Here is a 121,896-nt window from a genome sequence, read left to right on the forward strand (position 1 = left end):
GGTACCTAATGTTTTCTATTTCCCAGTCCCTCCTCAGTCTGCATTTTGCAATCTGCTGTCCCTGGTGGTGTGGTTGTTTCTGGTCTATCAGACCCCTGTGCATAACAAGGTTTAATCAGTACTCTGAGTTACTCTTTTACCGTAGCAATGAAGGAAAAGCAAACAGTTAACAAGTGACTAGGAGTCTTTATAAGTGCTGACCTTCAATAGTCTATATAATGTGACTTTAGGCCACTGAGTAATAAATAGACTAGTGTAATATTTACAGACATGTCTGGAATGCAGTAAGTTCCTCTCTTCTCTTTCACAAAGTCATTAGTGGCTCTGTGAGGAATCAGACTACTGCTGTTCGTGTTCCCCCAAAAACACTCTTTATCTCTTGACAGTTTGTGCTGACCTTTCTACTTTGTTTTGATTTGTTGTTCACGGATCCATTTCCCAAGTCCTGGAGTTTACAAACCTTTGTGAGGGGTTAAACATTTTCAGGAAATCATTCTGTGAACTCAGTTCTAACCATGGATTCCCCAGCCCAGTGATCAGAAGACCACTTGGAGACAATGTTTCTCAATCAGTTCCTTTCAGGTGGAAAGGACCACGTCGTTTGTACCAATAGAGTTTTTCCTTCTAAAAGTACACAACTCTCCCTCTTTCCCCAGCCAGCAGCCAGTTTCCATTGCTTTGAAATTCCAAACACTGAGGTAAGCCAGAAAAATAGGAAATGTGTATGGAGAGAAGAAATGAAAACATATTGGAGAACATATTGAAGTTTTTGCTTCCTTTCTTTTCTTGCCTCTAAGACAAAGTCTTAGAACATAATGGTGTCTCATGACTAGTTCAGCCTTGCAGAAAGAAACTGTGATCTCTGGTCTCTAAGAAAACTGGGGACACAGGATTTACTTAGAAGAAGGGAGGGGATTATTTCCAAATACTAAAAATCAGTGCTTTTGAAAAAGTACAGCAGAATCATAACATTGTAGAGTTCCATTAAAAAGTTTAGTAATTGTTTGCAGCTGTCTATTAAATCCATTTCCTTTAAATCTCATGGCACTGAAGGCAGAAAAAGTATTTATGCCAATTTTTATGCATGCTAGTGTTGGATGTAAACCCCTCCACTGTGGTCCCCAAACCATTTTTGATTTGTTTCTGTTTTATTCCAAATACAGACAATACACACTGTCACTTCATGTTCCAAACCAAAAATAAAATAATGAAGGTATAAAGGAATGTATAGAAAATACATTCAAGTCTTTACAAAACATAAGAGAAGTAGCTGGAAATCCTGAGTATTGGACAGTTCATTAAATGTTCAATTTGTACTGCATTAGATCATGCCTATATTACAAAGGTAGAACTAAGCTTGGTTGGACTCCTTGACATAAAATACCACAGTCTGAGTCAAATCTGGTATTTAATGTTCACAGATATTTACATTCCAGCTTGTAATTTGCTTTGATTTTAAATATGCATTTCGTTGCACTGTGACTCAGCAATTAATTTGTCCCCTGGGTGTATTAAAGAAGTGTTGCCCTCAGCTAAACTCATTTACCTTGTAATATTTTCATTGTGCAGATAAGTTTGGCTTTCAACACAATGCTTTTACCTTTCACACAACTATTCCATGGCCTAATTACCCACCTGAACCTCACTTCCTTGGAAAACAACAGCATTAGTTTAGTAAAAGCCCAAGGCATTTTTCGCACCACTCAGAGATGATGGACCCAAACAATATCTCTTTTCCAAGCACTACGTGGAATGAAGAGTGAATGGAACTTTTTTTGAAGGAATTTCTCTATGAGGTCAGTACAAAAACACTTATCAACATTTGGTTATTTTTGCACAATAGCAAATAAAGAAATAAGAGAAATCTGTCTCGTTATCATCTTCCTCTGATATTGGACAAGCTATTCTTGCATTTGTTCAGCTATTTCTTTCCCTTCCATTTCCACCTCCTCAATTTCTGTAAAAATCATCTCTGTTAAAGCAATGACACATTTCTCATTTTGGACCCATTCCTTTCCCATTTTAGGGAGAGTTGCTAGAGTCCTCTCTAGAGGACTCATCAAGTGGCTGCATGTTAATACTTACTTTCACTTATTATAGAAAATACAATTTTTCAGCACTAAAACATCACTGTTTGGACAAGACTATGAGATACAGAGAGGACTCAGACTACAACAAACGTCATTTGCATTCTACCTAAATTCAATTCACTTTGCCAAATATTTTTGTCTAACTGAACCTCTACAGATGATTCAAGTAAGGAGGAAAAGAGCAAGTAGACACATCTGATGCAAAGGTAACTTCAGCAAAGTAAGGGAATTATCTGGAGTCTTCTCAAAAGTGCTGTGATATTTGTTGGGCTAGTCAATGCACCTGGAGTAGATTTCACTGATGCAGTGATTGGGATGACATCAACAGTAGAGACTCATTTAAAGACATTTTTCACAAAAAGGATTTATCATTGTGTCCCATACAATGTGTGCAATCTTTTTTGATAACTGCTCCTGCTATGCTGAGAAAGAAGCAATCTTTCCATTTCAGCTTATCCAACAGTGGTCTCATTTCCCTGTTACATTTTATTGCAATATCCCAAATAAAAAAATATCAACACAGGCATTTGTAAATGAGAAGCACATACAATCCAGCTTCTGTCTCACATAGACAAAGAGGTTACTTTTGCTACACAGCTTAGTGTTTCCCCATGAAATATTTTTACTTCCTTTACCACAAATACCACTATAAAAAAAAAAAAAAAAAAAAAAAAAAAAAAAAAAAAGGCTTTTTTTCCAATATACCAGCAAGGAAATGAGTAATTCACAATGTAAGTGAACTTGCACAACCCAAAGAGACATAGTGCATGAGACAGAAAAGCAATGTAAACAATAAAAGTAGAGAAGCAAGAGAATAATTATGGGAAACTGGCAAAACGAGAAGCAAAATGTAAGCCAAGGCTTACATGGATTCCAGTGTATTTCTGCTTTACAAAATGTATTTGCTTTTCCCATTACTATTTAATTTCTTTCTAGGCTTTCCTTTGCTACTCCCTTCCTCTTTAGCAGCAAAGACAAAGAGTCTTCTGCAGCCTTTGCCTTTTTTTTTGTAGTACACATTTGCCATTGGCTGAAGGCATCATTGTCATGTGTGCACAGATGGCCACAGTTGTACCTTCATTTCTCTGTCACAGTCCTACAACAAGCTGATTTTTCTGCTGCAACAACCCCTAAGGCTTTTGATTCATTTGTTCTGGTGCATATTCCTGTTTTACCTGCATCATCTGCAGCAGTGCAATGGCTTCCTTCTTCAGCTGAGCCACCAGGACTTCATTCTGCTCACCTTCAAATCTGACTATTATTTTGCATAGTGACATGGCTTTGAATATTTTTATTGATTAACCCCTGGCTGTGTTTTATTCTTTCTCTTCAAACCACAGAAAATTAGCACTTCATGCATAAGCACACTCAAAATCAACAGATGACTCCCTTTAATGTATCCAGACCTTTCATATGCTGTCACTTGACAGGATATAAAATGGAAAATTGGGATCATTTGAAAACAACTTAAGAAATCTGGTTTGTGATTTTGTACTATCTCACTGTTCAAGGTGATGGTTGAAAAAGTATCTATTTCTTAGTTTGCTTTCCTTATTTCTGGCCTTTTTAAAAAATACTTGTAATCAGAAGTTGAATCTTCAGTTGGTTCTCCTAAATGTTTTGACAATTCTATCTTGTTGAAAAGGATTTTTAAACACTCACAAAAATCCTTCCTTTTTCACTTGTTTGACTTAGGAAACACTGAAGCTGCACAAGTTTGATCTGCAGTCTGCTAGACCAAGACACTTCTAGAGATACCACTGTGTTTTTCATATGCAAAAATCAAATAGCTTTCACAACAAAACAAGCACTCTGAAGTTTCAGCTCATCTTCATAAATCATGCAAAGATGCATTCTTCTACTGCCTCCTAAATAAATAAATAAATGGAAAGTAGGAAAGGCAAGAGAAGGCAAGGAGAAAGGAAAGGAGAAAGTCAAGGATTTATCAGGCTCCCAGAATTCTTTTTACTACTACATTGGCCACTCCACAAATCATTTATGCCACCATCATCACAAGAAGAATCACAGTGAATAAGCCTGAAAGTCTTGCTAGTCTGTCTCCCCCAGTAGCATTAAGATGGCTGAGGAAGTGCATAAAAGAACAAGTGTACACTGTTAACCTATATGACTCTCTGAGCTTCCCATGTTTTCACCTTAGGATCTTCCTAAACTGGAAACTATCCACATACTTGTTTATGCTTACCATATTCTTCCATCCTGAATTTTCAGTCATCCCTTGAGCCAGATGAGCTCCTACCTGCCATACCAAGCTTTGGTCAGGTGCTCTGTGTTGTAAAGAGGCATTTTCTCTCTTCTGAGCCATGACTTTTGTCATTTTATAGACCACTTGTATATTGTCCCTGGGCATCTCTTCTCTACACAAAAAAATGTTGGATTGTTAAGAAATTCTCATACTTCTTGGCAAGAGATTGTCATACTTTTTAGTATTGAGTAGCCCAGATGTCTGGGAATGGTGTTTGTCCATGTAAATGCTCCACAGCTACTAATGGAAGTTCATCACTTCTGCCCTCTGACTCCAGAATGTTTCTATTCAATTTCCTTCACTCAATGTGCATACTTAGAATTGGTCTGTAAGTATCTGTGTTTGGTCCTAAAGCCTTACTGAATAATAAATACACCTACAGTTTTCTAGCAGGCAAATAAAAAAGCCTCTGTTGTTTTGGTGTAAATTAACTTTATTTACAATTTAGAATTTAATGCTTGAAAATAAACCAGCAATTTCCAGGATAGCAGAGTACAGAGTACCTTGTGAGCCACATTAACTCTCACTCAGCAGTTTCTCATATACACAGGCAGGTTGATTTGACATTATATAGAAAGCAAATACCCCCAAAATTACATCCTTACAGCCTCAGAGAACAACATTCTGACTGAGGACAAAATTTCTGCCATTTTCAAATGGTGGGTCTTCTGGTTGAAGGAGAGCTACACCGAAAATATAGAAGGGCTGAATTAGACACTTCTTGCCTGCAGGCAGCAAACTGGGCTCCACACTAGTCCTGCAGCTGTGCTTGTCAGCCCCTCCCCAGGAAAACAGATTTTTAGCATCAGGAAGTACTGAGCTGCAAAATTTTTTCTTACTGTATTTTCTTTTAGTGAGCTAAATAATTGCATGTAGTAATCTAATTAACCCAGATCTGCTCCATTTATACACTACAGCCTAGATGACACATTTTTATCTAGTTATACAAACAACAGAAATTTTGGAATCATTCCAACTATTATTTGATACACCCAGTTGTATTCATCAGGATTTATCTCTACACTTATCTCACAAAGGCTATCTCTCATCTGCTTTTGAAAACTGCTCAGATGATGGCTGGCACTGGCACTGTCCAGGTTACATGGCACTTGCAGATAAATCATTGCTAGCACCTCAGAGACATTTCAAAGAGAATGCTGTGTGGGCCATATGATACCTGCCTCTATATACAGTAAAAATAATGACAATCCTAAAAATAGTCATTGCAGTCTTTTTCAACATAGCCCTGACATCAGGAGAGCTGTGCAGGTTGGGGTGCAGCTGCAGGTACCCACCATGCTGCTGTGACAGGACATTTTCCTACCCTGCCATTGCTCACAGAGGATTATATTGCATGGGCTGTGACACTTATAGCTGCAAACCAGCCAGCCAGCTGGGAAATTCAGCCTTAGCTTTGCAAACTGTGGATCACGAAATGCAATATCCCTGCATCTCTGCTACTCAAGACAGAAGTGGATTTGCAGTAATATCTAGTCTAAGGAGATGGTTTTATTATCCTATACCAAGACAAAAATTTTGAAAAGATCCCCAACATGCCAAGAAAACTTGGACATTTGCAGCCTTTCTGTCATAGTGTTGCAAATCCCAGCTATCCATGAAGAAGATTCCAGGAGCTTCCACGGGCATGCAAAGCCCAGAACAAGCCACAGGTGAGCAGGTGCCATGCTAATACTGCTGTGCTGTGGTTGTGATGGACCAGTGGGTCCACCCCTGGTTTTGGGAGCACAGCTCAGCTGGGCACACCCTCCAGCTGAGTCAGACCCACCACAGACTGCAATAGGTTCCCCTATTTTTCCCAGACTACAGATGGCCTTAACTGTTCCTTTACCAAGAATGTGTCAATTTGTCTTTGGTCTTGAATTGCAAAGATTTTGTAGGAAGACACTGAAAGAGTTAAACTCTGACTCTGTAAAAAAAAAGAAGCTGTAAAGATGGCACTCTCTAACTTGTGCACAAGCATTGAGAACATCACTGTGTTGGCAGACAAACTCAGAAGATATAAATGGATATTGGATAAATGGATATATAAAATGAATCCATATCTTCCAAACCCCATTCACTTTTGATCAGTAGGATTTTTTCCCTTCAGTGTCACAACACAAACCAATAAATTTTTATGAGGTCTATTTATGCAACTTCTGCATTATTTTCCAATTACATGAGATTATAGCAGGATTTCCTTGAAAATCCTGCCAATTACTCCTATGCTTGTATGATTATCTGAATGCAGATTAGATCTTCATTGTCAAACAAATGAAAGAACACCCTGACAGACAATGTCCAGGATGCACAACACAATTAACAAATTAGAATAAAATATCAAATTAAAAGTCATAACTGTGGCTACTGATGCAATTAAATGAAAAACCCTAATTAGAATGTATCTTGGCTTACAAAATTTCACCTCATTAACTGTTGAATTTCAGTCACTAATTAAATACATCAGAAAAATTACTTTCTTATATAAGTAGAAGTTTCCAGTACATGTTTCTTATTAAAATATGCTATCAAATATATAAAATATAAAATATATATACCAAATATATATCAAATATATATTAAAACTTTTCTTTTTTGTTTTTGTAAGGGCATTATAGTTCTCTACATACCCATGAATTCATGTATACTTGTACTTAATCAAATCACTTTTAGTAGTATAAGTTTACGTGAATATAGTTACTTTATTTGAGCCCTTTTTTCCTGTTAAGAATACACTTTTACACAAACAGAAAAGCAGAAATGGGATTTTCAACACACTGAAAATAGCCACTCAAAAATCAATATAGTCTATTTGCCTTGAAAGAAACGGGACAACTTAATATATAATTTAATTATATATTAGATGATTAAAATTAGATTATTCAAAAATTAGAATTAGATAATTCACAAATTAAAAACACTCACTTCCCCATACTGCTGCAGCTGTAATGTCAACATTAGCTGCTAATGAAAAAATACCCTTGTGTCATCATTATCTTGCTCAGCTTTCACTTCTCCATGAGCCAACTTTAGTCTCAGTCCTGGAAGTGGTGCATGAGTCACTCAGCACTTTCCAGGGCTGCTTGCATTCATAAAACTGCAAATTCTGGGATCTAAGTAGCCTGAACCAAAATATGAGGTCTGTCCTCACTGGTGCAGGGAAACACTCCAGGAGGACTTTGGAGGCAGCTCCTGGCAGGAACGTGGCAGCAAAAGTCTAACAGGAGGTAACCCATGTCCATTATCTTATCTGGCAGATTCTCGTGGTCCTCCAGCTCCCCAACAGAGAAATTCTACCATGCACATATCATCCTAGACAATGGGATAGGCCAAGGAGGAAGAAGGTCTGGATTGGAACCCCAAAAAACAGAGAAATAGGCAGTGGAGTCTAACAGGGCAAATTCTGGTCCCTCAACAAAATCAGACGGCTTGAGAACATGGAAATGATGTGCAATAAGTGAAATAATGGAAAAAGTCCTCCTAGCCCTGACCCACTGCCTCCCCTCACCCCAATTATAGCCCATTTAATGATTTCACAATACTTTGTGGTATCGCAATATTTTCTTGGTGTTGCTTTTGAAAAGAATTCAAGTATATCACTCATCATGACTATGTACTGATTTAGCAGAAAATCAACATAGAGTCTCACTGAACTTCAGCTTCCCCACACAGACAAGCCACAGGACCCCAGAATTCATACCCTTGGTGGAATTAATCCTTAAAGAGCTTAATAAAAAATAAAAGTTTAAAGTTTAAGACTTTTAGAGAGTTCAACAGCAGTAGAGAAGTGCAAATGTGTCTCTCTAAACTGTAGACTGGAAAGAAGTAGAGGTAGTAAATGGAAGCACACATATCTCTTTAATTCTGGCACTGGCTAGGGTAGCTTCAAAATTGCCACGTATGAAGGATCTTGCTCTTCTAACCTGACACCAAGTAGGAAGCAGGCAGAGGAGGAAGAGATGGGCTGCTCCTGATCAGTTCCACTGTGTGACTTTGAAATTCATCTGGATAACACACTTCCCTCTCTTATCCTTTATTATACTTTGGACTTTTTGCTGTATATATGGAGTAGGAATCCTGTCAACTTCTGTTCCAAAGTCTCCATTTCAGGTACATACTCCTGTTTTCAGAAGCTGGTGGTTGGGTTCTGGGATATTTTTGCTGCACTGAACTTGGATGTGCTTTTTTCAGCTCATGCAAGAAGACAACAAATAAACTGAAATATTTCAATACTCTTTGAGATATGTTTTTGTGTTATGTTGCAAATTCATGCTTCTGTAAGTGCCAACCAAAATGTGCATTATTTACAGAGCAGACACACTGGGATCCCCTAGCACAAACTGCAGGTGTACATCACCCCTCACCAGAAAGAGTGATGCTGTCATCATGGTCCTCCTGTGTTGCCACCTGAGGAGCTAAGCTGATTAGTGCTAATTCTGATAGAAATTTGGGGTGCACCTATTAGGAATTAGACTGAGACCAGTCACAGTGTTTGCCACACAGAGCACACAGCTGACAGCAGCAATGACAGGCAGCTTTCAAGAAGGATCTTTTGCCAGCCTGAGTCTGTGCTGGCCCAGCACATCTGCAGTGTATCTGCAGAGAGCACCACGAGCAGGTGTCTGATCCTGGACATGGTTCCCAGGCTGAGAGCTGCCCTAGACCAGACATCTATCAGCTGTTTTCACAGCAGCTCAATCCAAGTTTACGCAGCTGTGCGCTATCAAAGCTGACCTTGAATGAATCTTCCTAGGGCAAAAAAAAATCACTATTTTTCTATAAAGGCTACATTCATTTTCCCAGACAACAGGAAAAGGGTTCTTGAACAACAGAAAAAAAATAACCCAAAACATGGCGATGTAAAAAAATAGTTTCAAATCCACTCTTTCTCCTGGTGTTTTTTGTTAAGAATAATACAGATAGCCTGTGACACATGAGCAGCACAGAAACTGACATGGAAGATGTTTTCTAAGCTCCAAACAAGACACACTGAACAGCATAGCCTCTTGGGATTTGAGTAACATGTAGATGGATAACTTCTAAGAGCAAGTGCTGTCTTGTATTCATATTGTTTGAATGTATTGTGAAATTTCAGGGCTTGGAGAGGGTTGGAAAGAGGAGATAAAAACATGGGATAGATTAAGACAGGGTGTTACAGCACACAGTTGCCACCTCTTTTGAAGCAGTACACAGGTGTGCATGGGCAGTGGGGGAAGATGCAGCACAGGATTAAGGGGTTCAAATTGGGGGCTAATAAAATCAGCTTAAGAGTTTGTATCAGCAGAGCCATTCCTATAGCAGCCCTTTCAAAAACCACTGGGAATATTAGTGTGCACTATCACTAGTTGTCAGTCCACATACTTAAAAAATATTCCTTATGGCAGCTTTATCAGTAGGTTCTAAGCTACCTTGCCATGAGTTTTCAAGTCCTGCTTATCAAGTTTCTCCAAATTATGGAGAAATTCCATCCTTGTAGAAGATGGACATGCTTACAAACTTTTTTTTTTTTTAGTCTGGTCACCAAAACAACATGTTTAGGATACTGTTGCAGCAAAGTCTTTGTGCCCTTCATTATTTCCTGTGCTCTGATTCACAAGTCTTTTGGCTTTGTGAGATCTTGAGAACAGGGACTTTTGTATTGGTACTTGGCTCAGAGGGCCTGATGTAAGATGATGGCTCTGTGTAAGTTAGTGAAAGTCAAGTTCTTATTTATACAATTTTTATATTTATTTAAATGGGGAATTTTAATTTTTAAATACAATGTGGTTTTTTCCCCCTTTGAAAAGGGATTTTTAAAAAGTTATTTAAAATCTGAATTTGCACATTTTCTATCCCATAAACAAGACCAAACCATTTGTACCTTCCAGATTTGGGGAGCCTCAAAGCTGAAATGGCACAGCTCTTCATTAAGTCTTGTGAAAGGGTAGTGCAATACAAGAAAAATTAAAGGGCTGCTGTATTTACAAGGGTCCACACATAGCAACCTCAGCAGGGGAACACATTTCACCCTTGAGATCAATTCTGTTGTGAAAGAAAGCAGTTTCCAGAAACTCAGTGCTGGAGAGGACCATAAGTCCAGGCTCGTACAGTCACAGACAACAATGTAAAAGAATTGTTTAGTCCAGAAGAATCCCCACAAACCACAAAACACTTCCCAACACCCTGTAACATGCCTACAACCTATGGTGCAAAACACCAAAAGCCACAGAGACTCCAGTGTGGCACAGGAAGAGGGAAGGAAAGCTCCAGCTCACCACCACCACCTTTGGCCTTGACAAAAGCAAAGCCCTGGGGAGAAGAATATTTTTTTAATTTGTCTTTGGTAATGCCTTTTTGATCTGATAATTTTTAGGCAAAAAAAAATTCCAGTTGTGCTGTAAAATGAGCCCAAATAGTGTATTTAATTCGGGAGAGAAAAGTACATAATTATGAGTCCCTAAAACTATTTACCTTCTCACTCTGTTTTGTTAACTGCTGCTTTGTTTCTTCCCAGAGAAGGCTGCATGTTAGTGAACATAAATACCCAACAACTTATCCTGAAGTGTCTTTCCCTGTAAGCAGAAACTGAAAACAGCACTCCTCAGCCCTCTTTGCCAACTGCATTTGTGAAAAACAATCAGAAAAATGTATTCAAGACATAAACCTGTGATTTTCTTTTTTCTATTTTAAAGCTCTCAGATTTCGAGTGAAGCCCAAATCTGGATTTTGCCCTCTCAAAATATCCTGTGAGCATCCAGTTGGGTTGGTGGTTGTTCTGTTTCTGTGCTTTCTACACGATAAGTTATATCCGTGGTCACATTTAACCCAACACATATTTTTACTGCACTTTCAAAAGAAGGGCCACAACAACAGCAACAGAAGTTTCATTCCAGAGAGATGCAGAGCCAGCTTAGACTTGGCAGGCAAATGTTGCTTTAAACATGGCTTGACAGACCTCCCAAAACATAATGAATATGGCATCAGAATATGCTGAAATGGGAATTTTGGTTTGTTGCAAAATTAGAGTGTGTTATTTTCCCTTCATTGCAGTTTTGCTGCCTAGTATATGGGCTATTTTCTTCAAAAACTCAGAATCCTGCTGTTCTCAGTAGGAGTTGCATATTATGGCAGTGCTGTTGGAAGTCTTACCTAGAATGACTGAAATGTTTTTGCAGGGTGTCAACTTCCAAGTCATCATTAATGTTTACAGTCTCAATAGCAGTTTGCATTGCTATAGTAACTCTTAAAGGAACATTCCTAAAAGAAAACTAAAAGAAAAGGAAGCCAAATTTTTACCAAACACTCATGACATAGGTATTGTTCCTGGAAAATTTCAAAAATTTATTTTTTAAACAAATGAGACCTAAAAAGAAAGAGCCTCTGGTATTAGCAAATCATTTTATATACTGCCAAGTAATGGGATGCAACAGAACTTGGATAGATGCCCTCTCTAAAAAAATTACCTCTATCTGCTCTGATTGAAGTAAATATGGGAAAGAGGTTAAGGAAACTGAAGCTTCTTGTCAGTAATTTTTTGTGTTTGTGGAATTCTGTGGCTATTATTACAAAAAACTAAGTCTACCATGATCTTTCTATTTACCCCTAGGCCAATTTATAGAAAACAAAGCTGTATTTTGAGTAATTAGTGCCATGCACTGTAGAGAGGTCATTGATATGGTAGTTTATGCCCTAGAATAATTCCTCAGCATGAGCTAGAGTGCATGCAGCAATCATTTTCCCAAAAAGAACCAAATTGTGCTTAAATCCATACATTTTTATAGTTGGATTCATTTAAATGAATTTGTTCAATGTTTCTCTAATATTTTACACTATCAAAATCCAAATTTCTTTCAAAGAGTTGTAACCTAGTAATCTGCATTTATTAGGAAAATCCTCTGTCTTCCAGTAATGACAGTGTGTTCTTATCTTCCTGACTGCTTAGAATGCTACAGCTGGGGAGAGACAATAAAATGTTCTCAGAGAGACAATAAATGTTCTCAAGTTTTTCAAATCATAATCCTCTTATGACACTGCAAATGTTTCTCAGCATTTTTATATCAGTTATGAAAAAAGGAAACACAAAATCTAATTTGACTTGCAAAAATATCAAACTCTGAAAAAAAACAAGAGAAAGATTTTTTGGAAGAAAAATTTTGCAAACAGGAAGTTTACAGGAATGAGCAAAGTCCAAGAAGTAAGAGTCATATCCTAATGCTGATCTTACAAATACCCTACAAACTTTATTTAGTTTGAAATTACCAAATGGCTTCACACTAGCTTTCCTGCTAGTCTGAGTAAAACAAAGACAAATTTATGCAGTCAGGGCCACAAACTAAGCATCAAAACTCCAAGACCATAGTTGTCTAAGATAAAAACATTTCAGATTAAATAGAAATCATGGTCTGTTAAAGATCACCATCCTGAAGATAAGTCATAAGAGACTGGTTCAGGCATCCAAGAGCTGAAAACATTGTTTTTATCTCAGAAACAAAGCACCAAAAGCCAAGCCTCCATTCTCTTGAATCGATTAGGAACATGTAAAAGGAATTCACATAATAATCTTTTTGTTAACTAAAACCAAATAACCCTGGGGGAAATATAAAAATTTTTAGATGGCAGTAAGGATGGGTCAACCTGAACAAAATATTATCAGCTGAACTTTGCAAATTTAGGATAAATGAAATGACCCATATAATGGAATGGATTTAGATGGTCCTCAAATGCATCCCTCTCACTGAATTGAAGATGTGTCAGCTCACAAACACTGGTAAAAAGCTGACATTTCATGAGCTGATGCCAGAGACTGACAAACAAAAAAGAACAAAAAAGGAAGAGGCAACAGTTTCACTGCATTCCTCACAATGTGCTATTTACAAGGTAGAAAAGGAAGATCCTAAAATAGGGTCCACCATTAGACAGTAAGGCTACTAAGAAGAAGCTATTCTAAAAAATTAGGATCAATCCTAGCTTAAGATGTAGTTCAGAGATTTAGAGAAACAAGAAGCAGGCAACAAGCAAGGTAATATATACTGCCTTATAAGAAAAGTGCAGGAATAACTCTAAGGAATGCTGAGAAACAGATAAGTGAGAAGAAAGAAAAGGGCACAATGAGGGCTGATTCTTCTCCATAGAAAACATATCACATGAATAACATCTAAATACCATAAATATCCTGTTTATTTTATGGAATTTATTACCTTTGTTAACTTGAGGACATTAAATGGGATTAGAAGCATAGAAAAACAAAATTTAGCCTGGGTTCTGTTAGCAAACAAGTGAAAGTCTTTGCTCAAGCAGGTTAATTTCAGTACTTTTATAGGAGATCTTGAGCTCTAATACTATTTTAAATGTGAAGTTACTCTGTAGCATAAGCTATACCTCTGAACTCCACTCTCTTTAACCTCAGTTAATAAAAACAATTTACTTGCAAAGGGCTTTGTGAATACATGATAGGAATGTTACATTCTTTCACAAAAAATATATTTCACTATGTAATGTTTCTGATTTTGGAGGAACAAGGTACATGGACCAAGAGAAGAGGATAAGCAGTTTAAAAACCTGCTTAAATCATATGTGTGCTAAGGTCTGCACTGCATATTTTCATCAAAAAATATTTTTGAAAGTATTTATACTCAAACATACCTTATGAGTATTCTTGCAGAAATATATAGGGCTGGCCTCTCAGAGCAGTGTGCTACTCAAGGATGCACACTGAAATCAGGGTAAAATAAGCTACATAGTAAACACCATTTGAGGAAGATTTCTGAAAGTACATGAGCACAGAAAGGCTGTAACCCAAGAAGCTTCTGTATAAACTTTTGAAGAAAAAAACATCCGTGTTTCTTCTTTTGGTTGACTGATCCCAGCAGTGTTATTTCCTGGCCTTGGTTACCTATGAGCAAAAAGCAAAAATAACGTCACAGTCTCATGTAGACACCTTTCAGGCACTGGTTGGTACTTGTTTGGACTCTTCAGTTACTTGGGCCAATTCAAAGTAGAGACTTAGTTCCTGGAATTTCAGATAAATGTATTTAGTCTCAGATTCCCTTCTGCTCAATCTACAAACTTCGTAATTACAGAGACAATCTCTGAAAATGTGACATAACCCATATTGGCAAGGATGTCTACACCTGATTATGTTATATCAAATAAGACCCTGTGGATTTTAATACATTTTTTCTAGATTTAAATTGTGTATAATGCCTAATGTATGCAATTGTGCTTTACAAATCACAAGGATTAAGATAAGCTTTCATACTGGCACATACAGACAGGGAATTGTGCAGCACATCAAAGACAGGTTTCAATTAACTGAAAAGAGGAAGACAAAATTTATAAGAGCAGTTTGTAAAACTATCTAAATTATTAAAAATCAAGGCATTTTAACCAGAATTTGCAAACGTAGCTAAGAAAGTCAACAGTCAAACTCCATTTAATAGGTTAGGAATAACGAGACAGGCCCCAGAAGAGGCTCACATGTTTGGATGCTAAATATTATGAAGCCCCAAAGTCAAGCACCAGCTGTGGACTCAAAAAACCAAGTCAGAATATGTAATACACAAAAACAGAAGGAGCTGCGGCCAGCCAAGGGGAAAGACTGCCAAGAAGAATGGTCTGAAATTTTCCCTCTCTTCTGGACATAACACCTCTCCAGGGAAGAAGCACATTGTGGCCAAAATCCCTTCCTGAATGCAGGAATGTACATGCACATGTGCTGTCAACCAGGCTGCAGATTCTGGTCATGTTTTGTCAAGAGGGAAAGAAGTCACCTCCCACTATTTACAGAGTAGCCTCACAGTCAGAGAACATGGCTTAGGTATTGGCCTTTCTTGATCTTGATGACTGCCAAACAAAATACTCTGCTTATTTATCTAACCTGGGTCGGGGTAATGCACTCTTTCAAATGAGATAATATTGCCTACCAATGTATTTTCTGCTTGGACAAATTCATCGTCCTGAGGAAAAAGATGGCTGCAGATGAGAGGATATATAAAAAGCTGCTGAACAACTCAATGTGTCTCTTGTCTTGGAAGAGCTGGAGGGCTACAGCACTGGCAAGGCATATGCTTCTTGTCCTAAAATTCACCATCTTCTCCTCAAGTATTCCTGCCTGAAGCAAGTCAGACAGCAAACTAGTGCTGGAAATTATCCACTCTCAGCCATACATTAGTAGCTACCAGCTGGTGAGCTGGTAGCTTCACCTGTTAGCAAACACCACTGAAAGCAATCTGAAATAATTGGGTTTGCCTCAGTGGTTAAGGCACAGATTGACAGCAGTTTTACCTCCTTTAAGTCTCAACAGCTCTTAGACTTCTACAACTCTATCACTTCTGAATTGCTGAACATATTACCAATTTAAATCCATGTGGCAGCCTGAGTCTGAAGCACCCAGACTTGGGCCTCAAGAAGCAAGCCTTCAATTAAATAATTATTCAAGTCTATCCTTAATTCCAGGATAAAATATTTTCAAGACAAGTCTGAGGTCTTTTGATGAACCAGCATTAGGATATTGAGGTTATCAATGTGCATTTCCTGGAGACATGCTTAGAGCTGTACTAAAATGAACTATAGATTGTAATTTCAGATTTTAAAACAGCAAGGATGCTTTTTGCTTTGGATATTCTGTGGACTTTATCTTTAACTGAATTTATAAAAAGAAGTGGTCAGCAAGTCCAAGTCACATGAGAAACTTGGCTGAGAAGTCCAAAGGCTGAAGTACAAATTCTTCCTTCATGTTTCCTTTGTCATACTTCGCCTTTTCCAGTTGTCAGCAGTGAAGCTTCACTGAAAATGTACTTTCTAGGGCAGTTTTCAATTAATTTTTTCCCCACAGATTCCAAAGTGAGAATACTCTAGGGGTAACATGAGCATCTGAACAACTGCTTCATTCCTGTCAGCCATTTTTTAGTGGTAAGACACAAGTTTGCAAGTTCTCTTACATTCAGTCATTTATTGTGTGTCTGCTGCAGTGCAGGAAAGTGTATGGGAGCAGACAGTTTACCTTATGGCAAATTCCAAGGAAGTATTTAAAGTTCAAATGAAATTCCAGCATTCAAAGTGGGAGGTTTAGGGAAAAAAAGTCCCAGGTCTGTCAGTGAAAAGTCTAATTACGGACAAGATGACACACACATTGTAAAGAACACAAAGGCAAAAACTTCTCTGTGGAAGCACATTCCAATAAAATCTTAAAAGATTACTTTAATAATAAACCATGCATTCCTGAGCAAGCCATTGCAAGATTAGCTACCAGATTGCTTTGCTGCAAGCAGATTTTTCACAAACTGTTATTGATACCACTTTCGAGGCATTCATGAAAGCTGATGTCTTCTGAAAGTCTCTGCACTTCGATGGGGATTTTTGTGCTGCTACCACAGTTTCCACCCAGGCTGGAATCCTGGTGATCCTAATGACAGGCTGTGGTTTGGGTAGAGTTAACATCCGGAAAGCTATAGAAAAACTCACTGAGGTGAAGGGTTCCAGCTGCAGCTTCAGGATAATTTTAGACCTGCCGAAAAGTGTCTTGTGTTTGGGAAGTGCTGAGGCTGATGCTGTTCTCTACAAAAAGCTGTTAACTTACACATAAAATCCTTATGTGGAGGCTGAGCCTATGCCAGCTGTAGTAAAATCAGACACAAAAAGTATAAGAAAAAAGTCATTGTCATGGGAAACAACATTCCCTCTCTACTCTAGCCTTTAAATGGTCACTCCTAAAGTCACAGCAGCCATTGTGCATTTGATTCTGGTTTTGCTGTAGAGAAATATAAATAACATAAAGTGTAAAACATGTCCTCATGCAGTGAAGTATAGATGAAATAACTATATTCCTGTGAGGCTTTCTGCCTGGATTCTTCCTGCATTCAGAAGAAAAGGCAATATTACTACACATGCTTAATGTAACAGTTGTGAATTTTAGCATTTAGCACAACAATGTGGACATCAGGGGAGATGTTCTTAGCCAATTTACAAAAAAAAAAAGAAAAAAAAGTGCATTCCTTCAAGTCTTGAAACATTTTTTTTTATTCTTTTCTAAGAAAACTGTAATTTTTCAAGTTAGTTATTAACCTCTTTTCAGTTTTAAAAAAAGTTTTCCTGTGAGAGTGTTAATGATATTCAAATTGCTGGTGCATGTTGGACCTCTTGCCATTTCTGTACTAGCTTGTACTAGATGTAATTCCTTTGCATCTCAAAAGGGCTCTTAAACTGCTCACTTTTAGCAAATGCAAAACATTTTCCTTTCTTCCAAATTCAACAACAAATAGTACAAATCATATCTGCAATCATTAGTGTGACTAGTCAAGGTATTTTGATGAAATGTGCCTGGAGTTTGTTTGGGTAAAACACAGATGATAATCCTGCTTATGCCAGCTCCAGGCTGGCCTGTTCCATAGAAGTTGCTTTGTTCCTGCACCATGTTTAAAGTAGGCACAATGTCAACCTTCATGTCAGGCAGCCTGTGGGACTCTCAGAAAGGATGCTGAGCTAAGTATTATCCTCTGAAATACACACTGCCCCAGGACCAAGAAGCTTCAGTCCTGTTGGTGGGTGTTTAGCACGAGTTGTTCAAAACAATGTACAGTGCAGTACCAGCTGTATAAAACCAACATTGTTAAACACGAATATAACTGTGTCCCAAGGAATTCAAGTCTAATCCTGCAGTGTGTGTGTAGCCAGCAACCTGTTAATGGTAGCAAAAGCCTCCTTACTTGTGAGGCATCCAGTTCCTTCCATGAACACTAGGCTAGGGTATAAAGAGACAATTCTCGTGTCCTTTTTGGTTAAAATTAGAACTTCTCCAATGAGAGGCTGATACAGACAAATGAGACACAACCATCAGCTCCTAGTCACCTCAGGCACAGGGAGGAAAAGCACGCTTTAACTATTTATGAAAAAAAGGAGAATACCATGTCATATCCAGAAAAGGGTTATATCATTTAGTAGCTTTGTATGAGGATGTTTGCCAAATGCATCCACCAGTTTGGAGCCTTGAACTTCCCGGTGGTAAAAAAACAAGTTTGTGTTAAATATTTCCATCTCTTAAACACTTAGAAATATCTATCAAATGTATTTAACCAGCAGGGGGGGAAAAAAATTAATTAAAATGTAAAAAGGAGAAAATAAGAAAGAAAAGTGAAAAAGTGTTGCTGTCTTTTTATAATTTTTTTTTTTTTTTGATTGTGTATTGGTGCAGAGCAAAAAAATAAACAGTTTTGAACAGAAATTTAAAAATAAAAAAAAAAAAAAGCTAGGTTTACAGCCTTGAAAACAAAAAAAAATACAACATTCTGCTACAAGGAAAAAAATATGGGATTTTTAATCAGAGGTTCTTTCGTACAAGTTGGAAAACAGCTACTACTCTGGGGAAGAAAAACCAAACCATGATAGATGTTTATTCTGAATAGAGATGAGTGAGAAGTAGAACAGTCAGATCTGGATGTGACCCAGAAACTGAATTGCACTGACCCAATATTTTGGTTCGGCTGGTCCCAGGTCTGGGGAGATGAAGAACGGAGAGGGCGGTACAATCTGTGGGTGCCCCACGGTTCCGAGCCCCCGCAGGCCCCTGTCCCCCCCACTCCCCCGGCAGTGTCCCGGGGGGCTCCGTCCCCCCGCGGGGCGGTGCCGTCCCTGCTGCAGGGCCGGAGCGGAGCTCAGGGGGTTAAACTTGTGAGCACCGACACGTTGAGGGGGAGTAGCCAAGACCAAGCAGCAAAAACATCACAGCGCATTCCTGGGTAGTCCTCAGCTGCCAGCATCTGATTAAAACCATATCGCTCGCTGTGAGTGGCTAACTAATCTGCAGGCGAGAGTGCAACCGAATATTTAACCGGGGCCCCGGTCCCAGCCAGGCTACCGGCCGCGGTCATCGGATCATGCACGGAGCGGCACGGATCTAGTCTGTAAGGAGCTTTGCGAGCTGGGCTCGGTTCTCTCACAGCGGGAGAGGGGGTGAGGAGGGGGGAGAAGGAGCTGTCACCGCGGGAAGGAGCTTTTTCTGCGGCGACGTGATAGCCGGTGCCTGCGGCGAGTACCCAGGGGGGTGGGAGCTGGCACGGTGGGGCTCCGGGGGGCTGTGCGTGTGTGTGTGTGTGCCGGAGGGGTTGTGTGTCTGTCTGTATGAGGGTCTGTGTGTGCCACAGGGGGCTGTGTGTGTGTGTGTGTGTGTGTGTGTGTGTGTGTGTATGTGTGTGTGTATGTGTGTGCCGGAGGGAGCTGTGTGTATGTGTGTGTGTGTGTGCCGCAGGGGCTGTGTGTGTCTGTGGCTGTGTGTGTGCCGGAGGGTCTGTTTCTCTGTGTGTGCCGGGTCGGAGGGTCTCTGTGTCTGTCTGTCTGTGTGCGTGTGTGTCTGTGCCGGAGGGGCTCTGTGTGTGTGTGCCGAGGGTCTGCGTGTCTCTGCGTGTGTCTGTCCCAGTGCGTGTGCCGGGGCTCGGCTCGGCTCCGCAGCCGCGGCTCAGGCCCCGCGGGGTCTCGGCGCTGCCCGGGCCGGGCTCCGGGCGCTCCGGGCTAGAAGCCGCCCCGCATCCTGCTCCTGGCTCCGGTGGGGCGGGCGGCGGAGGGAGGCATGGGAGCAAAGCGATACAAACGCGCTTTTTCGGTTTTGTGTGTGGAGAGGATGAGGTTAAAAATCATTAAATAGATTAACTATATAAACACTAAATTTCCTATAACTAATTAGTTATAATAAATAACTAATACAAAAGGATCTCTCTAATAGCAGAGATTATGAGAACACAGGTTAGGATGCTGTGAGGCCACGTAGGGTTTTGTTCTGTTTTTAGATGGAGTGTCCTTGCTGTTTTTGATGGAGCACTCCTCTGTCTACTGGTGAATTTGTGCATGCTACTTCAGTCTGTGGTAAACTGGGATAGCTGTAGATGTTGATTATTACATGGAATTAGTCTTCTCCCATGACAGAGAAACTGATATCTCAGGTGATGATGTATAAAGTCAAGTGTCCATTACATAGTGACACTTATTGCTGGGACTGGGCCAGTCCACCGAGCTGTAATATAAATGCAGGTGTTGCCAACATAGACAAATTTCCTCAGCAGCACTTCTACATAAGAAGTTTTACCTGCTCAAGGCCTTTACTTCTCAAGCAGATATGAGAAGAAACACTCTAAGCAGGTAATGATAATGTATGGAAAGGGTACATTTTTGTCTCTAGGGGAAAGCAAATAAATGCACCTAATGTCACAGAAGAGTGAATCCAGTGTGGATGCTCAAAAAATCTAGGTAGGAGAGCCATAGCTTGAGATACGATGTTAAAGTGCACCAATATACTGTAGCTGTTGGGTATTGTTGCCAAACCTGCTGATTTTTGTCTTCTATTGATGCTCTCCTTTCCTAGTAAACCTCACATTTCTAGGAAATTTGTGTGACCATCTGGGTTATGAACCCTGGGAGTGCTTGTGGAATTTATTCAGCAAGGCTAGCATACGTGGCCACTATAGAAGCATGAATTTGCCTGTACAAAGCAATAAATTCCACATCTAGAGATGGCTGGAAGCAGTGCTGATGCAAATCTGGCTTGCTGGTTAGATTCTATCAAAAGAAATGATGAAGCAGCATGAAGGTAATTTATAACCTGCAAAGATCTTGAAGAAAAATTCTAGATCTTGCATGTAGAGACTGATGGATTGTTAGTAGAATCAAGATGATACCACTGGGATGGGGGATTGCTGAGAGGTCTTACTGAGCTTCTGCTGTGTACCACAAACAGGCATAAGCCACTACTCAGAACCTCAGCATGGACAACACAGAAGTACAACTTGGGGTTGTGTTGAAGCAATCAAATAGAATAAGGTGTACAAGGATTGTAACTGGGAAGAAAAACTGACATTCAAAACATGATTATGAGGCTGTGCCTGGATTCAAGGGTCTTAGGATGATGAGGAAGCTGGATGAAGCACAGTCAGGCCTAGTCAATAAACAAGAGCTACCTGTTTCAACAGGGTTACTTTGTTTAGCAAGCTGGGCAGTTGAGTGCTGAACAAATATCTTCTCCCATCCAGGTTTTCTCAGCCCTGGCTGATGAAGACATAGACCATTCTAGTCTCCCCTCATCTCAAAGACTGTGGCTTGCACATGCTCTGAAGTGCTTGAGGACAAAGTGTCTCAGCTGAAATGCCCTGTAGATCTTTACCCTTAATTATGTGTGTGGTTTTAAAAGTTTTTAATATAGCTTCATATCTGGTGCATATCCCCTTAAATCTAAAAACTCAGACATTACTGGGCCAGTTAAGGACAGATTATTGGCCTTGGAGCTGAATTTCCTGCTGTTCTGTCAGTTTGTGTTGTGTCCTTAAGCAATAAAATGAGGATTATCTCTTCAGCAGAAAAAGTAGGTCTAAGAGACCGGATAATAGATCTTCACCTTGACAGTCAGGAGACTGTCAGCTAGGAAGTTATGCCTCTAGCAAAGTCTATTCAAATCCTAATGCTGATGTGCCACACACCTAATAATATTAGCCCTGTGGCTAAAATGCCTATGGATGAAACTTTCCTCTTCAGAGGGGACAAAAGAAGTTGGAAGCACTAAGGATGTAGTTTTACTATTGCAACCTGTTTTTCTACCTTACAGCTCTCCTCTGGGCCCTGTCAGAATACAATCATTTGAGCTTTGAGGCAAGGGACAAAGGTCACTGTAGGAGTAAGAACTAGTTTTCTAGTTGCTTGAATCACAGATCTGTCTGCAAACTACAGTGCCCTGGTTGATGGAAGGTAAACTCTAGTTCTGACACTTCTCCTTGTATGCTTCTGAGGGATAGGGATATCCTTATAAAATGTTATTAAGACTATCATAGAGATGGGAAATTAGAGAGACCCCAGTCAATTTTGTTTTATAGTCTGAATTTATGTATAGTAGTGTAAACTTCGTCTAATATCTGTAAATATAATTACTGGTACGGGAAACTTGAAAATATGAAAACTTTATTAGCTGTTCAGTAGGATATCTACTGTAAGAGCTGTAGTGGAATTCTTAAAATCCCTGGTTAATCCTTTCTAACCTCTTGTATAGATCTTTCTGTATCACTTTTTTAGATTGGAGTCTTGTGTCGTTATTCATTGCCTTTCTTGCTGCACATGCAAGGGAGAGCTGGAGACCTTGGTAATAACTAATCTTGAAGGTAAGTGTAATCCTTGTATTAAGCAGAATGCCTCATAATACCTAAAAAGACTGGAACTGCTGTAGAAGAACCTACAACAAGTAGGCTCTGCAAGCAGAATTTTCATCAGACTTCTCAGAATACATAATGAGTATAATTTGCATCTCTTACAAGAGGCAGTATGGAGTGACAGTAACTGCCACAACAATTTGTGTATTGAGAGGCACAGTATCTGGGGGGTAGGTGTAGTGCTCTTCAATTACTGCTGAAATGAATGTTTAATGATGGGCTCTTGGCTGCTCATGAGATAACCAGGCTGGGTAAGCAAACTGCAGTACTCAACAACAAGGCCAGGATTACATGGGTTTAGGCTGTGTGAATGCAAGAATAATACAGGAAAATCCTGTTTCTCCTACAGATAGATTTGTGAACCGATAGGGAGCACAGTTAAGAGTGAACTGTGCAGAACATATGCAATCTCTCAGTACAGCTTGCCTATACCCAAACTGCAAAGAAGGATAACTGTGCCAGCAGCAGACAGTTAACTGTATGCAGCTGACATAACCTATGATAACAGCTCCAATATGTGTCAAGTTCCTGCTCTGAGAAGGAGGGGTGAAAAGCATGGTTATTGGCAAGAGTCCTTCACTATACTAATAAGCAAGAAGATCAGAAACAGGCCTTCTAGGCAGGAGGGCTTTAGGAGTACAGTTGAAATGAAGTGTTTGATTTCTTATTCAGTTGCATCTGAGTAAACACTACCTGCCTTGAATAACAACTGCTTTGCTTCCATCTCATTTAGTATATCCAGCAAGTCTCAAGGAATATTGATAAAAGGTTGAGCTGTAGGCACTGCAGCCACATTGCTTGAGATTCCTCGTCCTGTGGGCAGGTGATGCTTTCCTCAGCAATAACTGCAGCAGATAGCTCTGGCTCAGGTGCCACTAACTTGTGAGGCCTCAGAACTGGCAACTGGAGAGAGGTATAGAGGACTGCTCCCTCAGCAGGTTGCAAAACATGCTGTCTTTCTTGAAGGCTAGGATAGGAAGAAAATTCTTGTGGATAATTTAAATACATTACCTATTTAGTCTCTTATTCCAAAATAATAGCTCTCTGTCAAGAAAGGTATCCCCACATGCCCTTTTTTTCTAAGGGGAGAGTTTGGAGTTCAGATGTTGGTAATGCTAGTACTAAAAGTGAAGTGATTTCTTAATTCAAGAAATTTATGTATAGGTTACCATAGCTAATAAACAGAGATTGGAAAGGCTGCTCTCAAGCCTTGTTGCAACATTCTGTCATATTCCTGGAACAACTGGACTAGCTAGAAATCTGGGCACTATCTTTGGATACTGAAGTTCCTGGCTGAAAAACAGATCTATAAAACTATGACAGTGCTAGTTTTTTTCATCTTGTGATCAAGTCTTCAGGGAACCAGATATCACTTGCTTATTAAATGCTTTTCACTCATTGGTTGATATTGTCTCATGTGTTCATCAGGTACAGCTTATTTAAACTCATCATTACTTCCCTTGGGCCCCCTGTTTAATCTTCCTGCAAAAGACCTATTTATTTTCATGATAAGTGGAAGAAAAATCCAGAATAGAGCCACTGATCTAGCTGGGTTGACAAGTAATGACTTATTTTATGAGAAATTATGTGCTTAAAAGCATAGTAGAATGATAAAAATGTACCAATCCAATTGCACCACTTGGACTGTGTGACCTGTTCAGCCCCAGCTGCTAACTTAGTGATATTCTCCTGGCCATGATTCAAGTGTGTATGAAACACTTTCAGGAACTAAGTTTGAATTTTTATGTTCTTGCTAAAAACCAAGAGGTTCAGAGGAGACTGATGTGATGAGAACAGACTGTTCTGTTCAGCTGGTGAAATAGCAGCTGGCTGAGCAGTGAGATGTCGGTGTGGTTTCATAGGCATGATCCTGCATCAGCAATGGTACTTGCCAATATCTGTAGCTGACATGGCTAATTAGTGCACTAAGACCTTTATCTGCTTGTAGTAGCTACTAGGGAAGGGACCATCACAAGGGAGGTATTCCCTGGTATGTCTAATGCTGTACTTCTATCCCACTAAGTAGATGAAAGTCACCCTTCCCTGTTTCTTGTTACTGGTTGTACATGATGAAGACAGCTGGGCTGTGTTCCACATCCTGCAATATGTAAGTACTCTGGCAGTTTATTCAAACTGGCATTCATGTTGACAGAGGAAGTCCTTGGCATAAGTCTGCCTTTAATACCTCAACAAAGTATCAATCCACCTCTTGGGTAAGTAGACAAAACAATAGACAGAGCTTGAAAAGCAAGTTGCATGTAAGAAGTTCCCTAAAGTAAAATCCTGTTATTCTAGAAATAGTTGGTCCAGGTAAAGTCACAATATCAAGCAAATGATTTCTTGAACACAAATCACATTTCTACTGCTCTACAGCCTAAGCAGGACAGTTCAACAGGATTTTTGGACTGACTGATGGGTGCATTGCTCATCTAGGCATTACTGAATTATGGGAATGACAGCTGCAGTTGCCAGGCAGTGCAGTTTAATATCCTATTCAGCTGTCTCTCTTACAGGACCTTTGGTTATAGTCTGCAGTATAAAAGTGTGTATTCAGTCTTCTTTCTGACAGGTAATACTGCTCTTGCATTCCAGACATGGCTAAAACTGAAGGTGAATAGTTCCCAAGCTGTCTATCAACTTTATTCTACCACTTGCCTTCAAGCAGGTATTTGTCATGTATAAGTGTGAACACATCAGGTATAACCTACCTGTAGGTAAGACAATTACTTCTCATAGATATTAGTTGCTGGATAAGCTGGTTCATAACATAATAGTTTGATTGTTTCAATAGAGAAAACAGACTAATGTTAATGCTTGCATAAGGGTAAGCATCTGGAATGTTCCATCTAAATCATTTTAATCTCTTGTGAGGTTTGTTCAACTTGAACTCTTTAGACACTGTCAGATACCAGAGCAATGGGTGTTCTAGTAATGAAATAAACTACTTAAGATTATATTTTATTTGACTCCTCAGCATGAGGGATCCTATTTAAAAAGCAAGAGTCTGATCAGTACTTTAATGTTTTTGATTTATTAATGCATGCCTAGCACTTCTCAAGGCTACTACTATGGAAGAAGGAACTAAGAAGAAAATGTGATAATCAGACGGGGAGTTGTTAGATGTAAATGTCAGTCAGCCCTACAGGGGCTCACAGAAATGCACTATTACACTCCTGATGTGCCAAGGTAATTTACTGGTAACAGACTGCCTGGCTTTACAACTTTGACTCTTGCTAGTCTTTGTGTGAATTGGTGTTTAGCCTTTAGTCTGTTTTGTTAACTTGAAAACTAGTCTTGAATTCACTAACACAGCCTTCTAATGAGAAGAGGCTGACTTCAAGAATGGAGGGGAAGGAAACAACCTGCCCCAGAAGCATGTTCAGCAGCTGAACTGTTCCTGTGCTTCCTGTTACTACTTCATCCTAACAGGCTACATTTCACTTGGCAGTAAAAGCCTCTCTCGTCCTCTCCCGGCCTTGCAGATTCTAATTCAAGGTTAATATTTACACTCAATAGCTCTTTAAGCTGAATCATGTACTTGTAGGTACAAAGGAGTACAGGCTGTGAAGAGGACAAAGTATTAGGCTGCTGGGCAGATGTTTAGCTTATCTGCCTCTGACTTTTTGGTGTCCCTAAACTCTTCTGAGATGATCTCTCATCAACTTTGAGACATTTATCTTTGCTTGTTGAAGGGGAAAACCTGTCTGCTACTGAGGATTCTGGTCAGTCCTTAATTCTATGACAAACTACAGCCATAATGAAGATTCTCTATTCACCTGAGCACAGGACAGGAACATAATCATTAAGGGTATCTATCATGTTGCCACCCCTTTCTCAAATAAAAGATATCTGTAAAAGCATCTCTGTGGGAAACTAAATGTTGCCCAACAAAATTGTTCAGCATGTTCTTCCAAGTCTTGCTAAGAAACAGGTATTTCAGGGATGGCTTGTCATTGCTGACAGCCCTCCCTGCAGAGGTCAGAGAACACCAAGAGAGCACTGTGCCAGAAGTTATAAGACTGGTTTTCCTAGGGTCACTGTAGAAATGAAGGACAAGTCTGGAATGGAGAGCAGCCAGACATGAGACAGCAGGTAGCAGGTACATCAAGGACTGTGTGTTGAGGCCCTGACCTGGTGTTTGTCTGAGGAGCCATCAGTATCTCCCTGCTCTTCACAGGACAGTCCTTGAAGGAAAGGAGGGAGATGCTGCTAGTGGTCTCTTTACAAGCCCTGTCTGAAGTAAATTGAAAAGTGGGTGAGACAAATGTGTGTGATATGTATGTGGTGATACAGAGTTTAGTGCATTTCTCCCAAGGGGGCAGCATCTGTAAATCTGTAGTCTTTGGATTTTTGAAACAGCGCATTATGCACAGTAGTGAAGATGAACCATATGACTGATTAGTGGATAATTAAGATGTGGTGATACCAGTGGACTCATCTACATAGGCAATATTCAAACTGCTTTAAACTAAGAGCTGACACAGTTGCTGAGGGAATGGTCTTGTTCTTTACTATGCCATTATATCTGAAGGCTCGACTGTCCTTTCACCCTTGCATAAAATCACATGCATTTCTAACCTTCCCACGCTTGCTGGCTGACTCTTTTGAGATGACCTCAAAATTAAAGTGCAAGAGAACAATTCTAGTCTTGTTGCCTTCCACCTGCAGCTAGAGTAAGGAAATTCTGTGAGGCTGGGTATTGTGAAAGGAAGCCAACAAGAAACAAATGGAAGATTTTAACTTTTAGTTACTTGCATGTTAAGCACACTGGCACTTTCCATTATGACAACACAAATTTAAGTGTGATGAAGATGTTGCTGAGCTGTAGCTTGAGTGTAAAGCTCAGAATCCATATTTTCTTGTGGTTGAGGCTCTGTTCCCCCCCACCCCAGTGAAATTTTAAGGTGAAGCCAAAAACAATTAGAAATGTGCTAGGCATGTGGATTAACTTGGGAACACGTATTTAGTTTGCCTTTGTCAATCATTCCATTCTTAATTTCACTACTTCTGGTGTTTCTGACATGATTTTCAAAGACATCAAGTTCTCCAAATGTATGATAAAAGACGATCATGTGAAATCTTATCAGGGAACATGAGTTTTGCAGGACCTCAGGTGTGAGACTAGGTCCTGTAAAGCAGCCAGAAGGCCCTCACTAACTTAAAACTGCATTGCTAATATTAAAAATGAGCTTTTCTGTAATAAGACTGGGTATTTGCAAAGGTTCAGCCACACTTGTGTCCATCCCTGCCCATCTTCCTTTACTGTGGATTTTTTTGCTATCAGATTCTATAAAAATTAGTGGTCTGACTTCCATACAATTGAGGCAGATGGCAATGACAACCAGCCTTGAATTCAAAGATATAGTCAAAGCTGCACATATATAGACCATTGTACTGTTGCCAAAGTGAGGCCTTACTTGTGCTTATTTGTTGCTTTGTAAGTAATTTATTTTTAATTGCCTCTTAATTTTACTTCAACATGTGATACAAGTTACAAAATACCACAGCTAGGTGTAGCTCTACTAACTAGAGGAAGAAGAATTACTGACAGGCAGAATTCAGTGCCTTGAGGTTCTTATTTCTTCTTTCCAGAGTAGAGCTAAGGAGAATATCCTAAAGCTAGAACTCAGTTTCTTGAGAGCAAGTTTTATTTCCCTCTTCTGACTTTTTTCCTTCTATTGTCTCAACAGTAATCTTCCATATAGAAGTGGGTGTTTAACAAATGATCCAACCTTAACTGTCTTTCTTTCATTATTTCTGAAGGACTTGATAAATCTAGGGAGGGTTTTTTAATGCTTATGTCTAAAAGCTATCTTCACCCAAAACTATACTATCAGGCAAACTAGCTTAGCTACTCTCAAAGAAGAATTCAGTTGACTTCATTTTATCTGATTAAAATGTGGATTTCAATAGGTACAATCTGTTTTAATACTTATGCAAGTATTCTGCAAAATCCCTGCAGGCCTAATAGTTTTCCCCTTGACCCTTTTTCAGAATGGACACAGAAGCCCCTCTTTCAGTGATAACGTTTCTTAAATAATCATGGCTTGCTAAACAAACTCTTCCTCTGACATCTATTTCTACTCAGAACCACTTGAAACTTTCACAGCAACACCTTTGTTCCCTTGCATCAAATGTTCCCTAGCTGTGGCCAGAAAAGTTGCTTACAGAGGAGAACAGGTATAGTTGACAATTCTTTACCATTTGAGCACCCTTATCTCTGTTGATTTACCTGACCAATGCCACATGCAATTCACAAACCATCTGGTCTAATTTTGCTGAGATTAGCTAGTTCCATAAAGCCCCTCCTAGTGGTTAAATGGAAATTGAGGCTTTCAGGGTGAAATTCTCTTTTTAAGATCTAGGAATTTGTTCTCCTGGGTTAAGAGTGAGTCAAGAATTTGTATCCATTACTCAGTGAGTGGCAAGCTGGTTGAGTCAGTCTGGTTATCAGCTTAGCAGGAGGAAGGGAAAGCAGGAGTGAGAGCAAAACTCTGCAAGTACATTTTGAGTAATGGGTAAAGAATCAGCTATTATTAAGGCAAATGAGGAATTGGCTACTGGGAATAATGATCTTCTAATGCCAGGGGCTATGCAATGCTTCAGCACTTGTATCTGCATACAAATTGTGTCTCAAATGCTGGATAAAAAGGGTGGCTTGATCTGTAGCAGCTGCCTGGATGTAGGGGGAATTAGAGGAGAGCCCAATTATTTAATCACCAATTATTTAAACAATTTATTGACTTCGTTTTTTATCCTAAAACTGGAGGGACTAATTGCAGCAATTGCAGTATCCCAGGCAGAAGAATGATAGAGTGGCTTCTGTAGCAGATGTGGATTTCCATTTTTTTCTGGCTTGGTTTAGATCTTCATAACCCTGTAAAGCTGCTCTGAGTGCTTCTGTTTGGTAAGAGTGAATGCCTCAGCCATGTTGGAACAAAACATGGTGACTATAATTTTTTTTTTTTAAATGTGTGTCTCAGAGGCAAAAGGATCACATGGCATAGAGGTAAGGTCCTAAAAGTCCATAGTTTCTTGTCAATTTGCAGTGTTTTTGAAAAGCTGAAGGTTACTTGTAAAGACAAGCCTGTGGTGGGGTTTGCTTGAGGTTCTATTATGTTTTTACTGGAACAGTCTGTCTGCAGCCTGAGGAAATTACTTAGTTTTACCTGTTGGATAGTGTAACCTCTGACTTTTGCTGGTTAGAGAAACATTAATTATATTTACAGGCATCTTTTGGGTATTTTGGTGTCATTCTCATGGGTGTTTGGAACAGCTCCTAGCAAATGTTTCTTGTATTCTCTCCTTTGCTACTTTGGAGATGCAGCTGGCAATGCTGAACAAGAATAGATCAAAATACCTGAGGTTCTATAAATAGCATTAATAGGTAAAAAAACCTAAAGATTGACAGATTAAAACATGTTGTAAGTACAGCCCATTTATGTAGATCAGTGTGCCCTATGCTTAGGAATTACTGATGTGAGGGTTCATCACCTCCTGGCTGTAACTTCATGCTGTCTAGTCTGAGTCAGATTTGCCATATGATCACCCTTTGCACTTTCAGGCTTTGTCAGGCTTCAGTGTCCAGCAAAACTCAGATGGAATAACAGCTCTAATAAGAATATTTCTTCTTCAAGGTAAAATATTATGTCTGTCTTCTAACTGTTATTTGGATTTTTAAGCCTGCAGTGAACATAACTGGCCATAATCCCATCATGTCTGCTGAAACTGAAACCACTGCTACCAACAGCCAGCCTGAACAACAGGCTCCACCAAAGGCACAGTCTTCAAAGAAAGAAAAAAAGAAAGGTAAGAAATGCTTACCACTTGAACACCTCCTTTATTCCATGTTCTTAATCTTTTGCATTTGCCTAAATCACCTTCCCACTATTGCTGAAGTAACTGAGTTTTCCAGCTGACCAGAAGAGTCAGTATAATAAACTTACTAGAAGGTAGGCCTTTAGTTCTAAAAGCTTTTTTCTAGTTTTGAGTTCTAAAGCTTTCTGTTCCACTGTGAAGTCAGTCGTTTGCTGAGCCTGACAAGCAAGCAAGAGCCCAGAGAAACTAGAGCCTGCTGAGGAGGTGACCAGAGCCTGGACCACCACGGTAGCTGTTAGCCTGAACTTTAACCTGACTCCTCCCCACCCCTCAGAAAGGAGATTTATGCTGGATACAAAATTCTACTACAGGAAAGCTAGAAAAACTCATTCCATGAGAATTACTGTATATGAGAGAGTAACTTTTTTGGATACATTTGATCATGCAAATATGGTTGCCTCATATAAGAATATATATCTAGGTACATCCTCGAGCTATTTTGAGCATGCAGAGAAGAAAAGTAAGCAGTTCTTAATAGCAGGAAGAGCAGAAATAACAAATTAACTAAAGTCCCAAATGCTTAGAAGGACACCAGGACCAGGATGGTGCTGATATCAGGTTCTAATACAGGAACTGGGAGAATATTTTAGCAGAGCAAGAAGGGATTTGCCTACCTCAGAACATGGGGACAAGACCCAAGGACTTACTGAGCACCCTGTATGGCCACTGGAAGTGCTGTTTCTACATGGTGTTTTTTTCATAGCACCTGTATCTACATGATTATTGCTTGTCCACATTTTAGTCATTTGTGTGGTGAACAGTTTGTTCTGAAGCCCCCAGTCGTTAACTACTGGGCTTCATTCTTTGAATTGAGGCCACATTCTGCAAGAGTACTGTGACCTTAAAGGAATAAATGTCTTGCAATGTACATGGGTTGTTAGTCAGCTGTACTCAAGAGAGTTTTAGTGTGTTTAGATGCATACTTACATGATGTATTTTTTTTCCTAAAGATCACAAATCTCAACATAGTCATTTCTATCATTAAAAAAAAAAAAAAAAAAAACAAAAAAAAACCAACTAAACAAAAAACAACCAAAAAAACCAATAAAAGCAAAAAAGCTGACTCACCTAGGAGTAAAAATAACTTCAAAAAACAAACAGACCCACCAAACATTTTCTCTGTCTCCAGGGCCAGAAAAAACAGATGAATCCCTCTTGGCTAGATTCAAAGGGGATGGTGTAAAATACAAGGCTAAGCTGATTGGCATAGATGATGTTCCTGAGGCAAGAGGAGACAAAATGAGTCAGGATTCAATGATGAAGCTGAAGGTAAGGGCTTGATCTGTCACATAAGGAACAATCTGTGGTCTGTCACTTTGGCAAAACCTCAAATACAGCTTAATGGTAATGTTATTACTGACAGCACCATCTAGATGGATGTTGCTTCCTAATCTTTAACCTCCATCTCACATTTCCCAGAAAGTCTGGGTACATTCCTTTGGGTCTATAAGCATCCAGTGTGAATGCTGGCAGTATGAATTTCATCACAAATTATGAGCTGGGGTTTTGGAGGGGAAGGGGGATTGCTGTGCAATCTCACACTGACCTCAAAGCACAAGTTGGTATCCTGTGTCAATGGTGACATTGAGAGATTCAGACAAATTAAAAAGTAACCCCTGTAACAACGAAGACCATTACTTCTTTAGTATAGGACATTCACATACCCCCAATCAGATTGGAAAAGCAGGTAAAGATGCTGCTACTGCAGCAGTTTTGTGGACTAAAATCTGTTTTAAAGCCCTAAAACATTTACAGAGGTAGCCATCTCGATCTGTGGTATCAGTTTAAACCTAAGCAGTTGCACATTACAAACAAGTTAAAGCTCAATCCAACAGAAGTCTCATCAACACTTTGGCATTCATTCTCTTCAGGGAATGGCAGCAGCAGCCCGTTCCCAGGGTCAACACAAACAGAAGATCTGGGTAAACATCTCCCTCTCTGGTATCAAGATAACAGATGAAAAAACTGGGGTAAGATATATTTTCTTAATGTGATTCTTAAAGCTAGCAAGGCACCTGCAAGTTAGACCAGTATGAGCTAGATTCCTCTTTGGACATTATACCTCACTTCCACCCATAAAAATTGGCTTGTGAAATGTTTGTAATGCTGAAGACTCCTGTCAGAAGATAGCTGCATCCTGTTGTGGTTAGTTAAAGGCTGATAAATCTGAGGTTTGGACTGAAGGTTTCTAACAGTTTTAATCATTCTAACTACAGAGAATAGCAGCTATTATATTTCCAGAAATTCAAACCAATAATTACTTTTTTCCAATTCCAGGTTATAGAGCATGAGCATCCAGTAAACAAAATATCCTTTATTGCTCGGGATGTAACAGACAATCGTGCCTTTGGCTATGTATGTGGAGGAGAAGGCCAGCACCAATTTTTTGCCATAAAAACATCACAGCAGGTATGAATTGGACATTTTCTTTCACGTGCTATGGATAATGCTGTTGTGTAAACATTAACATGTGATAAGGGTCTGGTATTTTGCTGGTAATCCTACAAAATTCCTTTTCCAAATACCACTATGCATGGATAGATTCTATTGTGTCACCACTGGCTTCTGTCTTCTACAGTGTCTTTGTAGACCAAAAAAAAAGCACTCAAGTAGTCTTGGTTACTATGATTAACAATGCTTAACTTGTCTATGTACCGTGAAAGTCATTAGTGAGATGAATAGGGCCATTAGCACAGGCTTCCCACTGTGAAAGTACTTCTTAAAGTATTTCTTAAGTAAAATGGCAAGAGCTTCACTCTGAATTAACAGGAATATCGAACTACATTGGTCTAGCTCATGTGATGCTTTTCCTGTGCAGCAGGAAAATTACTTAGTCAATTGCAACAATGATTCTGGGGCCTGTAAATGACAAGTCCTCCTAGGACTTCCTAACCCTAACGTGTTGGATTCTGATCCCTCTGTGAGAGGCTCCTCACATGCAGAAATCCTGTGTGCGAGGTTTGCCTCTCTGAGGGGAATCTTTAGGTAAGCAATACTGCAAAAACTACTTAAAAATACCACTGAAAATTATGCAGCTTCATAAACAACCTGAAATTAAGTATTTTTTATTTATCAGATTTTATTTATAATAAAATAATAATAAAATAATTTTTAATATAATATAAAAAAATTTTAATATAATAATTTATAATAATAAAAAGTAATTAGTCACTGTAATGATTTGACGAGCCTAGACTTCAAAGCTAGAAATTTTTAATCCATTCCTGCCTGCCCTCCTGGACAACCTGATGGCAGCTTTGGACCCAGTACAGGCAGCTCCTGTACTGAGGAGCTCCTTGTTGGAGCCTGTTGCTAATTCAGTAACAGCTATAAGGCCTTCTTCTGAGTCTGTTTTATTGGTTCGTCAGCATTCTGACCCAAAATTGTATTGATTTCAGTGGAATTGTAGATTAACAACAAAAGTCTTTTGTATGTACTCTGCAGTCTATTCCTTCATTTCACCACAGGGTGCTGCTTGTCAGCCTCTAAGCTCAGCCAGGTTTTACACAGCTCTTGACTTGCTGCTGGGTGATTTTGTGACAAACTTGTCTAGCTCAGAAGTGAGGACTTCTGCAGCTCTAGTCTGCTGCAGCTGTACTCCTTGTCAAAGCTGATAATTCTCGAAATGGCTGTTCCCACAGCTGTTTGTCTAAACCCTGTGATTAGAAGATGGTGCACAGGTGTAAACAGTGAGATCTATTCAAAGGATTCTCCTGCTTGTGCCACTGGTAGTGGCAGAAGATGGGGATGTGTCCTAGACAAGCTGCTGTGTGTCTGACACAAGTGTTCTAAAGCAGTGTAGCTGAACTCACCACCATCTCACCAACATTCTTGTTAATGGATGTGCAGGGCATGCCGTGCCTTCCTAATTTACATTAAACTGTCATGTCACAGACCCCATTTAAAGCTGGTCGCTGCTTTACACATCTGACGTGATGATCATCTCACCTTATGCTTGCCTTGCTCATTTGCTATTTGTATGCTGTTTCAAATAAAAGAAGTATATATATATAGTATATATAGAAGCTTTCTGCACATTCAGTGCTAGAGTTGGTAGCAAATAGACAAATGCAAAATGTTCTTCCTCTCAGGAGACTACCAGAAGGCTGGGATAAATTTTGCAGTTCTAGGACTTGCCATGCACTTAAGTATTGCTACCTGCTTTTTAGCAAAAACATAGGAGGTTGGTACAAATTTGTGTACAGACACTTTTGTAGAGTTAAACTGTTCTACACTGGTTGTGTTTCATTCCCCTTGAATTCTGCACAAGCAGGATCTTGTATTAAGATTAAATTGGTCTTTAAACTCTTGTTTTCCCTGTTATCTCAACCTAAGTCTTGCACCACTTAAGAAAGTTTGTCTTGTTGCACAGACTGCAGCAGCAGAAGTCCAAGTAGAAGTAGTACATGCTTAAAATCTACATTCTTTTCCAGGCTGAGCCTCTGGTTTCTGATCTTAAGGACCTCTTCCAACTGATTTATAATATGAAGAAGAAGGAAGAAGAAGAAAAGAAAAAGGTGAGTAAAAACATAGCAATTGCATGACTCTGCATAAAACTTGTTTCAGTTTTGGCTGAGTTTTGGGCACTTGTGGGGCTTGGTACTAAGTTCTGCCTAATTCCAGAAACACTGGAAGCTATTGTTTGGCAGTTGTGCCAGCTGTCTGAATGCTTAGGCTGGTGAGCTCGTCCAAAGTGAGAGACTTTTGGTATTCTACATTATGTTTAGGTAATAAAAGTCTTCTTTTTTCTCTAGAGTGAAGAAGCAAGTAAGACTGAGGTAGGTCATTCCTGCTCAGCTTCTCTTGATTAGATATGCTGCTGACTACATCTAACTTTGACTTTCTTTATGCTGCTGTCATTATGAAGGCAATGGCAGATGCCAAATTGCACTGAAATGGGAGTGAAAGGGGACTGTGGAGCTAATACTGATTAGTGATCTCTCTCATGCTTCCCTTCTCCATCACTTCCCTTTTTGAAACCCACAAGTCCCTTGCTTAAGGCAAATTTTGAAATTCCCATGATTTCTCACACAGTTATCTATCTATTACAGAATGGTGGTGAAGAACTGCCTGCTGATCAAGCTGACAAAATGAAACTGGTATGTTAAATTTTAAAACTTTGTCGATGCCATTAAAGAACTCATAACTGACTGTCTACATTTTGTGTAGAAAATGCAGTGTTTATAGAAAAGGGTTTGTAGTATTTACTGCAGATTTTACAGGAAATCTGCTTGATTCCTTTTCTTGTGAGAGCTCTAACAGATACCAATTCTTAATATTTCTGGCTTCAAGGGAGTTGACCAGATGGACTTGTTTGGGGATATGTCAACACCTCCTGATATGACCACTCCCACAGTAAGTAGCATCTAGTTTACTTGCCTTGGCTTTTTCTTTGATGGCAAATTTAGTCCTAGTAATTAGTCCTGGTTTTACTGAGATATCTGCCTAGCAATCATCACTGTACTAGTGGGGTAGGGCTATAGAAGTATCTGTTTAATGATAATGACTAGATGTCATTCTAGTACTTAATTCTACTAATGAGCTCTGGCTCAAAATTTGGCCTAATTGCACAAAAATAGGCATAAACCTTATTGTATTCAGTATGACCCCAAAAATCCTATCATTTTAAATCTAGCACTATAAACCACCATTGGTGTGAGGCAGTTGGTGCTGTCAACCAAGCCAGTGACCAAGCCTTACCCTTCTGTATGCTTGCTGGAGAATTAGCATTTTACCTTCCTCTGACAAATAGCTCTTCATTGTTATTCTGAAGCTGAGACTGCAGCTTAAAGTCATGCTGAGGCTTTCACAACTTGTCAAAACAAAGGTCTAGAATTCAAACAGAGGTCTTTGACCCAGGTGGAAGCCTGGGTGTAATTAGTTCCTACTGATTCTACTGTCACTAGATTGAAGAGCAAACATCTGATATTTAACTATAGGATCTGAAAACAGATGTTTCAGTATTGGGTTTCAAAAACCAAATAGCTGTAATTTGACTATAGGCAGCATGTGATTTTGAATATTTATTGATGTAATATATTGGATACTAGGATCTCTTCTTTTGCAGCTATTTTTCCTTGAGCTTTTTTGCTGTGCTGCAAAATCTGTGTATAACTAACTTCATTTTTCTCCCTGAAAAAATAGGAAACTAAAGAGATTCTGTTAGTGGATTTTAATTCTGAAATTGAGACCAAACAAACCTTTGCAAAAGAGGATCTCTTCTTGAATGGCATCACAGCCTCTCTTCCACAACCAAAGGCACAGATACCCTTCTTGCCTGAGAGTTCTTTCTCTACCAATCTCAGCTTCTTTCCTACACCTAATCCAGACCCTTTCAGTGATGATCCTTTCACACAGCCAGCCCAATCTGCACCACCTTCATTTGATTCTCTAAAATCTGATCAGAAGAAAAGTCTGAGTACCTTGACGTCAGTGGGTAGTGGTGCTTCAGATGGTGATATTGACTACTTTGATAAACAGTTTGACCAGATTTCTAATAGAACTGGCAAACGAGAAGCACTAACATGCCAGTGGCCAGTTGAGAGTAAGTCACCTGCAGCAAGAATTCCCAATGAAATATCAGAGAGAGAACGGAATGGCTTTCTCGAAGTCCCAAAAAACCTGTTTGGGGAAGTTGCTTCCAAAGGAATACCTCTCCAGAATGGAGTAAAGCTGGATTCTGAATACAATACCCAATTGCCACATGAGACTATAACAATTAGCCCACCACCACAGAATACCAAGCCAGGAAGAGGAAGGAGATCTGTCAAGGTGAATAGTTTTCAGGTAATTTATGGTGATATGCATGACTTTACTTGGAGAAGCTGGGTGAAAGAAGCTTTTCTTTCTTATAACTGGGTACCTAGCTTCACAGCATGTACTTCTGCCTGCCCTGCTCCTACTAATCTCTCTGCAGCCATGGTGCCTTCTAATATTTATGAATGCTTCATAGTAGCTATGGTCACTAAATTCTATACTCTCTTCTTTAATGCTGCCATACTCCTGTAAAGGTCTGGTAAGTATGCTGCTATGCATATTAACACTTGATTTAATGCCAGAATCTCTTATGATAGCAGTATGCCCATCAGCCTGAGGTTTCATAACAATAAGATGCTAGCTTACCCAAACCCATGTGGTTTCCCAGTATTTGCCTACTGAAGGCAATTTCAGTGACTTATCTGATTAGGCACAGGGTGGCTCTGGATCAGCTTCATTTGTCTTGTACTCATATTATGCAAAACTCTGCTGGCCTTGCCACAACCACAGGGGTTTCTGCAGACTAAGTAGTAGTGTTTAAAGGGATAGGGTGCAGAGGGAAACACAATTACAGCAAATAATTCAGTCATTTTAAATCCTTCTCTTCTGTTGACTTTTGACTATGTATTTTACCTATTTAATGCTATGAATCTCCTTAGGCATGACAAAAGGGTGATGTTTGAAACTCTTACACTCTCAATGATATATCAAAACTCTTTCCTCTGCTTTAGATGAAAAAAAGTCTTCTAGCTCTGGACTAGGGAGCCCTGGTTGTGCTAGCATGTGTTCTACCATGGCATCTCACTTTTTTTTCTTTCTTTCTAGGCTTCATCAGATTACTTATTCTCCCCAGACTTCTCTGTGTCATCTATGGAGAGTTCTAGCTTGAGCTCAGGAGCACAAGCGGGATCTCTGTCATCTAATCAATTTGACTACTTCTCACCAGGTTCAAGAACATCATCTCCATTGGATGGTCTAGGTTAGTTACAAAAGCAAAGATCTTGTTCCACTGCAAGATACCTGCTAATACCTAAACATAGATTCTAGTTTTCCTTTACTTCTTGTGTAGTGCTATATCCCTTAAATCCATGTGCTGTTTGCCCTAAACTATTAAGTTCTGTGAATAGAGAGTTTAGCTCATCATCAACTAAATCAGGATTAATGCAGTTAACTGCTTTAATATTGACAGCAAATTCCTGCTTCAGGTACGCAAGGATCAAGTGAGCCAAGCACAACTTGTGAGGTCAGGGTAACATTGCTGCACAGTGTCTTAATAATCATTTAAACAGAAGTAACTATATGGCAAATCCACCTGTCACTTCTGTGCTAGAAATATGTTCCTCCTTCGCTTACAATAACCTCAATTTTGTCCTTGTAACACTGAAATGCAGCAAAGTAAAAATTTAAACCCTTTCTTGCACCCTCCTCTCCCCCAAACGATTTGATTTGTAAGTGCAAACAGAGATTTTTTTGCAAACAGTGCAAAAAAAATATTTTGCTGATACCCTTTATGGAATTGTTACACTCCTGCTTGTGGTCTAAAGTGCTGTGTAACTGCAATCTTCCCCCCAGGTTGCGTAACTTCATCATGGACCCCACAGAAATTTTCCGTCAGTCAGGCTTCATCAGTCTTTCATGGGTCTGTGATGACTACTCCATCTCCAGGAGCTGCTCAAACACTTGCCTTTGGTACTCAGTCAGTGCCAGGCTGGAGCCAACCTCCATCTTTTAATGCCCCACCCTCGCAGTCTTCTGGCATGTGGCCACTGTTAACACAAGTTTCGTCCAGTTCTTGGGCAGGCAATGCTGCCAGTCCCTTCCAGGGCAGCTTGTTGCCATCCCCAGGGCTGCTGGCTCAGGCAGCCCCGGCCGCGCCCGCCGCAGCCAGCCCGCCGCAGCCGCCGCCCAGGAGTGCGCCGCAGAGGGAGCTGTCCAAAAAGGACAGCGATGCCTTCATTGCTCTGGATCCGCTGGGCGATAAAGAAATGAAGGATGTCAAGGAAATGTTCAAAGACTTCCAGCTGACAAAGCCGCCCGCAGTACCAGTGAGGAGAGGAGAGCAGCAAAGCCTTTCAGGTGCTTCAGGAGTTTTACTTAATAGGAAAGTAGACATTTCTAAAGATAGTACTGATCATGATGAAATGGAAGGTAGCAAGCTGTCTGCCAAAATGACTGGTAACATTCTGGGGTTAATGTTTACTGGAGTAGAGGGTTGAAGGGTTGTCTCAGACTAATTGAAGACTTGGCCAGCAGCGCTGGCTGTACACTGACACCTAGTGCCTAAATGACTTGACTAGAATGAAATAAACATAAGTCGTTTAGATGTTAGAATTTCCATCTGATTTAGGCTTAGTGGGAGACAAGCAGGAGTCAATATTGTGACTCAAAGTCACTCCAAGCAACTTCCATGTAATTATTTTGTGTTTCTAATTAGATGAGCTGTGTATGGCAACAGGCAGACCTGAGTTCTTGTTAAATCTGTCAAGTGATTATAGCAGTATGTCTCTCTTTCTTAGAGCCACCAAAGCCTGTTCCTCGACAAAGTGTGCTGCCAGCTGATGGCCTGTTTGAAAGTCAAGATAAAACAAACCCTTTCAGTGCCTCATCTGTAAGTAGTAAAATAACAAAACAAACTACAAACAACAAAAATAAAAACCCCAAACACCAAAATTCCCAAATGACATCACCGCCACCAAAAAAAAAAAAAAAAAAAAAAAAAAAAAGCCATCAAAATCCTTTTTTTTCCCCTTAATAACTGTGGTACTTATGTTTGAGCAGTACTTTAGTTTTGACTTTAGAAGCCATACAATACAAAACATTTTGCATCTTTGAGGCTAATATGTAATCTAGCAGAGGGTATCTATTCCAAGAAAGTTAACAAAGCATTATTTTCTTTGGCATGGCCTAACAGCCAGTTTCCAAAGATGAAAAGTTCTGTAGTATTGGAACCCTCCACAAAAGAATATCAAATAATGTAGCTGCAGAAATACTCCAGTTTGGTTATATATAGCCCTCTTTAGAGCAGACTGATCAGTGTGGATTTTTCAGCTCTCTCTGAACAAATGGGAGGTGCTGTGTTCAGGACTGTGTGGGTCAGAAAGTGGCCTCACCAGATCACTCCATTTGAGACAGCACACTTGAAGCCCTCAGTAAAAATTTTGAACCAATTCCAGAGTGCTGACTTCAGTCTTCTACCATTTGACTAAAATATATCTCATCATGACTCCACTGGCTCCAAAGGAGTGTTCAGTAGCAGACATGGTTTTCTGGAAAATGCCTTGCCATTGACTAGCATACTACCTAACACAGCTTAGAGCTCCCTTCTTTGTTGAAGCAGTACAGTAAATGTGTGTTTAGCAGGAGCTCTGAAGTATTCTTTCCAGTTGTTTGGATAGGAAATAGCTCATAGAGCCATGAAGTGTAAATCTGGTGAAAACTGTAAATCCACTAATAGCTTACCTCTCTTTCCTTAGAAGGAATATCAGAGTCCACCTTCTGATTTTGGTGATCAGTTTGGCAATCCATTTGCATAGATCGGGTAAGTCTTCCACTAATAAGCCAACCTACTTCATCCTCTGAAATTTATTGGGGAAATGATTGGTATGGTCAGATATAATAGATAGATAGATATAGATAACTACAGTTTCTTAACACTAATACTCTCTGAAATATGGCAAACAGTGCTTGGAAGAACTTCTGCTAGAGTACCTCTATCCAACTTGTACACAGCTGCATTCTGTCTAAGCCTAGTTAGATATACTTTCTTAGAAATAATGACTTGATTTTTCCACAGACTTAAATCCCAAGCCCACAATAGATCTAGATTTCCTTTTGTTGAGGAAATTAATGACTATATATATGCTGCAAAACTCAGAGGGGCTGACTTTAATACCTTCAGATATCTGTGGGAGAATGTTAGCATTGAGTGCCCTTATATAACATGGAGCTTTCTGAAGTTTTATTGGCTCAATAATTACAGTTTTGGACTCTGAGTAAATTTGAATAAAACTAGAATAAGGCTATTAGACTTCTACTCTGATTTTTAATCAAAAGCTGTTACAAGCACTTTTGTTGCTGGAAATTGTCATTGGAAATTTCATACCATTGACTGAATAGCATGATCTACTGATCCAGCAAATCTTCTGCCATAACTTTCAGTCTTCCCCTGAATACTGTCTAGCATCTGATAGAAGACAAGCATTGGTATTTATTGCTTTAGTTTTGTTCTCAGTGGCTCTGTTCAAGCAATAAGGCCACAACTCATAACCATCCTATCACTTATTCCTTTCCATTATACTAGGTGTAACCAGAAAAGGACAAATGGAATAACTGGACCTCTCTTCAACGTGATTTTTCTACAAGTTTCACTTTTCTGTCTGCTATTCTTGCTGTTGTTTCATGTTGTCTGCAATCTAAAATATATCCAGGTGGATTGAAGCATGGACCCTCAAAGAACATGCTGTGAAGATAATTCAGGGCAAAGCAAATGGGGATATTGACTCACGCTGAAAACCCAAATTCAAATTGGTGGATGTTACCTTTACTTTAGGTCTTTGCACTCCGTTACATAGAGGTTGAGAGCACTGAGTAATGTGTCTTGTGCCATTTCCCTTCAGATAGCACTTACTGTCCCAAAATAAAGGAACTTAAAGTACCTAAGGGAGAGGTGTTGCCTTTGCTTAAGGGTGTTGAATTAGTAGCTCCACCCCTAAAACAGCTAGGACAGTTGCCTATTATGACAGCAGCAGCCAGTTGTAAAGTTAGGGGATGCTACTGAGTTCTAAACGGTGACTGGACATATGACTTGGTCTCTTAGCCACAAAAATGTAACTATGTGCAGAGGAAAATAATCCAGTATTAGTCTATTTAAGTAAAAGTATCATTCTGCCATAAATGTGTCATTAAGGGACTGCGGGGGTCTGTAACAGCACTGCTGAAGCCCTGAATACTAAAGGCCTACACTGTAAGCTGAAAAACTTCTTGCAGAGCATTTAGGTAGTTGTGGACACTAACTGTTGTCTTGGTGCTAATATGGCAGTTTTCAGGGAGGGAAGTCTACTAGGATTACTTTTCTGTTAGGATGGCTTGGCAAATGAATGAAACAAGCACGTAGGGATCTTGCCTGTATCTCAGTGAAACCCTGATGTGCCCAGTTTGATTTGTCACAAGGTGTAATGGGGTATGTTTCCACCATGCTAGAAAATAAAAACACCAAAATGGCTTCACTGCATGCCTAGGTTCCTTGTGAACAGTGCAGCACCTCTGTGCCATTAATGAGGTGGTACTCCATCTCTTGGAAAACATGCCTTCTCTCAAGAGTCTCTTTACTAACAGGTTTTTGAACCAGTAACATCTGCCTGTAACAGCTACATTCTTGGCCAGTGGTGATGATTGATGTGTCAGAAGTTTTTCTGTTAAGTATAAACTTGAAATGTTATTGTTAAATCAAATGCCTAAGCCATTGCTAAACTGGAGAGCAAAGAAAGTCAACTTGAATACAGCCTTAGTACCCAATTCTGCCAGTCATGCAATTAGTCTTGTATATGAATTTCTCTTGCACTTTCTATAATGCAAATAAAAAAAAAAAAAAAAAAATCACAAATTTAAGTATTTGTCTCAAACTGGAAATGTAGAAACTTACTGATGTTACACAGTTATGTAAAACTGTAGTATCTGATCCTTAATGGCATTAAAAAACTCTTCATACCAAATGAACATCAGTGTGGCTGTTAATTCTGTCCTTTGTAACTCAGTTTTGTGGCTAGTTGACAATAGAAATTCAAAGTCTGCTGAGAATCATTCCTCACAGGTTTTGTAGCTGTCTGGTGGCAAAGTGTTACTTCTTGCATTGGACCTGTTCAACAAATGCTCTGCCATATTATAAAATAAAATCTCAAATTGATTTAGTAAAAATTCTCTAGAACTCTGTCCCTTTGGCTGCTCAGCCTGAGCTTGTTGCTAAAGATGCTTTTTGTGCTCCTTTCTGCAGGACCATGGGAGCTGAGTACTTACATTGCATTGCACTCAGAAATTTCAATAATTCAGCTTGTATATTCCAGCTTTGCAGGAGGTCTAAACTGGTGGTGGGAAATCTCACTTAGAACATGTTCTCATGTTCAGAGGAAATTATATAACTCCTTTAATAGAGATAGCTAAGAAAATAATAAATACATTAATAAGCTGCTGGTTTAGACTATTCTGCTTATTTCTAATATAATTTGATTGTTAAGGGTTTAAAAACAATTAATTGCAAGAGATTTGTTATCCAGCTTGAAATATGTCTTAAAGGGTTTACAGAGTCACAGTGGGGCTTTTTTGTTTTTTTTTGGTTTGGCTTTTTGAGGGGTTGTTTGTTTATTTTTGGGAGTGTTGGTTTATTTTTGGGGTTTTTGGGCTTTTTGTTTGTTGGGGAAGTGGGGGTTTTTTTGTTGTTTGCTTGGTTTTTTGTTTCTTTTTTTTTATACTCTTGACTACATGGCAACATATAATTCAGTATTAAAACTAAAACGACAGCTGACTGCCTTAATGGCCATAAGAAGGAATATGTTTATCAGCATTTGAGTTGAGGATTTAAATCACTGCTGTTCAGATTTTGAAAGGGCCCTCAGGATGCTCATTTAAAGCAGGACCTCCTACAAGCTGGCCAAATATGCTTGCTGGTCTGCTAGCTAACTTTGAATAGCTGTTTTTTCTGAATATCTGTCTCACAAAACCATGAACTGTGATAGCAAATTTAATGAAACAATACAAGATTACAAGTCTCTGTGTCTTGCATTCTTGTGCAATAAATGAGTTTATTGTAATGGAACTCATCAACCTGGACTGGAGCTGCAGCAGTTGAAAATTTATTTAAATGAAATAATCCAAGTCAAGGCTTGAACAGGGGGGAAATTTGCCTGCCTTACTTTACAGACCTCTCTCACCCTGTCACAAAAAGCAAAGAGAAAAAAAAAAACCCAACTACTTTTTATTGTTTTTTGCAATTACCCATGGTAATTTGGAATATCTTTACCCTGGATCATTATTTTAAGACTGCATCCAGGTATGTAATTCTTAATGGCTTAACAGCAGCTTATTTATGAGTGACTTGTGACTGTCTGACACATTATGCCTTAATTCTGGGTTACAGCAACCTACTGAAAAGGAATGCTCTTCTAAACAGTTGGCTTGTGGTTTGGGTTTTTATGACAGAGTGAAAACTAAAAGAGTTTTAAGTCTCACTCAAACCCACAAAAATAATGTGTTGTTCTCATGTATTGGCTGGGGGAGGAATGAAAAAGTCATGGGACTTTAGTCCTCTCATTTTCCCAAATGAAGAGGCCAAAGTTGTTATACACTGAACTTGCTCTTATAAACAGCTCTGCTTTAGGAACTATTTGTTCTTTACACCAGTCACTGTCATGACAGCTTTTTTACTAGGCAATTAATGATCCTCTTAATTCAATACATAATGTCTTTCCTATATCTAAAAGATGTTGTTAAACAAAATTGGTTTAATTTTAACTTCGCAAGTGCTTCAAAGTATTTCCTCATTCAGGGAAAAAGTGAAATTTTCTGAAAAGTGGACTTTAGAGCCCTTACAGTAAGGCAGATTAGGCCAGTTACTGGCATTCTTCAGTACACACTGCTTTTTGTTTGTTCTCTTGGTAATAAATAACACAAGGAACAAATAAATTACAAATTCAGTCACGAAAATTCTAGTCTGTTCACTTACAAAATGAGAATCATGCACGTTATTCTGCAGCTTATAGCCATACTATGCAATGTAGAGGTGACTACCTCAATTTTGGGGGAAAGCAGAAGGTAAGTGTTCTTTTTCTTCTGCAGCTGACTCCACTGTTTTGTTTCTCTAACACAGAGCATAAATATCCAGTGTGCACACTTCTGATGGTACCTTGCTCAGATATCCTACGAAAAAGAAAACCACTTCTTGCTGTATTTCAAGGGGTCAAATAGCAATGATTTTTTTTTTTTTTTTTTTTTTTTTTGGATGTATGTGACACAATAAAGGTGCCTGATAGCAGTTGAAGGCATATTTTTCCAGGCAGGTAAAGCCCAGGTACCTTTTTTCTGTGGCATGCTGAGTGAAAATACCCAATCTCTATCTATTTCTTTCTGAAGCTGCACAATTTTATGCTGATAGTACTTCTCTTAATATTTAAAATCTCCTAGACAGCTTATTTCTAATCTTTGGAAATACAGCCTTTGTGTTTTCACTGCAAATATCACTAGGGGGAGAACAAAGGCCTAGTCCCTACCAAATGTCGTGTGAAAACAACTAAAGAGCTACTCTGCCAGAAATGTGTTATTCATGAGTGATGAAAGAAATGTAAGCCTTATAATAGATATATGTTGAAGCAAGTCCAGAGGAAGACTGGAGTAACTCCCTTACAATGACAGCTGAGCAAGCTGGGGCTGTTCAGCCTGGAGAAGAGAAGGTTGTGTGGAGACCTTACAGTGCCCAGACCTTCCAGTATCTGAAGGTGCCTACAGGCAACCTGGAGATGTACTTTTCATCAGGAACTATAGTGATATGCTGAGGAGGAATGGGTGCACTCTGAATGAGGGGAAATTGTGGCTAGATATTAGGAAGGAGTTCTTTGCTGTAGGTGTGCTTTGAGGCTGGAACAGGTTGCCCAGGGAGGCTGTGGATTACCAGCACTGGGAGTGTTCAAAGCCAGGTTGGGTAAGACTTTGAGCAACCTGGTCTAGTGGGAGATGTCCCTGCACATGGCAGGAAGGTAGGGACAAGATGATCTTGAAGGTCCCAGCTGTGCATAGAGGCACCTCTCACTAGACCAGGTTTCAGAACTCCATCCAGTCTGGCTTTAAATGTTTCTGTGGATGGGGCATCCACAACTCTTCTGGGCAACCTGTGCCAATGTCTCACTACCCTCAAAACAAAGAACTTCCTCCTAATATCAAATCTAAACCTACTCTCTTTTAATCTGTTTCCCTTTATCCAGACACCACAGGCTCTTGTAGAAGCCCCTCTGCATCTTTCTTGTAGGCTCCCTTCAGGTATGGGATAGCTGCAGTGAGGTCACCCCTAAACCACTTATTTTCCTGATTGAACAATCCCAGTTCTCTCACCTTTTCCTCACAGGAGAGGTACTCCATCCCTCTGATCATTTTAGTGGATTCCCCTGGACTCTCTGACAGGTCCCTGTCCCTCCTGTGCAGGAACCCCAGCTCTGGTGCAGTGCTCCAGGGGGTCTCAGCAGAGCAGAGCAGAGGGGCAGAATCCCCTCCCTGCCCTGCTGCCCACGGGGCTCTGGATGCAGCCCAGGACACGTTTGGCTCTCTGGGCTGTCAGTGCCATGGCTGGGGCATGTCCAGCCTCTCACCCACTGCACCCCCAAGTCCTTCTGGGCAGGGCTGGGCTGGGGCTGTTCATGCCCAGCCTGTGCTGATACCAGGGATTGATCTGACCCAGGGGCAGCACCACTCTTGGCCTTGTTAAATCTCATCAGATTCCCATGGACTCACTTCTCCAGCTTATCCAGATCCATCTGGATGGCATCCCATCCTTCAGAGCTGTCAACAGCACCACTCAGCTTGGTGTCATCTGCTAATTTGCTGAGGGTGCACTCAATTCCTTCATCTGTGTCACTAACGAAGTTACCAAATTACACTGGTCACATATGGACTCCTGAGGGACACCACATTTTACTGATGCCCACTGGGACTCTGACCCATTGATCTTTAACCTCTGGATGTGACCATCTAACCACTTTCTTATGCATCAGTATGGAATTAGATCCATCTCTCTCCAATTCAGAGAGAATAATGTGAGGGACCATGTCAAAGGATGTGCAGAAGTCAAGATAAATGACATCTGCAGCCCTTCTCTTGTCCACTGATGGAGGCTTTCCACCATAGAAGGCCATTAGATTGGGTAGGCACTTGGTCCTTATGTTGTTATTATTATTATTATTATTATTATCATTATTATTAGCTTAACATTCAGATCTAATTAAAGCATAGGTTCAGCATGTTCAGTTAGAAATGGTGCAGACCATATGATATGATTATGATTAAGATATGATTATTAGAGAGAATACATAGCTGGCAACATTGGCCAGCAGTTTGGTTTCCCAGCATACCAAATGCTGTGCAGTTTGAAGATGGTGCTACCAACTACAGTTGGCAAAGTTATGCTCTCATGTGATGCAATCATGTCTTCAAATTCAAGAGAGATGTGCCTTATCTCTTGGTCATTCACCAAATCAAGACTTTTTTTTTGAGTCACCCATTTTGTAACAGATTAAGTCAACAGCTCTCTATTCTGAAGTATGACTCAACAACAAATCACCAGAGCCATGTGGCCTGCAGGTGTCTAGTGTACTGTGCAATCCAAGACAAGGTGCAAACTGTTCTGTGTACGGATTGTGAAATGGCTTTTGCTTTCCAAAGGGTGCTCTTCTGTTCCTCAAACCTCTCAATAAAAGATAAAAGATAGCAGAGAAAGTGTATTGAGTTCCATGCCTGCCTCTGAGGTTTGTGCTCTCAATAGTCACCTCCACTGATGTTCTTCAGTAGCTGAATTTTTTTTTACCTCCTCTCCCATATAAATTGTGACTTAGCATCTGCTTCAATGTGTTTATTTCCATGTTTTTTCTTCCAATTTAATGCAGAGGTGACAAGCTTGTAGTACCTTGATTCTTTTAAACAATGTTGTTGAATGCATGTCCCTTTGTTTTCCCAGATAATCTGAATAGTGGATGCATTAGTGGTGTTTCACAGTTTATTAATAACTTGAAATTAAATTTTTCTGATTTTTTTTATTTTTATTTCTCTAACCTCAAAAGCTGAATGTGATATAATGTGAACCTCATACACTATGCTGGAGAAAGCCCAGGGGGTCTGTGTGCATTACTCCATGAATATTCTTGCAGAAGTTGCTAAATAGAGATTATAATAAAATGATAGAATCACTTAGGTTGGAAAAGGTCTTTAATTATATGAAAAATGTTTCTACCTGGAAGTCAGTCAGAGACCACCATCAGCTCTAGTTTGCAGACAGTTGATGGCAAGGCTTCCATTTGCATTGGAGACTTCAACTCATCCTTTTCTGACTTTTACTTTAGACTCTAAATAATGCCTTACAACAACCTCTAGGAGAATCTTTAGGACCAGAAGTAGCTTGAGACTGATTTCTTCTTTAGGCACATGGCTGCTTTCCTTGATTAATCCTTACTTCCTTTAAGAGTTTTTGTGTCTATTTTTACAGCATTAATGTAACAGTTCAGAAATATATTTCAATGTAAATTTGCCTAATATCAGAATACTTGATAATTGCTTGGAATAAGATAATTATCTTCTTCCAGTCATCCCATCAGATGCCTCCAATATATTTTATAAGTCCATTATCTAAGGGTTCTCACTCCTACTGTTTTTAAGGACAACTTGTCAGTCTTTAACCCAAGATGCCAGAATAGTTGTGGTTACTCAGGGTTTGCAGTCCTCCATCAGTAAGAAGATGGAAAGGCATCAGGCAGATACAGTAAGGAACAAGCTGATTCTCATCCATTTACCAGAACAGTAGATTTTAATTTTTTCTCACTGTTGATGTTACTGTCATGCTGAGTGGTGTGAAATATGTAGAAAATTCTAGAGGAACTTTTTAAGAATTACTTACTTCATATGAGGTACCTGTAAGATGAGCTACTTAGAGATGAAAGAGTAGGTTTTGAAGAGTCTAGGGAGCTACACCAAATTTCAAATACAACACAACTTTCCATAATTTCACAGAACTGCTGAATACATTGAAAAGTCTAGGTTGAAAGGAACTCCTTGAGATCTTCTGTTCAAAACAGGTCTTTAGATAAGGTTATCCAGGGATTCTGGAAAATATTGTTGCATATTTCCAAGGAAGGACATTCTACTATTTCTCTGGTTAACCTATTTCTCTGTGTAATAGCTGTCATGGCAAAATGTTGGGCAAATCTGATCCCTGAGCTGGTTAAGCCTTGATAGCTGAAAAGAGGTCAATTTATTTTCTCAATAACAACTTTAGTATATATGTAAACTTAACACAGAATAAATGGCACCAGAAAGTTGGACCAACTGTGATGTCTCTGTCACCCAAACTGCAGATTTCTTAATCTTATGGAATCAGGTTACATTTGTTTAGACTCCTGTGATATTTGTATGACGTAAGGAGATCAAAGAGGAGAGGGCAAAGCCCAGTCTGCAATGAAAACCCATAGGTACCTCACACCACAGGAGCTGTCAACAAGCTGGGCTCAGCAAAGGAGGTCCCATTGTATTGCAGAGGCAAGAGCATTAACTTGGAGAGATGCAGAGAGAGAATTGTTTCACAGAGAATGAGCACTCGTCATATAAGGGCAAATTGGAATAAGTCACTGAGAGTAAAAAAGCCAAGTCAGACTTCCATGCTCCTTTATTCCTCTGCTATTTACCATTGAAGATAAGGTCACCAGTAAACTACTAGCCTTGGCCTTTAAACTTGGTAAATCATTCTATAATGAATCAATTTTTAATATCTAAAAGTGGGTGCTTTAAAGAAATTTGATTTCTGTTAAAAAAGGGCCTTGCATGTACTGAGAACTGGAAGTTTTATGGTATTTAAAATGGAGCACCAAATTGACAAGTCACTCTAAGAAAAAAATAGGCCTAACTGCAAGAGTATTCAACTTGTCAAGCTGAAGAATAGCAAGATAGCTAAACATATCTGTTTTTTTCAGCAATGTAAATTATCCTGTTTCCAAGTAACACCTTTATTTATAAATCTTCTTTCAATGCTGGAAGGTATTTATGCTTTTATCCAGGGTTAAGTGCAAAACCATCAGAGTCAATTAGCTAAAATCACAAAGATGTATTGAAGTTTTACATCCATTTGAGATGTGCTGCTGTGTGTCTTTAGCTTTACATATTGTGTAGCACAACCACTGTCTGAATAGGAGACTGCAGATGTTCTCTGTGTATTATTGTTTCATTCTCTTCAATAGCATTTGTATGCACAAAGATCTGAAAAAGAGGAAAAGACCTGGCTTATTAAGTCTTCAAAGTTGCTTTTGATGTAATTTTAAACCACCAAAGAATTTAATATTAGGCAGCTGTTGATACATCTAAGTACTGCACTAAGTACTTCACTATGAAAGTGAAACAGAAATCAGCTTGAAGATGCTTCCAAAATATTTGTCTATGGTTTAAATACAAACTCACATGTGATTTAGTGTACTGCCCAGGACTGTACTGGAATGTTTTGTTTGACAGCTCTTCAGAAAAAGCTTTCCACAGGGGAACGAGGGAGCTGAATGCTCCATCTCCAATAGACTGCAAGCTGAGCAGCTGGGGCGCGTGGGGGCCCTGCGACCCATGCACCAATCAGAGGGTAAGCTGTCCTTGGAATCTTTGGAAAAAAGGGATGTCTTTCTGCCTGTTGCTTGTGAGAGTGTCAGATTGTAGGTCTCAATACTGTATGTTCATGATTTGATGAAACCCATAATGTCAGATTTGAAGCCATAGAGTAAGAGAATACTACATCCAGTGCAAAACACTGCTCGTGATTTCATTCAAAAAGTTTTCTTCATAAAAAGTATCTATTTTGGCCACATGTGTGTTTCTGTTTCTGTTTAAGACACTATTTTTCAATAAAATTTTCCCTTGTTAAATTTACAAAAAAAAAAAAACAAAAAAAGCAACCAAAAAAACCCCACACAACACCCCGCCCCCCAATTTCTTTTCTAAATCATATTTTCATTTTCTTAAGGGAGTTCATTTAAGGCTTTAAAAAATCAAAGACTCAAAAACATACAAAATGTAAATGATTCCTTTCCACACTGGAGAGAAACAAACAAAATAGTGAAGTAAATTAAATAGTGAAAAATTATCATCTTTACATACTAGCTAAGTATTCTTAATCATAACTATTAATTCAATGTTATTTTATTTGTGAATTTTGCCTGTGAATTTTCAACACTTTCACAAAAGATGTTTAGTTTTGAAAATTTCTAAATTCTGCTGGAAGCCCTGAAGTTTTGGTAGAGCTCTCTTTTCTCTCTGAGCAATATTTATAGTGTTGTTTTTCTTTGAAGTTTCGCTCCAGACGTATTGAAAGGTTCGGGCAGTTTGGTGGAAAAGCATGCCTGGATGCCCTAGGAGACACACAGACCTGTAAAACCAGTGAAGTCTGTTCTGAAGAACCAGAACCAGACTGTGGTACTGACTTTCAGTGCAGTTCAGGTAGGCTTTGTCTTTGTGCCATAGCAAGTAACTCAGAAAACACATTTTAGTTCTGTGAATAAGTTACACCAGCCTCATTCTAGCATTTGAAAACAGTCCATGGACAGGTGGGTTCAAAGCCACAATGCCAAAACCACAGCAGCAAAACTGCTTAAGAAGGAGCACATTCCTCTCATCTTCCATTTTTGTTTGCACCTAGTTTTAGTTCTTCTGTAACTTCCACTTCATGGTTAGAAGGTGACCATACTGACCACATCCTTTCTTCTAGCTTAACTGCCCCCCTTGCTACTGAATCAATGGGTTTTATGAAAAATCACCAGGAAAAAAAAAACTAGGACTGAAGGAATTTTAACAGAATGGATATGGAAGTTTACTGATCTAACTGGTATAGTAGATGCTAGTTGGGGACCAGCATGCATCTAGATCCAAAATAATATATAAATTTGTAAAGTGATACAAGGAATATAAATGTAGTGCACAAACTTCATCAGAAATAAAGTACGAAAAGTTAACAGTAGTAAAAATTAGCAAAAAAACCTCAGAAAGATGGTCAATGAATCTGAAGTTTCTAGCCATTTTTTGTATTGCTTTTAACTCAAATACAAGTGCAAATAGAGTAATTTAAGATTAGAAAGTACACCTTTAACTACTAGTTCACAGAGATTGTGTGGCATTTACAGGAGAGGTTGATGATATCAGTGTCATTTTATTATGCTATGTCTAATTTACCAAAGTCTTTAAATCCTATAGAAATAAAAACTTGAATCTTTGTGTAACTTGTGATATGTAAACTCAGAAAGTTACTCAGGAAAGTTGCTTTAGAACTCAAAACACTATAGTTATAGTTGCTGCATGTCCATATTATTAATATAATATAGCCCAAATAGTAACAATTTAAATTATTTAGAAATAATTTTTTCTTGATGTTGAATTGATATTTCCATGTATTCTTTAATAAAAATAAGAAAAACCCAACTAACCTAAACTAACCTAACATTTGAAGTTTACTATATAACAGTCTAGGATGCAACAATTTTCTTCAGATGATAGCAGTTCTCCTGCCATTTACTTTTCTCAGTCATCCCACTAATTTATATGTAACAGTGGAATGCAGGTATTTTGTCATTTTTAAGTGGCAGAGCATAGGATTTTAATCCCTCATGACAACAGTAGAAATATAAGCAGAGGAAGACCTTAATAAAGAGTCACCGAGGGCTCCATTTAAAGTCCATCTTGACAAAAATGCATTCAGGCAATGTTTTATTCCTTGACCAGGTCGATGCATAAAGAGAAGACTTGTGTGCAATGTAGATAATGACTGTGGAGACTATTCTGATGAGAATGAGTGTGAATCTGACCCACGACCACCATGTCGAAACCTTGATATTGATGTGTCTGAAGTTGGCAGGACTGCAGGACATGGGTATGTAGTGAAGAGTTTGGGATTGTCTCCAAAGCCAGCTGAAAAAACTGGGGCACAGTGACATTTCCAAAAGTGCAATATAATCATGGTAGTGTTTGTACTCAGAAGTGCTAAGTAGCCTTTGCAAGAACACTTGATAACTATTTTATTTTGTACACTTGTGAGGATAAAAATATGCAGACAGTGTAAATCAATCATAAGGTTAGTAAACAGAATCTTACATACATGTCACATGAATACACTTACATTTTATTTAAATGTAATGTTTATAGGTTTATAAATTAGTTTCTAAGGATATTTCACAACCAATCAGGAACTGTCAATTACTTTTCTAAAATGCATGTGTAAAAGGGGAAAATTATCTCTTGGCTATTTATACAATGGGATGCCTTATTGCAACAACACTTTATGTGCAACTTTCTTCCAGTATTGCATTGTCCACTTCCTGGATCTTTGTTGTTTACAGGAGCTTTCATCATTAATCTAAGTTGAAAATGAATCTTTCTGTTCTCAGACCCTTCTGTATTTCTTTCATCTCTAACAAAAAGAAAACATGACATATTGTTTACCTACAAATAGAGTTAGAAGGCAGCAATCCAAAATGAACAGAAAATAAAAGCATACTACAACACCACCTTGTGTTTAATGAAAGTTATACATCTGTTTCATTTCATTTCTTACTGTGAGAGAGCAAAACTGCTGCTTTTTTAGTATGGGGAAGTAAATCAAGCATGTAGGCAATTTTAGAAGTTTCTATTATAATCTGTAACTAAAATCTTTCATAAGAAAATGTTGTATAGAATCACAGTAATGACACTGGTGATTTGGATAACTTGTTTATCACTTTGTACACTCATAAAGCTACATTTACATTTGTCAGATGTAAATATTGGAAATACTGAAAAGGTTGAAATTTATGAAACAGGCACAAAAGGGAAAAAAAATATACAGAACCTTCCAAGAAGTTATTTATGGAAGTATTTCTTGTGCATCAGTATATAGATACATACACATAGCTGATGTGCCTGCCTCCCTGGTTTTGTAATGATTTAGATTTCCTCTCTTATGCTCCAAGGAAACACTGCTATTCCACTAGGTCACACCCTGCAAGAAGAGACAATGCTAGGAGTAGCTGCACATTCCTTCTAAAGATGTGATGGATGTTGTAAATGCTTGATAACTAAGTGCCTAGCAGCAAACAAACTAATATAAGTTATTAAAATATATAGATATAGCTATTGAAATATACATTTTAAATCCACAAGGAATGTTTTCTCACAGATACACATGTCAAGAGCAAAGGTTCTTGACCAATATATTGGTCAAGCAAAAAATGTTTTTTACCTCATTTTATGCCTAAGGTTTTCACGTGTTTGAGGTTGAAGGTCTTTTATTTGTTTATCTCTCACACATGATCCTTCAACAATTTTACAAAAGATGTAACTATCTCCAGTACACAGATGAGAAGCCACAAGAGCTGAGGCAAGCTGCTTGGATAGAGCAAGACTGTTTCACAGCTGCAGTTTCCATCTCCTACAGAATACAGCTTTTCCAGTCTACAGGACGTGTGTGCTGACACCACCTCTGTTGAAGTAAAACTTCTCTTGTGTTTCTCTTGTAGCATCAATGTTTTAGGGATGCAGCCGATGGCCAGCCCATTTGACAATGACTTTTTCAATGGTCTTTGTGAGCGGGTGCGTGATGGGAACACGCGGACGTACTACCGCAAGCCGTGGAACGTGGCTGTCCTCACTTACGATGTAAGTTTAGGTCCTTTGCAAGATAGGGTCTGTTTAATTGAATGCCAGCTCGTGGCATACTCTCAGAAGACTCAGCATATCTCTTGAGCCAGGTAGCAGCTCTTTAGGCTCAATCTTGTGCTAAAGTTCAGAGGAAAAGAGGTTATGTGATCATTTACTTTGGCAATTAAGCTCAGTTATGCCAGACAAAATCCCACATCTTCATGCTGCACCTTTGACAATCAATGAAACTATCTTTCTGGAATGTTTAAAATATGGGCAGAAGAAAGGAGCAGAAGATGTACAGAAAGGATTACAACACCCAATTTTATGAGGTAGGAGAGCAAATAAGCTGCATTTTCAAAGATATGTAAAAGCCACTGATAAAAAAAGTAGACATAATATTACAATATTCTGGTCCTACTTGTTTCTCTAACCAGTGATTATTTTTTCTGTCCCACTGGGAAAAAAAAAAAAAAAAAAAGTTAGGCTTTTAAGTTTCAGACTAAGACTTTCAGTGAGGTTTGAATACCAAAATGTTGATGATTATTGAAAAAAATATCAGATACTTTTCAGAAATCAATGCACAATTTTGCCTCCTAAATTACTGTAAGTAGGAACTTGATAAATATAATTTAAACCAGGTCCTTCTCAAAATGAATAAACATGACCCAGACATCTCTGGTTATGTTTGGTTTGGATGTATAACAATTTTCAGTTGCTAAAATGTGGCATTCTGCTAATGCATACAAAAATAAGCAACACTGAAATCAGGTATTCTGAATTAGTTATTGTTTGCTGTAATAAAATAAGACAGAATCATAATTCAGACTTATTTCAGAAGTCAGGAGCTTTTAGCAAATCTTAACTGTATTTTAGGAAAGAGAGACTATCATTCTTCACGTGGAGTCATAAAGTCTCGTGAGCTGGAAGAGACCCACAAGGATCACTCCTGGCTCTGAAGAGAATACCACAAAGGTCACACCTGGGAGCACTGTCCAAACTATTGAGCTCTGGCTGGCTGGTGCTGTGGCCAATGTGCTGGGGAGCCTGTTCCAGTGTTCAACCCCCCTCTAGGGGAAGAAACTTTTTTAATATCCTAACTAAACCTCCCCTGGCACAGCTTCAGGCCATACCCTTGGGTCCAGACAGTGTTCATCAGAGAGAAGAGATCAGTGTCTGCCCCTCCTCTTCCCTCATAAATAAGCTGTAGACAGTGTAAAGGGACTGTTGACACAAATAAATTACTTCAACAGTGTTGCACGCTGAGATTTAATATTCACTAAATTATTGTCAATGTAGTTTTCTGTTCACTTTTGAACCACTGAACTCATGCCAATGAGATAGTTTGTGGAGGGAGTGCTATTTCCATCTGTTTTCATTTAAAAGCAAAGAATTGTAAGAAAATGCATTTATATGCTCTGTAATAAGTAGAGGTTTAAAGTGCTACATAGATTTTTTCTATTGCTGCCTGTTGTTTTCTCATACAATCTTTCTTCTATCTTTTTTCAGACAAAAGCAGACAAAAGTTTTTCATCTGTGTACTATCATGATCGTGTGAAAATGTTACAAGAGGTTTACATGCAAAAACAGAAACACTTTAGTGCTGGCTTGTCTCTGAAATACACACCTACTGATGGAAGTAACATAACGCATTTAGAAGGAAATTTCAAATATAACTACAAAAAGAACCATACATTTGGTTCCATCCTGCAAAGCTTCACAGAAAGGGTGAGATTAATTCTTCTAAAGGTTTTAATATAACTATTTGAAATGGTATCATTCATGCAGTGTTAGAATTAGGCAATAATAATCTAAGCATTCTAGTCAGCTGCTGCTTTTTTAAATCCATTTTTTAAATGAAATACTGGTGACAATAAGGTTATGATTTCAGACACAGCCAAATGGCAACTCAAAGAGTCTTCTTTTTCCCACTGTTTTATTTGACCCTCATCTTCAGCGTGTTGGATCATCTTCAGGGGCTTGGAGTTAGACAAGATCAAGACCTCTGGTGTCATCCTAATTAATGAGTGCAATACAGGCAAATCAGATCAAGTCTTATTATGAAAAATTGCCTCTGAATAAACCTACACTACATACACACAAAATAAATGTTAGGAATAATCACCAGATATTTGGATACATCTTTACTGATAAACTAGCCAGGACTATAAGGCATGAGCACTAGCAGTGGTACACAATAATCCACAGTTTTGCTCACATGCTATCATGATTTTAGTCAGTGGTAGTTCTCATAAGCAATGCCCATCCTGCACTTCCTCACAACATCTTTGAAGGGAATGTTCTTGCAGTTTGGAGAAATGCAAGCCCATTCTGAGATTGTGCACAGGCCCTACGTCTACTTGTCCTTTGAAATAGTGTAAAGACCCTACCACATTTTATTTGATAGCAAAGAACTAGCATTTAGCAAAATCAAAATCAGATAGACCACAAAACATGATGCTAGACAAGTTGTGGTTGAATCCTAGACAGCAGACAAGTCCCAGGCAGCTGCTCCTTCACTCCCACAACAAGAGGCTTCGAGAGAAAGCGGGAAGATAAAAGCAAGGTAACTCATGGGCTGACATAAAGACAGTTCAACAGGAAAGTAAAGCCCACGCACACAAACAAAGCAAAACAAGGAATTATTTCACTGCTTCCCATGGGAAAGCAGGTGTTCAGGCATGCCCAGGAAAGCAGGGCTCTGTTATGCACACTGTGTCTTGGGAAAACAAATGCCATCACTCCAAACATTCCCCCCTTTTCTCCTTCTTCAACTCACTTAATATACAGAGCCCAGTGTTATATGGTATGGAAAATCCTTTGGATCAATTTGAGTCAGCTGTCCTAGCTGTGTCTCTTCCAACCTTCCAAGCACCCCCAACTTCCTTGCCAGCCCAGCAGTACAAAAAGTAGAAAAGGTTTTGACTGTGTGAAAGCAATGTTCAGCAATAATAAAAATATTTCTGTATTATCAACCCTGTGTTCAGCATAAAACCCAAACACAGTCTCATGCTAGCCACTGCGAAGAAAATTAACTTTTCCCTCAGCTAATATGAGCAGAATTATGGCCCAATCCAGTAGCTTTGTGCTAATGAAATTAACTGATCAGGTCACATAACCTTTTCCACACTTTATGCCAAGGTCTATGATTACAATTTTCAAGTTTGTCAGACTTCTTGTTTAGGACCCATTCAGAGCTCTGGAGGTCAAATAGATATAAGGAAAAGCTAAGCTAACTTTTATCACTCATAAATTAAAATAATGCTGAAGACTAAGATCTGCATTACAAAGATAAACTGTATCCAGCATTGCCTTTGTACTGGTACGAGTTTTCTTGGGATGAAAACAACCATTTAAACCTCAAACCATGAACAGGCATAAAAGATCAAGCTCTATAGCTCAGGGGGTTTTAATATCTGCTTATAGTCTAGTGACTTGTGATAGGAGTTTTGAACTCAAATTCTTGCTGAGAGATCAATTCAGAGAATGAGTTACAATCTGTCACAAGTCAAGGTCTATCACACAAAGTCATGGGGCTGCAGGGTAGTGGAGTGAGAGTCCCTGCATGAGATCCCTCCAGGGCTCACCTGGAAGTTAAAGTCAGAATCCATGAGGTACCTGGAGGAACCCAAAGAGAAATAATTTGTGTATGCTGGTTGGCAGGAATATTGCACCTACAAAAACTTCCTCACAGGTGATTAGGTGCCTGAAGATTGCTGCCAGTCTTAAGCACCATTTGAGTCAGCAGTTTAAGATCTTCTAAATTGTGCTGGATAACGTGATGGTCAGGTGCTAGGTCCCTTTTACATACTTCCTCTTGGGCACTTCTGTTAAGGGGGTCACATAAATACTGCAAATAATAACGGGGTTTGGAAGACATGTGTTCCTTAGAGTCTTAAGTGCGACTATTGCACAAGATTTTATTTCACTAAATAAAATCTAAAGTTTATTTCATAACTTTTTTAAGTTATGGGCAGTAGCTAGGTCCTAATTTAGAATATAATAAAATCACCTGGAGTGTAATTTACAAAATTATCAGTTGCTATACCTAGACTTACAGGGTATGTATATCTCAAATACATAAAGGGCAGTTTTTTCCTCATTAGTTATCCTTTTGTGATGCTGATTTGGGACTTTTTGTTTTTAATTGGAGCTGTGCCCTTCCTTCTGACAGTCTGAGAATAACAGGAAGTAATCCAAAAAAAGAGACTACTTAGGTCTGCTCTGACTATAAACAAAGCGGAAACTCCATCTGACCTGAGTGGGCAGCTTCTGCTGTTTAGCAAGTCATGTAGAACTACTTGCCAATGTTACATAATTTTCCAAAAGGCATTGTGCTTCAAGAGACCTGCTGTCAAATAGATCACAAAGGCCTTGCTGAAATGAGTAGGGGAAGAGTTCTACAAAATTAGAAGAACTAAAATAACTCTCTTGCTGCTTCCTCAGTTTAAATTAGAGAGCTTTTTAATTTTTATAAAACAAGGTTTGTCTGGTTTCCATAACACTAGATTGAATGCCATGTTGAAAAGTGCTGCAGCTTGTTTATAAGTAAAATAGAATAGATGTTCATGCTGTGCTGCATACCAGAATGGCATTCTTTTCTCTTTTCTTCTCCCTGCATTCAGAACCAAACATTTCTGCATATAAAAGGACAGATTCAGCTGGGAAGGTTCCAAATTCGGAGTCGTGATATCCGTCTCACAGATAGTTTCCTTGATGATTTAAAATTTCTGCCTGCTGAGTATGACAAGGGGGAGTATTTCAAATTCCTGGAAGATTATGGAACTCACTACGCGGTCTCTGGAACTATAGGAGGAAGATACGAACTTGTTTATGTGCTGGATAACTATGCTATGACTCGACTAGGTATCTTTCTGTTGGCCTTGCTATGACCAAGTACTCAGACTCTCAAAGAGATGTGTGATGGTAGATCTGTGTATGTGGAAAAATACTGAGAACAGCACAGTTCAGTGCATGCTGCTTGTGGCACACCTTACATTATGGAATTACATGAGTTCACAGAGAAGAGTCAATCTTTATAATTTACAGACTGTTTGAAATCTCTGGTTTAAGTTTGTGACTGAGAGGGGCAAAAAAACTTAAACAAACTTTGTGAATGCATTAGCAACAGTTGCATGATTCACAAAAGATTTCCTAAGATATGAAAACCCACCTAAACCCTAAATCCTATTTGGTAGCTGGTGCCTTGTTGTGGTACAAACACTCTTAAGAATATGGTGGTGACAAAAAACAAGGAATAAATTGAAGTGCTTGCTAGAAACCACATAGAGCACGTGAGCGTGTTGAAATTGATTTCATAGCTTTCAACATTCACAGTGGAATATTCCATGCCCTGATTAAAATAAGAGAGTTGAAATTTAATCTTCTCTCATGAACAGTTCAGATATATGTGGCTTTGTGCTGGATTAAAGTGATCACACTGAAATAAAGTGAGAAAAGGTAATTCTCACATTGATTTTGGAGATCTGAAAATAAGTACCTGCTGCTTATAGCACCAATAAAAATATTACTATCAAATATTCAGGCTATGAAAAGGGACATAGGACAAACATGTCATTTTCATTTCCCACTATTAATCTGTTCAGCACCTCGAGATTGTAGTTCTGGATTTTTTTAAGTCCCTATTTTAAGCAAAATTCTTTCTGAAAACAATGCTGCAGTTGCAGATGATATGTTTGAGTTCAATAAGGAAACAGTAGTGGGTAGAGGAGGATTAGAATTAAAGGAAAAAGCATACTTTTAAGAGATCAGTGACCTTAATTTTACAGGAAAAGGAATGGAGAAATATAACAGAGGTTAGAAGAGAGACGGAGAGAATTCAGTAATCTAGTATATAAATTGTATATATTTACTTTTTTGTAAATATTGACCAACTGCAAAAGACAAACTTTAAGTATACTAAAAGGGAAAAAATGGTTCATAAAGGAAGACCTGCTTTCAGCTAGATAAAGGAAAACAGAAATCCATTTCTGGTATTTTCCTAGTCACTATGGATCTCACCTGCATCTGTTCAGGCACTTCAATGACAGTCATCCTTATATTCATTACATAGACAAGGAAAAATAAAAGATGGATGGGAAGAAGAAAGCCACAAACATTTCCAATAAGCCTGAAATGTATTCTGTAAGAATAATAATGTTTCATTATTTATGCTTATTCAAGCTATCTAATTAGCTATTTCTACTTCCAGGAATCACTGTAGAAGATGTGAAAAAATGCCTTGGATATCACTTAGGTGCCAATATTGCATATTACAGTATACAAGCCAATTTTCATGTTGATGGTGGTAAATGTGAAAGTATTTATAAGAAGGACAAATGTAAGTATATCCTTGATTTACATAATATCTTTTGCTTAAGGAAAGATAATATCAGTTCCCCTGAATAATCAATATAGCTGTTAGGGAAAAGCCAAATCCAGTACAGCAATACAGCTGAGATTCACATTCTTTCATGCTCCCATGTCAAGACAAACTGAGAATGTGTTCCCAGCATGCACACACATGAGCACACCAGCATGATGCATACATACATACATACACACATACATACACACATCACTGGCCACAAATAAATACAGACAAAATAGAGACAAAATACATACAGCACTCAGGCAAACACAAATGGCACAAATGGCTTCACTCTTTTCTCCTCTCCATCTGATCAGGGACAAAGCCTTTTAGTGGGCAATATCACAGAATCACAAAATGGTTGAAGGTTGTGAGGCCGCCTTGTCCACTCTGGAGGCCACCTTGTCCAAGGCAACACAAGCCTCAGGTATTTCAGTCTCCCCTCAATATTTATATATAATCAGAACAGATAACTCCAGCAGCTGACCTTAAATATCCAGTTGACCCAGCAACTCCATGTAGCCTCTCCTGTTGGAGACAGATATATAACACCAGGCCCACAGCTCCATTCTTAATGCTGGCACAGACACTCTGATGCACACACACTGTGGATGTCTCCAGAGACTGGCCTTAGGTGTTCAGTCGATTGAGCAATTGGCCCATAGATCCTCCTGCCTCCAGATGCCTTAGACAGAAATGCATTCCTATGCAAACAGATCTCAGTCAAACCCAGAACCTTGAAAACTCTCCAGTATTTGGCCTAGAAATCCAGCTCCTCCACTTGTCTCACTCTGGAGACATAAAATCATAGAATGGTTCAAATTGGAAGGGACTTTAGAGATCATCTAGTTCCAACATATCATTTTGGAAAGGGATTCAACACACTAGTTCAGGCTATCCAGAGTCCCACCCAAACTCACCTTGAACACTTACAGGGACAAGACACAGTTTCTTTGGGTAATCTGTTCCAGTGCTTCACTGTGCACTTGAGCAAAGAAAGTACTTCTACAACCTAATCTAGATCTTTCCTCTTTTAGTTTAAAACCACTCCTCCTTGTTCTGCCACTATCTAACCAAGTTAAAATATTGTCCTCCTCTGTCTTTATAAGCCCCCTTCAAGTACTGGAAGACTGCAATGAAGTCTCCCCAGAGCCTTCTCTTTTCCAGGCTGAACAACCCCATCTCTCTCAGCTTCATAGGAAAAGGTCTTCCAGCCCTCTGTCCATTTCTGTGGCCTCCTCCGGACTTGCTCCACAGGGTTCACATCTTGTGCTGGAGACCCCTGAGCTGAACGCAGGTTGGATCTCAGGAGAGTAGAGTAGAGTAGAGTAGAGTAGAGTAGAGTAGAGTAGAGTAGAGTAGAGTAGAGTAGAGTAGAGTAGAGTAGCAAAATCTCTTCCCTTGCCCTACTGTCCCCAGGGCTCTGGATGCAGCCCAGAACACGTTCACTCTCTGGGGTGTGAGTGCCATGGCTAGGGCATATCCAGCCTCACCCAAGTCCTTCTGGGCAGGGATGCTCTCCATGAGTTCTTCTCCCAGTCTGTACTCAGGCTTGATATTGCCTGACCCAGGTGCAGCACTTTGCACTTGCATCTGCTAAACCTCATGAGGTTTTTGTGGGCTCACTTGCCAAGTTTGTCTGGATGTCTCAGGATGGAATCCTTCTGTTGTGTTAATGGATCCATTTTGTGTAATCTGGAAACTTTCTGGGGGTGCACTCTCTATCATTCGTGATGAACATCAGTCCCAAAATAGAGCCCTGAGGGACACCACCTGTCACCAACCTCCACTCAGATATAGAGCCATTGACCACAACCCTCTGGCTGTGCCCATTCAGCTAATTCTTGCCCACCAATAAGTCCATATGTCAGGTGCATATATCTCCAATTGGGAGATAAGAAAGTCATGTGAAGCTGTAGCAAAGGCCTTGCAGAAGGCCAAGTACCTGACATTTGTTGGTTGTCCCTTGCTGACTGTTGCTGTCACTGGATCATGGAAAGCCACCAGATCTAGTCCACAGCAACATCAGCTCTGGTACTTGGCTTCCAAACAACTTATCTCATATTCACCTGCTAATCTGGCTTGACACCTGCTAGTCATCACACACTGGCATATGCATTGTAACTTGTTCCAGTTGTTACCACCACAAAAACCAGGTGCCTATGAGCCCTTGACCAGCTCTACCTGCAGGCACACATCTGTGCACACAGGATAGAGTGTGTTCACCCTAGAAAAGAGAATGGAATTTGGTAAATGGCAAACCAGCACAGACTGCAAAGATGAAGGACGTACACAGCAGAGAAGCTATATGCAATTAGTCCCCTTTCTTTGCCTTTATCCCTTTATTTTCTCAAGTTTGTTCCTCCCAAAGCTTGAACTGCCCTTACTTTTTCAATGGCATTCCTGCAAATATATGCTAAGTGTTTACATTTGTGCAATCCATGGACTCATCTTGCTGATTCATCTTCAGCCTTATCCTGAATGGCTCTGCTGGAACAGGCTTGGCTGCTCAAAGCAGGGTTCCCTTACTCTGATTACCTTGTTTGTATACCCCTGCCTGTCATTGCTGCCCTCTGCTGCTTTATGAGTCTGGAGATGGGCTTTGTTCCACATGGAATAAAAGTTGCAAAAGGGAAGGATATTTACTTCTATTAAGCACATAGGAGCCAATTATTTTCAGTGTTCTGCATTTGTATTTTAATTATGAAGCAAAAGCTCCTACTATTCTAATTCCTACCCCATTTCAGCTTAGCTCAGGGGATATAGTAGAATTATTCATGATTGTCTGCTTGTCATCAAAGGACTGTGATCTCCATAACATGTCTCAGTTTGTCCTATCTTTTCTTTTGCTTTCAGGTCTAGGGTTTTCTAATTTAATCAAAAAATAAAATATTTCCTCCCACATAAGAGGTATGACCAAAGAGATATTGAATTCTGCTACAACCAAGAATTCTCTCTATAGTCATTTTACAAAGAGGGACTGAGAGGACAGGTGTTCTTCCAAATGCATGGACATTAAACATCCTTCTTCACACTCTTTGTTTCTGCAGCAGAAATGAATGATAATGCTGTCATTGATGACGTCCTTTCCTTAGTTGAGGGGGGGCAGATTGACTTTTCAGTTAAAATCAACGAAATGTTACTACGAGGATCCAAAGCAGTTGATGTAGAGGATTACATACAGTGGGCTAAATCTTTGGTTGATGCTCCAGTAGTGATACAGCAACGGGTAAGTCCAACTTCTTCAAAGCTGTGGCATTTTACAGTTTGAAAGATTTTGTTCTAAGATGGAGCTTAGACTCCAAGTTTATCATGAACTTTTACACCCTTGTCTTTATGTTAACTGTTTCTTCAGAACTTTCAAAAAGTTTGTTATGCATGGGCTTTTTTATGTTCTACAGCCTTCTCCAATACATACACTTGTTCCAGTTAAGATGAATAATGCATATTTAAAGAAACAAAATTTGGAAAGAGCAATTGAAGACTACATTACTGAATACAGTGTGTGCAAATGTGAACCCTGTAAGAATGGAGGCACCCTTGTGCTGGTAGATGGAGTCTGTACATGCCTGTGCTCAAGTTATTTTAAGGGAATTGCTTGTCAAATTCCCAAATCTACACTAGTGAAAGGTTAGTAAATACTCAAAATAAACTAAAATGAGTATACATGTTGTAACAATATGCTGACAAAATGAGCCTTCATAAGAACAGAAGCATTTCATATCACTTCCTTATACCTACTACAGTCAAATCTCAGAGGCAAGGCGTGGAAGTTAAGGTAAGTTACTGGGTTTTTTCCAAAAATAGGGTACTCTAATTTGCAGTTCATTGTCCAATATACATTACAGTGTCTTGGAATGACACAAAATTCATTTAAGTACACAGGAGTATTATTGAAGCCTGGTGCAATACTGGTAAACTGGTATCAGGCAATAGTAATCTCACCACATCCTAACTATTTTGTCTTCAGTTTTCTGCAAAAGATCAGTGTCTGCTAGCACATGATCATGTTTCACAATTACTGTGCTAGTTTAATATTAGGTTGGGGAAAAGGGAAAAGAATGCAGTACCACTACTGACAACATAAAAAACTTACTGTGCAGTAAATTAATTCTCTGTGGCCAGGTTTTTACTGCACAGGTGCCCAAAATGGACCTTAGAGCTTGTTTCTAGAGAATGACAAAAATGTTGAAAGCCTAGGGCCAAATCTTTGTGATGGGTTGTGTTCAGGAGTCTGCAATGACCTGCAGAATCACCATAACTGAGTTGAATCATGGTCTACCTTGAAAGAGGTAGATGGCCTAATCCTGTGTGATGTCTTAGCACCAGTTGTGATTGATGGAGGCTGGAGCTGTTGGAGTGCCTGGTCTACCTGCATCAATGGAGAGAGCACTCGAACTCGCCAGTGCAATAACCCTGCCCCAGGACCTGATGGCAGACCATGCCAGGGAGAAGCCATGGAAAAACGGCCCTGTGAAGAAGGGAAATAATTTTGGTACTCAAAACCGGTAAGCAGACTCTTTAAATGTGTTACTGCAGTTTAGAATAAAAGCTCAGCCAATATTTGGGGCATTTCAGAAATGCAGTTGATAAAGTAATGGGTAGGTTCACTTATGTATTTCACTTAAATCTGTGATTTAATGCCACCTTTGATCAACGACTGTGTATTGCACCTATGAAAGGTTAGATTTGTATTTGAATGTTTTGACAAGTAATTTTATATTAGAGAACTTGAGATTAGGATAGAATTCTGGATAAGAATAGACTAAAAATACAAAAAACCAGATTTCATCTCCAGTCAGACTATCCATCAAAAAGCTTATGACTTAAGGAAAATGAAGAGATCTCTTTCCCAGGAAAAAAAATATTAAGACGGTTTAGGTGACTGAAGTCTCTTGCCTGATAAAGAGAATGCTGAAATCCAACAAAGCTAGTGTTACAGCAGATTTGAAATTTTCAGCTTGAAGAAATATATTTTTAAGAAATGTTTAAGTATGTTTTTGTCAAAGGCTTTTGGTAGGTTTCTTAGCTTCTGGGATTTATTAAATTATTATTATTATTAAATTATTGCTGCTGTTGTTGCTACTGTTATTTACTGAAAAGCAAAACAAAAAAACCCAAAAATCGAACAAAATAAAACAGGATTTTAAGGATGTATGCTCTGGTCTCCAAAATGGCAAGTCAGACCCAAATTTCTTCACCTACTGAAACCATAGTAGTTTTTATGCCCAGAAAAAAAAAGTGTTTGGATTTTGTTCTCAACAAATTGCCGTAAGATTCTTACCTTCTGAAAGGCCACAAGAGGAAAAGAGGCAGAAATATAGGGAAAAATGTTGAATGTTTCCCCACTGAAACTACTCCATGGTAAGTCTAGATGTCCTCTACCTGCACCAAAAATAAGTATCAGCAGATTTCTACTGCCTTCTCTCAGCTTCAGTAGATCTCAGCTACATCTAGTATTTCACCTGTGAAGCACACTGAAGAAATCATGGCCAGCAAGACTTAACAGCCCCATGTAAGGAAATTACAACACCTTCCTGCAGCACCAAAATCTTAGAGCTACTTATTCCATATGTTATTACACAAGTGGAAAACATAAAATTGAGAGAAGAAAATGATACAGATCTGAAAGATCAAGAGTTATACCTCAAGGACAGGTATAAGCAGCATAAATTAAATAAACCAGCAAGTGATAGATTTTAAACAGACTGAAGACCTGTCCTTCACACAATAGGCATACCAAAAGTAAATATGCATTTTAAAACCTCAACACAAAAAAAAAGGAAGGTTATTAAAGGTAGATCATCAGGTTCACTCAGGAAGTCGCTGAAGAATCAATTTTTTCGGGATTGGAAACTATTCTGGGAATGTATTTCTATGTGTTTCCCTGCTCTTGGATATTTCCTAGGTCAAGTCCTCTCTTGTTAAATTCAGGGTATGAAGTTAGCCTTTGCTTTATTCAATGAAGCTAGTTTTATTAAAATAAAAACAAACCTCAAAAGCAGCTTGATTTTATTCCTGCACTTGTATCATTACCATGTTCCTCTTCAACCATGAGAGCAACAGACACAATGATTATCCATGACAAGCACATATTCACGAATAATTCCTCTGCTATAGCATAGAAAAAAATATTAACTTAACTTTGGTTTCTGATATTTATATGGTTTCAGACATGAAGTCCACACTCTTGAAGCAAAAGTTTGATATTTAAGTCTTTGGAAAATCACACCCTTTTTTTTTGATTTTTGAGTTTGATTCATCCTTAACAGAATCACACAGAGTCTCAGAATGGGTCAGGTTGGAAAGGACCACATTGGGTTATCTGGTTTAACCTACCTGCTCAAGCAGGGTCATCCTAGAGCACATGGCACACCATTGTGTCCAGATGGTTCTTCATTAGAATTCCTTTACAGTACAGTCATAGCTGGGATACAATAAAATCATGACCTTAGTGAGCTATGAGAGTAAAATTTCTTTTATATTTTGACCAAATATATACGTTGTATCTACTACATCCTATCACTTCTTCACTATTTTTCATCTTTTTTTAGGAAAAAAACAAATGGATTTCACACTGGTTCCACAAATCACAGTTTCTGCTGGCCAGCTGGCTACACCAGAACAGTGGAATGGCATGATTTAAAAGCACCCGCAGTTTAAATGATCTGTAATCCAAACAAAGTAATAAACTATAAACACATTAACAGAGATGTTCTGATAAAGCAGCTGTGGTCAACCTTTTATTTGTCTTTGGCTGTCATTAGAACATGAATACTCCATCTTTGTCAGTCAATGGAGTGTCCCTTTATAAATGTTTTTTCATAATTATTTCTAACATGTTTTCAAAAATTGATTTTGAAAGATTTTAAGAACTCAAATCAAGCACAATTATAAGAATAGTGCATATAGCATCATTTGATTAATAGCATGTTGTTAGAGAAGAACTTTGAAGAATCATTGTCTTCAGCAAAATGCCCTTGGAGATTTATATCACCCCTACGTTTTACATCTATTTCATGGCACAGATCACCATGATGTTTATGAATACACATAGCTTCACTAGACCTATTTTGCCTGCTCCTCACAATATTTGAAGAAAAGTCCATAATTGTATCTCAACTATGTCAATGAGTTAAAGATTTTATGTAAAATCAGAGGCACAAAGCGATAGAAGAATTGTTGTGTTACCATCCATTTTTTAGCAGAACTTCCAAAACAAGGAGATAAGGCTGATGCAATTGTGTTGCCACTGAAACCACCTGTGCGTCTCTCTCTGTGACTTTTAAAACCAGAAGACAATTACTGGAAAATTTGTTTGGTATGAGGAGGAAGGATAGTTCTCAAAGAAATATCATTTGAAAAGGCAGCTAACTTGGAGAAACAAAGAGAAATAATGTCCTCTTTGAGGAAGAGGTAACCATGCTCCTCTTGGAAGCAAGATATAAGGAAACAAAGATATATGAGGGTTGAATGGTTTGGAAATGCAGAAATAGTAGATGCCATTAGATTAATGAGATTAGCCCTTGCACAGTAGTTGTACAGATCTGGAAGAGTCCCCTGGAACATTCTTTACCTTCCTCCTGCCCACCATGAGTGACTCTAAAGGCTCTGAGCATTCAAGATTAAACATCATGAAAGAAAGCATGAGAGAAAACAGTGAATGACAAAATTACTGTGTACAAAAATTAGACCAAAAAAAGGCTTTTCACTGGTCCTGCTACCATGAACAGTCCCTTCACACTGTGGCAACACAGGTTTCTGCTAGAAGGCTTCCACTCATTAATGCTCCTAAGTGCAAGCACAGGATATTCCCAATGGACAGAACACACATGCACCTTGCATTCCTGCAGTCTTTCTGGGACATTTCAGAAAGCCTCAAACCTGGCAGGCTTTTTACTCCACTGTGCACCTGTAATAAAGCACCTCTTGGTGAAGATCTGGTGTTACTGTCTCGCAGTGGGACCAGCAGAATTCTCCACCAAGAGTAGAGCTATCAGAGATCAGGGAACTTTTAATAGACAGAGCAAATCCTAAAGAGCTGGATGTGAAAACATTCCTGCTTTTTAAAAAAGTACAAAGAGGGTACTAGGGTAACCTGCCATAATCTAAAATTTAATATGCAGTGTGAGCAGGCATGGTGACCAAGCATCATTCCAGTACAGTTAATAATCTGTCTCTTATAAGCAGATTTTTTCCCAAACAGCAGAATTCTCCTTGTCCTGTTAGTAAGTGTCTTTCCTAAGTTGGTCAAGTAGCACATGCAAGCCCTGCTGATCTCCTTCCTCCTCTATGCTCTTTGGAAGATCATTTCTGAATACAAATGAATGTAAATGAAGATAAATTATAATATAATTCCCACTTTAAATGTAGTCACAACTTACTTAGACACACTTGATTTCAATCCCATATTTTTTAGTATAAATACTCCTTCCCTGTTACTTACAGACCTTGCCATAACCTTTCATCTCTACTTTCTTAAGTTACCTGAGGCAAGCTATTTCATCATCTTTTCAGAAGCCAGGAAGTCCTACTCATACTGCAAGCTTTCACTCCATGTAGTTGACCAGAGTTGCACACAAGACTCTAAACAAGCCCTCATCAGTCCTCTGCACAAACTCTTTTCCTGCCTCTCCCAAAAATCATTTGCCTAATCTGCACTCAAATTACATGTACTTTTCACATGTGCATGTCATATTGGTGACTCATTGTGTCCCTGGCACAAAGCCAAAAAACTTCTTTCCAACCTTAAGGATATGACTTTATTATTAAAATTTTGTTGAGTTCTATCACTCCAATACATTTCTCCTCCTTCCTGTATGACCACTTGATTCTCCTCAGGATGAGAACCCTCTGTTTAGAACACCTTCAGATAACATCAGCATAGGCCCAGTTCCTATACTCCAGATTCCTGACCCAAATAATGGATCAGACAGGATCAGTCCCATGACTGATGCCTGCAGAACACTGCAAGTAATCCCAGTTAAAATCAGTAATTTCCTTTCTGCTAAAGTGATGTACCTTTAACCATCTCATGTATACCTTGCACTCTTTCTGATAGGTCACATCTTCTCCCAATTCCTGTCACTTAGAATTCAGCAAAGAACATCACATGAAATACTCTGTTGAAATCTAGACAAATAAAGTATTACCTTTGCCTTAAATGCCAGCTGTACTTTGTAGAACAGGTATTAATTTATACAGACATAACCCTTCTTTAACAAAACCTACATTAGATGCAGCTACATTTATCTAATTCCTCATTCAAATATTTTTTTCAAAATTGTTCTTAGAGTTACATAATGTTGTGCTCAAGAAAATAAGCATGTAGCTGCCCTGGTGACTTCCTGGTTTTAGGAAAATAGGTAGTATGTTTGCTAATTGTCCTTTTATGTATCTGTAGTTGTATTTGCTGTTATCTATATAATAGATAGTAATGATAAATTCCATTGAAAGTTTAATAGAAAGCAAATGGTTTGGGACTTGGAGCACTACAGTAATCTGTTCAGTGCTGTAGCACTGAGATTTTAGGGAAATTCTGATTTCACCACAGAATGCAGTTTAAGCCTTGCTTCTGACACAGATACAGTACTTTCTGTTGTTTTACAATCATATTGATTTATCCCCCATTGATTCATACTGAGAAGATTGCTTACTGAAAACTCAACTGATTTTTATTTAGAAGTTAGACTCACTAATATATACTAGTATCCTCTTTCCTGTACTAGCCAGGACTTCCCTTCCTCCTTCTTTCACCCATTTTCTTCAAGCCCTTTGTTTTAGTTTTTAGGTTTTATCTAGATCACTGATGTTTATGGCCATATGCCTCTTCTTCCTTTAATTTTTGTGCACAGGAAGGCTGCAGCACTACAGAACTTTAATACCCTGTCAGACCAGGACAATCTATTTTTCTAAGAGTATCAGCTATGAAGAGCTGAATAATGAAAGGCTTATTGATAGAAATACAGTTCAGCTGATTAGAGACAGAAAATTCCTTCAGATATTAAACATCCATGAAAGTACGGGTTAGAGGGAGACGTGCATGGTGTTGACTATGAACCCTAAATATATGCAAATTCAGGAACCCTGAGTATGAAAAACAAAACCAAAATACATTTGCCTTTTTAATTCAGTCAAAGATTGTTGAAAAAATAACTACATAATTTTATCATCAGCATAGACTGGTTTTCATTAAAATCTTAGAAGTAATTAAATGAATGAATAAAACCTATTCATCCTTCCCAGTGGTGCAGCTTAACCCAAACAAACATTGTTTAAAATTTTTTAGGTCTCTGATAATGTGCAAAACAAGAACATTGCTGATATCTTTCTCCTTGAGGGCTTTACAGATCACATACACTCTCCAAAAAACACATAAATAGTGAAGGACAAAGAACATCTTTTGCTGTCTCTAGTACAGGCTATACATCTCAGCTGACCTGTACAGACTGAAAAACTGACATTATGGTAAGTATAGGACTTTATTAATTTACTTTAACTACATGGTTGCATTAGCACTAGAACTGCTGTGGATGGGACTGTAAAACTTCAAATTTATTTCTAACAGTTTTCAAATCTTTGAATCTGGCTTCCTTCTTTTAAGTGCAGGAGGAAACTATTTTTTTTAAGGTCCTTCATCATCTGAACTGGTTTGTATATGATTTACTGATTTTGGCATGAAAAATTACAGAAAACAACCACTTTCAATGCCAAACTGCCAAAATGGCTTGTATCCAGAGGAATTCTGCCATCACGTCAGTGTAACACTAACCAAGCAATGGGAAGGGTTTACAGCTTCTAATTAAATTTAAAAAAACAATTCTACTATCTTATTTTGATTCAGAAGGACTTTTTAACTAAAAAGATAAGGGAATTTATGTGTATATCTTCAGTATAGTAGGATGGGGAGTGTGGTGTTGTGTGTTTAGCAAATCTATAGAATTTGTTTCCTTAGAAAATCAGTTTCTTTAAACTCTCTATATGTAGCTTTTTATAAGTATTTTATTAATAAATCAAATTGATAATTTCAAGATTCATGATTTTACAGATAAAAGTTAAAAAATAAGAAATCTGCATCACTTTCCAGGCCATCTTTTCTCTTGGAAATAATTTAGAACTCCTGGAGTAGCCTGTATACATTTATCATGTATACCCTATGTCCAAACAATCATCCTCCCTAGATGTAGTACTACTAAAGAGGTACTTAATTGAAGCTGTCGATCCTGTTAGAAAAGAAAAAAAAAAGGTGCCTTGTGAGACTTAGAGGTGAAAAAGGTTGCCCACTGCAAATGCCACTTGCATAGTAATGTGAAATAGATTGAATAAAGAATGTGGTTCTCACTTAATAATGCTTCACAAAGTTCTGACTGTTCTGCTTTACACTGTGATTGAATTCTTCTTAAATCCTAAGGAAAGTGTTTACATAAGGAGTAGTTTTTGGTTTTAAAACATAAACCAGGTATTTTTACTTAGTTTATTTCTGTTGAAATACCACTGTGTAGAATCAAGTACTAAAGATCAAAATACTACATTTGTTTACACGAATAATTCAAGTCACTTAACTTATTCTAGATTTACATATGGTTAAACAGGATCTGAATAAGGACTACCAAAGTAGCATATTGCTGTGCTGTTGCCTGCTGATTTCTAGCTGCCACAGGTATTCTTTAACTTGTTCTAGAGGAGACCAACTATTTCAAAAATCCTACATTAAAATTTGCACAGCAATTGTACAGTTGTTCTTCTGGCATGATTCAAGTGTCTAGCTGCTTTCAAAACAAGTTTGTTTTGAAGCAATATGCATGTAGAAATTAGTTAGTGGACCTTTTGAACATGAGATTGGTATAATCTGGCTTTAGTGCATACAGGAAGAGCTGTAAAGAAAGTTAGGCCTGCAGAATCCTGAAATCCAAATGAGGATTAAACATAGAGTTCACTATTTCAGTTCTGACCATCACCACAGAGAAAAATCTCTCGGGGCTAAGAATAATAAATTGTTGAGGATAACACTGTTTTTGTTAAACATGCACAGGTTTTCTGTTTGTAAATCCAAACTGGAGCATAAAAAGTAGAGAAACTCTGAGGGATTTTTTTTTCTCTGATATTTATGCTACTTTCAACAATGCTGCAAAATAACATCTTCCCCAATGAAATCCAAAAATGCTTTTTTTACTCCCTGTTTAAGACAGAAGGACAAACACAGTAAGGGTAAAGGCAGAGAAAGCAGCGGGGATATTGCCCAAGGACAGCTCCGTCCTGTGTGTGCATAATCCCCTCTGCGGGCAGAGAGGGACGAGCTGCGCTCGGAGCCGCACAAACCCCCGCGCCCGAGGCACCCTCTGCGCCCTGCAGCCACCTTCGGAGCCCCACACTGCCGAGGGAAAACACCGGCAAGCCAGCAGAACTACCACACTCACCAGACTGCTCGCACTAAAATCAGGCAAGATTGCAGCCTATTTCAGAGATGTTGAGTGAATTGCAACTTTCCCCCATCCCTGTGCTTTGCAACTTAGGCAAAAAACACATTTGCAGAGGCCCCTAGAATGCAGAACAACAATACCCTTCATATGATCTTTATTTGTTAAAGTTTTTCATATTTGTGGGGAATAGGGGGGAGGGAGGAGGAGGGAAGGCTAACACAGGGAAAAAGGAAAATGTGTTAGGTATGTAAATTAAGCAAAGGCAGATCATATGCATAAACAAATGTAAATATGAACCTGATACAGACCATATCGTGAAATTGTTGACATCACCAGATAGCACAATACAAATAAGACAAGGATATTTAAAGGTGTACTTTTAAATTTTTTGTTACAGGAGCACTTTTTGTGTTTATCATATCTACTCCTGTATCAACATTCTAGGATTCAGAACCTGATGGGATTTGTGGGTTCATTTCAACAGAAAGTCACCTTTTTGAATATTTTTTCTTGCAATACATTCATACTTGTTTTTATTATAGTTAAGAAAAAAATAGCTAAAAAATAATAGAAGTAGTTCTTCAGCAGAGTTCAGGACTCTTTAGAAGAACATCTGCCTTCAGCCATATACCTCTATGTAAAAGATGAAGTACACAGAAAGTTAAGAATGGAAAAATTACACAGAAGTGTATAAAAAGAAAGCCACACCTATGTCCCAGCACTGAAATTGTGAACAATGGTTTCTTTAACTTGCAATATCTTCACTGGTATATATTGAAAAGTCATGAAAATTATTTATTACACATTTTAAAATGGGACATGTAATAAATTTGCCAAATCCAATCCATAATTATAGAAAAAAAATGATTTAAAATTTTTAGAGAGTTTACATTTTCATATAATGAAATAGGGATCAGAGGATCTTGTGCATCTTGTATTTTCAGCTAGGGCTGGATGTTCCTTTTACCTCTACTGATGTGTGTCTAACAGCTTTTCTTCCCATTAGTCACTTGTTTAGCTAAGTTTTAGAGAAGAGTCACAACCTCTAGAATTCCATGATTCTTCTCTAAACCCCTGAGGGCATCTCCATTTTGATTCTGAAGGTGAGTCATAGGGAGACCTGTATTACGTGTTTGAGGAAGAAAAACTTTCAGAAATCATGTCTCCAGGCTCTCACTTCCTTTCTAAAAAGTCTCTCCAAACATCAATTTATTTATAACCATGATCCCCATATCTTAGTAATTTTTACACTATTTTCAAAATCCTTTTGTCAATTCCTTTTATATCTTCAGGTATTTATTCCCCAGTGGTCCTGTTTCAATGATTTATGTGGTCTTATTTATTTTGGATCTCAGTCTTTAATTCATTATTCCACACCTAATTTTCCAGGGATTCTTTTCTTCATATGACATGACATTTTTATCAAATCTCTTTTCATCATCCCATAAGAGACATTGTTCAAGCTCAAATTTATGCAATAGCTCTCAAGAATGAACAGTAAGCCCCAAGCTGACCACTCCTGCATTTCTGCTTCATGCTGCTCTTGCACGCCAGTGAACAGCAAAAGATTGGCAGTGTGATCTTGCACAACAACAACAACAACAACATTATTTTTTTTTCTCCATACAATTTAGCATCTAGAGAAAACAAGCTGGTATAGGCTGCTTCATCAGTCATGGCCTGTAACTTCTCTGAGGCAGCAGCAAAACTGAAAGAGACACTGCTTAATTTTCCCTTCTCATTCCCACAAATAATGTTAATAGCAGATTCAAATGCCTGTAACAGTCCAAATAACAGACTTGGTAAGTAATTAAATTTGCATGATTAAAGTTAAGAAAGCAGCTATAGCTTCTCTACCTCTTAGGCAAGGCAGCAGGCATCAAGCAAACAAAACAGCAGCACCTCAATTCCCTGTGCTACAGGTGATCAGGGAACTAGGACACATGACAGACAGGAAGTTAAGAGAAGCAGGCAAAACAGAGACTTTATTGCTGTTTTCAAATGTCTAGTGGAAGTGTGTCAAACTCATCTCAGAGATGCACACAGGCAGAGCAAGAGGCAATGGAGGAAAAAATGGAATTGGGAACAATGCAAAAAAAGATGCCAAAAATTCCAGTTAGTTTCCTTTTCCATTGGTTTGGTTTTGTTGTTGTTGGGGCTCTAAGGGTTCGGGGTTTTTTTTCCTTTTATTTTTCTTTTAACAGTGATGGAAATCAAATGCTGGTACAATTTAGAGGGTCAGCAGATTTTCCACCCTTGCTCGCTCCCTCCCTAAGTGATGGTGGAAGGCCACGATTTGTAACAGGAGAGGCTCCTCCATCAGAGGTCACTGTCGTGCCAGCAGCCGGGAAAGGCTCCAGGTTAAAACAGGCGCGGTTTTTGTACAGCGAAAGGGCTCCCGTGCACGGCCAAAAGGCGAGACCCTGCTGACCGCAGGGCAGGTGTGTGATGGAAGAGGGGACACACAGCTGGCTTACCTCTCGTTTGCCAGGTGGCACGCTCCAAATACTGGATAAAAAGGGGAAAAGTGAGGTTAGCAGAAGAGAGGAAAGTTTCGGTAAAAGATAGGAGAATAGGATATGAAACAATAAATGTCATTTTTGAAAAAAAAACTCGTAGTATGCCAGCAAGGCTTGAGAATATGGGGATCATGTATACTCTTTAAGCTGACTTTACCAGACAGAAAATTGATCCTGGTTTTCTGCTGTGATTGCCAGAGGCATAGGTGAATGCATTCTCACTTAAACTAACTTCTCCTTTTTTTTGTTTATGGATTGATATTACAGGCTAACCAGTTTAAAGAAGGCTTTGTGACCAACTTGCTACTACCTGCTACAGATAAGGAATCAGGGATAGTCAAAGTTTTTTAAAAGCCTGAAGGATAGGAACATAGACAGGGTGTCAGGCATGAAGCAAATACTAAGCAGAAGGACTTGTGAATTTTTTCTTGAAACATTATTCTTAAAGACTTTTGGATTAAACTCCATTTTCATTTTTAAACCTTATTGTCTTTGATTTTAAACCTTCCTTTTCCTCCTTCTTTCTTTAGAATATAAAAGTAAGTGCAATATGGCATACATGATGACTAAAAAATTAAAATTTCAGCCCACAAGAGAAGGCTCTACAAGTATTAGATGTAGTGCTAATAAACAAGACTAATTATCACAGAAGGACGCAGAAGCAGAAAGGTGAACAATTCCTGGCAATAAAGAATTTAACTTGAGCCTTAACTTTCTGTTTCAGATGTATTCAAATTTAATCTCACTTGTGACAGGTAACTTCTTTAGAGCATATGAAGTACAAAAAGGTGCAAATCTGCATTCAAACTCACTTTTTCTAAATTTTACTAGGCTTTGCTTGACAATTGAGATTGACCATGAAAATCTAAGAGATGGTGTTTGTTTGGGGTTTTTTAAGCAAATATATTTCAAAAGCAAAAGCAAGCATCATCCCTCTGATATGAATTGGGGAATAACTAACAAATGTAAGTCTGAACTTCCACTTTTTAAAATGAAAACACTGAACAGATGTTGTTAAGAAATCATCTGGCATTAGCAGAGACTAAACTTTTATTCAAAGGTTTAAGGAGGATACCTTGAAGGGTAAATGCCCTTTATTACCCCCTCCCCAAAGAAAGCCTTAGATACCTGAGCTAAGCAATACCAGAAGAGTCACAGATGCCAGCTGCAAGGAAAATGTCACCTTTAAGGTGGTGCAGGAGGCCAAACAGCTCAGAACAGGACCTTGTCTGCAGCTTGGATGCTTTTTTAGCAAATATTAGTTTCTCTTTTGCTCCTCTGTACTAAAGGCAGGTGAGACTTGATGAGCTGATGTTTAATATATGAGAGGGCAGGAAAGGAGGTTGCTAAATTTGTGTATGAAGGAGCAAGGTTTCCCTGTCTCCCTCCCACAAATACCTGGTGAGGTATTTGCGTGGTTTTTGTGCACACCTTTTTGCCTCTCAGGAGGAGGCAGGGAGGGACATGCTGAAGAGGAAGGGAGGTCAGGGAGAGTTTTGCTAAAGCTGTCCCTTTCCCACTTCCTCCTGGTACCAGCAGCTGGGGGGATGCTGAAGGGGAAGCCAGACCAGCTGATAACCCCTGCCTAGCCATTCACATGAGGGTATAGAGGGTGGAAACTGAAGCAACTTCTTCCTCGAGAAAGTTTCTCTTCCTCTCCGACGCCCCAGCGGGTACTTCCCGCAGCCCGGGCTGGCTCCTGCTCCCCCCGCGCCGTCTCCGCGCTCTCGGGCCTGCCCCGGCTCCATCCAGCCCCGCGTCCCTCGGGACAGCCTGAGCCCGGGCAGCGAGCCGCGGAGCCGGGGCTCGGCGAGCGGAAGGTGCGGGAAGGCAGGGCACAGGCACAGCCATTCCTGAAGGGCACGGAAGAGGGGGCTGAGGAGCAAAACATCACCAGGGCAGACCCCCCGCAGCTGCAGACGGCCTTTCCCCACACAAACTGCCCGTGCGCAGCTCCCAGTAGCCCTGCCCTACCCCTCCATTCTCTCTCTTACCCCAGTCTTTCTGATTTCCTCTCATACACGACTTCTAGCAACTCCCCAGCCAGCGAGTCTGCTTGCCTCGCAGTGTCTGAGCGGCTGCCTTGCCTCACCGAGATGGCCTCAGGTCGTCCCCACCTCCCCCTTGCCTCAGACTAGGAGCTGGTTGGTGCAAACTCAGCCATCACAGCTACGCGCACATCCCCTGCTCATTAAATCGTCTAACCCAGGTACCCCTAGTGATTAGTGGTGTCGCTCAGTGAGGCAGAGCTGTGGGGGGAGCAGCAGGGGTGCTGTGGCACATTCTGAGCCCGCACAGACCCTGTGTCAGGGGCCCGTGCCGGCATTCGTCAGGGCTCCTCACGTCATAGTGAACTCTCTGCCTTCCAGAGGCATTTCCCTGTGGAGGGTTTAGCAGAAGCCTGGTGGTCCCATTTGGTCTGTGTGAAGGGTGTTCCTGCTGTGGCACTGCTTTCAGTTCCCCCTGAGCTCCTGCTGCTGAACCCCGGCAGACAGCACAGTGAGCAGAACTCACACAGCCTGCAGGACAAAGAGCCTCATTCAAAATTCCCCTAATGTGAGCGCCCTGTGTGGGTGAGCTCAGCAGCCAGAGGGGCAGGGAGCAGCCCTGCCGTGGCACTGGGGTCAGCGCAGGGACAGGCATGGAAGGGGGTGCAGAGCAGTGCAGGTGAATCCTCTGGTCAAGCATGAAAGCTAATGCCTGAGCACTCCTCAAGTCACAAAATCTGGAGACTTTTGGCTTTTTGCATGAAAGATTATTTTGGGGTTTTGGTGTTTTGGGGAGTTTGGGGGTTTTTTTGTTTTTTTTTTTTTTTTTTTTTTTTTTTTTTTTTTTGTTTTTTTTTTTTTTTTTTTGTGGGGGGGGGGTGTTTGGTTTTTTTTTTGTTTGTTTTTTTTTGTTGTTTTGTTTGTTTGTTTGTTTTTGTGTGTGTACAGAAAGTGCTTTGCATCAGCTTCAACTGTCCCCAGAAAGGACTCTGGTATAGTACGTACAACCCAAAAGAAAACCAGGATCTTAACACACATTTGATTGTGGTTTCCATCTTTACAGAAACGTGTCCCACACCAGGCATAGTCAGGGCAAGGACACTGCCAGTGTCCTTTGACTTCTTTCTTGAATTTGTCAGTCCTGTCTCTATATAGCAAAATATAAATAGCAGAAACAAGTTTCCACACTCTCTGTTCAGGCAGGTGTAAATATATTAATAATAGGCAATGGATGTAAGATTATAGATATTGAATAATAGCAATTTAAGAGAGCCATGGCGCTGAGCTGAGGAGCTTCCAGGGAATCCTGCATGCCAGTAGTCTCCGAACAGCATCTGGAAAGCCATTGTTCCCAAATTGTTCCCAAAGCCATAACAGTGCATGTAGACACAAGGAAATGCTGTTAATTTGCTCATGACCAAACTTCTGTCAGAAATACTAAAACTACCTCCAAATAAGAATGTAATGGAAATGCAGCAGCGTGTTTTTAAGGAAGTCTATCTCTGTCTGCAGACACAAAGATAACACAGACTGACCCTACCAATAATGTTAGCTCTCATAGTGCACTGCAGCAATTGCAGGCAGAAACTCCTGCCAGCGTTCAGGAATATAAAGTTTATTCTAAAAATCAGGTAATTTCCAAAGTGATGCTGTAACAGGGTCACTGCCGTGGCAAGATGGCACTTCACCCCAGAATTCTGGCACTGGGGAGTGGCACAGCATTGTGAAGCAGGACTGATTCTTTGCCTTGCCCTCTGATGAGGTTTATGTACTCCAAATGTTACCCCAGAAATGCACAAAACCAGGTAGTCTGAGACTTTCAGTACAACTAAGTATAAAAATTATTTATAAATATGTTATTTCTGCTCCTGTGCCAAGTGTGACTCCATGTCATTGAAAACTGGGAAATAGACTCTCCAACCAACTTGTTGGTTAAGAAAAACAACATTATTTTATTAGCAATACTGGGTGGATGGGGAATTCTCCTTACAACATACATGTTCAGTAACCTAATCGACCAGATTATATTCCTGAAACTAATACACATTCATCATATTTCCTGAATGCATGTATATATACTAATTATTTCAATTTAGTTGTTTGGGTATGGTTGCAGATCTTCTGTTGAAACTTTTCTCCTTGAGAGTGTCAGGTCATAATGCATTTCTCTTATCATTCTTAGCTCTGACACACAATCATTGTTCTTAAAACTGAGATATCAGCTAGTACATATTAATCACTGATAGAATTTAACAAGGAAGCATTAGCTGGCAGAAGACTTATTAGTCACAGATGTAGGGAGTTAGCACAAAGGCACATTAATCTCTGGTATTTGTACTAAGCACTGTATGGTACAAAACTTAGCATTAACCATGAATACAGGGATCATACACTAATGCGCTAAAGTTAAAAGAATTTTCCATCTTCCCTCACTGCTGCATAGACTAGTTTTTACAGAAATATAACCTGTTCAGTAACAGCTAGGAGGCAAAAGCCGTGTGAGAGAGAGGAGGAGAAGGCAGGAAGCAAAGTTTCAGTGAAAAATGCTGCTTGTGTTGACTTTCTCTTCCTCAGTGCTCCACATATTTGCATGTGTTGCATATTACAGAGCAACACTATTCTAACTTAGGAAGATGATTTTCCAACTGTTTTAATTATATCAATGCACCTGCCCAAAGGTGTTCTCCCACATACTACCTACCCCAGCTGTGTCTCCCCTTATATACATGTGGTTTAAAGATTAGATGTCCCAGCCAGTCATCTTTGCCTTTTTCTCTCCCACCCTCCCTCACAATTATTATGCAGTCTCTTCTTATCTGGGATCATATAATACACTTAGAGTTAGTGAAATGAAGCAGGTTGACAACAGTGTCAAAAGATAAAGTTGGGGGGTTTTTTGTATCATGTCCCTTCAGTTTACAGCAACTCAAACTATAGTATTGGCACAGCTGTGGAGGTAGAAAAATCCTATTATGTTCTTTGTGACCCTTGAATTGGAAAGTAAGAAGTGTTCAGATGGAAGTGCCTGACTTTTAAAGCCATTTTGGAGCAAAGAGCATGAGTAGATGAAAGGAAAATATCTTAGAAAGATGTACTGGCATTTACAGTAGAAACTCATGCAACCACAGAATCACTAGGACTGGAGGGGACTCTGGATTCCAGTCCAGCCTTCCTGATGAAGTTACACAGGAGGCTCTAATCCACACATCCAGGTAGGTTTTGAATATGTCCAGAGAGGGAAAATACATGACTGGCCTGGGCAGGTGTTCCAGTGCTCTGCCACTCTCAGCTGAAAGAGGTTCCTACTCACATTGAGGTGGAACTTCTTGTGATTTAGTTTATGGATATTGCACCTTGAAGAAACCCTGGCACCCTCCTCTGAGCACCCACCTCTGAGAAATTTTTTATGCATTAATAAGATCCCCTCTTAGTCTTTTCTTCTCCAAACTGAACATACCCAGCTCCCACAGACTCTCTTCATAAGAGGGATTCTCCAGATCCTAAATCATGTTTGTGAATTTTTCTGAAGCCTCTCCCGTATCTCCTTTTCTTTCTTCTTATGAGTAGCTCAGAACAGGAGGTACTGCTCCAGATGTGGCCTCACCAAAACCAAGCAGAGGGGGAGGATTACCTCCCATGGTCTGCTGGCCACACTCTTCTGAATGGCCAAGGTTCTGATTCTTTTTCTTCCCTTTCTTCTTTTCTCTATTTTTTTTTCCAAAATTAATTCCTAAGTAATGACTTTTGCCAAAGTTATCTGGAAACATCTAAATAAATGCACTGATAAAACAAATGCACTTAAGGTTGCAGTTATAAAATTTCCACATATGACACACCACTGGTGTGCTGGAATTTAGATGCAGGGTTTGGTCTATACAGAGAATGTAATGGCATGTGTATACATGAGAAGGCATTATCATTATTAGCATCCTTGTCTTGCTTGAATACAAACCAGTGATTTTGTTGCTGCTGCTATGGTTGTTTTTGTGAAAAGTGAAAAAGGCAAAATAACTTTACACTGCTTTTGGGTCCTGTTTCTTAAAGTATTAATTTATTCAGATTCTTTCTTCACCTAAAAATAGCACACACAAACAACCTTCACAGAAATAAGCGGAAAAAAACCAGAGAGATTTCAGGAAGCTATTGCACCTGCAAATATAAAATGAGGCACATGGTGGATATTGCAGATGGGTAAGCTTCACAGAAATTTCACAATGTAAACTTATTTTTATTGTCTTTGTTGCAATTTATGCTCTCATCAGTATTCTGTCGGTTAGAGATATACTTATTGTGTGTATTGGATGAAAGAGAAGACAGCAGGAACTGTCTAGCATTCAGAGCTGTGAAGATAAGCTAGTTCTTTGATCATTGCATGATTTGTCTAGAACTGACACTGTGAGCTAACCCTTGCAGGGGTGTTTACCTGCACAAAACTACTGTATTGCTACAGTTAGCATCTTAAAACTATCACAAAGGCGGATGAATACAACAGTAAGGCACAAATTCTAATCTGCCATAATAAATAATAAATGCATAATAATCTGTGATGATTGTTTATTTTCACAAATAAATACTATTTTATAAATAAAATACAGTGTTTAGCTGAATTAATAATGTGAAGAACTGCATTTCTCCTACTACAGAAAACAATTATGTTATATTACAAAAAATCAATTATCCTTGGCATGCAGCAGTGTTTCTAACTCAAATAAGCTCCATCCAGCACCCTAATAAATTTCTGAAGTAGCTAAGCTACAAGTTTTTGAAAAATTCAGCTGGAAACATCAAGTGCTATCAAATATTGCAAAATACTTTAAAAAATACTAATAAATTTGTGCAGAAGAAGAGTAGTAGGAGGAAGATTCAGTTAACTTTTAATTAAGCTCAGATACTCAATTTTTCTTCTGCAATCTCCTCCCCATGCACTGCTCCAGCAAATTCACTGAGCTGTGTTTTGTAGAGGGTTCCGCCTTTGTGGTTTTGTTTTAGCTTCAGCACAAACACAAGTTTAGAATTTCTTGTGAAGCTTATTTACTCAGTATTGGCTTTTCTGTGTCAACCTTCAAACTTAAACATACAGGAGGAAGGACAGAAGAAATGTATGATTGTAGTTATTGAGGGGTTTTTTTAATACCTCTACATAGCAGAAGTTTTAAAAAACTGGTCAGCAGGATCTCAAGATCTTCCTTGCCAATGTGATCCCACTGGCAGCATAAGAGCATGCTGGCTGACACCTGGGAGTATGTCATGTAAAATTCTCAGTGGTAGTAGGGCACTGGACCTGTGGCCAGTCCACCCTTTATGTCTATAATTGCCACACATTTCATTAGCAGCTGTTCTGTAATGGCTCAGGCTTGTATGCACTGGGGCAGCCTCACAGGAAAATGCAATATGGGGTAAGTGCAATACTTTTGGATATCACATGGTGCTTACTGCTAATGGAATCAGCCAACTACTCTGAACACACTTCAGTTCCCTTTTCCTCCAGCACTTCTTGCCTAATATCCTGTGGAGAACAGTAACTGTTCACGATAATGAAACCCACAAGTGTATCTTGTGAGAAGCAAGAACTCCTCTGTGAGAAGCAGAGCTCCTCTTTAGCAAATAGACCAGCCTGGTAAGTTGATACACCCGTGCATTGAAGGAGCCAGTTTTTCTGTTTGTATCAAAATACTGAAGAGCTTTGGGATATCCAGGTAAACTGTACATGTTTTGCATGTTTGTCTAAAAAAGAAGCGTGGAAAGTTCCAGAAGAAATAGAATCAGCACAAGGTATTGAATATAACTTAATTAACTGGAAGTCTAGCTGTGGATTTTATTTAGTTTAGCAGCTGAAAAGATGTTAAGCTGACAAAATGGACATTTCTCTCTCAGTGTTTTGTGGTTAGTTCTCTGAAATTTTACTAAAAGTTGTTGTAATTTAAGGGCCTTTGCATTTTGAGTAATAGCAGAAATGGTATCACTCAAAGGCATTTTTTTTTTTAGTTATCCCCTTGGCATTATTTGTTGTTTGTTAAATTATGGGTAGGATATCAGTTAATATACCATACTCTGGGTTGAGATGTCAGTGTATGTATTCTGTTAGTAATTGGTCATTAAAAGTATTTTCCTTTCCAGGTAAGAGTCAAAATGCTACTCAATGTCTTAAAATTGCACAAAATTTCATTTGAAATCATATGGGATCCTGAAATTCTCAAAATAATGGTAGGAACTTTGCAGCGATGGAAATTCAAACTTTGCTTCCTTGTATCTTGGAACATTCACTTTAGTGGGATAACCAGACAAATAAGACATTCATAAGACTGTGAATGTATACACTATATATAAATAGGGTTCTGAGTGAAAAGAAATATATTTAATTTCTGAGCAGATCATGAGAAAATTTACATTAATCTGAAAGAAATAATTGATAAGGGGTATTAGAAGACAGATGAGGAAAAAAATTTTTAAAGTACAGTTATTAAGTATAATGAAATTTTGTATATGTACAAAACCATGTTGCAAAAGAAATGGATAAGTCTATTTATATCAAATTCTTGATGGAAAATTTAAAGATACCAGGCTTCTGTTGTTGAAGACCGAGTTGGCAGTGGTTGATCGTTCTTATTTTCTCTTAAAATGGGTCTGCAAAAAATCCATTAAGAGAGAACCTTTGTTGAGAGTCTGTTGGGACATAGGATGGTCATGCCTCTTTTGATATTTTGACTTTGTGCACTGTCTTTGACAGTAGCAGTTTGAGAACAAGATGAGATGTAATCTGGCTGTTCTGGTCAGGCCCTATGCCCTCACTTGTCCTGGTCTCAAACTTATCCGGAATTGTCCTTTATTTTTCTTCAGTATGAGTAGCTGGTCTTATGATTAGATAGAAGGTGAGAAAAAGTGGCAAGAGAGATATAAGAAGGAATATGAGAGGAATGCACAGCAGGAAAGATATACAATGCACTGTAATCAGGCTGGAACACTGCCTTGTCTGATTTTGACAACCATGTATCCTCATGTGGGTGCTGCTTTTTTCTTACTGGTGTTAGAAGGGTGTTTGAAATTATGCTTTCAGGGTAATGTAGGGACTGTCAGCCTCTCACTGGGCAATCCCTTCGATTTCTCTATATCCTCTCTATCCTAGAGTTCTGCCTTTCAGAATAGCCTGTCTCCTCATTCTTAAGTTTATCTGATGAGGGCTCATTTTTCTTCTATACCCACTATTGTATTAGCAAATTTTGAATGAGCAAACTGTGTCTTTTTGCCTTCTTTTCATGCTTCTGCTACACACATTCATAGGTGCAGAGCATTGCAACTTCTCAACTTCACTTTCCAAGTGCTACACTTACTCTTAGAGTGAGTCTTGATCTAATAATTACAGCTAGACTCAAGGGGAAGAAAAGCAATTTGGAAATCTCTTCTGAAAACAACAAAGTTGAATAATGGTAATTCTGAGGTGTCTGGAAAAGAAAGTAGTCAGGAAATAATTTATCACAAATTTGGAATGGCACTGGCATGTAAACAAAAAGGTAGACTGCCTCAAATCTACTAACTTCAGTAGAAGTTATATCAGACTTATATAAAATTGCAAAATAATTTTCAGATCTGTATTTTTCTCTGTATAATTCTCCATGTAATTTTCCTTGTCCTTTTTGCCTATTTTCTTATTCCTTATATCCTGTCCATAGGTTAGAGCTCAATTCCCTTAGTGCTTATCAACTTCTGTGGTTATTTCACTATCACAGAAATCACGAGTAAGCACAGTTTTCTTCTTAGAGTGATAGTCTTTATTTTATTTATTTATTTTAGCAAACTCATCCAGACCTGATTTTGAGTTTTTAAAGGGCATATTTAGACCCCAGCACTTGGGAATAGAAATGTAAACGTTGTGGTTGAGAAGAGAAAAGGTGGGAGGTTTATCCTTTATAAATCAGATCTGCATGTATTTTGAATGAATTCTTTATATAGTCAAGAGTTACATATTTTTCATTTGTCTAATTAATGATTGTATGCACACACATCTGCTATTCCATTCACTGTTCTGGTGTTGCTGTTTGAATAAAAAGTGGCCTCAAGGGGAAGTTGAAGTGAAATAATCTCTTGGCTTCACCAAGACAGGAAAGTACATAATAAAACTATATTTGTGCAAAGGCAAAAAAACTCCAGAAAAACAAAAACCCAACTTTTTGTTGAGGCTGCCAGTTGAAACTGAAATGTCCATACTAAATTCAGGAAGAATACAACTGAATTTTTTATGTACTTTTGTGTTCTCGTTACAGTGTACTTCGGTACAGAAATGTGCAGCCATATTGTAAGTTATGGGAAATTACTCTTGTTAACACTGAGGTGTAACTAAGGTGTAGTTGTGGAACAATTCTGCACAAGTGTAACTTGGTATCTGTGTGAGTATGCTGAAGACAGTGGGAGGCTGTGAAAGCCCTGTATGTAAAAATATATCTATGGCATGGGAGCTATAGCCTAGGTATTGATCTAGATTTAAGCAAACACTCTCAATAATATAACTAGCTTGTATCAAAGGAAATTTTACTGTGCTTCTTATGTGTTGCTTGCAGTTCAGATGAAAAGTTGAAAAGCCAGAATATTTTGCAGGGAGTTTCCAATAGAGATCAAAGAGAAAGTTCAGAAAATAACCAAATAGCTTTTGCATGAGACTCCTCTTCTGCACAGACACTTTGCACTTAAGAGGAGAAGGGTAGGGGGAACTTAATCTCTCTTCAGAATCTTTTCAAGTTCCTATTTCATGATTTACAACCTACTGTATGTGATAATGAAGTAGGTAACTGCTGTTGCTTCTGGGAAGGGAAGCACAGAAACTGTGGTGATTACTCTATAAGCCACAAACAATATATTTTCTTTTTTCCCCAGTTCCCCTCTGTTTACCTGACGGAATCTGCATGGCTTGTAATGTAACAGAGGTTATGAAGGCAGAAACTGGTGTTGTACATTAAAGAGAAGCAGAAAGATTTCACCGAATTTCTTACTCTCTTTTGATTCTTACTGTTACCTTTACCAAGTAAAATAAAGAGGCTTTATTGTTAATTGTAAACTCTTCCACGTGTCCAGGAACTTTTCCTCTTACTGAGCTTGTAAATATGCATGACTAGGGCAAGGTTCATTCAGAGTGTTTGCAAGAAATTTATTTTAAAAAATTCGTTGACATTCCTAACATGCCAATAACGAGTGGTTCATTTGAATAATGAATAGTGCATTTGAATGCATGTATGAACGTAATTCATGTAATTTATGTAATCTTGCTATTTTATAGCAAGAAAACTTCTCAGAAACTATAGAAGTAGCAATGAAATAGCAAAGAAATAGCAAAGAAACAAAGAAGTAGCAAAAAAATCAATTTATTGCTATGACTTTCAAAAGAAATTAGTTGCTGAGTTAGCAAGCAGCTGATCAAATCCTAACTATGAAGCTCTAAAAACTTCAGATGTAAGCTATAATTACAGTATCTCTAGTGGTCTAGATTTTGTTATAAACTTTAGAAAACATAATGAATTAGTGCAAAGTCAAAAGAGATCAGAGACAAAAGGCTTTTTTATTCTCTCTGGCCCCTGCTATTGGCTTAACTGTCTAAGGTGGCAAAATCTGTGCCATGTGAGGTATTGTGGGAGAAATCTTGAATGATTAGTGATACATTTACATACTTCTGCAATTTAATTGGGTGTGTGTATGTGAGTGTGTATGCATCAAACAACAGTAGATGGCTTAACTCTGATAATCTCCATAGTAAATGGAGATTTACTTCCTCCCTTCTCTATGTGTGCAAAAATACCCAACAATGTGGTCATTTGGTATAATTTTCATTATGTCTACCTTGTTTTGGCTGCATTTAATGTAAGCAATTAGTAGTTCAACGCAATCAGTTTGGAAAGATTTAATTTCTTGGTAATGCCAAAAGACTTGGGATAGTTACCTTTAAGTTGCACAAGTGTCTCTATCTACTTATATAACTACTCCAACAAACCAGGCTATTTATATAATGAGGTACGATCAAATGGAAAGCAAAAGGAGAAAAAGCCCAATTGAGAAGCTCTTGTTATTGAAGTAAAAAAAAAAAAAAAAAAAAATCACTGAGCACTTGCTGAACCATAGTAAGTTAAGACACAGTTCATTCTTACACCTGTAATTCTTTTTCAAATACCTATTTATTATGTTTTGTAGCAATACTCCTTTGTTTACAAACAGATGGTTCAGAACCCTACCTAGTTATAACATTCCTACATTCCTGCTTTATACTGTAAGTTTTACTTATTAAATCACACTGGAAGTCCAGGCCCTACTTGTAAATTGTATGTATCAATGTATCTGCCATAGCTGCACCCCTGCTGCCACTGTCAGCTGGGAAGAGGATTTCTTGCTCTCGAGGGCTCCTGAACCCAAAGGTGGCCGTGCCCAGTGCATGGGATCACTGCCTCTTGCTCCCATCCTGCACTGATTAATTTTATTTTTCCTGAATTAAAATATATTGAACTTTTGATTTTAGTTCATAATTAATACTGGTCCTGAAATTTACTGAATTGGGCAGACTAATTAAAACATCTATTTTTTAAAATTATAAAGTATAAAAAATTTTAATAATAAAATAGAATCTTTTATAATTTTGGAATTACTAAACTATTTTTTAACAAGAAATTTAGTAACTTTGACAATATCTGGGAGTGTTGATCTTAATTTCTTTCACTTTTACTTCACATATTTTCATTTGCTATCCACACATGCACAGTTTTATTCAGATTCAAAATGGAGAAGAGAAACAAGGGAAAGTGAGTGTGGGGGAAGCAGAAAGTAAAAAATTTCCTGGGAAAGGAAAGAAAAATTGACACACACATTTACCAATCAGAAGAATTTGTTTTCACAAAGGAACTTGCAATTCTCTGAATAGTTAGCAGGAATAACATGAATCTGGTACATTCCCCCCAGTTCCAGTACAATTAGATTTTTAGGTAAGTTGATTTTGAAGTTGTATGCAATTTCTTACATTTATTATGTGTTCAGCTGACAATTTCAGAAGTAAACAGAATTTATGATATGTCCAAAAGGACCTGCAGTACCTGAAGGGCAGCACCTGAATGAAAATTTTAAAACATCATATAAATGCTGAAAGGATACAACGAAATGCTCAGCTTCTCTTAACCCTACAGGAAGATGAGCTATAGCATCTCCTCAGCCAATCAGCAGTACTAAAGCCTCAGACCAGGAAACTCTTTAAAGTATAGTATTTGTGAACATTGCAACAGTACTTTCCCTTGCTGCCCTTTGTTTTTCTCTTCTTTATGTTTATAGAGTCGGAAGCCGCGTGTGAAGTTCCTCATGGAGAAATATGAGGCAGAGAGTGGAGCGACTGAGGACCCTTCAAGCAGCCGACCCATGAAAATCCCAAGACAAGATATCCCCACAGGAACAAGGAAAGCAGCACTTGAGAAATTGGCAAAAAAAGGAAATTTTGACTGTTCTTCAGGACCCAGTACCCTTCACAAACCTGTTCAGCCTATGCCTCCTCTGGCAGCCAAGACTTCGAGTGATGATAAAGCAAAGGAAGATCCAAACCCACCACATTTGAACACAGTGGCACAAAGGTCTGGTGTTCAGTTTCAGCCCACTAAGAGAGGAAATGATGAAAAAACTGGGTCCACTAAATTCCCTGTCAAAACCAGTGACCCGTCAAAAGAGGACTCAAAGCCTTTGAACCCAAAACCTGCATGGAACAAATTCCTTCCTCCTCCTGATAAAGAAAAAAATCCTCTGGGACCAAAACCTAATTTAAATTTTGCATCACAGGAGAGTGAGGCAAAACCAGAATTTTCAAAAGTATCTGCAGTTAAGGGAAAATTAAGGTCTGCAACACAAGTAGATGAGCCCAAGCCTCCTGCTTCTAAACCACCTCTTGCACAGAAACCTTCTCTATGCAATAATGTATCTCAGAATGAAGACGCTTCTAATAAAAGTGGCTTTCTGCAAAGGCAGTCAGCAAAGGAAATTGGTGAAAGTAGTACCTCTGCTGCAGAAGCTGCAGGCAGTCATTTTCCTAAAAGAGTTCTGAAGCATGCTTACCGCAGGTCCAGCTTATCAAAAAAAGCCCCTGAAACTGTGGGAGAAAACGCTGAAGAAAAGGGAATAACTGCTGCCAAGAAAATCTTCGAAGACAAAATCATCCAGGAACAATCAAGGCCTTCTCATAAAGTCCCTAAGATGAATACAGCACTTGCTGAAGGAAGATCATCAGATGAACCTCAAGAGCAAGGGGATACAGACAGGGGTTCTAGAATGCCCAAGCGGCAAGCCTTGCCCCCATCATTCAAGCTGGGCCAGCCCCCAAAAAAGCCCAGCAGACCCCCCGGTGTGCTCTTGGGGAAATTTCAGCAGAGCTGCCAAAAAAAGAGTAAGTCCACTCTGTTCTTACTTCCTTGGGTATTAGCTTTTTGATACATTTAGAATCAGGGCAATTCCAGATGGAATTGCCTCTGCTCTTCAGAAATAACGTGGTACTTGTACATGAGAAAACCCCTTAAAGATGTCACTTAGGCTTCCACACAGGACAGAAATTAAAATTATACTCTCTATCCCTCAGCAATAAAGTTCAAGTTTAATGTTTACTTTATTGGGTTCACTTGTTCCACAAAACTACTCAGATGCAGCTATAACTTGTGTGAGGGAGTATTTCCTTGACATTTAAGTACTGATTTAATTAAACAGATCAAACTTAAATTCTTCAATTTTAAGTTTAGTTAGTGAGAAAGGTGAATGCCCAGTGGTGTGATTCTGCGCTCTAAAGTTGCCAACAGTGGATGCTCTAATTCCACATTGTGCATGTGTGGTACATCAGGTACATTAATATAATTTAGTTGATACTTAATTTTTTCTTGCACCTTCTGTTTCTAAAACGCAGCACGGCTTGTGTTTCAGCAGTTCTGAGTACACATAAGGCTGGTCTTCCTGAGGCAGAAGAAGTTCAGAGAGGCTATAGCAGCATGAAAAAGCTCAGAGCTGAAAGTTTCCCATTCTTTAAGTTGACACATAGATAGCTTTATGGCCAAGTTGGAAAATACCTTGTTTTCCCTGATACACAAAAGTACTGTGGTGATGGAGTTCTAGACATGTTGCTGGTACCTTTACTGGAGAATGCATCTTGTACCCAAAAGGTGTTTAGCTCTAAAAAAAAAAAAAAAAAAAAAAAAAAACAAACCCAAAAAAACCAAAAAACAGAAAAAAACTTTGCAATTACAAGAATGATTGGCATATGCTCTCATATTTGAAGTTTAATAAGTATTGAAATTTCTCTCTGCAAAAAGTTCTAATTTGTCTGTACTCTTTAAATATTTTCTTAGCAGCTCACAGAGGTAAAATCTATGAAGCATGCATAATGTTTGAATTTGAGACAATCTGTATCCTACTGATGCAAGTATTTTCACCATTTAATTTTCTAGACCTATTTTGACTCACAGGGAGAAATGTTCTTAATGAATCTTTATCATTTAGTACCATTACATGGGTAATAACACAGTACAAAATAACATATTTCATTGTGGAACATGTATTATAAATCATAGTTCATTATAGTTCATATGTAGAAAACTTCCCATCGTTCCTGAAAGTTTGAATATTAAATGCTACAAAAAGTATTCAGTATGAATAGACACCAAAAAAACCCCAGGCCTTTAATAGTAAAGCTGTTAGGAATATTTTGAAATAGTATCTAATGATTTTTTTTTATCCTAAAAGGTTCATTTTAGTAAAGAACATTCCTGAGGTCATTGGCTTCCTCTTGAAATTGAGCCCTCCTCAGATATGTGTATTTGGAACAATGGTGTTCCTTGTTTGCAGATTCTGAAGACAAAATTTGCAAACTTCCACTATCCAAATGCAAGACTTTGTTGCATGGGAATTTTTAATGAAAATTATTTTTAATATAGCATAGTATGTATGATGTGGTTATTTTTCACTTTGAAAAATTTTAAAACCCTTAATCATTTTTTTAGTTTGGAAAGTAGTCACATTTTAAGAAAACTTTTCCACAACATTTTCTTTTAGCTGCCTTTGCATCATTATACACATCTTGTTTTGCCTTCTCTTTCAAATATAAATTAATTACAAAATACTAGTTTTAAATTATTGCTATCTTACATATCCTCCATCTCTGAATGCTTTCAATTTTTATTCTTTTTTCATGCCTGTGAAATGATACCATGTAACATAAAATTAATTTACTCAGGTTTATAAATATCTTTAGTAGAACCAGAAGTAATCATTAAGGCTTTTTTTTTATCAGACAAATGAAAAGTTTCAACTGCAGCTCAATTTGGAATTAATTTTATGTTCCTCTTTAGATAAGGATAGGCTTCTGTCTGTGATAACACATCTGCAGTGGGAAATCATTTTTCTTATGCCAGTCAGCACTGTCCAGGTGAAGAATGAGGAATATCAAACCTCATATTTAGTCACCACAAGGCTCAGTCCTGCTAACTTTTCCATACTGAAATGCATTGGGTGAAACTGTGAACCTTATTTTGGGGGTAAAACTATGTGCATGCTTAATGTTTTTCAACTATCAACCTTAAATGTAGATTTAAAGGCTCATTTTCATGTGCAGTATATTCTTCATCTGTCTCTCCATATATGTAAGGGGAAAAATCCTCTACCAGGTATAGGGTCTAGGACTTAATGTGTATACTCTGATATTTTTGAGAATATATGGGTTAGGATAGGTGTTAAATGTTATGTAAAAGACCCTTAATGTTGTAGTCTGTGCATCTGTTGTGGAAAGATTTTCCAACTGAGACTAATGTAAACTTTGGCTTAAAAAAGAACAAATTCTCCACCTGCTTTGGTCATCTTATAAGCAACCATCAGCAAAGTGATCTGGTAAAGGATGGAGATTAAAGTCTTCATTTCCTCCTTTTTCACCTTGTCTGAAATTGTACCTTTTTGGGACGTAATTTTGTTTGCATGCAGGAGAAAAAAACAATAGCTTAACCACCTAATTGGGAGGAGAATCAGGAGAGATGAAGAGAAGAAAAGAAAATTCATAAAATATTGTAGCTAGGTATTTTTGAAAGTAAGATCTAGGCTGAAGGAGAGCAACAAACAGAAACCTGTGCTCTTTGTTTTTAAGGTGTGATCAGTGCTGCAACTGAATCTGGTTGCTACAGTGGGTGTAACAACAGCCTAATCAAAACGACTGAGCTTCAGTGCTGTTTTAAGTTCACCTGCTCACTCTGAGAGCTCCAAATCAGCATAACAGTGAAACCTGAAACCATGGTTTGTACCTAAATGAATATGTGGTTAGGGAAGCAGAGCAGAGCACAGCTCTCTGCACATTACCGATGTAGGAAGTGGCTGATCAGCTGCTGCAAATGTTGTTGCAGGTTCTTAGTAAACCCTCTGTAAAAGTCAGAAAGCGTCCCAGGTCTTGCATGTAGAAGTGGTGAAGTGCTTTGCAAGAAAACTGAAAAGCTTGTTGGGTTTGCAAAGCAGCCCAAAAGCATTTTGCTTTATAAAAGGATTATTTTAAAGTACAAGATTTTCTGATGTGTAACTGATTCAAAAATCCTGAAGTAATTTTATGATGAAAACTATAAAAATTCACTAAGAATTTTAAAATTACAAGCATTTTTCCCACAGAATATTCAAAAGTTTCCTTGTAGTACCTGTTCATTATCAGGTTTTCTTAACGGTACTAAAAGCAAGAATCAGAAATACACCAGGAGCTCACTGCATCAGGGGGTCAAACAAAATAAGGTCTCACCAAATGCCATACTCTAGGCCAAAGAAAGAAGGTGTGGTTTTCTTAGAATGCAAAGTCAAAAATCAGATTTTTCCTTGCATCTGCAATAGACTGTATTGTTATAGACAGGATCTTATATACTTATATATATTTATGCAGTCTATTTATGATAAAGCAGGTATGATGAGACGACTCAAAATGGATTGTGCACAGTGCTATGCATTGCTGTTCATTTCCAGTTTTATTTAAGATGCAGTCTTGGACCAGAAATTTCTACATCAAGGCAATGGATGGGTTGTATGCTACAGCCTGATACCTTAGACATCATTATCAGTTCAGTTTTTGCAGTTAAGTCTGGACTGGTTGGAGACTGGAGACCAGATGAATGCATTTGCAAAACAGTGTATTGCAGATAAGATCAACACAGCTGTTCTGAGCTAGCTGGGATTTCTAAAGTCCTGCTGGCTTTGAGAGCAGTATACCATGCGCTTGCAGTCCAGCCAAGGGTGAGAAAAATACAAATAGCTGAAGCCAGACCACCCTCTGCTAGGACACGATATTTTCCTGCTTCAAGGGAGATTATCAAAATTATTATTTGTCATTGTTGCCAATTAAAAACCCTGTGCCAAATAAACACATTCTGTTGCAACACTGATTGCATTGAACAGACGGATTTGTATCTTGGGCTAATGGATGTAGAACTGCGGGTGTGTGTGTGAAAAAATGTGTGGGTTTTTTTCTCTTGGACAGCTTCCATTCAGCTCAGGTTGATAATTGGATGTTCACCTTCTTCTGTGTGCCAATCTCTCACCCAAACACCGAGATACCCTGGTATTTAGGGAGGCAATAGATAGAGACATGTCATTTAAGCTTTATTAGTACTGGAACCAAAATCACCCTTGCACATGAGTCCAAATCATTTTACAATTTTGAAAAACAGAGAACCATCTGTGACCAAATGATGGGATAGGATTCCTATCCCACCAAGTAATGCTTGTTCCAGGTGTACTCCATTATGGACTTTGCGCAGTGCTAGTATTTCCCTTCATTTTGCCACAAATTTATAGTATTATTATCTCAGGACACAGTGATAAATTATCTCAGGACAACACCAAAGGTTTTAGTAGGGTGAGAATGGCTTTTTCTCATTCTGCCCTGAATGGTTTTGGCTACATAGGATTCACAATTTCCAAAAGAGCTGGACTTCTGCTTTCTCTTTGAGTTCACATGGGAGAGGCATAGATATTATGCTCTTTTATGCAGGTTGATTTCTTCTGTTGTTGAACACAGAATATCTGGACATGAAGGGGAGATGGGATCTTTCTCTAGATGTCATACTGGCTACCAAAGATGTATGAGTGTTTGCCTTTCACAAGTCAAGAATGGCAAGGGTCAAAATCACAAGTATTGCATCAAGACAACTACAGTGTCCTTCACTTCCTGATAAACAAACATTCCAAGAATGTAAGTGACCTTTTGGCCACTGCCCATATGGAAGCTGTTTGAGAAGGTTCTCCAAGAACACAAGATAGTTTTTTGCAGTGTTCTGTGAATATTATACTGTAAGTGCTGAAGATCTGGGCATGATTAAAGAAGTTTAATGCTACAAGCAGCTGCATAATGGGATATTTGGGATATTCTGTGGACAGTTTTTATGGCAGGTTTCTCTATACAGCTGCAGCCCCTTTTTCTTCTGTTCTTTGGTTTCTTGTTGAAGAGCTTCAGTATCTGCCTCTGTTTATTCAGTGCAGCATAACATGTGAAAAAGCTGAGAGTCCTAAGAAGAGAGAAGAGGCTATTTGGAAACCAAGGTGTTAGTTGCCAAAGCTGCCACACAGTGACCACCCCTAACACTATTTACTGTGATCACAGTACTTTGGGTGTGTGTGAAGCCAGGATGTAGTTTCAGTTTAATTTCTTGGTCTGAGTGTCTGTAGCTGACTGCTGTTCCACTGCCTCTACACAGCTTTTCCATGTACCAACTGTCCCAGATTAAAAAAAATGAAAAAAAAAAAAAAAAGTAGTAAAAATTTAAAAAGGGAGTAAATAATGCTCCTCTAAAATAGGAAAAAAACCTGTTATGATAGCTTTGGCTCAGCAGGCCTGATTATATCACCTTTTTTTCCAAACAACTTTTCAGCATGAGACTTCCCACCTAAATCATTCCACTGTTTCTAGTATTAGAATTAATACCTACATCTCTCTTGGTCATAAGTGTAATTATTTAAGCTAATTAAAACTCTAAAGATGGACAAGAGTCAGTTCTAGCAGTTAGAAAATAAAAAGCAATATTTCCATTAATATGATGATCATTTAGTAACTATTAGATTATAATAAACGACAAAAATGAAAAAGGACAGGTTGTTCAGCCTTTATACTTAAAAATAAGCACTTAATCTAAAATGCATGTGGTGTCCTTCCTGGCTCAGTTTCCTATTGCCTGGATTTGGCTCTTAAGAGACATCAGATGAAAGAAGTATTATGCACAGAGACTTGGGAAGAATTTTTACCTTAGTCCTAGAAACTTATCACAAGAAGTAATACAATATAATGACAAAAGGTTCATATGCATGGTGTGTACATACACAACACTGTCTGGGCAACATAGAAACCACAGAAAAACTGATATAGGATTTTTATTAAAACACAAAAATAAATTTGAGAGAATCATTAATATCAATTAACATAGATTTCAGGAAAACAAAATAAAACAACTAAAAAACCCAGTCAAACAAATGGGAAAATAGGCTCCTTTCTGGTTGCTTTCTTTAATTAGAATCTAGAATTCATCTGTTCTAGAGAGACACATGTTGTCAGTTATATTTATCTTTATAAGAATTTTTGGGGCAATGAGAAATTATGGCTGGTAGTCTGTGAATGAATAAAGAATGTGAAGAATTAAATGCTAAGATATAGTCTGCAGATACTCAGGTACAACAAGAGCACAATCATGTGTAACCTTGGCTCATTTAAGCAAAGTTTGCTTTTATTCAAATACAATTTTATATATATAATGAAGAAATGTAAACCATACCTGTGAAACAAAGTTGTTTGGTGATTTGGGAGAAAAAAATCAAGTTATAAGCAGCTCTACAGTTGGGTAAGGACTACGATGACTATCCTCTCCCTGTCTATCACAAGGACAGAGTTCCAGACACCCAATAAACCAAAAAAGCTCTTCCAATAGATTGTTGCAATTTTCAGTCTTCATATTAAACTTTAGTAAATATTTGTCATTGTTCTGTGTTTAGAGGCACTTTTTTTCCCTTGTGGCTAACATTTCCTTTGCTTGACAAGATTGTGATCTCTCACAGGTGTGAACTTAAATAAAATCTCCAGAAGGCAAGGGGTTCTTCTCAGCTGTAATTGATTTTAACAGAACTCTGAATTTGTTTTTCCCCTCTGTTCTCCTTTTCCTTGGATTTTTATGGATTTGTCTCCATGCAGCAGGGGACAATTCTTTTTGGCTAGATTTTAATCAACTAATGATACTTAAAAAAAAATAAAATAATAATAAAAAAAAAAGATACTTCAAAAACATCATGGCATCCAAACTCTGACTTAGTTTGCTTGTGCAGAATAATTTCTCTCAAAATCGACCCTCAGAGCAATGGTAGCTATGGTTTGGTTGGGCTTGTGCAGGGAACATGAATTCAGTGCAGCACACTTGCACACCTGCTCACTCCTGTAACTGTGGCTTCTGTGCCTGGTGCACAATACTGTTGGTTTTTAAGGCTACACCTGTCTGCTGAGGGTGCAGTTTCTGTGCAGTTTCACAAACTGCCAATCTCCTATCAATCTTCTATCTCAATCTTCTGAGCTTGCTAGGAAATTAAGTTCAGACTTTTACAACTTACATTAAAAATGTATTTGAAGATGTTCAGAGACCTGTACCTCTCTTTATAAAGGCCAAAATATATTTTTGTTTCTCATCCCTTCCCTTAAAACTCTTTCTCTGAGCAAGAAAAACTCAGCAAGACTACATCAGTGCTCTTATGAAACTCTGCAGCTGGTCTTTTTAAGCAAATTGTGGAATTCAATTATAATTTAGTTTTAAAACACAGCTATTATTATATTGGATGAACTGTGATTTTTTTATCTTGTTCATGTCTTGGCAAAGACATTTTCAATGTCTTGTACAGGGAGAACATTCTTGAATGTAGAGTCTCCTCTCTACTCTGATAGATAACGCAACAAAAATATCTCAGAGCAGGTTCTACAAAACATTCTTTCTCCTGGGTGTATGCAGTACTGATATCTTACCCAAAACTTCATCAAACACAGCAAAATTACTTCTTCAGATATTTGCTTGATAAATTCAGTCAGTTCTGCTTTATTTCAGGTCCTAAAAATGAAGGTTTGAAAAAGAAGGCACCTTCTTCAGCAGCACTTGCCGCACCGGTACCTCCATCACATTCCGCTGTGCAGTTGCCACCTCCTCCACCAGCCTCTCACCCATCCCAGCAGGTGCCAGCAGCTCCCAGTCTGCCTCCCAGGAACATCAAGCCCACATCTGAAGCAATGTGAGTGAACATAAGCCTTTATTTTCTTACCTTTCTCTGCCTATCACTTTCCTCCTTCAGGCAAAGGCTACACTAGTTTGAAGTTTCTGAAAGGGGTATCTCGCACTACTTTTATTATCCTGCTCTGTGCCTAACCTGTTTAGAATTAGCTTTCATTGGTTTGGACCCTCCATCTGTTCAGTTGTTTCCCTGAATTGTCTTATTTATAACAATAATTTTTTTGCTTTTGTTGGTGAGGGAAGGGGGAAGGGAACACACTGAGTTTTTATTCCAGAACAATCCAAAGACTTCAAACACTGATAGAAAATCAGTTGCCTCAATAGCTGAAGTTTTTCCCTGATTTTTTCTGGGTGAAGAGGGTGAGGAAGGTCAGGCCTATGAGTCAATACCCAGGAAGTAGCTTTGCAAGCTGGAGGAACTGAGCTCGTCACTGGTTGTGCAACTGCACTGAGGTCATGTCATGGCCTTGGTGATAACCCTGGAAGCCTCTGTTGATAGTGGCTCCTTTCTTTTTCCTTCTTTGAAGAGCAGTGTACAAAAGCAAAACTCTGCTGACAGAGCTATAAGTACTTGAATCCAGCATCAAAACTGACCAGAATCAAGCTGAGCCTGAATAATGAGCTGCTCTCTGGCCAGCAAAAGCAGAGAGCATCAAGCAGCAGGCAGGCAGAGTTGGGGAGGAGTGTCCAGCTCAGAGCTGTGTGACAGCATCAGCCCTGCAGTTCCTGCAGCAGCCGGGCCGGGCACCCTCCTCTCTGCCAAGGCACGGGAGCCAAATTTGACACCAGACACCTCTGAAACATACCTCCAGATGCCCTGGATGTCTGCTCTCCCATTCCTGTGTGCCTTGTAAAGTCTCCCCTCTGCTGAAAATTTGTGCCTGGTGCTGGCATCTTTGCTTTCACCTGTCTCCATGCTTTCCCCGTCAAGCCAATTTTAGAACATTCCATTCTGCTTTCAAGTCCTTTTTTTGATTTCACTTCTTTGATGATGACTATTAGCCCTTGTTTCTTTCTGCTGTTACAAGGCATTATAAAATTAAAAGTACCTGATATTATTAATTATATTCTCATTTCAATTTCTTATTTCTCTAATTTGGACAATATTTTAAATCTAAGAGCACCGGTGACATTTTACCTGGCCTAACCTTTACTCCATTGTTTCTCTTGTCCCTTATTTAGACTTTAAGCCAAACAAGTCAAAGTCTCAGAGCTGTATTTAGCACTGAACAAAAGTCTGACATTGTACTTTTGCCCAGTGTAAGAAGCCTACACCTGCAAAAATGGTTAAAAAGCCCAACAGATTTTTTTCATTCAGTCAGCCCATCTGCCTATGATATTTTCATAGGATGCTCATCTTCATGGTATTCTGAGTGCCTTTGGCTCATTTTGATGTTTTTTACTCAGGATCAAGGTGGCCTGACCTAAAAGACTGAGTCACAGTTAGGGAGAATAATTTAGAAAATCTTGTATGTACTTAAGTAGGATGTAGGGCTCAATAGACTGCTCAGCCTTTGTATAAAATAAATAATATAAAGCACCAGAAAAATGGTGAATGAAAATGTAATCATAAAACTATCTTCATAGGTTTCATGTCTATATTTTCATACTTGCAGGAACCTAGACAATGAAGAAAATTATGATGATGTTGAATTTGTGTCATCAGGTAAGATGCATACATTTTATACATTTTAATTACTGGTTACTGGGAGAAGCTGTAAACATGTTATATTTATAAGAGAAACAAAAGTTCATTGTATTGAGGAGTGATTTGTATAGCTAATTATACTAGTTCTGCAGCTTTATGCATGAAGATGGTTGTCTCATAATGCTAACAGGTCTACTATTTTGTGATTAACGTGGCAGACTGAGAAACTGCTTTAAATTTCTTCTCCTTTTCTGCTCTCTTTTTTTACTTTTTTTCTTCTTTTTTCTTTCTTTTTTTTTTTTTTTGTTTGCTTAGAAATACGCTGGGACCATAAATCACCAGACCCAAAATGACCCAAAATGAATGCTGTTCTTTCAGAGTTGATTCTGTGTGGTCTGTTGATGGAGGCACTGTCCTATACTTGATTTAAAAAAAAAAAAAAAAAAAAAAAAAAAAAAAAAAAAAAAAAAAAAAAAAAAAGATGGGTTGACTGTCCTCTTACTGTTGCTTTGTGGTCTGAGGGAGTGAGAGGCAGTGAGTTGTACCAGGAGCTGCAGAGAAGCAGATTGTGACACCAAGATTTTGAATCTGCCTTCTGATCTCTCCTGGGTGGCACTTGGTCTGTGCCAGGCACGCTGTGCATTTACTGTGCTAGCCACCCACAGCTCACAGCACTGCAGGCTGCTGAAAGGAGCTTTTCCTACTTACCTGCCTGCCCAGCAAGGAGCAAGCAGAAGATTCACAGAGTATCTTCTCCTGCTGCCCAGGGCAGAGGCTGGCTCTAGGAAAAGACCCTTTGGCCTACTTATTCAGCTGTTGGGCTGGTGCAAGCAAGTTCTTTGAGGTCTGTTTGGATTTATTACGTTTTTGACAATTACTTTTCATATTAATAGTGATTTTGTAAACAAATAGCATAAGTGAATTCACCAATATTATCTAAGATTTTTTCAAAACAAATTTCCACTTTAAAAATACATAGTGAAATATGCTGTTTGTAGATATTTTTAGTTTGCAGTGTTCAACAAAAGCAATCTAGAAAAACCAAATTTTGCATTCATACCTTCATCAAGTAACAGGAGCCTACACATATTTCTGGTTAATATCACTGATGTTATAGACAGTTTTAAATAGTTAACACTAGAAATAATTGTTTTCTGTACAAGAAAAAAATAAATACCCTGGTTTTATTCTTTTGTTCCTGTAGGTCATGGAAATACACAGAGGGTAAGTACTATCTGCTGACATAAACCTATCCTTTTTCAGCAAAAACTTACAAATTTAGCAAAACTTCTTCATTACATTAGACAATTACTACCAGATTAAATCCAGTATATTCACAGTAAGTTGTAAAAGCAATTATTTGTTGTGAAAGACAGAAATAATATCAGGGAAGCTGAATAAACTGGAACAAACTACCAAACCTGCTTTTTAGACACAAAAATTGATTAAAAAGAAAAGAAAATGCAATTTTATGCCTTCTATCACCACTGACATTTCATTTCCCTAGAATTTTCCAGAAATAATAGACATAATCGCCCTTTTCCATTATAGCAATAGAATATTTCAGTTACTATTTCAGTTAATTGCAGATTTTTATCAGTATGTTTAAGCACATGGCTACATAAGGGCTAAAACAATCTCTTGGACCCTAATCTGAATCCCATTTAAATCCTTAGCATTCCAGTTTAAATAGGGCTAACCCTGACACCTTCATATGGCAGTGCAATCATCAGCAGTGATAAAGACTTTGCAGGACACACTTTGCAGTTAAAACATCCACTTTGAATTAAGCAATGTGCTCATACAATACAAGGTTTCATAGGTGTGATATTGTAAAAAGATTAGCAGAAATAATAGAATAGTGTGCTTGAATAATGGAATAACTTATTTTGGGAAGAATAAAGGTATTTTCATTTTGCTTTAAACGTTTTTTATATAATTTGTATGAAGAATGAAGTTTATGTAGCAGGCCAAGTTTCTTTGTGTCTTTCCAACTGTATTCAGACCATTGAAAATATATTATTTTTTATAGGGCCAAGAAAGTGATGGAGAGATGTATGAAGATATTAATGACATCAGGTAGTAATTCTAAACTCTATAACCTATTGTATCTTTATTACTATGTTTTCTAATTGGTGTATTTCATCTGGCACAAAAGTGTTATTTCACTGTACTCCCTGCCAGGGATTACTGTCTGCATTCATTTCCTCTGGAGAAAATCTGGCTGTTCACAGGTTCTTTCCCAGTTAGACCTGCCATACTCTGGCATGGTGAAAAATTCCTGCAATTAAATAATGTAATTACTGGGATCAAGGTAACAGAAGTCTGCTTTCTGATCTAAGAAGTGTGTCTGAACCACTGGTTGGATTTACAGCTAGGAGGAAAAATAAGCTCAGTCCCAAGGTACTACAGTCCCAGATAGATCTTTTGTTGTGGGTCTTTTGGGGGTTTTTTGTTTGGTTTTTTGGTTTTTTTGGTTTTTTTGTTATTTTGGTTTTTGTTGTTGTTGTTGTTGCTTTTCAGATAAATGTTCTTAGATCTCCTGTAAAACGCTGGATTGATAATTTTCATTGCCTGAGTCAGCTAGTATAGCTACAGAGACAATACAAGCTCTGCTTATTCTTCTTCCATTTAGACCTTTCATTTGATGACACTCCTGCCCCAGTAATGTCTAAATCTATGGGATTTACTGTATTACAATTGCCAAAGAAAAACTCCAATTCCCTCTGAATAAGTAATTTAGATGCATAACAATTTTCAGCAAAAATTTATTGTTTAATTCTCTTTGATTTAGAGCCCAAGTGATCCTCATTTCAGACATTTTTTTAAGAATTTGAGTGTATCTGTTTAGCAAAAGTATTTAAAAGAATATAAATAAGGGAGTCTCAGTCAATCATTCCACAGGTTTTCTAAAACATAGGTCTTCCAGCCAAATGGGAGAGCTGGAGATGCAGGACTAATTCCATCCCAAGCTCCCAAACCCAGTACCTTCCAGTCCCCAAGGCACAGCAGGCAGTATGCCCTGTGAGAAGAAATGAGTGCAGAAGATTGACTTATTTGTGTAAACTGCTGGAATAGGTTGCAATCAGGTTTAAAAACACAGTCCAGTGACATCTCAGGCTTCAGGTTAGCCTACATCAGCCACTGGTGGCCTGGGTAAATATTTACCAGCTGCATCCAACAGAACACCTAGACTGCTGCCAGTTTGCAAGCATGCTCAAAATTAGTTCAGAGATATTTGGATACACACGTGTGGAGCCAGATAACCTTTTCTGGTGTGTTGCCCTCATGAGGAAAGACACTTTAACTTACATGTGTAGTAAAGAGCTGCTTACTCTATCTGTCATAGCTCCATTATGGTTTAGAATCTGTAACTTCGATTCCACTTGGAGAAGTCTTTTTCCATCACCTACAGTTTTTTGTCAGCTTTGGGTAAGGTAGCTATAAGGAGGATTTGCTTCATACATTCTGTCCTGGAAATGCATTTTCAGATCATCCAGGGGAAAAGAGAAGAAGCGGGGCAAGGAAGATAAGAGAAGAATGGAGCAAGAGAAGAAAGAACAAAAGGAAAAAGAAAAGAAAGAATATGACCTGAGGAAAAAGTTCAAAGTAAGTTTTTGATTTGGTAATGTGGACAAAGGTATGCAAGATGCATTATTTAGCATTGTCAAGTTCAAAATGCACTTCTCACCTGGCTATGAAACTATTTGTTATGGTAGGTAGCTCAAATGCCTGCATAAATTCTGAATAAGGGTTTAAGCTAATTTTTTTGTTTGGTCTATGTTTGAATACAAGCTCTGCACGGATGGATGGCAAAGACTGTGTGATTACAATTTTTGTTAAATTACTTTCTTACCTTTTTTCTATATAAGTAAGCATTAAAATCATCTGTTTTCCCTTTTCTATTTCTAATAATTTACTTTATTAGAATAGCATCAAAAGATCTTAATAAAAGTGGGAATTGTATCCCATACACATTATGTTGTTTGCTTCACTGTAGTCAGATAGAAAGTATTTATACCTTTAAAGATTTCAAATTGTATTGCAACACATTGTCCTTGCCTTGGTAGAAAGGGATGTATCATAAATTCCAACCCAAATGAGAAGGAGGACTTGTATAGGAGAATTACAGTCATTATCTGGTGCCAAATGATGAGTTCTTTCTGTTTTAAATAATTTTTATATATCTGGTGTCCAGCATGCTGTCACAGTTTACAAGTCTGACAGTCAGTTTTTCTTAACTAATACCCATTTGCAATTCTCCAGTGACAATTTCAGTGTCACTGTACACAGGGACAGCTTTGTTTTCCTTCCTGTAATGCTCTGTGCAGATAAAGTCATAGTGATTCACATAATGGCCTTGGTCTGCTGTGGAGAGCCTGACATGAGTTAAGAAGCAAATATTAAAAGTAATATTAATAATAGTGAGTTAACTGGTGTTTATTAGGTGCCAAGTCTATTTTTTAGACCACTCACAAGAAGTCTAGACATTAGTGCATAGAAAACTTTTAGCTTATAGAGTTTGCTACTGCAGCCATAAGGTATTTTATTATTATTAAACAAATATGCTTTAGTTCACATTTTCTTTTGCATTTATTGGCCACTTAACCAGGATAGATATTCCTGAATTAATCTATAATTGGCAAGAGCAATATGCCTCTGAAATACAAATCCTAAAGTCACAAATACAAAATCCCAAAATGGCTTCCTCATAACAAAATGTAAAGACCTCACAAAGTGAATCATGAGCATCAGTAAACAGCGTGGTCATCTCTTGTGAGTACTTGCAAGATCATTTATAGAGTGGAATTGTAAACACATAGCATTATGTGGCAGACTCATTAACCTTAGAGAATATTTACTCATATGATTTGTGTCAGGAATAGTCAGGAATAGCAGGATCAGGGATTGTCTGATTGTCCCCCTGTATTTGGCACTGGTGAGGCACACCTCAAATCCCATGTCCAGTTTTGGGCCCCTCAGTAAAAGACACTGAGGGGATGGAGTGAGTCCAAAGAAAGGCAATTGATCTGGGGAAGGGTTTGGAGCACCAGTGCTGTGGGGAGCAGCTGAGGGAGCTGGGGGTGGTCAGCCTGGAGAAAAGGTGTTTTGGGGGAGGGTCAGCCTCTTCTCCCAAGTAATAAGGGATTAGAAAAAGAGGAAATGTCCTCAAATTGTTACAAGGGATATTTAATTTAGATATCAGGAAAAAATTCTTCATGGAAAGGGTTGTAAAGGGTTGGAAGAGGTTGGAATGCCCAGTGAAGTGGTAGTGAAGGTACTTAAAATGTGTAGATGTGGAGAATGCTTATGTAGATGTGGATGTAGATGTAGATGCTTAGATGCTTAGGTGCTTAGATGCTTAGGGGCATGGTTTAGTCAAACTTGGCAGTGTTAGGTTAAGAGCAGAGCTCAGTGATTCTGCTAGAAATAAATGAAGACACCCATTGGAATTTAAATACATCTGTTCTGTGAACTCGTAAAAGGTGTCATAGGCTAGTCTATAATCATAGCATTAATCTTAGTATTTAATACTTGTATTAAACAGTATTTAGTATTTAATCTTGGTATTGATATTTTATTCTTAGTCTTTTAATCTTAGTATTAATCTTAGTATTTCTGTGATTTTGCCAGTCAGTTCTTTGATTGCTCTATTGCCATGCCATTCCCTTCTTTTAATCTCTGATTTTAATTTAAATTGAGAAATTGGGGCAGGAGGAAGCCTTTCTGTTTATTTGTCCACATTATTTTAAACGTCAATAAAACAAGTAACCATCATTATCATTATTTTTCCTTTTTTCATTGAATTACTGGAAAACAGCTCCATTTTTACACATTTGTGATATCTTCTGTTTCTTCTTCAGATAACAGGGCCCATTGAAGTCCTTCATCACGCTCGAGTTTGCATTGACCACAAGGGAGGGAAGAATGAACTGACTGTCAGACAGGGGGATAAGATTGAAATAATTCGCCTCACAGACACCCCAGAAGGAAAGTGGCTGGGCAGGATAAAAGAAAACTGTGAGTTCTGTTTCTTTCCTGTGCTCCTGAATGTTTTCACTGCATGACAGCAAACGTGAGCATTACACCAAGGACTAGCCCTACCATGGCTGAGTCACTGGCCACCAAAGTAAATAATTACCCCAAGACACCCTTCCATCTTCAGCTGTCATACAAGGCATAGTTCATAGCAGGGAGTTACTGCACAACATAATGTAACACCTATAGGCACTGGAATCGGTTAGGTACAGTATGCTGGGACCTTCACTGATGTGCTGAGGGTTATTCCCTGTCAGCAGCCTTCAAACAGCATCAGAACTCAGCTCCCTGCAAGTAGCAAGTATCACCTCTCTTCATGTCTTTGCATTGAACATAATACAGGTAAAATGTTAAAATAGAATTAGAGAATATAAGGGCCTGTTTTAAGTGGGTTTTTTTTCTTCCTATTCGTATGGGAAGTTTCTAACTGACTTCTAGATTTTATTTTCTCTGAAATCCAAGATGTTTCTCATAATTTATAAATACCATCAGTGGATCTTTGAGTATAAAGGGGTTGATGGTCTGGCTCCTGGGTTGTAAAAAGTTGATCTGTAAAATCAACCAAAATTATTAAAAGGATTTGCTTGATCTTTATGGAGGCTAAAATGATAACAAAATTAGTAAAATAATTCACACATGAAGAAACATCTACACACATCTACAAAACTGTAGATAACATCAGCTGAGCAGTTTGTAGTGATAGAATATACAGATAGTAAGGAACTGAGTGTGCCTCATACAAAGAGAATCTGGGAAAACTGGGACTGTTCAGCCTGCTGAAAGGAAAACTAAGGGGTATAATTGTTCATAAATACCTGGTGGGAGTATGTAAAGAAAATGGAGCCAGGCTTTTTCCAGGTACCCAGTGACAGTGCAAAAGTCAACAGGCACATACTGTACCATACGTGTTGTATTCAAACAGCAGAAAACACTTCTTTTAATGTGAGGGTGACCAAGACAGGGAAAAGGTTGCTCAAAGAGGTGGTGGAGTCTCCATCTGTGGAGATCTTCAAAGCCTGACAGGACACAGTCCTGACCAAGTTTCTGTAATGGGGGATAATATTTGCTTAGAGGGACTGGCCAAGATGATCTCAAGAGGCAAGTTCCAATAATAGCTTTTCCACAGTATCTTGAAATTTTAAAAATAAGTAAATGGACCATTTTTTACAAAGAATACCAAATTCTAGTGAGGGCTAAGAGAAGCATATTTTCTAGTGCACATCCAGTACATTAATTAATTTAATTTTCATTAATTAATTCTTCCATCGCCAAAAGTTTAACCTGTACAAGGCTTCTCATTGAAAAGTTTCAATAATACAAACCAATTTCTTACACCAGTGCTTCAGCCTTCCATGTTCACAGGCCAGATCTGTGAAGAAAACCAAACCAAAGGGGAAAATAATTTCTTAACATTTAAGTAAAAGGAAAGATCAATTTCTTAAATTTGAGAGGAAATACACTAAAAACTGCATTGACTCAGAAGAAGAAGAGTGGTGAATTTTCCATTTTCAAAGAAATGCATGAGGATTTTTCACCTTGGAGAAATCCATTTGTGTGTTCTTCTATAAAGGCAGCATACCTGTCTAAAATTACCCTCCAGAGAGAGAGAGAGTTCCTCATCTCAGGTCAACTGCTCTGGTCAATGCAGCTACAGTGTGTCTGCCAACCTGAAGAAAAATCAGTGCAGATGATCCTCCTAATGACCTGTCAGGATCATTACGTCATGGACTGCCCTAAAATACACCACGAGACTGCAGTGGTGTTATGAATGAATGCAGGAGTCTAGACTGCCTTTTGCCCTGGCCTCTGGCAGCAGGCAGTAACTTTACTGAGGTGGCCAGCACCCCAAAACCCACTCTTGTTTGCAAGTTCTTTAATAATGGCAGATTCTGTCTATTATAGAACGAATTATTTGTTTAATAAACAGAAAAATAACAGACATAAGTCTTAAACTAATACTACACAATAAGAACAAAAAACTAGTAGGAGGTGCATACAGTGTGAGGTTAAAGGTACCTGTTAATGTTGCAGATAGAGAAGAAATAATATAACTTAGGATTCAATGTGTTTTACCATCTAGTTGTTGATGGGGCACATATTGAGATCCTTTCCCTCAATCCCCAGGGAAGTAACCGTAGAACCTGCATCCAGACTCTGAGGAGAGGTCTCCCCCACTTTCAGGATGTATGTGTAGAAGGTTTCTGCCTCTGTGATAACTAATTTTTTTTTTAATAGTTTGTAAAACAGGGTCTTTTAGTAAGAATATTTCTTTTACCTCTTCCCACATAATTTCTCCAGATTTAGATGTTGATTCTTATCTGAGGCCTGATCCCTTTTGGCACCAGAGATGCCCCCTTCTGAGCCATTTAGCCTGGTTTATGTCTTTGTGCACCAGCTCTCTGTGGTAGAGAGGAAGGGGGAGTAGGAGTCCTGTCACAAGTGGTCTAAAAGCCAGCTGAGAAAAGGAGTCTGCCTCATGATTCCTGCACAGAAAATTCTTCTGCTGTAGCTGAGGTGCAAATAAAGATGAACTTAACCTGAGTAAGGCTTACCAGGGGGGTTTGAGATAAATCTTGTTTTTGTTTTTGTGTCGATAGATGAGGCTGCTTGGAATGAGAAATTCCTTTGAAAGTTTTCAAAAATTGTACAAAACAATTCAGTTACTGGTTCTGAACATCTTGTTAAAGTCATCCCTGCATCATGACCCTTAAACTGCATGGTTTCCCTTATTTAGATGGATACATTAAAACAACCATTGTGGAGATTGATTATGATTCTTTAAAAAGAAAGCAAAAATCATCTACCACAGCTGCTGTGAAACATACAGAGAGTGACCAAGAAATGTATGATGATGTTGGAGAGCAGGGCGCTACTAGCAGGTATGTATAAGGAATGCATGAAAAGAAACAAGTGGTTCACCTGGGTCAACCTGGACAGGGGAAGTTTTACAACAAACCCAGCCCTTGTTGCAAAACAGCCGTTTATGTAAGAAATGTGTAACTATTATATGTAGCTATTCAGACTGAATTTAAATGAATTCTGCAATCCATCACCTATAAGCACTCATTCTGAGGAGGAACCCATACTTTTGGAAGAGGAGGTACTTCATGGAAATACAAAGGAGAAAAAAGTGCAAGCCATGCATGTTTACAAATCATCTGCAGGAAGTCCAATTTTCTTCCCTCTCTCTCTCTTTACTTGCTCTGTCTTTTGGACTCACATGCTCTCTTTTCTAAGATGCAAGAATAAAAGACTCAAAAAATAATGGAAACTCACTGCACCAGGGAGCCCCTGATTACCCTCATTGCTCTCATGAGCCTTAGCATGAGTCCTTAAGTCTTTCTAACTCTTTCATTTTGATGAGAAGAGACTTCTGGAATCATGTCTAGTGTAACCCTTCAGAAAAGAGTGCAGCTTACAAACTTAACCCTGAAAACAAGGCCTCTCAAATTCCATGAGATGGATATGAGCTATACCTTTTTTGGCTTCATAAGAATCTTCTCCTTTACAACACAGTCTCCATGCATTTGCAGTGCAGTGCCACATTGCAGATTTTCCACTTCAATGTGTCATCTCTTCCATATTAGATAGATCTGCAGCAGGAGAAGTGACATATCCAGCAGCAGATCAGACTTGCTGGCAGAGAAAAACCCTAGTGTCTTGTCACAAGAGTCAAGGGTATCATATAACCTAGCATGACAGTGGTACTTATGTTACCAGACCTCACAAGAAAGTTTTGTTTCTTACATGTGATTCAACAAACCATGCTCCACTAAATGTCATGATGTGCAGAAACAGAGCCTAGGATTCAGATAAGAGATCTGCATATGGGTGTAATGTTGGGTAACCATCTTGAAGCACTCAGCCATTACACCTGACTTTACTGCTTCTGATGAAACTCCTTAGCTTAGAACCTGCTTGGAATAAAAGGAGTGTGGCAGACTGGCTGCTAGAGCATCTCCCTGAGCTCCAGCAGCATGTGGAAAAGTCTGCCTTCAGGCTGTCTTTGTGCCTGATATTTTTCCAGGTTACTCAGTATCAGTTTTCCCCCCTGCACATTGGTCTCATAGCATTGTGACCTAGCCATGAGAATCATGTTAGTTGTTCTAGGTTTCAGGTAATCTCAGCATTAGTTACTTCATTGCAGGGGTATCTTTAATCAATCCTTTTGAGTAGGGCAAGCATTACAATCAGTCACCTCAATGCAAAGAATTTAGAAAATGTATTGCATTCAAAAGCAAACAATTGCACTTACATTGTTGCATACTAAAATATCAGTGTATTCCAAGGAATTTCAATGGATTAATGATTAACTTAGATTCATTAAATCCTTTAAGCTGTATTTTGACATTTTTTCTTCTCTAATGATTAATAGCACTCTGTTCCATTCATGAGCATGAAGTGTTGGAAGGTCTGACGTATATCAACATGTTTTGAAACCACTGTAAGAATGTCATTCCAAAACAAAGCTCTTGACCAAATAGTATTATCTCATTAACAGTAGTATTGCTAATATTTCAAAACTAACAAATGACTAGAGTTGTTATATTTCAGTATTTATTGGCAAGAGATTAACAAATATCTTGTTTTGATGTATAATTTTAGGTAAGGCTTTGACCTGGAAATAATTTCTGCTACTGTGAACCTCTCATGCTTTTTTCAATTTCTGTTAGAATGCTGGGCAAATATGGAGTCCTCCCATTTTGTTAGAAACACACACTTACACTCAGTGAAAGCTAGTTCAGCAATAAATTAACTTGTTTACCATTACATTTCAAGAAGATCACGTCATAAGTATTGAATCTAAAGGGTCTGGACCTGCTTTCTAGCACTCGGTCAGATTTTATTTTTTATTCCCATCAGGTTTGGCTACATAATCTCCTGAGATCCCCTGCAATCAAATTATCCTATGATTCAAAAGCATATTTTGTACTTTCATTTAAAGATATCAACAGGAATATAAAATACTTTCTAAATATTTTTGCTAAATCAAAAAGCTTTAGAATTAATAATTGCACAAGTGGTAGGTGATCATGGTGTTTTCTTTTTCTGAAAGATGACTGCTTTTCTCTAAAATGTCTTTTGTTTGCTTTTCCAGCCAAAGTGGTGACCAAGGTGGAAGTGGAAGTAAGTTCTACTTACGTGTTTAGGGGGCAGTTGTTTCCATGTATTTCTTACCCTTACATTCTGACTTCTTCAGCTCCCACATAATGCAGTAATTATCTATAAGCGAGTTAAATGTTAGCTAACAGGCAACAAAAAAGGAAGGGTGGTGGCCAACTAAACTTCCCCACTACCTATGGGAACTTGGGTGAGACAGAAACTTTGCCTTCAGATGCTGTGAATCACGAGGATGCCAGATGATCAAACTAGTTTTTTATTGTGTGTGAAGGCAAATCATCCCACAGAATAGCACAGATATAACTGGAGAAATATCAACATGGGCAAGAGGTTTTGTACAGGAGAAATTCAGTTCTGAAATAACACTACTGAAATAGCACTACTATAAATTAAAGATTAATTTTGCTGGCAGAGTTAGGGGGAACTTCAAATGCAGCAGCACACTGGAGGCCCAACTGCAGCAGCTTTATGCTGTCAAGCTGACACAGTCAAACCCAGTTTCCCCTTTCTTAGCATATATATTTATGTAGCATTCCCTGTTAATCACAAGAGCACAGCTCATCTTCTCAGCTTCAAGTTTAGATACTGGTCATGGCAGAAGCATCCCCTGACAGAACTGAATGGAGCTTCTGCCAGCTGAGTACAGATTTCAGTGCCTGCTCTGACCAATGCCTAGAATTGGACATGAAAACCCTGCACTGAAGGAGGTGGGGCCAAAACTGAAACCAAAATAGGGAGCTTACATTGCTCTTGTCTCTGACTTCTCTGGATGAAAACAAAATGTCAGCTGCTGAGAGTGTTAGTCCAACATGTTCAATCATCACTTGAATCACACAGGAAAACTTAAGAGTTATCATAAGGTCTGGGCCAAAATCAACCATTTAGAATTTCATTGACTACAGTGTAGAAGCACTTGATTTCAGCATGCTCTTGTGATTGGCAGTGCCACATTTAAATGCTGTGGATGGCATTCTAAATTGGGATAAGTCTAAATTTCTGTTTTAATAAAGGGTCTGTGCTGGTTTACAGAAAGACTCAGTTTGCAAGGATATTGCATAAACTGCACACACATGTTATACATTAAAGAAGCCTATAATGAGTACCTAATTCAGCAACATAAAATATAACTGCATTAATTCACTATTTGATCTGTTAAAGACATGTTCCCACCTCCTCCTTCTGATCAAGATATTTATGATGGAATTGATGATGAAGATGCTACACCTAGGTATGTTTTCATATATTTTAAATAATATGCTTCTTTGACAGAATGTTTTCAGTTTTTAATGGTTTTGAATCAAGCACAACAATTAGCAGGTATTAGGATGATGAGCAAGTGGGTATACATCAAATGGATATGTGAAGCTAGAGAAAAGGTTCCTTGAGTCTTTTGAAGAAGTTTCATTCTGTAATTTTGATATGTCAGCAAAAGCAGTTTGCAATCACAAAAATCTTCCAATCTCCAACTAGACAGAATAGGTCTGAAATTAAAATAACAAACTAAAATGTTAGGTTGCTGAGTAACAACATGAAAACAGTAAGCCACTAGATTAATATCTATACATGTTAATAGCTACAAATGGCCTAATATACAAATTTCTAGTTTAGCATGTTAGCGTTGGGTTAAGAAACTTTTACTTTGGGAATTAATAATAATTATGTGCGTCAATGGAGAATTTAACTGGGCCTTTTTAGAAGAACATTACATTTCACATTATGATAATCACATGCATACTCCAAAGGTCTGTATCACAGGATGAAGATAAGAGTGGTATCTGGGCCTGGGGAATCTTGAAGAGGCTAAAGGTCAAAGATGGCAAAAAGAAAAGTGTACGAGAAAAAACAGCCAAAGTCAATGAGGCAGAAGAAAATGAAAATTTGTTGTAAGAGTCTGCCAGGAAATCAAAGTGCACATTAACTAATTCTAATAAAGCATTGATCACATGCTACTAACATATCCTCACAGCAGCCTAATGAATCATGCATCAAATTGCAGCTCAGGAAGATACTTTTCTGCAAAAAACACTGAGCTTTCTTTTCACCTGCATAATTATTCTCTTAACAAGCTCTATTTGTTGCAAAAGTCTGGTAATCAACATATGCTAAATTCTTTTTCTGGTGAAAAGCATCAGAATAATCAACCATCTTTGTGCCACTGGTCATGTAAATTTGCTGCATACTCAGTTAAAATTTACTTTTCTCACCAGTACAATGTAGCTGAGATAAACTGGTAAATCTAGACCTGTTAATCAAAATTTTAGAAATAATACGCCAAACAGAAAACTGCAAAGATTGTCTTTATCCATCTTACCTAGGGAACAAATCAGCAGGTGGTGTTTTTACCACATTCTTCAGCCATTTGTTTCTAAACCAGTTTACTTTAATTCAGTGATAAAAATATATTTATTCCCTAAGTATTGCTGGTGTCAGTGGCATTTCATAATGTCTGGAGATTATTTGGATCCCATGTGTTGGAAGTTTTTAAAATTATTTAGGATACAAAAAAGGCTATTAATGTGATATAAATACTTAATGAGCTTTTTTTCCCCCCAGCACTTCTTCTTCAACAAAGCAGTCTGGCAAAGGTAATTAATAGCCTATTGTTCAGTCTCCATATTGATTCCTGATTCTTTTTCTGTACATTGCTCTGTATCATGCTAATCACAAAAATACATCCAAGGAAGGAAACAGGACTTCCTATTGCTTTCCCAGTTCCAGTAAACAAAATTCAAATAATGTGACTGATCCAGCTGCAGACAAGGAGATACATGCACATTGCAAGATCCCTGGTAATCAACTTAATGAATTTAATGTGATTTTTCTACTTGAGATTTACACTAGTCCATTTTATTTGGTTTAAATTTTGACAGGTACATCTGGAAAGAAGCACTTAGTGAAAGATCTCAAAAGTAAACAGAAATTATTTTTTCTACTTTTATCACTTGCAATGTGTCTGTGAGGAAACATAGAAGCATCAGCTCAGTGGCAGACTAAAAAGAAAATTCTTAGAATTTTTGAGTCTGCTCCTGGAACAGAGTTCTAGACCTCCCATATCCTGCTAATTTTCTAGCCATTGGTTCAATGAATCAAACAATTGCTTCCCCTCTACAAATATGCTGTACATGATTGAAAAAGCATTCTTGGGCTAAGAATTCCCTTCACTGCTTTGGCATTGCAAGATGGACTAAAACCAGACATACCCATGATTCATGTCCACTTCTAAGCAATACTGCATTGGCCAGAGTGCTATAGATGTTATTGATTGTGCATTAAAATGAAGCTCAGAAAATATACACGAAAAAACAACTAAGTGGGAGTTTAATTAAAATTAAAGGCTATTTCTTGTGCTAGAACTTCAGCTTCAGAAGATTAGAATTTCAGTGAGTATCTGTTATTATTGATAAAGAACATTAATCTGAAAAGGTTGGGTGATGTTGCACAGGTTGTGCAAAACAGAACCCAGAGTTATCACAGGCAGTAAATGGCTACAGTACTTGCCATAATTTCTTACCAATTTAGCTAAGATACCATACATTGTAACAGAATGTATTCACCTCTCAATTTTCACATAATAATGTTTCATTCTTTTGAATACTATTGTTTCAGATTATGGAGACAATGTTTATGATGATGTAGCTTCTTCAGACTTCCCTGCTCCACCATCTGATCTCAGGCAAGTGAAAATATTACTCCCTGATCAGAAATCTAATACACTTTAAAAGTATGTACTAGAGGCAGATTGCTACTAATATCTGTTTTATTTGGTGTTGTCAGGTTTTTTAGCTCCCACAAATCTACTGCTGATATGGCCCTTAAATGATTTTTTCTCCATTACAGATTGAAATAATAATTAGACTATAGAATAAGTAAGCATGTTTTGCATTCAAACATATTCAGTCCCTGATGGAAAAGAGGCAGAAAATTATGTATGGCCTAAAGGAGCTTAATAATAGATTGTAGTTATTTTTCTATCAAAATTTGGGGACTGTTAGGATAGATACTTTATCTCAGCTGCTGCAGTACATCAGCAGAAAAGGAGGCAGTGCCTGTATCTAAAGTATGAAGCATATTTGGAGGTGTAAGTTCAGCTTGAAAAATTTTTATCCTAAACCAGAAAAATTATGATCATGTCTGGAGCAGAATGTTATGGGCACAGTTGCATCTGTGAGGGTGACTGTGACATGTCACATCCTGTTGTCACTTACTCCACTCAGGTGGAGTGAGAGTGCACTACAATAATGTAGCCTGGAGACATAAAAAGAGAGAGATCTCTTCGGGCTGTGTATCCAAAAGAAAAATACGTGGTCCTTCTAAGCTAAATCTAGGGTAGGTCACACAAGCACACACATTCATCATCAATGAAACTGTCATCCTGCTGACATCAGCAATGATCAAAAGGTAGAGTCAGATTTTACATTCCCAGTGCACCACCACAAAGCGCAGTTAGATGCTGGAACCCTTCCATGCTCTTTGGCAAAAGTCAAGTGCTATCAGGGATGTGCAAAAAACAACAGAACTTGAAATATATCATGGCACATAGATTCCCTGGTGTGACAAAGTCTGCAGGCACATAGGACTAGCACACAAGGCTAAGATATTCCAGTAGCCCAACAGCGTGACATGTCATTCAGCTTGTTGCCCAGAGATACACAACCTTCACAAGAACTGCTCCTTACTGAGAGATTCTAAAGTATCTTAGCAGATAGAAACTTAAAATTAATTTTCAATATTCACTTATGTGATAGATATTCGTATACAAAGAGAAGCAGAAAAGACAGCCCGAATTTTAAAATTTATTTTGGATCAAATCTGTATTGTATTCTCAGTTTTTCAGAGCTACAGAAATGTGATAAAGACATATGTAGGCAAATGCATTTTCACCAAAATTATCAGAATGCATGCCAATGACTCTGATGTGCTGCTAATTTTGTTTTATCTGTAATTTCTTGGTTTAGTTCATCAAAATCAGGAAGCATTGGAAAACATAAGTCAGATGAAAAAGATGCCCAAAAGCTCAAAATGGAAAAAGAGGAGAAAGAGTTCAGAAAAAAGTTTAAGGTAAGTTTTGTTCCAGGTATTTTCTTCACATAAAATATACAAAAACAGTATCTGTATAGTGTCTTCCAATTTGTTCCCCATAACTTGCTTTTGAAAGGGAAAGTATTACTACATGTAAAAATCTCTAAGTCCAAATGGCAAGTATGGGCACATACAATAGCCTATATAAATATTTGTTAATTTCAACATAAAAGTAATAAATGGGAATATTAATGGAAAAACATTATTGGGTTTTAACCATGGTTTTGGTGATTTTTTTTCTCCTTTTCAGTTTGATGGTGAAATAAAAGTTCTTTACTCTACAACCACAGTCCAGGATTTGTCTCAGAAAAGATGGGGATATAAAGACTTACAAATTAAACCAGGGGAAACTCTTGACATTATTGAAAGCACAGATGATACCAAGGTCCTCTGCAGGAACAAAGAAGGAAAATGTAAGTTTTGTTAAAAAACTGTAGTACATATCAAAGTATCAAAGAATGGTTGAGTAAGTTGTGTAAAACCTCTCCTGCCTGGTTTACTGAGGTTTACCTTGCCAGGTGGTTGACAAGAGGCAGATTGTTCTTACTGTGTCCTATCACCGTGTTTTAACACTGGCTTGCCTTAAAAAAATCCAAACCACTTCAATGGACAAGGTATACTAAGTGTTAGAAAAAAGGCCCATTTTTTTGGTAAAGCTTTTCTTTGCAGCTAGGATTAGCAGATGTTTTTGTTGCTTCTGTGTCTCCCCCTTTGCCAAAAGGAGTGTAGCTGTGCTAGCCCACTAAGTCTAGTAAAAGTAAAATCCTTGCTGCACCTCTGGATAGCACTAGCTCATTGATTGCAGCCAAGAGAAAATCAATAACAATATTCTTACTTGGGACTGCAAGAGATGCAGTTTAATCTTTTCAACCGGCTGGGGGGAACATTGCTTAGGAGTCTCATCCCCAGCTCCCAGCTAATTCAAGACATATGTCCTAGTTGGCATGTCTGCTTGTTCTGGGAGCTGCACAAGGCCTTCCAGTGCTTCTTTGAAATCCTTGGCCAGAGCTTACCCTGGCAGAAAGTTTTGAATTTTTGGAGAAGTCCAAAACCATCTCCTGATGGTTTCAATTTCTTAATGAGCTTCTGTTACAACACTTTCCAAATTTCCTAGTGAAAATTCACTTTGTTCTGGAACAGCCTGCTTTCAAAGTAGCAGCATCCTCCTGCTTACCTCTCCTTTTCTCCTCTGACCTATGTAGAAGACAGCCCAATGCTATAAACCTCTGAAGAGGATTCAGCCACCTTCCTCTTATTTTTTCCCTCCTGTACTCCACTGTTACATTCTGGAGTACAGCCTTCTTCCTGGCAGGCCTGCAGGGTGAGGAAGAATTTCTTGCATAACAACACATATGTTTTTCAAAATATGGATTGCACTAGAAGAACTACTTCCCAAAAAAACACAGCTTTCAAAGCTGCATTTTTTGAATCAAGCTAATAACAAAGTAGAAAGTAGCTCATTTTGGCTGTTTTTCTCTCATAGTCTTCAAAGCCTTTCAGATAATGACAGGAGCTACTGTTTTGCTATGCATAAAGGAGCAAAACAAATAAAAATATCCTCCCTGAAAGCCTCTGAATAGATCCCAGTCAATTTACACATTAGTTAGCAAAGTTTGAATCCTACTTTAGTTAAGTGCATGACAGTTTTGTTTATTTGCTCCAGTTGTTCTTGTTCCTTAGATCTTTAAGCTATAATTTTACCTTCTGAAGGCCAGGTAGACTGAAAAGCCACAACTAAAGGCAGTTTTGTTATTTTCTTGCACATTAATTCTTTGATTTAATCATTAACTTATGAAACACTTACATAGTTTCAAGCCTCTACCAACAACTCAACAAAACCACAAATTACATTTTGAAGTGTTCTCACCTTTTTAAGCAAGGGCTGATGATCTTAGGAATCTTAGGATCTTAGGATATTCCGCTATGATTTATTTTAAATGGTATGAAATTATTTGAAATGTCAAAAGTGAAACAAGGAACTGATTTTCATTTACCATCTCAAATTCCTTCTTGGTCTGAACACACACATTCTGAAATACACAAAAGTTTTCAATTCAGGTTTGTACATTTTGCTTAATCAGTAGGACATAAATGGACTTCAGTGGCGCAAAATTTAAGTTTTGATCTCTTTGAGCTTCCTTTACATTGTCAGTGAGCAGCTGGCATGATGTGTTACAGCCTTCAGTGATTGCCAAGTAATCAACATGGAGTGTGCTGATCTGCTGGCTTCTTCCTTATTTGGAAGCACTCTAAAAACTAATAAATTATTTAGAAACTGGAACTTTGGGCATGTAATTATAAATTAGTAAATCTGAAAGAGTGTGAGACCAGCAGGGGTTATATCTCCCATGTATTTAAGGGCTAGAAATTGTCAGAAAAACATAGATAATGCTTTGCAGTGATAGAAGCACTATCACATGCACATGACTTTGAAGAACACTGTGTTTGTATACCATGACTGTGAGCACAGAAACTTTGTTTTCACGTATTTCACTTGAGAAAATTGTATGAACAAGCAAAGAAGCTCAGATTAGCCAAACTATTTTAAATTATATCCTGGAGACTTCAAGAGTCATGGAAATTATTGGACTGCCCTAAAAAGAATTTTGAAAACACAATGTCATTAAAAAAAAAATTTAAAAATCAATTTCTATGTTTTATTCCAGAAAATAAAAATTGGGGAAAGACAACTGAGCTAAGATATCCTGAATAGACATTCTTTATGATTAAAAGAAGGAAATTTATGTAGTGATTTCAAATACAAGATCATATTTATTCTTTAGTACTCCCCTAATTTTGTGCCAGCTTACTAGTGTTTACCTAGAAATATGTAATTTCTGTTATGGCTCTCTCTTTTTTTTGTATTCATTATATCAATTGACAAGTATTTCAGTAGGTATCTTTCACCAAAGATAGGAACTATTTTTTTAAGGAAGTTCTATATGTTAAAAAAATGCGTAGTTTTATTTGATTTCATGAGTAATGCACCAGAGTAATAGAATTAGAACCAATAGCTTTTCTAAGGTATTTCCATTATTACATCCATTACTGGTCTTATTAATGTTACAGTTAAAATTTTAAACCATTACAGGGAATGATATTTTGTTGTCAAACACATCCTGAAATATATTCTTTCTTGCATGAAACTCTAAATATTTATGTTACTTATATTACTGCAAATATTATTATGTTGTTGTTATTATTATACTGCATTTTTGTGCTACAGCTTCTGAATTGAACTATAGTTTTTTTTTTTAATAACTGCTGTTTCTCACCCTTCATGCAATCAGGAAACTGAAATACAAGATGAAAACCTAACTTTGCATAACCTCTATTAGTATTTAAGTGGCAAATAAGAGTAGGACAAACCTTGTGCACAGCAAAATCTTAATGAACTAGCAGTCCATTGTACATTGTTTTCCTTATGTTATGATTAGAAGTCTGTCTGAAGAATATAAAAGAGAAAAACTGCATTTCCTCAGTGCTAACAGCACTAAGATAATAACAAATATTTAAATTTAACTTAAACACATCTATATTTCACTTTACAGATGGCTATGTTCTGAGAAGGTATTTGGTTCAGAAGTAAGTATAAAGTGATTGTTTTGAAAAATTTGCTGTAACACTTAATTTTGTTCTAAATGGTCTGGTAAAAAAAAAAAAAAGTGAAATACAATTATTTTAGTCTGTCATTCTAAACTTGCAAATTGAGTTATTTTTAAGGAGTTAGGATTTGTCAAAAATTACTCACAGACATCCATGCAGGAAATTTGCCAGTGTTTCATTCCTTGTTGCTTAACCATAAACTCTGATTAAACCATGAAAAATCACTTAAGTTAGATATTATTGGTACTAGACTCTATTTCTGAACAGCAAGTTAATGTAATTAAGTGTATTGATACATTTTTCAAATATTTTACTAAAATGGACCAAATTTTCTTTAGGTTTGTTTTTACTTCAGTCTCAGTGGGATAGAGATTTGGCTCAGTGTTGCTCCAAGAAATTGCATGGATCTCAGCATTTTGGTCCTAATCCAAAACTCTTGTCAGACACAGCTTCTCCATTTCCTTCAAGAGGCTTTTTATACTAGTCTCTTAAATATCAAATCAGATATCACTTTTAGAATTGTCCCATTCACAATTTAGAAGCATTTAACACTTACACACACGTTTGAATTATATATATAAACAGACTTACTGTCTTCCATGGGGCTGCCCATGTATCTAAGTCACATATTTGAAAATTCCTATTAATGGAGCATGTATCTTTTGTAGATGGGATCTAAATTCATTACCGAGAAAGTAACACCTCCAAAACAATTATGTAATTGATCAGTACAGAAACGAAAAGAATTTTCAGGGCATACTGATGGGATTTTTAATTCCATTTTTCTGGTGAACATTTACTTTAAAAAAATTAAGTATTAATTTCTTTAGGGAAATAGCTCTATGATAATATCTATGTAAAAATGTAGTAAATAAAACCGACTTTTAATAAAGCAACCCTATGTTAGAAAGAAATGTTTCCAAGTCTATCCTTCCCTGAGAATACTATGACCTAACCATCTTGCTCAACATTGTTCTGTTACCACAAAGGTTGCTTTTCCCTAATCAGCAATTAATTATTTGATAGATTGCTTGTATCATACTGCTACTGTATTTTTTAATACACTTCTGATATCTCAGCTTTTAAATATATTATTTTTCTTTTTTAATTTACAGTGATGGAGAGATTTATGACGACATTGGTGCTGGTATGTTGAACATTTAGAACAATACTTCATTTATAATCAATTACTAGCTGAATATAAATTCAATACATAATTGAATGCAATTCAGTAAATAACTTTATCTTTGTGTTGAAGTACTACCCAACATTAAAAGTTTTGCATTTTATTTACATTTCAGATCGTGTCTACGATAATGAAAACTGATGCTGAGTTAGTTTGAAATAACAACTTAATTGAAGATCAAACTCTAGTTTGGAACCCCACTTGTGAAAGCAAGAGTCATGAATGCTGACTGCAATTTAATTGGTTGCTCTTTCAAATGTACAATTAACGTTTTTTGGGATTTCAGCGTTTTGTCCTTCAATGCTTTATAAAAATTTGTTTTCCCATTCATCTAAGCATTTAAAATTCAGGGAATATGAACTAAAGTTAGGGATGTAATTTGTCACTTCCTTTCCACATTTCTGACAGTCCATGTAGAAACACTTCTTTAGTTATTTATTCCCAAAGAGGCCAGTTCACATCTGTGAGGGGTCCTGAGGACAACAGTCTCTGGTTTTACACTGGTTTTTATCTATCAAACATCAAAGACAGCCACTATAGGTAAGACAGTATTCTGAAAAATAATTTTACCCTTGTATACCAAAAGTCACTGGAAATCAAAGGATATTTATGGTAAGCTCCCAATAAAGAGGGTGAGTGTGTGCAAAAAAAATGGAACATCTATTACTTTTGCTGTACTGTGAGTTGATTAAAACCTGTAATAACCAATGTGGCTGGATCAGTAAGGAGCTCCTTTTGATGACAGAGTCAGGTACATTGTGCAACACAGAAAATTTATTTTATAAACACAAGAAATTTTGGCTCCATTAAGTCAGTGGCTTTTGGTCTTACCTACAGTGGAACTGGGATTCCATCTTATAAAAGTGTCTTTTATTGCTGCTTCAAAATACAGTAAATCTCAAAGGAGGCATAATGCAGTGGGGATATCAAACATAAAAAAAAGAGACAGTAGCCTATAAGCTATCTTTTTCTGTATGTAGAGTTCTGTACTGAAATGTTATATGCAAACTTTACTTTCTCATTGCTATTTTTCTTATCTCTTTGCTATCTAACCAGCATCCAGGCATCAAATACCAGTTTTATGTATAAACATCGGCAGCAGCACCCAAATATAAAACATGACCATGTATATTAAGTGCAATGAATGTCTG

General features: G+C 38.3%; 3 protein-coding genes across 5 annotated transcripts; all 3 read left to right on the plus strand.

Moving 5' to 3' along the window:
* The first annotated feature begins 19,013 nt into the window (after nucleotides 1-19,013).
* On the plus strand, nucleotides 19,014-42,857 carry DAB2 (DAB adaptor protein 2). 2 transcript variants are annotated; one of them, XM_079330107.1, is made up of 15 exons: nucleotides 19,048-19,229; nucleotides 30,191-30,317; nucleotides 31,516-31,655; nucleotides 32,258-32,356; nucleotides 32,664-32,795; nucleotides 34,820-34,903; nucleotides 35,141-35,164; nucleotides 35,438-35,485; nucleotides 35,679-35,741; nucleotides 36,531-37,157; nucleotides 37,968-38,121; nucleotides 38,844-39,218; nucleotides 39,659-39,750; nucleotides 40,616-40,680; nucleotides 41,443-42,857. In XM_079330107.1, the coding sequence occupies exons 2-14, from the start codon at nucleotides 30,224-30,226 to the stop codon at nucleotides 40,673-40,675; spliced, it is 1,992 nt and encodes a 663-aa protein (XP_079186233.1). In that variant the 5' UTR covers nucleotides 19,048-19,229; nucleotides 30,191-30,223; the 3' UTR covers nucleotides 40,676-40,680; nucleotides 41,443-42,857. The 2 variants fall into 2 exon arrangements, with proteins under 2 accessions (XP_079186234.1, XP_079186233.1); XM_079330108.1 differs by lacking the exon at nucleotides 35,141-35,164 and having other exon boundaries at nucleotides 19,014-19,229.
* A 1,960-nt stretch (nucleotides 42,858-44,817) lies between these two features.
* On the plus strand, nucleotides 44,818-65,400 carry C9 (complement C9). Its single transcript, XM_079330567.1, has 11 exons — nucleotides 44,818-44,945; nucleotides 50,385-50,502; nucleotides 51,206-51,353; nucleotides 52,629-52,776; nucleotides 54,398-54,536; nucleotides 56,028-56,246; nucleotides 59,144-59,384; nucleotides 60,730-60,858; nucleotides 63,939-64,117; nucleotides 64,290-64,518; nucleotides 65,218-65,400. Exons 1-11 carry the CDS (start codon nucleotides 44,860-44,862, stop codon nucleotides 65,376-65,378), a joined length of 1,797 nt encoding a protein of 598 aa, XP_079186693.1. The 5' UTR covers nucleotides 44,818-44,859; the 3' UTR covers nucleotides 65,379-65,400.
* An 8,801-nt stretch (nucleotides 65,401-74,201) lies between these two features.
* Nucleotides 74,202-121,303, plus strand: FYB1 (FYN binding protein 1). Of its 2 annotated transcripts, none has more exons than XM_079330106.1 (19): nucleotides 74,202-74,410; nucleotides 89,107-90,202; nucleotides 97,887-98,067; nucleotides 99,683-99,732; nucleotides 100,919-100,938; nucleotides 101,747-101,793; nucleotides 103,206-103,323; nucleotides 105,579-105,735; nucleotides 108,488-108,632; nucleotides 110,852-110,880; nucleotides 112,033-112,102; nucleotides 112,617-112,757; nucleotides 113,428-113,459; nucleotides 114,481-114,547; nucleotides 115,830-115,932; nucleotides 116,204-116,366; nucleotides 119,505-119,538; nucleotides 120,675-120,706; nucleotides 120,861-121,303. In XM_079330106.1, the coding sequence occupies exons 2-19, from the start codon at nucleotides 89,134-89,136 to the stop codon at nucleotides 120,884-120,886; spliced, it is 2,484 nt and encodes an 827-aa protein (XP_079186232.1). In that variant the 5' UTR covers nucleotides 74,202-74,410; nucleotides 89,107-89,133; the 3' UTR covers nucleotides 120,887-121,303. The 2 variants fall into 2 exon arrangements, with proteins under 2 accessions (XP_079186232.1, XP_079186231.1); XM_079330105.1 differs by lacking the exon at nucleotides 74,202-74,410 and adding an exon at nucleotides 83,291-83,510.
* The last annotated feature ends 593 nt before the right edge of the window (nucleotides 121,304-121,896 follow it).

Source organism: Erithacus rubecula (genome assembly GCF_903797595.1).
Source record: "Erithacus rubecula genome assembly, chromosome: Z".
Classification (NCBI taxonomy): domain Eukaryota; kingdom Metazoa; phylum Chordata; class Aves; order Passeriformes; family Muscicapidae; genus Erithacus; species Erithacus rubecula.

What these genes read in the sequence shown, in the direction of transcription:
- DAB2 (XM_079330107.1), top strand. Translation starts at nt 30,224, where the DNA reads ATGTCTGCTGAAACTGAAACCACTGCTACCAACAGCCAGCCTGAACAA. An exon ending in AAAGAAAGAAAAAAAGAAAG is followed by an intron (nt 30,318 to 31,515) that starts GTAAGAAATGCT and finishes CTCTGTCTCCAG; the next exon opens with GGCCAGAAAAAACAGATGAA. An exon ending in AAGAAGCAAGTAAGACTGAG is followed by an intron (nt 35,165 to 35,437) that starts GTAGGTCATTCC and finishes TATCTATTACAG; the next exon opens with AATGGTGGTGAAGAACTGCC.
- C9 (XM_079330567.1), top strand. Translation starts at nt 44,860, where the DNA reads ATGAGAATCATGCACGTTATTCTGCAGCTTATAGCCATACTATGCAAT. An exon ending in ACCCATGCACCAATCAGAGG is followed by an intron (nt 50,503 to 51,205) that starts GTAAGCTGTCCT and finishes TTTTCTTTGAAG; the next exon opens with TTTCGCTCCAGACGTATTGA. An exon ending in CAGTAGTGATACAGCAACGG is followed by an intron (nt 64,118 to 64,289) that starts GTAAGTCCAACT and finishes TATGTTCTACAG; the next exon opens with CCTTCTCCAATACATACACT.
- FYB1 (XM_079330106.1), top strand. Translation starts at nt 89,134, where the DNA reads ATGGAGAAATATGAGGCAGAGAGTGGAGCGACTGAGGACCCTTCAAGC. An exon ending in GAAGAAAATGAAAATTTGTT is followed by an intron (nt 112,758 to 113,427) that starts GTAAGAGTCTGC and finishes TTTTCCCCCCAG; the next exon opens with CACTTCTTCTTCAACAAAGC. An exon ending in GCTCCACCATCTGATCTCAG is followed by an intron (nt 114,548 to 115,829) that starts GCAAGTGAAAAT and finishes TTCTTGGTTTAG; the next exon opens with TTCATCAAAATCAGGAAGCA.